The following is a 143221-nucleotide window of genomic DNA, read 5'->3' as shown; positions in this document are numbered from 1 at the left end:
CTAATTGGCTGACACTTGTCCTCCTGTTTCTATAGAAACTGGGTTGGAAGTCAGAGCTGCCCAGAGGGAAAGGGTAAGTTTCTTTTAAATTCCATATTTATAAACCCATATCTTACTAACTGTGGCATGATGTCAGTTTTCACATGAGATTATACCTCAGGGAACTATAACTCCTCTATGAACTAATTTTCACTTGAGTGGAAACTGACATCAAGTCATTAAATGTAACAGGAGGGTTTAAATATGGATTTATTTTTCTTGTGACTCTGACTTCACATTTCCTGAAGCAGTTGGGTTGGAAGAACTCTATGATAATTCTCATTTTTAGTTATTCCTAATTTGGGGGTCATAAAATTGGTTTTTATCCTCTCAGCTCTTATTCTGTACTTTTCTGGTAACTGGAGATTGGAATATAAAATGTGCACAGAGGACATTTTTAAAAGTCTGCATGAATTATGTCTTCTTTAAAGCAAGTGCTGTACTACTGACCAGTTTTTTTAGCCTCTTTCCTCTCTTAGCCAAGCAGGATGAGGTCGTCTGTGGGGGCTTATACCTTTGATCTCATCCAGGCAGACACCCATTATTCGTAGAACCTAAGACACCTGACAATTGGTGAGTCATCTTACTGCTCTGACTTCAGAGGGCTGTGCTGCACAGCTGGGGCATTTAGGCTTGAGACTGTTTAATCAAGTGTGAAAAACAAACTCATCTACAGGTTGGAGTATGTGAATAAATTATACTTAACTCCTATCAGCTTTGAGATATGAGAAGGAAGACTTTTTAAAAGTTGTCTCTTATTTCCTTGGTCCTGACATAGATTTAAGGAATGAACTTCTCTTTCCCCTGCTAAAAGAACATTGATATTGGTTGATACAAACCAAAGTGTAGGAAATCTTGGTTTTATTTCAGCTCAAATCATCAGCTGTAAAAAAAAATAGTGTTAGAAGTAAAAGTTGGAAGTTTTCTGATGGGGAAAGTAAACTAAGTTTTAAAAAATTTCACTTCACAGGTCCCTGATCAGTTAATGCCTGAAAGTGAATTCTTGTTAAAAATGTTGAATGCCTCTTTTGCTTAACTATCCATGTATAAAGTTCTCTTTTGCTCACTGGGGTTTAAATGACTTAAAAATAAAGTTGAAAATGTAATTTTTTGGAAGATGCCTAGAAAAAACTTTTAACTTTTAGCTGTATGCAATCAATACCCAGAGATGTTTTCTACTCCTTAGTAAGGGTGATCAACTCATCCTAGTTTTAAAACTGAAAGTCGCATGTCCAAGGAATACCCTCATTTCCAGCCAAACCTCTGCAGTTAGTCACCCTATCTTAGTTAATTCTCTGTGTCCCTAAAAAGGCCTCACTAGGTTGTTATTGATCATCATTTTGAGTGGGAAATTCTATTATCATACCAGCTTCTGTCAAAATATATCAGGGATTAAGCTATTAATTTTTTAAAAATTACTATTTGTTCCAGTGATTCTAGGTAATTCCAGTTTCCTTTTCATATAAATGAAACATCAAATTTTAGAACTGATTTTAAAAATTGATTCCAGGTACTTTAATTATTTTTTATTTATGTTTATTTATTTATTTTTTAAGGTTTTATTTATTTCTCTCCCCCAACCACCCCCCTGCCCTGGTTGTTTGTTCTCTGTGTCTATTTGCTGCGTCTTCTTTGTCCACTTCTGTTGTCAGCGGCACGGGAATCTGTGTTTTTGTTGCGTCATCTTGTTGTGTCAGCTCTCCGTGTGGGTGGCGCCATTCCTGGGCAGGCTGCACTTTCCTTCACACTGGGCGGCTCTCCTTACGGGGCGCACTCCTTGTGTGTGGGGCTCCCCTACGTGGGGGGCACCCCCGCGTGGCACGGCACTCCTTGCACGCATTAGCACTGCACATGGTCCAGCTGCACACGAGTCAGGGAGGCCCGGGGTTTGAACCGCGGACCTCTCATGTGGTGGACGGACGCCCTAACCACTGGTCCAAGTCCGCTTCCCTATTTTTTATTTATGTATATATGTTAAGATCATAGATACTAATTGGGGAACAACTGGATAGACATTTTAGAAAATGAGTGAACATATGAAGCAAATAAGAAGACAAAAAGCCTCATGCAAAATGGTTCTATCTTGATTAAATAGTCAAGGTTTTAAAAATTATCAGGCTTTGTTTTTATATTGAGGTCTTCAGAAAACCACTGTTCAAGTTTTGCATTATGTCTGTTAAAAAATCAAAATTTAATATTAATATGTTTTGTTTTTCATATGGAAAAAAACTGATTTTACACTTAGGAAAGTTTATTTACTAAGGAATTAATCTTTTTGCAAACAAGCATAGTCTCATATATGTTAATATGCCTGGATCATTTGAAAAAATATCATAAAGTTCAGGCCATTTAAATATAATTGTTGTTATTATTAAATTTTAAACGCCAAGAAAATATTAAAGTAGTAAAGCCAGGACCCATAATCTAACAGTGCTGGTAATTAGATTTTAGAATTAGCTCTAAGGCAGGAGTTCTTAACCTTTTTTTGTTCCAGGTATCCCTTTGCCAGTCAGGTAAAAACCACACTGTACTGTATGTTATTTAATAAATATATCACACCTGTACCAACATGTCCCCACAAGAATGTTTTTTTTTTTTTAATTTCAATTCAAGCTCATGGACCCCAGGTTAACCCCTGAAGTAGAGCTTTGGTATCAGAAATAGTATATAACGATCAGCATATTAAAAAAAGCTCTTCTTTTACAACAATAGTATGGCATTTTCTTAGCGTGAGGGCAATAAGAAATGGTAACATTTTAACTATAACGAGTAGCTAAGAAGAAAGTATACTGAACTTTTGTGTTCAATTTTTCACAGCTTTATTTTATGTGTGTATATGTATCTTATCATTTATAAACATTCCAGATTTATATTTCAGTATTATGGAATTATATGTGTCCTGTACTTGGGCATTACCATCTTTGATCAGGTTGAGTGATGACATACTTGGTATTGGAAAACCTAAAAAATATTCTTAACTACATTGTTACTTCTTTGTAACCAATGTGCTTTATGGCTTTAATTTTTTTTTTAAGTTCTTATGTACTTTTCATTTCAATTGAGAAATTAAAATTTTGTGTCAGTTTGAGTTAGAAAAATTCATTACAGCTGCTCTCAATTGTTAGTTTTATTATCTCATGGTACTTTCAAGAAGCCATGATGATAAAAAGGGGAAAGCATAGGGTTTTGTGACAGTCTGTGTTCAAATTATGACTATACTACTTAACCACATATTTCATATCTTTGACCTTGAGTTTATTCATTTGTAAAATGGGCATCATAATACCTATCTGTGAAGGTTATTACAGAGAGAGAATTATATGATACATAAAATGTGCTTACCTCAGTGACTTCTATATATTAGATGCTCAAGGTTATTAATCATTCCACCACCCTAAAACGCGTATACTCCTAAGACCTTAGTCGAATACTTGTTTTCTCTTTATTTATAGAGATCTCTTGAGAATAAAGGGAGAAAATCATTCTTGAAACCCTATATCTCTGGGATGGTATTTCTGGATTATGCATTCCTAGAAATGTATTACATGACATCTTATAAAATTGTCTATAAAAAGTAGTAAATGAATGGGAACATTCACAAGTTGTTAATACAATGAATACATTAGTTATAAAAGTCTTTAACATTTTATAATCTAGGGATTCGGGCCTCTTTAATCACACTACTCAGGTTTAGGGAGGCTATTACCATTGAGTAGGATGACTTTTCTGTTGCATAAGACTCATAAAAAAGACTTTCTAAATCAGAATTCAATTTGGGGTTCTTTAGTTGGTCCTACTTAAAATGTACAGTTCATATAAATCATTGATTTTATTAATCTTCTGTTTTCATATATAAAGCAGAAGAAAGGAAATTATATGAGGAGTATTTTTCTCAGTATATGTACATTTTCATTTATTCCTTACAACACTTCTTTGGGGACAGATTGGTGATTTATCCCCATTTTACAGAGGAGGAGACTGGGTCTCAGAGCATTTGAGTAATTTTCACGAGGCCACAGAATTATTTTGTACTTATTTTTCTGTTTGTGGGTGAGAGAGGGATGTTATATTTCATTTTTTAAAGACAGAACTGAGATTTGGACCCAGATGAATTTGATTCCAAAGGTCATGCTACGCCTTGAGGAATACAAAGGTGAATAAAACATCATCTATCCTCTTGTTTTTACAGGCTGATGGGAAAGATAGATGTGAGCTCATACATTTCTCTGGAAAGTTAGATAGGGTTTCAGAGGAGAATATGACTTTAATGTTGGGAAAGGTTTTCCAGAAAATGTAGCCTTTGAGTCAAATTGAGATGGATTAGTGGGGTGCCTGGTGGAAAAGGCAAGCCGTTGTAATTGTAGAAGATGGTAAAACTTGCACAAAAGCATGCATAAGGTGTGAGATGATTTTTTTTCTACAGGGACAGAGAGGAATGGAAGGGTGAAATAACAGTTATGAGGGAGGTTGGAGCTACAGAGAATTCCAGCTGTTTTTCCTCATATATACCACCCAAATAATAAAAGGTTCTCTTTCCACATGTAATTGTTTAGTATAAGTAACATTATTAATTATTCCATATATTAAAAAACCCTTACAATGTAATATATTTCCCATTAATAAATCACCTATTCAACTTTCATATAAAATTGTCTGGTTCTAAAGAGATAGCTAGGGAAGCGATGTGGCTCAAGTGATGGGGCCTCCACCTACCATTTAGGAGGACCCGGGTTTGATCCCTGGGACCTCCTGGTGGAAAAGAAGAAGAGAAAGCATGCCTGTGTGGTAAGCCAGTGCCTGCATGGTGATCCAGTGCCCATGCAGGTGAGTCACACAGCAAGATGATGATGCAACAAAAGAGAGAAGGGGGGGGAGAGTGAAAGCTCAGCAGAGACCAGGAACTGAGGTGGTGCAATTGACAGGGAACCTCTTTCCACACCAGAGGATTGAATCCCTCTGAATCCTAGAGGAGAAAGATGAGAAGACCAAAAAGGGAAATAGATACAGAGGACCACATAGAAATGGACACAGCAAAAGAAAAACAAAAACAAACAAAAAAGAAAAACAGCAGGGCAGGGGCAAAAAAATAAAAAATGCCACTCTTAAAAAAATATAAAGAGATAGCTAGCTGTTTAGCTTGGATATTTTGGATAACTAATTGTAGTTGATGAGTAATACTGTTTGGATGCCATTCAAATGATTTTGAATAGTTTTGTTTTTCTCAAAGCTTTTATTTTTCATTCCATAAGCAAAACATTTACCATAGAAAATTTAAGAAAGTAATAAAAAAACAAGGCTTACCTCTAATCAGTTAACAAAGATAAAGTATTTTTTGGTGGATTCCATTCACTGAACAAGGTTTTAATATTCATGTTTCAGAATTTGTTCTGAAACATTCGACCAATGGCTATGTTTAATACTTTAATATTTCTTTAAATTCAGAGAAATGTCTCACCATCTTTACATGTTTTAGTGACTGTGAATTACCATGGCACATTCAGAGCGTTTGAAGGGATTTACTATAGTACGCTCTGATTTTCATTCAATAGAAAGCTGCTTCACTTGATTAAAAATGTAGCCAATTTGATTAAATACTAACAAATAGCTTAATTTGTTGCTAATACTCTTTTTTACTACCAGTTAGACATTCTTCAGAATGTTAAAGCTATAAGGCAATAAAAAATATTATCTGCTTTACCTTCTCATTTTACAAATGAGAAAACTTGAGTGCTTTCTTCCAAGCTTTTGTTTCCAGTGACTTAGTAGTTTAGACTTTCTTTTGTTAAGCTTTCACTTGATTGGAGTCTTCTTTCTTTCTGGTCAGATTCTGTTTGTTTTTCCATCTCTCAGCCAGCGGTACAAAGAAAAAGGAAACTGAAGAAAGGAGATAGCATGTGCCAGAGAAGTAGAAGGAGTTGGTGTATGTCTGGGTATAATCATGTAACCAGCCTAGGAGGAAAGGATTTTCTATTGATGAAGGAGATCTTTCTATTAGTAATCCTCAGCCATGAACTGCTTCTTGAAGGCAGGAGTCTCCTGTACCTACCAATCTATATTGTGACCCAGTAGAAAGTTCAGCTTCTTACCTGCCTTATTTTTCATTGATTGAGATCAGTCAGGTACACCTGAGTTATGGTTTGACCCTGTGGAAAAGTCACTGGGACCCAGAACTCATCTCCAGTCTTATAATGGAAGTTGGAGAAAATTAGGGACACATACCATTTCACTCTTCGATGGATTTTACTAGAAGGCCACTATCACAAAGGAAAAAATCATGAACCACTGCTATTTTCTAAAGAAAAAAATGAGAGAATGGGTTATATTTTTTTCTTTCACTGAACAAATATTTGAGCAAGGTGCTAGGTGTTGAGATAATGATGAGCCAGAACAGCTATGGTTCCTGTCCTCAGAGTTTACAGTTTAGTGGGGAGATTACTATTAACTATATAACTTAGACATGTGGTAAGTGCTTTGGAGGTTTAAGGTCTCAAAGTATATAAGAAGGAACTGACTACTGGGTCAAGTGGGTTAAATGATGATTCTAATTCCCCTTGAAATGTAAATGCTTTTTTAAAGCTGGAGTTGGGAACCCTCAAAATCTTGGCTAGTGGCACATACTAGAACTTCTTAAGTGAATTTTTTTTTTTTTTAATTTACTCTGCAGCAGTAAAGAATATGACTCAGTACAGTTTGCTGCAACAGCCTTGATGATCTGTCTTAAGACACCAGGACTTTCACCCACTATTGCGCAAAAGTCAATACTGATAAAGACAGATAACATCTTAGTCTTATTATGAAACTTCCTTTTAACCTCGTGGACTTTCTAAAAAAAGGCTTCAGGAATCTCCAGGGTCATTTGATAGCACGTTGAGGAACCACTGCTCAAGAGTGTTATATGCATAGCATGTTTGCAGTTGCAAACTTCCATGATGACTTTTACAAGTTTTTATACTTAAAATCCTAAAAAACCTTCAAAAGTTAGGGCTGTTATTCTAATTATTTATTCAAAAATATTGGTGCTCTATCTTAACACATTGCTGGGTATTGGGGATATACACCTGTGAACAAAATAGGTGAAAATATCTGCCTTCATGGAGTTTTAGTTATTTTGTTTTATCTGGTTTCAGTAGCTTCAGTTCCTGTTCACAATGTAATAAGTAAATGAATGGAATGTTTTATAGTTGCTTTTTACTTACCAACTCTATGTTTGATCAGTGACCCAATTAAATGTTAGTTGAAACTAAGCAAGAGACTGGATTGAAACTGACTTGGACAAGTTTTCGTATTATATTGATTGCGATTAACCTGTAGATTTCTAAGAACTAGGTGAGCAAACTCAACTACTCTGGAATTTTCTAGAAGGGAGGGGACTGTGGAAAGCCAGGAGTACCTCCTCCTCTTCCTTGTCATTTCTGCCTTAGTTCTACCAGTACAGCAAATTTACCATTAGCTAGCATATATATAACTTGTGAATTACAAGGCTTTAGGGATATCAGAAGTAACATTCTGGGAAAGATGGGGAATTCTTAGACAAGGAGGTAGATAAATGCTCTAAAATGTCAAGAGGGCACAGCAAAAGCTAGTGAAAATAATGCGCCCCCCCCCCCCATTTTTTAAATCCCAGGGGAAATAAAATAGTTTAAAACTGTTTAAAACTGCCTTAAGTTTCTAACACTTAAACACATACACATTTAAAGGGAGAATGTAGTTTCTGAAACAGACTAAAGATTAAAATGTATTCAATATACTTTCTTACCTGGGCAGGGAATCATTTAGCATGTTTTATAACTTTCTATATATTTCAATGAACAACCAGTTGGCATAATTTGTTTTAAGTATCATTTACTCCCTTCATACTTGATCATTGAGATTTTAGTCTTTTTAAATGCTATCCCTAATAAAGATCCAGTTGCTATTCAGTGGGATAATAGTGTGCGGTTCAGCATTAGTTTTAGGATGCTATTTATAATAACAAATATGAGGTGAGATGTAAGATGCAGAACTGTATCGGATTGCTGATTAATGATCTTATTGAAGTATTAACTGTCCTGTTAAGCTAAGATTTAAGTGGCTAGGTAAGCTTGGGAATTCATTGTTTCATTGACATCAAAACATCTGTTCCTTTTGGTTAGAATAGCCTTCCGCATCACTGAAAGTGAAAGACTATATATTTGGTCTGATTTTATCAGCTCTCTAGGTATATTTTTGATAACTATGAAAAATCTATATACAGTTCCACTTCTGGACTTAAAAAGCTTATTGCTTCTAAATGCATTTGTGCATGTGTGAGTGTAATATATTTTCATTTATATTTTTTACATTTTGTTTCATGTATAGGTTTTTTAAAGAAGATTGTATTTTTTTTTTTTTAAGGTTTATTTTGTATTCCTTCCCCCCCCCTGTTGTCTGCTCTCTGTCCATTCAATGTGTGTGCTGCTGTGTCCGCTTGCATTCTTGTCAGCGGCACTGGGAATCTGTGTCTCTTTTCATTGCTTCATTTTGCTGCGTCAGCTCTCTGTATGTGTGACACTACACCTTGCCAGACTGTGCTTTTTTTCACGTGGGGTGGTCCTCCATGTGGGGCACACTCCTTGTGCGTGGAGCTCCCCTATGCGGGGGGACACCCCTGTGTGGCACGGCACTCCTTGCGCGCATCAGCACTGTGCGTGGGCCAGCTCATCACATGGGTCAGGAGGCCCTGGTTTGAATCCTGGACCTCCCATATGGTAGGCAGATGTTCTATCTATTGAGCCATATCCCATTCCCATCATGTATGTATGTTTTTTAAAAAGTATTATTGATAAGTCAGTAGTCACTGAATTCTAACCATTTTAAATGGAAACTCACATGAACTGACATTCAAAAGACTGGATTCCTTGTGGTCATAGCAAAGCATTGTGAATGTCAGAGAAAGACAGAAAGAGCTTTATACACCAGCCACTATCAGGTGCATCCACTCTATGCTGAGAATTACTGTATGTAGCCAACACTGAGAAGTACGCTGGCAACTGAAACAGGCTATTTACGAAGCTGAATACTTCCGTAGGCATTTCCTCAGTATCCCCAGACTATCTGCATCCAAGACACCGTGGATACATGATAATGCAGATTCATGGGCTTCTTTTCAATCCTGCTTTTATCTGGGTGGCACTCAGTTGATTCTTACTTACACCAAAATTGTTGTCTGAGTTATATATTTCCTTATATCTTTGGCTATAATCCTTATTTTGAGCAGGAATGTCTAATAATGTTTACTGTGGTATTTTAAAACAAGAAGATTTGGCTCAGCTCCCTTAATTGCAAACCAGTTTTCTTAGAGCCAACAAGAAATTAGAATAATAATTTTGCAAGTTTGATATTTAATATGGTGTAGCAGTTTGAAATAGTTATGAATTCCAAAAATAGATAAGGATTATATTTGTAAACTGGTCTGTACCTGGGCATGATTAAATTATGATTAGGTCTTTGATTGGGTCATGTGAGTAGGCGCTAAGTCCCCGCCCCTTGGTAGGTGGGGATTCACAGATTAAAGCTATGGCAAAGACACAGTTGAAGTTTGATGCTGAAGTCTTGAGCTGGAGCATTGGGAAGTAAGCACACAGAGGAGCTTGGTTGTGAGGAAAGAGAAGCAGGCCCTGGAGGAGAGGAATCCTGAGCCCTGAGAGAAGCAAGCCCTGGGAAGAGAGGAACCCTGAATTTAGAGAGAAGCAAGCCCTGGGAAGGGAAGAACCCCAGAAACCTGAACTCTTGGCAGATGTTGGCAGCCATCTTGCCCCAACTTGTGGCAGTAGATTTTGGTGAGGGAAGTAACTTATGCTTTATGGCCTGTTAACTGTAAGCTCCTACCCCAAATAAAAACCGTTTATAAGAGCCAGCAGATTTCTTGTATTTTGCATCAGCACCCCTTTGGCTGACTAATACAGAATTTGGTACCAGAAGTAGAGTAATGCTTTTGCAATTACCAAAACGCTAGAACAGTTTTATAAATGGGTAAAGGCTGTTTTTTGGAGAAATTGTGAAGTGCTCGATGGAAAAGGCCTAGATCACTTTGAAGAGACTGTTGATAGCAATGTGGATGCTAAAGAGAGTTTTTATGATGCCTTAGAAGTAAATGATGAAACTGTTATTGGAAACTGGAGGAAAGGTGATCCATGTTTTAAAGTTGCAGAGAACTTAGCAAGATTCTCTCCTGGCGTTTAAGGGAAGGCAGAATTTGAAAATGGCAAGCTTGGGCTTTTAGCTGAAGACCTTCACAAAGTAAACTTGGAGAATGTGGCTTGGCTTCTGCTTGCAGCTTATAGAAAAATTCTAGATGAGAGAAATATGCTGAAGATTGAACTGTTGGGCACAAATAAAACAGAAACTGATTCTGGAAATTTCAAGCCCCTGGAAATCAAGCTTTCAGAAGATAGTGCCCCATGTAAGGACTTAACTAGGAACTTGTAAATCAGGATTGAAAATGCAGTTATCAAGGAAAGACTTGTGGAAAAGTCTTACTGTCTGATAGCTTAGACCCCTGCTTCTTGCATGTTAAACCAAAAGCTTTTTGAGAGAGCTATATGAACAAAATTGCTGTCAGCCTGGAAAAAAGGGACATTGAAAGGAGAGATTGAAGGGGAAATGACTTCAAGGGGAAAACAACGGAAGCTAAGATCTGGAATTAAGACATTGCCTTGGTCCAAGAGAGGAACCCTACCATCTGTATAGAGAGGATGAGTTTGCCCTGGCAGTTGAAGAGGGTGGGTGATCACACCTGATATTCCTGAGAGTTTTGCCACCCCAGGGTACAGAGGGGGTGGAGCATATTACTCAAGGATTAGGGAGGTTGAGGGGTGAGCCTGTCCCCCATGAGAGGGACAGAGAGGGGTGGGCCTGTCCCCCATGGAATAGGGAAGGCCAGGTGGTCAAATCCTTGTTCTGAGAGGGTTGAGCCTATATACCAAAGGTTAGGGTGCATGTTGCCTTCACCTAATTATACTAGGGGGCTAAGACTAACCCAAAGATTGAGTAAGGGTAAGGTGTGGCAGTCACCCCTATGTTCTTTGTGGGTGAGGTCTAGAGCTTGGTTGATACCCAGATGCTTGAATAGGGTGGAACCAAGGAAATGGCCACTGGACAATTTTGTGGAAAAGGTGGGTCCTCATGTGGCCCCAAGGAGAAGAAACCATCTTCAGAAGAATGACTCTTAGACTCTGAAATCAAATAGTGGACGCCCTGCAGGTTTACTGAACTATAGAGTTCCTTCCCAGTTTCTCCTTATTGTAATGAAAATATTTATTCTTTGTCCAATTTGTGTATTGGACGCAGATGAATTGTTTCATAGGTTTCAGAGGTCTATAGCAAACTATTTCTTTAAATTGACTATGATGTGATTTTAGTACTTGCATTATTACTGACTTAAGGTTGGTGGGTTTTTTTTTTTAATATTGTAATGTCTTTTTGGAATTCAGGGGGTAGAGTGTAGCAGTTTGATATAGTTATGAATTCCAAAAATAGATACTGGGTTATGTTTGTAAACTAGTCTGTACCCAGGTGTGATTACATTATGATTAGGGCTTTGATTGGGCCATGTCAGTAGGGCCACCAAGGGGAGGGAACTCACAGATAAAAGGCATGGCAAAAGACAGAATTGAAGTTTTGAAATTGGAATCTTGAGCTGGAGCCCCAGGAAGTAAGCACACAGAGGAGCCTGGTTGTGAGGAAAGAGAACCAGGCCCCAGGAAGAGAGGAACCCTGAGCCCAGAGAGAAGCAAGCCCTGGGAAGAGAGGAACCCAAGAAGCCTGAATTCTTGGCACATGTCAGCAGCCATCTTACTCCAAAACATGGAAATAGACTTTGATGAGGTGAGGGAAGTAACTTAGGCTTTATGGCCTGTTAACTATAAGCTTCTACCCCAAATAAATACCCTTTATAAAAACCAGCAGATTTTTGATATTTTGCATGAGCACCCCTTTGACTAATACATACGGGATTCTAAATTAATTATTTTTAAATGTCTATTTTTAAAGTATTCAATATCATTTATGGGTTAAACCTTTAAAAATGGTACCCATATCTCTGATATTGCTAACTTATTTGTTGAGCTGAATTATGAATCCTTTTCACTAGAATTATTTCTATAAATTTACTGTTGACCATCTTGTTAAAACTTGAAATACATCTCAGAAGGCCCTTAATTCCAGAGTTCCTTGGTGTTAGTTCGATAAGTGATTAAGAGACTAACTGGTGTAGAAGAACTTCAGCTGTTGGGCTGCAGCCCAGAGCCACATTTTCCTGGTATACAAAGACATTATCTTCTCATTCCTGGAGCCACTAGAGTACCTGGCAAGCCTGTAGCAGCCTTGGCCCTTTATTTTGGGTGTGCTATGCAAGTATTTTCTATATATGTCGTGATGGGAAAAGTCTTAGGAAGCAATGGTATAGCAGATTTAAATCCCAGGGCCTTTTATCACAGTAACTCTCCAAAGGTCCCATGGTAGAAATTTGTAGTAAGATTTACTGGGAATGCTTTCAGTATTTGCTCTGTTTTGTAAGTTTTATTAAAAGGATTGCACCTTGATTAGGATTTTTGAAGCTCAGTTCCTTGGCCTTGCAAAGTGTATTATACTTGTGAGAGTAGGACCATCCCACCCCCCTTTTTAAAAACCATAATAGAATACTATTTGGAATTTTAATTTTGTAGGTATTTTATCAATTTTAGGAGTATGGAGTCAAAGTAAAAATCTGTGAGGCTTTGTCATTTGTGGGGGAAATAATCACTGGATAAATTAATGATTTACATTAAAAAAAAATTTTTTTTTTAGCCTCTTCAGTGTGTAATATATTCGTCTGTATTTCCAGAGGTCAGAGAGAGAACTTTGCTCAGCCTCTTCATTTGTCCCCCACCCATCTCCTCCAGAATGAGTTTATAGCAGTCCAAAACGTTGAGGTGTTTGTTTTCCAAATAAAAGTTCCGGCCATAGGAAAATTCTCAACAGAGTTAGGTCAAGATGACTGATAAAACTGTAGAGGGAGGGCATGGATGGTCAAGGTGGGCTACAGTGGCTTTGCCAAATTTGTAATTAATGTGGAAGAAGAAGAATGTAGATTCTAATACTCGGTTTTAGAGGTCCTAGAATGTTGTCTTTAGTATAAAGTCCTAGCAAGGTTTGTGTCATAGTGAGTGCTCTGCTGTGACCCATTGAGCCCTGGGAAAACATTAAGAGAATAACTTGTCTTCTGTGTGTCCTATATAGCATCTGGCAGAATGCTGAGCTAACAAATTATTTGATACTTGTTGAATTAACACCAAGTTAAAATCAAGTAATTATTCATAGTGTTTATGGGAGTTTTCAGAAGACTTTGTGATTGATTTTTATGTATTTATATATTTCTCTGTATTAGCATAATGTATACATTCATCGGTTGGTAAGGGGGGTATGTGGAGAAGAGAAAAGTCAGTTTTATTTTACCGGCAGCTAAATGAACCTAGTTTGGTTGTTTTTTTTTTTTGTTTTGTTTTTTTTGTTTTTTTCTTTAATGAAACCGAGCTTTTAGTAGTTAGAGCTCATATATCAAATGCTTTGGATGCAAGATTAAGGATTTCGCATAGTAATTTAAGTTTTATGATTGTGTATTTGCTATTTTGCCCAGGCATTATATGCATATTTTTAAATTTATATTGCTTTCTGTGGGTTTACTTTTGTTAAGATGGGGGTCTACTAGAAATAAAATAAAGTTTTAAAAATATCAATACTTTCATCTTTCCACAACCTTCCAAGTCTAGATAATTTCCTTTTTGGTGCTAGTATGTACTAGATTCTAGGTGCTATCTACCAGTAAAAATAGCAGATTTATGTGGGTAAGTCAGGACCTTTGGCCTGAAAACCCTACGTCAAGAAACCTAGGACAACCCTAAAATTGACCTAGTCTAATGCAGGCCATATTATTAACTAAAATTGAATTTGTCACTGAGTATTAGAAAAATAGGGACTGTAGAATATGGTAGGCAGGACAATGCCCTGTAGAAGTGTATGCGTAGGGGGATAATTTTTAACTTTGAATCTTTCAATCCCTGTCAATTCATCAAAGATGTGATAAACAATTTGGTTGCTGTCATTTTTGTTATTATATTCATAGTTGAGAAAGACAAATAGTTTTATTGCACATATGCGCAAGTTATATTTTATAGAAATAAGAAAGTAGTTATTTTAAAGCATGTATAATTCCTGTGGGTTTCCTTTGTTCTTGTTCTTTCTGTGAATTATTAAAATAGACTATATGGCTTTTTTTTTTTTTCCATTTCATTTCCATGCTATAGAGAGGAAAATATTGTTCATATAATCCATTTTACCATTTTTAACTAGCGGTTTGACTGAGGATTATTGTGATACGTTTTACTGTTTGCCACATTCCTAATTAAGAATGCCTGTAGTTTTTTATAGTAACTTTAACTTTTGTAATTTGGTAATGAGAGATCTAGGTAAGTAAAAAAATTTGTATTTCATACAATTCTGAAGAACTTAGTTTAGTTGGGAATTTAATATTTTATTACCAGTGAGCCTTTTGACTTAGTTAAAGCTAAAGACAGTAATGTAACTGCTTGTATCATACCTGTTGAAAGAACTGAGTTAATCTGTAAATCAAAAATCAACATTTCTGATGCTCTTCGGTAGTTGCCACTGGGGTCAGAAGTTAGGAACACAAATTTGATGAAGTCCCCAATGTCATTTCACAGAGAATGATATAGGAGAAGGGGCTTCCAGAAATTCCTACCTTCAAAAGGATACTTCTAAGCAACTCGTGTTGTAGTCAGCAAGAGGTCATGGTATAGAGAAAAATATATAGCTGAATAATGTATTACCACGGTCTTGTTAAAAGATGCTGTGAACAACTCCAAGACTAAAAATCTGTACCTAATCTTTCAGCAACAGCCTTATCATTTCCTTTGACTTTTAATAGAACTTATAAAATTTATGATTGCCCATGTATTCTCAGAATAGTGAGTAGAAATATTTACAGTGAGTTAGCTCTCTTAATCCTCACTTTTTAAAAACTGACTCACAGTAAGAAATATATTTTACATTACATTAATGTGTGTATGAATTAAGAATTCCACAGTAGAGTAATACACTTTGTTTTCTAAACTGCTTTGTTGTAATCCTTTTTTATTGAAAAAAAGTAGAATGTAGGTCACAACCCATCAAATTGATTTCAATACCCAAAAACATACCTATTCTTTCTTCTTTCAGTTAATGGTCTTCACAAAACTTGCCTTGTCTACTCATATTTTGAACTCTTTAAACATTTTATTTTAAGATGTGTAAAAAAATGTAATATGTAAAATCTCTATAAATATGTTGTCATTTGTTACTTGCCTTTTTCATTTGATTAAGATATTCTCTTCCCTGATATTTGTTACTTCCTTTTACTTTTGGCCTAATAAACTGAAAAACTTCCAAAACAATTGGAACAACCAGTGAAGGAGGATCAAGATTGTAGAAATGCATCAGCGAACAGTATTTGAGCTATGTTTCTGCTTTCTACTAGCCTGGGCACTAACCATAGAATATCTGTTAGGCATCTGTGGTATTTGGCATCCTTTTGCCACTTCCCTGTATAACAATTATGGAGATGACTTTAAACTTCTAGCCTGCTTTCCAGGTATGAAGATGAAGACTACGAGTTAGTCTAATAAGGGATGTGTTCAAGAATGCAAATAAGGGAGCTGATTGTATATTTTTATAAATTTTCCCTTTTGAGTAAGTGTATCTGAACTGAACCTGGGAGTCTTGTGCTTTTTTTCCTCTCAGAAATGATTTTTGTTATTCTAAATTTATATACTTTTTCTTTTGATATTTGCCTTTTCTAAGTCTTGAGTTTATGGAGATGCATCATTATAAAACTTAGTTTCTAAAAAATGATCATAGGGCAAGTTAAGATTCCCCTCTCTGTCTCACTTTGGGACTGAAAGAAACACAACTTGAGTTTTATACTGAAATCCTTTCTGTGGATGATTGAAAGTAATATAATAATTCATACATTCAAATGCATTGAGAACCTATGGTGTGTAAGAGACTAATGTTTAAGTCTCTTCCTTAGAAATATTTCTGTGTGAATAGTCAGTCTCTTAATAGTCTTGGATTAAATGTTCAGCAAGCACAAAATGTCCAGTTTGAAAAGTGAATGTAAAAGTATACTTCAATCTTAAAATGAACTTAATCAGAGCTGTCCAGATTTTTACTTGTCTTTCTATACTTGCATTTACTATTTACTAGTGGCTCCAGATACCATCTCCACAAAATTTCTGACCTTTAGGCCAAGTATCCTCTCCCTTGGTATACAATATGAAGGACCACCATGTCTCAGAAGGAGCATTGGGAAGCCCTAGACGACTGTAAGGGTCATCAACAACAAAGGGATAAGACTCTCAAGCTCCATAGAAGTGACTCCAGCTTAGATGAAAGATGCTAGTGGTTCTTAACTTCTTTTTTTTTTACATCATGGCTCTTCTTTGAGAATCTGATAACATTATGACTTATCTCCCCAGACAAGTAGACATTTAACAGTCTGCTCCAAGACTCCCCAAAGAATATAAGAATCTGCTTAGAGCCTATCTGTTGAGTTAGCCCTCAAGCAGAGTCTCCTGTATTAGCGATGGAGAGTAGAAACAGGAAAGGCAGAAATAGTTTTAGTTTATTCAATCTGATATTGTCATTACATGTTACGGTTAATTATGGATCAGTGTTTTTCTTTTGTTGCTATAGAAATTTGCTCAAAATGTGGCTCTTACCTGCTATAGGTGGTCCAGGAAGGAGAGCCATCCCAGCAAAGAAACTAGCAAGTCCCAAAAACCTGTGTACTGTAGAATTCCCAGACATATCAACCTGTAGAGATTAAATTCAGTGTTAGTTATATTAAGATTTGAAGTTCTGTAGAGACCTGTGCCCATAAAGAGACAAGTGCTACTTACGTTCTCTCACATTGACTCGTTGACTTCTGAGGTGATTTGGATGACCTCTTTCCCCAGTGATAGAGAATTGAGGCCAAATAGGGAAGAGTAACTTTGTTCGCCAGGTAGTGTTTCCATTTTGTTACTAAGTAAACATTGGTTTTGGTTGTTTCTTTAATCTTTTAAGTTGACTGGGGTACTTCTCTCTGCCCTACCCCCAAACTGTGTTACCTCTCCTAGGTAATGTTATTCACATTCTGGCTGACGGTGGTATTCTTGGATCCACCTTATAGCTGAGTCCTGACAATGAGTTTATAAAATATCAGATACCACCAGAGTTGATTACAGCTATATAAAGCTTGATTTGTGTGTAAGTCTCCTATAGTATTGTAGCACTTATATTAACCTTGCTATCAGGCTAGAGGTTTCCCAGGGATTCTGTTCCAGAAAGCCTTGGGGACCTGAATCGAAGAAGATCTTGTCATAAGTATTTGTATTGATATTTCAGTCCCATTTGGTTCCAGGAATTTTAAGTCAATTTGGGGTAAAAATGGAGGAGATTTAAAAAAAAAAAGAAATTTCCTACTGAAATAGACAGGACCAAGGAAATAACCTCTACAAGAGAGAAGCCATAGTGGTTCAAGAAACAACTTTTTCTCTCAGGAACTCTTCAAAATTGTGTCTTAGAAGGAGCCAAAGAATCTCTGGAGCTGAAGGGGAGGAATGAACACAGCCTAACTTTCTGGGAGACTGATAAACAAAATAGGGAATCCTGCTGATCTTTTTTCATGTGTGTGCGCTTTCATTTCTTTCCTTATCCATGGGGACAGTTCTCTCACTATCCGTTCCTTCCTCCCCAAGGTAAGATGAATGACTACAGAATATAGCTGAGGCCATGGGTATGATTTAAAAAAAAAACAACACATTTTGCTAGAAAATGTGTATTCTATTCTGGAGAGATTATTACTGATACTTGCTTTTGCTAAATGTTTTAACAATGTTAATGAGTGTGTCTACTCACCAGTACAGGAAGTATCAATGCAAGGTATCCACCAGAGAAAATGGCAAAGAAGATGGAGTAGGTCATAAGTAGTGGAAATGTGGTGGCTAAAGGAGCAAGCAGGTTAGTGATGCCGCAGAGGATGAGGTAAGACTTGTGGTAATGATATTTCTTGATCCAGTCTTGATCAGCAACCCATCCAGAGATTATCTGACTTTGTTTCAGTGATACCTGGAACAGTATTGAACAAGGTCTTATGAAATCCTAATTCCATTTTCCTTAGCCCTTTGGAAAAATGTGAATATACAAGGCATCTTTTCTTAAGTAAAAGAACTTCATCCTCAGTATAGGACGTATGAAAAAACAACTTGGGTTTCATTCATCTGTTAGTAGCAGCTCCACATATATCTAATAGAATACTGAAAAGTCTCCTCCACAGTTAGGGAGAACACCCATCAAGTTTTTTTTAATTTTGTTTAGAAAACTCATCCCACCAAATGGAATCCCTGGTTACAAAGGACCCTGGGCTAAGAAGGCCTTTATTAAACTCTCAGGTCAGTGTCCTGGGGAGGTCATAAGGTTGAAGATTGAAGTATATATAATAAAGTCTTATGTTGGAAGAAAAAAAAAAGATGTTGGGACTCTTTCTTATAATTGCATTTGAGGTTTTTGTAATTAACTCCTCCAAAGGTCATTATGTCTAATTTGAAAATTACTTGGGAAGTCTGGAAATGGTAGGTCATATTGTGACCATCAGAGCTGTAGTGTAACTTGAATAGGACTTAAGAACTGTGTTTTTCACTCAGTTTCATGATAACAGAACCTTCATGTTCATTATCCCATTATTAGCAAATGTAGTTTTTAAATACTGAAAGAGACTTTCACCAGAAGTACCATGAGCTGTACTTGGTTTATTTTCTTCCTATAGTTGAAATATATAAATTGCTCTACAAAAGGGAATAAAAAATGAATACCACCATGAATGTAGTTAATACCACTGAATCGTACTCTTGAAAGTGCTTAAAGTGGGAAATTTTGAATTGTATGTATTACTACAATAAAAAGGAGAAATGCATACTACCATTTTGATATTTTCAGTTCTTTCCTAGGATACATATTGAAGCTTTGGTTCTTTAGTCCGGATAGCCTAATCTGATCTCTAAATGTAGTCTACCAAACAATTTTGTGAAAAAATCAGTTTAGCCATGTATCTTTTGCTTTTATGTACATAAGCACTGACAAATAGAATATCTTTGCAATTAGAATAGCTGAAAGGAAGTGCAGTCACTTAGGGGACAAACTTGGGCTTGGTAAATTTGATATTTACCAAAGAAAGTAGCAGGAGAAATGTTGATGTTGAACAACTGACAGTTATAATTAGAGCTAACCAATTCCACCTTGCGTCCCTTTTCATTTTCTCAGACTCCCTATTTTATCAGTTGAGAGAACCCATATTTCTTATGGATCAAGTATTCTCTTTTCAAATACATTTATAAATAATTAAAATGATTGTTTTTATTTTTAATTTAAATTATGAGCCAATACATAAGTGACTAAAGAATCATGTATCTTACTCTAAATCTTACTCTAAGTCCAGAGGAAAGTACCTACTAGTATTTTTTTTTCTCTCCCCCCCCCCCCCCCCCCAGTTGTCTGCTCTCTGTGTCCATTCGCTGTGTGTTCTTCTGTGACTGTTTCTATCCTTATCCGTGGCACCGGGAATCTGTGTTTCTTCTTGTGTCATCTTGTGTCAGCTCTCCGTGTGTATGGTGCCATTCTTGGGCAGGCTGCACTTTCTTTCACGCTGGGCAGCTCTCCTTACAGGGCGCACTCCTTGCGCGTGGGGCTCCCCTACGTGGGGGACACCCCTGTGTGGCAGGCACTCAGCAACTGTGCATAGACCAGCCCCACACAGGTCAGGGAGGCCCGGGGTTTGAACCGCAGACCTCCCATGTGGTAGGCGGACGCCCTATCCATTGGGCCAAATCCGTTTCCCCTTACTAATATTAACAGAACATTTATTGGATAGTTTAATATGGGCCAGACACTATTCTGAAGTCTGCATGCATTGCTTGTTTAATCTGAGCACCTGATGAGTGTAGGTACTATCATAGACAAGGAAATTGAGGTCACACAGCTAGGAAGCCTACAGCTGGAACTTGAACCTTAGAAGTCTAGTTTCAGACCCTGTCCTCTTCACTGGTACACTGTACTATCTACTTGCTTCCTAGAGCCACTGAGCACCATTGTTTTGTTTTTGTTTTTGTTTTTTTTTAAGGAGATACCAGGCATTGAACCCAGGACCTTGTACATGGAAGCAGGTGCTAAAACCACTGAGCTACACCTGTTCCCATGAGTATCAGTTTTTTGAAATTCATTATTTATCTAACAAATAATGTCTACTGTGTCCGATACTGATAAAGAAAATGAATAAGACGGTTTAGAGACTGTTGTCCAGTAGGGGGAGCCTGTGTGCAAGGTGCAGTGACATACCTCTGGCAGGGAAACTTGTGCTCGTGCTCCTCCAGCTTCAAAAACACTTGTTCTTCCTCGCCTGCCTACATACAGCTGCCTTTTTTTTTTTTTTTCTATTTTTTAAAAAACTTTTCAGCTTTTAAGAATTTAGTTTTTAAAATTAAGTCCATTTTTCCTTTTGGGTATGAGGGTGAAATTGGCTTTCTTACCAGCTGCAGAAATGAGGTAGGAGGCATCCATGCTGTCAATCCCCAGTGTCTTGGCTCTGGCTACCAGGTGAAAGGTAGGGATGAAATACGCTAACTGGCTGAGGAGAAAAGACCAGGTAAATATGTAGAAGAAAGGATTCTTAGAGAAATATCAAAGAATGTACAGCTCCACAAAATAGTCCTTTTCTCATAACTTTCTTTGTTGTTTATTAGGAGCAGTCTTGTCTTCTTAGGCCCATTGTTGAGCTCTTTGTTTTGATTTTCCGAGATTGTTGAAATTGTACTGGGTTGCCCAGCCCTCTGCATAGTGCTGTCCCTGATGGAAGACTTCTGGGTCTCATTGCAGTATGATGTTTCTGTCCTGTTCACTGCCTCAGGACCACTTGCAGATAAACTGCTATCTTCATCTTTAATGTCAAAATTACTCTTACTTTTGATATAGATGAGTCTCAAGAGCATACTGGAAGGCACCAAATTCATTATGATAGCTCCAAATAAATATAAGGGCACCTAAATAGACATTGAGAAGTTAAAAATAATCTCAGTTCACAATCCTGTATAGACTCAGAAAAGGCTCCATCACTAAATATTCAGTTAAAATTACTAAAAACACTACCTTGTTCCTCGGTTTAACTAGAAACAAATTTAAGTCTGTTGACGTAATTATTAGCCATATACACTGCTGTATTCTTTGGTGATAGAAAATCAGGAGCTGCATGAATAAATGGGATGAAAGGAGAGTGGTATTTTGCTAAAGTAAAAAAGAAAACACTTTGGAGAGGAGACATTTCAGATTTTACAGTGAATGTTTTATATGTGGATTTTAAGTTTGAAGTGAGTATAAAATGGGCACAGAAATACAGGATTAGGTAATGGGGATAATTTGGAAACTGCCTTAGAAGAAGGGACAACCCTATATCCCGTGACATATTTTAAATGCCTTGAAAGAAGACAGGTGCCAACCTTGCCTTTGAAGCTGAGTAATTGCTTGATTTCAGATGTCCTGACGAGAGCTGTGACTTGTGTATGCTGCATCTAGAGTGATAAAACAATCTATGGGTTCTGTTCTTCTATCTTACGTATTTTTCAACTAGTCCCATTCATCATTAATCCAGTGATACTTTTGACTTAAGAAATATCAGGACTCAATAAAACTGCTGTATAGATAGAAGCAGGCATATGAGTATTTTCCCCCAGTATTTTAGTCCAAATATATTTGTTATTCTAAGTACAAAGAAAATTGTGGGTGAATGATTTTGTATATTTATGAAAATTTATAGTTGGCAGTATATAAAAAATCTAAATATTAAGAACATACAGGAGGTTGGGGGTATATGGGAATCTTATATTTTTGAATGTAACATTTTTTGGTGATCTATGTGTCTTCAAAAAAATACAATAAAAAATTGATGGTATGGGAGGGTGGGGAGTGGGGTATATGGGAACCTCATGGGTTTTTTTTTGTTTGTTTGTTTTAAAGATTTATTCTTTATTTTTCTCCGCTTCCCCTGCCCTGCCCCAGTTGTCTGTTCTCTGTGTCTTTTTGCTGCGTCTTCTTTATCCGCTTCTGTTGTCAGCGGCACGGGAATCTGTGTTTCTTTTGCATCATCTTGTCGTGTCAGCTCTCCGTGTGTGCTGCACCATTCCTGGGCAGGCTGCACTTACGGGGTGCACTCCTTGCGCGTGGGGCTCCCCTACGCGGGGGACACCCCTGCGTGGCACAGCACTCCTTGCATGCATCAGCACTGCACGTGGGCCAGCTACACACGGGTCAAAGAGGCCCGGGGTTTGAACCACGGACCTCCCATGTGGTAGACGGACGCCCTAACCACTGGGCCAAATCCGCTTCCCATCATGTTTTTTAATGTAACATTTTGTGTAATCTATTAACTTTAAAAAGTAGTTAAATAAAAAAAAGGAACATCTATTTCAGTAAGTCTGATGGAGGAAGCTTTTTTTTTTTTTTAAGGTACATTTATGTGGGAAGCTGGCACTCAACTGCTGAGCCACACTGGCTTCCCTGAGTTGGCCTTTTCCTTTGTTTGCTGGTTGTTGTGTTTTTGTTTTTAGGAGGCACCGGGGAACAAATCTAGGACTTCCCATATGGGAAGCAGGCACTCAATGGCTTGAGCCACATCTGCTCCCCAGGAGAAAGAAAGAAGGGAGAATCCTTGTTTTTCCAGGGGTATCACTCACTAGCATGTTACTCCAGCTTCACAGGGTGCCCCCCGTGTCTTTAGGCATTGAACCCTGTGGTGATCTCTTAGTTGCTAATGTGAGCTGGTGAAGCCTGCAAATAGTTTCAGTCCTATCCTATGTATTCTCCAAGGAAGTAAAAAAAAAAAAACATGCTTACTTTGAAAGTCATGCCTATTTCCTTTGTGCTTTGTGAAATTGGTTGCTTTAGAAGTCTTCATGTCACTTCTAGTGACTAAATGGGAGAGACCTGAACATTAAATCTTACAGGATTGATAGTTAAGAAACTCAGAATGACTCACCTGGCCAGTCATAAAGATCTATCAGGAATTGCGTAAAAGGTGCCAACACAAATGTCACTCCCATCCCAGAGCAGGCAATAGCTGTAGAAAGCCGTAATCGTTTTTTGAAATATTTAGTGGTTACCACAGCAGCTACATGGTACAGGCACGCAGAACCCAAACCTAAAAGAAGCAGAAAGATAGTAGTTTGGAATCACTTTCACTTTAAGCATTATGGCACCAGACAAGATACTCTACTGAACACAAGATAAGTAGGCCTTTTGGATCCATGGGCAGTAAAAGTGAAGGTTTCTAGCTCTTTTTATAGTTTGATTTTTACAATGGACTCACCAGGTAAAAGTCCCGTAGTTACACAAAGAAAGGGAATGCTAGTAGCCCAGCTGCTGATCACGTATCCACCAGTAACAAGGAAAGCCCCAACAATGGAAGTAGTTTTCTCTCCAAGTATTTCATAAGTCATGGCGGTCAGGGGACTTGAGAGAAGACAGACAGGTAAATGTGCTCTGCCATCGCTTATCCTCTGACCTGGGATTTCAGTGAGGGACTGAAGGAAAACAAGAGGACCCTACTTTGGAATTTGTGTATCTTTAAAAAAGATGTTTAGTTTCTGTATATCCTTACTTCCACACTATTTTGCTTTTTGGAGTAAGACTTAAAGAGAATTTTAAATAAGCATGTTTGGAGAGGAAGGTACTGAAAATGTATTGTAAAATCACAAAAATGAGATGGCGTCTAGTGGCCTCTGACTAGAACAAGGATGAATCTGTTGATCTGCTCCACGGTGGAGAGGAATTGGATCTATGTTTTGAGGGTGATTAGAACTTCATGGTCTCACTTCCATTTGAGGGCCCTACAGCAAGGCATTACTGGACTGTGGAAAGAAACAAGACCTGAAGTATTGAATCATGGAATCAAAGAATGGTTCAATTCTTCGACTTACTGTGAAGCCTATTTTTCCAACTTAGTTAACAAGTCAAGTAGAGGCTAAACATTGCAAGTCTTCTCTTCGCTTTACACATTTATAAATTAATCTGAATTTAACAATGCTTTGTTTGGTCTTGCTTGACTGACAGGAATCACCTGGGAATTGCCCTTTTTCTTAGACAGCAAGCTTATTGTTGTCTTTATACCTGCAGAAAAAAGAAGTGATGACATGATGGATCCAATCCAGCCAGTTTGCTCTGAGGTGCTTTCAAACTCTTCTTGAAAAACCACAAATAAAATGGCAAAAGACTTGGTCATCCCGATCAGAAATACATTTACCTAAATCAGAGCAGACCAGAGTCTAAGTCAGGTGGTGAGTGAGTTATTACAGAGGAAGTTACAGCTGCTAGAGATGATGATTTCCCTGGCTCACTAGTGTTTACCAGTTTGCTTTACTGGCCTTTTACATTTTATGGTGGTGGTGGGGTCACTCCTTTTAGAGTAGTTAAGCATTTTACATGAGAGCATCCCCTGTAATCCTCATTACAAGGCTACAAAGAACGTGTCGGTACTATATTGTAGATCAGGAAATTGAGGTTTAGGAAGATTTGAACCCAGACTATCTGACTCCCAACCAACTATTCTGTTACAATAGCATATGTTAAAGGGACAACTGGTTCAAGTTGTTCGTGGGAGAAGAGCGTTTGTCTACACCAGAAGCTTCCTAACTTCCCCTTTTCCATTCCTTTTTCCAGTGGCATGGTTTTTAATTACCACTTTCTCTGTTCTCAATATGGCTATGCTCAGTGCTTAAGAACCATGGAATTCCTTGATTCCCTTTCGCTCACTCCCTTTTCTCTGCCTAGTCAATGTTTTTCCCCCATGTTTCTGCACTCCTTTCACTTTATACCTCCTCCCTGGACAATCTTTCACTCTCACGGTTTTAGTTACTTTCATTTATGTACTCAGCATAGGAGTTTGGGGTATGGGTTCTACAATCTTGGACCGAATCCTGGCTCTGCCTCCTATTAGCTGTGTGATCTTGGGTAAACTTCTTAACTTCGCAAAGGGCAATAAAAATGTTACCTAGCTCATAAGGTTGTAAAGATTAAGAAAATGCCAGTAAAATATTGAATGCTTAGCACTTAATATTCAAACCATTAATTATGATTTTGCTATCTTGTTAGCATTCTGCTTTCCTAAGAGCATCAGACACACTGTTGACCATGTCTTTCGAACTCAGGCTCAACTCTTCCAAAACTAAACTCATCCTTTCCTTATTCCCAGCCTCCTCTTTCTTTTCAGTTCTCTTGATTGGACACCTTAGATGCCTCCTTCCCTCATCTGTCCTTTATTAAATAATCATCAAGATCTGTTTCTTTTCATTCCCATTGCTGGACTGTATTTTAGATTTACTGTATCTTGTCTAGAGGAAGGGACTAAAAGAATTGATGATGCTTAGAGGTTCCAAAGTTGGTGGTGAGGAGAAAGTCCCTTAATGCTTTTTTTTTTTAATAAAGGAAGTACTGAGGATTGAACCTGGAACTTCACATATGCAAAACGGGTGCTCAGTCACTAAGCTATACCACTCCATATCTTTAATACTTTTTTCCCATTCTCATTTGATAGAAGGTACAAAACTTATTTGGAGTGAATAACCCTATGTACACCAGACTTACATGTTCAAAAGTGAAAAACATTTTATCAGGCCCCCTTTCAGGCAGTTGGTAAACATCATTTCCTCAAAGGTGCTTCTATCAGGAAATTAGCCTAGAAAATAGAAATCTCAAGCTATCTAGGCTTGTTTCAGTTATACTCTCAAAAAAGTGGTAGCTGTGTTGTCTGTGAGCAAGGAACACTAAAATGAGCTGTCAACCTGTAAAATAACCTTTCTCTTTCTCTTTGGACCTGGATTTTGTGCTATCATCTTCAGGATTCTGACCTCTGTTCTTAGACACCTGAATTTGGCTAGCTACTGTTCCCCAGTTCAGAACCTTTCTTCTTCTGATCCTCTTGTCTCAGCATAGCAACAGTGAATGGATATGACATGTCTCTGATAACTGGGTTTGTGTCTTCCACTGTGTTTATCAAGGCCAAGGGCACAAGTGGACCATAAGTTAAACCATAGACTTTAGCTAATAGTACAATTATAAAAATGTCATAACAAATGTGCCACACCAGTGCAAAGTAGTGGTGGGGTTGTATATGGGAATCCTATATTTTATGCGTGATTGTTCTGTAAGCCCAAAACTTCTCTAATAAATAAAAAAATAAAATATAAAGAAGGCCATGGGCAAAACATTTGCATTTATCATCACTCCCCACTTTAACTCAACCTTCCAACTTTGTTTCTGTTTTCACTTAAAGATATTAGAAGTCTTTCTCCCAAAGTCTAGATTTTCCTAGTAAGGCTGTATTATAGTACTTCATCTTTTGGCTTGGGCCAAGCTTGTTGGGTTTCAGTCCTGTAACCGGAGGCCACATCTGACATAATAAATGGGCTCATCCAAAAATAAAAGCCACTAGAAATCTCCAGCTCCCTCATTATTATCTTTAAAAAAGAAGTTGTTGATGTGGGAGGAGTGGGGGGTGTGGTGAGTGGGGTATATGAGAACCTCTTATGTTTTTTATTGTAACATTTTATGTGATTTATGTATCTTTTTAAAAAATAATTAAAAAAAAAAAAGTAATTGAGTTGAACCTTCGAACTCCCTCACCAGATCATTCTAATTAGAATATTTGTCTTAGGAAAGGGAGCTGGATCAGCCACAGTGACCTCTTTTGAATACAGACTTTGCTCAGAAATTACTCTCATTTAATAATAAACAGCCTCCTACTCTAGGTCCCTTTTATTTTTTTAAAGTTTTATTTATTTATTTCTCTCCCCTCCCCCCCTCCCTCCCCCCCCCGTTGTCTGTTCTCTGTGTCTATTTGCTGCGTCGTCTTTGTCCACCTCTGTTGTTGTCTGCAGCATGGGAATCTGTTTATTTTTGTTGCGTCATCTTGCTCTGTCACCTCTCTGTGTGGGCGGCGCCATTCCTGGGCAGGCTGCACTCTCTTTTGCGCTGGGCGGCTCTCCTTACGGGACTCACTCCTTGTAAGTGGGCTCCCCTACACGGGGGATACCCCTGCGTGGTACGGCACTCCCTGCACACATCAGCACTGTGCTTGGGCCGGCTCCTCACGGGTCAAGGAGGCCTGGGTTTTGAACCGTGGACCTCATATGTGGTAGATGGACACCCTAACCACTGGGCCAAGTCCGCCACCTCTAGGTCCCTCTTAATGTCACCCTAGTTCTTTCTGACTTTCACAGACAAGATTCTTTAAAGAACAGTCTTAGGTATTTCTGCTTCCTCTCATCCCACCACCATTCTGACTTCAGCCCCTACCACTCCACTGAAACAACTATTTAGGTTATCAGAGAGTTCCTTGTTGCTAAACCAATAGTACTTTTTTTTTTTTAAGATTTATTTTTTATTTATTTCTCTCCCCTCTCCCCCAACTCCTGTTGTCTGCTCTCTGTGTCCATTCGCTGTGTGTTCTTCTGTGTCTGCTTACATTCTTGTCAGTGGTGCCAGGAACCTGTGCCTCTTTTTGTTGTGTCATCTTGCTGCGTCAGCTGTGTGTGTGTGGCACCACTCCTGGGTGGCTGTGCTTTTTTTGCACGGGTTGGCTCTCCTTCAGGGTGCACTCCTTGCATGGGGCTCCCCTGCATGGGACTCCCCTACGTGGGGCCACCCCTGTGTGGCACGGCACTCTTTGCATGCATCAGCACTGCGCATGGGCCAGCTCACCACATGGACCAGGAGGCCCTGGGTTTGAACCCTGGATCTCCCATGTGGTAGGTAGGTGGACGCTCTCTCCATTGAGCCAAGTCCGCTTCCCTTAATAGTCCTTTGTCATTTCTGTGTGACCTCTCAGCATCCGCTCATCACTTCTGGAAATTCCTGCCTTAGCTTTGGTGACAGTATGCTTCTGGATTGCTTCTTTACAGTGTCTGCTATGGGCTCCTCTCCCTTGACTCATGCCCTAAACATTGATTTTCTCCAGGGTTTTGTTTTCATCCCTCTTCTCCCTGTCCTCCATGATTTTACTCACCTTGCCCTATAGTTCAAAGTACCATGTATGCTTGTGACTCATAAATTTCAGTATGCAGAGTTTGAGCTCCAGATGGACATAAACTGTGTTGCACACATTGTTAGTTACGTTACAAGTTCCTCAAACTTGGTAATGGAGATTAAGCCATCCAACCAATCTCCAGATTTTCTCTCCCTCTTCCTATGTTCTCCAAGTCAATGAATGGTATTCTTCATTCTCCAACTTGCCCAAGCCAGCAACCCAGGGCTCCATGACTTTCTCTTTCCCTGACATCTAATTGCTCTCCAAGTCTTGTAGGTATGCCCCTTAATATTGCTCAGATCTGCATTTTGTCTCCATCCCCATTGCTGCTGCCTTAGTTTAGGACCTTGCCGTTTTCTCACTTGGACCATTGCAACATCCCTCCAATGGATCTCTCATTTCAGGCATATCCCCAACCAATCATTATCCTACTTGCAGCCAGAGCTATTTTTCTGAAATGCAGACCTGATCTCATCACTCTTTAATTTTTTTTCATTAGCTCCTCATAGTCTCAAGATAAAAGTCTTTGTCCTCATACATGCCTATCCAATTTCATTGCCTGCTTTCTTCATAAATATGTCCATCGGTCAATTCATTTATCTATCCATCCACAAACAAGTGTAATAAAAATAGGGCATACTGTGTTCTAGGCTGTATACTAGGGGCTGGGCTTACAGTAGTAATTATACAGTGGTGAGCAAAGCAGATGTGGTTCTTGTTCTTAGGGAACATGCATTTTAGTAAGATAGGCAGAATACAGAAAGTCATTTGTCATACAAATAGAAAGTGGTAAGTGCTAGAAAGAAAACAATATTACAACAGGATTTAATTTTGACTTGGAGGTGGGAGGATGGAAGATTTTTTGGAAGAAGAAACATTTAAGCAAAATCTAATATCTGAGTAGAATTTAGCCTTTCAAAGGGGGGTGGGGGGGGCGGTGAGAGAGAGTTAGGGAAGGATTTGAGCTCTCTGAATTGAGGGAGTAACATGTGCCTAGACCCTAAGAAGAAATTAGTTTTTTTTTTTAAGGAACTAAAAGGTAATCTTACTCTGAACAAGGGAGGCGGTGTGGCCCAATAGTTTGGTGCCGGCTTCCCACATGCAGGGATCGGGTTCAATCCCCACCCTGTACCTCAAAAAAAGAAAAAAAAATTGGCTGAACACGTTTTGCCTTTACCCAATACCATTTGGGCCATTCACACATGTATTTTGCTTGGCTTCTCTTTAGTTAACACCTCAAGGTGTGAGACATCACCTGTTCCCAGAGACCTTCTCTGACTTCCTCTGCCTTTCCTTGCTTGAGGAGCACCTAGCAACTATTACTGTCCACAAACTGTCTTCCCCAATAACCTGTGAGCTCCTCGATGGGGGAGTTTGAGCTGTATCTGTCTTTATACTCATAATCCAGTGCAGAGCCTCTTAAGATATTGGCACTCAAATACTGAAGGAAGAAATGAATGGTGGAGATCTTTCTTCCCTACACATGAGGACATTTTTAGGTTTTTCCCAAAAGAAAAGTTGAAGGATAAAAACGAAAAACAATATGGACTAGCTTATTTTCCTTAAACTACATCCATTTACCATTTTCTTCTTGATATATAGAGTCTGGGTTTTCTTCCTATGACACCCCTCACCCCGTATACCAGTGTCTCAATTCTCTCACTGGGGAAGGGTGGATGGATAATCGTGGCTGCAGCTATATTTTACCTTTCCTGGGAAAGTGTATCTTCTATACACTTTTGTAATATGCATATACATACTCCCATTATCAGTTCAAATCGGTGATCTCAGCAATTATAAAAGGCTTCACCATTTTCCTACTTCTGGAGATTCCAACTGAGCAATTAATGGGAAATAGCTAATTCTCCCATCTTTGAGGAAAATTATAATTTGCTTTCCCAAAAAGTAGTCTGTAGAGCCTCCTAACCTCTATAATGTCAGCAAGACCTAACCAGATCCTCTCTTTAATGTGCTTCTAGGTCTCAAGATAAATAGAAATGAGGAATGGCCTAAGCCAGTGTCCCTAACAAAGCCCCATTCAGGAGGCTGTCTCAGTATTAAGATCCTTCTCCCAGCTCCATGAAGGACACAGTTACCAAGCTTGGTAGCTTCAAGGTTATCACATCTTTAATTTAAGCCTTATTGGTAAAAAACAAAAAACAAAAAAAAACCCCAGAATTTCTTAGGTTAGCTGAAGATAATATAATAATTGTATAGCTTAGAACACCTACATGTGGTTACTTGATGCATGCATTATCTAGGATCTACCTGGACAGAAGTTCCTTTTACTCTTCCCCTATCAATAGGTGTTGCTGGGAAAACAGGTAGAAACAGCATGTTTTGTCCATGTAGAGTTCTTTTCTACATGGAAAGATATGTTAAGGGATTTTAAATTCTAGTCAGTGGTCCTCAAGGTTTTGGAGGATGTGTAAAATACTAAGAACCAGTTGCCTTGCTCATTTCATTCAGTATTACACATACAAAGGAAAATTATGGCCCAATATACCTTGCTGTAAACGAGACTTAAGTGAAAGTCTGAATTTACTAAACAAATGTGTGATTTTTCTGTAAAAACATTTATAGCTTCTCTACTAGAAATAATAGCAAAAGACGCAGCTTACAGACTAATATGTTACTTCCCTGAAATGGATGCTTTTTTAAATAGGGAGCTCCAGAAGAACATTTAGTTTTTGGATTTTTCACTTATCTTTTCAGGAGCTCATATGTTGTAGAAAAGTACACTTGTACTGTCAAGCAGAAACAAAAGCATAGTTGTCTAAGTATCCTCATGACCACTGTGAGCAGAGAGCCCTTGAGTTCATTATTAATATTTTGAGAATCTGGTGTATTTTTTATGCTTTATATTGTGTCATACCCAAAATATGGGACACTTTATTAATCTGGTTATTACGTGGTGTTATATTATTGGGGAGAAAGGTGAGAGAACTAGATGCGCCTCCTCACCAACAATGCCAGTTCTTCAAAGCCCATGATTTGGGGAGTTCAGCCCAGCACAGGAAAAGCTTTCAAACTTAGGGCCATCCTTAATTTCTTTATAAGTAACATTTCTGGAGGATGAAAAAAATTCCACATTCTTTGATAATAAGGCTAATGTTTAACAAATTGTCTTCTAGTTAGGAATTTTTATTTACTTAAATCCTGGCTGGTGACCTCTGTCTTGTTTCCCCCTTCTCCATCATTAGGGAAGAAACATGATTTTCTACCCTTTTTATAGAGTTCTTAGTTATGAACATTGTGCATCGCAGAATGGTTAGTACAGGGCCTGCACTCCCCTTACTCTTCCTGTAGGGCTGAGGAAATTCAGGAAGGAAAGGATGTTTGTGTGAGTACATTTCTGAGATAATGAAAATTATTTGGGAGACACTAAGAGGATTGTAGAGCTGGTGCCATTCTGCAAGGTTGTTTAGTAGGATACATCTGCTGTGGTATTCACCAACATTGTAGAAGGGTGTGTTGATGACTTAGATCACCACTTGTCAACTAATATCCCCAAGAGCTTCTGGAAGGACACTGGAAAGAAGTTAATAATTGCTAATGGATAAAGGAGAAAAACTAACTCCAGTTTCAGAATTTACATCCTTCTCTCGCTTTGCAGACATATCAAAATATGGACTAATTCTAGCATAAGATATGGTTGGTGGGGGTGGATTGGGAAGTAGACAGTAGGTAGGTCATAGAGAAAATGTCCCTATGCCATTAGTGAAGGGGTCTCTGGCCAGCAGTGTTATATATATGCTGGGAGGAACCAGGGAACCCACACCCAAAGCCCTTTTGAGACACATGCTGACTTCCTAATGCCACCTCCAGAATGGTTAAAAGTGTGATTGTCCTTAAATTCTTGTTGCCATGCAGCCAGGACAGAGCTGGTGATTGTGATTAGAGCATTCTCCACTTTTAGGGGTGATAGGGAGAAAGGGTAGTAGCATGAGAACACTTCTGCTTTCACTGAAGGGGGACATTTTCAACATTCTCCTGGGTTCAGTAAGTAAGCCGCTGACTTCAGTTATTGGCAGTTTCTGATCTTGTTCTGGTCCCTTTCCACTCAAATACCAAGAATTCCAAAGGTGATCTTCTTGTTAGGCTGTTGCAGAGAGAAGATTCTTTCAGGAGTTGAAAGGGGGAAAGGAGATTCTCACCAGGAAGAAGTGAAACACAATCATCCATCCCCATCCTCCATCCAGGGTTTTAGTGTAAGGTCGGGCCTACCCCTGTCTCTCCGGCACGATGCTTCGTCTGAGCACTGTGACAAATCCAAGACACAGTTGATTCAGTGACCAAAAACCTGATTCAAACTTTTAAACTTGATTACTCTCTGTGATATAAAACCACTTACATTGTAGTTTTTAAAAAATAGATTATTCCCTAATAGACTTTGTAATGTCAGTCTCAGAATTCAAATTCAGTCACTGGTTCTGTATCCAGTGCCTCCTAAAGAAGACAAGCAAAACAAACCAATTCAGGGGAGCCAGTGTGGCTCAGTGGTTGAACGCTGGCTTCAGTTGAAGAAATTTGAATGTGGACTGCCTTATAGCAGTGTACCAATGTTTAAATCTGGTTATGGTGATGGTCTTTTGGTTCTGTAGGAGAATGTTCTTGTTTGTAGGAGATACATGCTCAAGTATTACAGTGTGAAACCATGTCTGCTGCCTTCTCACAGATGGTTCCAGAAATAAAAGAGAAAGAGCAAAACAGAATGTATATTTCCTAAGAAGGAGGCCGTCACTTATTATTTTCCACTGTTAGGTTGGAAAGGCAGTTTGCTCTGTACTAAAGAGGAGAGTCAACTGGCGAGAACAAGGAATGGTGGTCTGGTGAGCAGACCTGGCTGGGAGATGCCAGTTACCCAAAACTTTACAGAAAACCTACCTCAGCACAGAGTTCCATTTTCATCTTACCTTTGATGTGGTATTCAGCAAAAGAATCTTCCACAGATGAGGCAATTTAGGAAGAAAAGGCAATTATAGTATTTTCTAGATTGCTAATCTTTTTCTAAGGCATTTAATTTCACTGCCCTGTGGAAACAAGTGAGCACTGTTAAGAATCAAGGAGGGCAGAGCCAATTTAGACCCTTCTGCTAGTGGACTTTAACTTCCTGAGGGAAGAAGGAAAGGCTGTGTTTGATCTCATCCCAGGTTCTCTCTCCACCCACTGTGACTCAGAAGGTAGAATTTTTTTACACATGCTCAAAAGCAAGTATTGAAGTAAACCAAGGGAAAAATCCTCTTGGTGAGTATGTCCAAAGCAGGGGGCTGGAGCCCCACAGCTCTAATAGGGAGATTATTAAGACATGCATATTTTACAAAAGAAAATATACAGCTCTCCTAGAGACTCTTCTTGGCCACAAATGGCAGTTTCTAGACAGTTAAGCCTATGATCATTTCTATATTAACTAAAGCTTCTGGTTAAGAAAGCATTTAAAACTAACATCTATAGGACTGGTTTTTTTTTTTTTTTTCATTTTGTTTTGCCTTTGTGGCATCTTGTTGCTGTTTTATAGCAGGGCTATGATTCTGATCACAGGATGAGAGGAGTCTAGAAATTATGTTGGTAGAGAGCTCTGAAGCTGAAGGGCTGGGATCAGATTTGAAATGTGGCACAACAATGAGACATCATAGAGCTAAGAGGGCTGCCTAGTCCTTTATAGAAGAACCCCTTGAAACATTTTGTCATTCTGGTACATACCGGAAGCTTTGAGGTGTAGTAGGAAATGCACACTTGATTAGAATCCCAACTTTGCATCGTTTTTCTTTTTTTTTTTTTTAAGCCTGGAGACTCAAAACTGTAAAATGTAGGTAATAATATTTGGCATGGTTGTTGTGAGGATTAACAATATTCAGTATATATAAGTTGATAGCATGTTAACAGGTCTACTCTTGGTACTTGGTTTATTAATTCTTGTTCCTAAGATAGGACCTAATGTCAAGAGGACAGAATTCTCAAGCCACCTTTTATGCTATTAGTTAATATCTTGGCATTTGCACCCAATGGAGTTAATAAATTTTATAGAGTCTTTAGCTAAATAATTCCCTCAATCTGTAACCTTCTAACTCTTGGCCGTAAAGCTATTCAACAGGAATGCATTGTGAGTTCCTAAGTCCCAGTATTATTACCCTTATTCCACAATCAAATATCATAGAGCCCATGAATAATTTTTAGCACTTAGGACTTAGAGTTTAGTGTAACACTAAATCTAAGAAGAAGAGATTTTATTTTTAGCATGCTTTCCCTGTCCTCATTAAGTCCTTGTGCAGAAAAGAGTGAACACAACAGATGCAGGACATTATATATCCCGCCATAACCCACTGAATGGACTGGGGGTGAGTGTAAACTACAACGTAAACTATATCTTTGCCGTGTAGCAGTGCTCCAAAATGTATTCCTCAAATGCAGTGAATGTGCCACACTGATAAAGAGGTGGTTGATGTGAGAGGAGTAGGTGAGGCTGGGGAGTGGGATATATGGGAGCCTCATTTTTTAATGTAACATTTTGTGTGATCTGTGTATCTTAAAAAAAATACACACACACACACACACAAAATGAACACAGCTGGCTTGAGACTCCTGTACTTTGAAAGGCCCAGTTACAAGCCTGGCTGACATCTGGGAACTCAGATTTTGGGTGGGTTCTCACTGTTCCTAAAATGTTAGTGTAAATGATATGGTTCATGCTGAATATCTGCTTTCCTTCTGAAAGTCTAGAATTTGATTACATGTTTGGCAGAGGGTGCCTCCATGACTGACTTCCAGTAAAAACCTTGGGCACTGAATCTCTAGTGAGCTCACCTGGTTGGCAACATTTTATACATTGTCACAACTCCTTGCTAGAGGAATAGAGCACAAAGTGTAACTCTGTTGGAAGAGAATTCTTGGGAGTTTGTGCCTGGTTTGCTCTGGACTTTGCCTCATGCACCATTTCTCTTTGCTTTGTATCTTTTTGCAGTAATAGGTCATAGTCGTATGTGCAGCTAACTGCTGAGTCCTGTGAGTCCTCCCATACAAATTATCCAGCTTGGGGGTGGTCTTGGGAAATCTCCACACAATCCTACTTCAGCCTCAGCTCTATGCAGACTAGAACATCAGCATCTCCAGTTCTGAGCTCTTTATAGCACAAATCCTATATCTCGTCAATAAAATTGGGAATATTATACCCTTCCTCAAATGTTTGTTATGAAGAATAAGTAAAAAATGTTTATTCAATAAATAGTTGCCTCCTATATGCCAGGCATTGGTCTATACAGAGAGGATATGTGGTAGGCAGAGTAATATATCCCCCCAAAGATGTTCATATCCTAATCCTCAGAACCTGTGAATCTGTTATTTTACATGGCAAAAGGGACTTTGCAGATGTCATACAGAAGCTTGAGATGGGGACATTAGCCTTGATTATTCAGGAGAGTCTAATGTAATCACTAAGAGGTTGAAGTCTGGGAAGGAAATATGGCAGAAGTGGTCAGAGAGATTTGAAGATGTTACCCCAGTGGCTTAGAAGATGGAGGAAGGGGCCACAAGCCAAGGGACACAAATGTATTCTTAGTTTGGGATAATTTTTCCAACACTGATTGGAAACTAATATTAGGATATGTGGTAAGACGAGGTCCTTGCCCTTGTTTAGCTTATAGGCCAATGGGGGGAGACTTTAAGTAAATTTTAAAATTAATTACATATTTGAAGGAAATGCATTGGGTGTTGGGATAGAGTAACATATCCTTAGAGTGGTCAGAAAAGGCCTTCCTAGGGAAAATAACTGAGAACTCCATGGTTAAGGAGATAGTCGGGTGGAAAGCTGGAGGAATGACACTAGGCAGTGGGGACTGTATGCCAAGGCTCTGAGGCAAGAACTTAACAGTTCTGGAAACTGAAAGGATGATGTGGCTGGAGCTTAGGCAGAATGGCCAAGATGCGTACGAGGGGTGGGCAAAGTCTTTGTCATAAAGGGCTTGGGAAGTCATGGGAAGAACGTTGGATTTTGTTCTAAATGTAATGGAAGATGGTTTAGCACTGTGCCTGGTACTCAGTGCACTCAATTCATTTTATTATAATTGAGCATTACCATCAGGAGTCCTGTCAGAAATTAAATTTCACCCTATCTAAAATCAAACCTAGCCATCTTTGCTCCATAATCCATTTGGATTGACTACTTCTAACGAACTCAGTTCTTCCTATATCAGTCATCTTTAATTCATTCTCCTTTGTTCCCTTCCTGCCAATTTATTTTCTTCAGTTGTCTCTCGCACCTGATCATGAGCTAATTACTTTATCTTGCTGAGCCTGTTCAGGAAGCCACAGATATCTGTTAAGTCACCAGCCTTCACATCAGGGCCTTCAGCTACCCCCACATCCTTTTCTGTTGTGTACCATTCCACAACCTGGGGCACATGCTAAGTCTAATGAAAAGGCCCTGCCAGACCTTAAACCTGGAAATCAGAAACCAGCAGCCCCGGCTGCTTAGCAGAACATGAGTTCTCAGTGGCAGGACCCCCACCCTGAGGTGGATACAAACCACATTTAAACCACGTCTCTTCCCCCCTGGTGGGAAGTGGGGCAAATGATGTCATCCATCGACCCTGACCTGCAGCAGTTTTCGGCCACCCTGGGAGACTAGCAATGATGGAACTTCCCTTGATCTTTTGGATTCTGTGCTGTGTGACAAGATTTGCTTTCTGAACTCTCCTCTACAATAAAGGGATCATTTGCTGAGTTTCTGTTGTGCTGTGAACCTGTGTTCCCATGATGCACCATCATAGTAACTCACTCCAGAGCCTATTTCTTCCTCTCTAGAATGGAGATGAGTATTTCATAAGACTGAGAAGATTAAATGAGCTAAATGCATGTAAATTGTTAACAGTATATATCTAGCATGTAAAAACTCACTAAAGGTTGCCCCTTATTACTTTGGGGTAGGAATTGGAGATGCTTAATGAGAAAATTTTTGAGAAAGCATGAGCAGTCCCACCTCAGATTAATTTTAAAACTCCTTTCACTCTCCCGTGCTCCAAAACCCATTCTGCTAACAGGATCAAGACTAGGATTCTTAAGAGTAGACATTCATGTTCATTGATTGAGTTGTCCTGTCTTCTGGTTTTTCACTTCCAAGACCAAACTAAATCACTTGCTATTATACAAACATTTATTTTGATTTTTCACCTGTCTTTTTCCATTGCCATTCCTCCTGCGTGGAAACCTCTTATCCCTATCTTTTGCAAATACCTCATCTACCTCTGGAGGCCTAGTTCACAGTACAAAATTCCCTTGTATTATATATTCATCTACTCAGCAAGTAGATGCCTACCATGGTGCTGGGAATACATTTGTGAATAAGACAAAAGCTCCTGCCCTCAAAGCTTCTATGCTAGTGGGGGCAGACAGTAAAACAAACATATACTGTATGTCAGGTATTAAGTGTGGTGAAACAACATGCATGCTTACCCTCTATTAGAGTCAAGGGCTGGAGCCATGTCTTATTCAAAATCTTTATAACCTCACATAGCATATTATATTTTGTAGATGCTTAATATTTTTGAATAAATGAGAATATACTGAAAATTTACTGCCTGGTAAATTGCTGAACAGGAGCTACATTCAAAGTCATCAGACAGTCCTTTGTGCCTATGTGTGCACAATTTTATTGACAACTATAAAGGGTGATGATAACATCAACCTGTACTCTCAGATGTTTTGTAAAAGACTCTTATACTGGCCAAACATGCCTATTTCTGTGGTGGTCTGGGTGTTAACACTACCGGCTCTAGTTGTAGTCCTGAGACCAAATGGTGTTATTTAATAGTACCTACCTTGTAGGGTTGATAATGAGAATTAAATGAGTCCCTGGTAGACAGTACTGAATTATAACTTTACCTGTTATTATTTTAGGGTAGGAGTATGCTTGATTTGCTGTATTTATTGATTTTTTAAAAAGATTTATTTATTTATCTCTCCCCTTCCCCCCCACCCCCCACCCCGGTTGTCTGTTTTCTGTGTCTATTTGCTGAGTCTTCCTCTTTGTCCGTTTCTGTTGTTGTCAGCAGCAGGGGAATCTGTGTTTTGTTGCGTCATCTCTCCGTGTGGGCAGCACCATTCTTAGGCAGGCTGTACTTTCTTTTGCGCTGGGCAGCTCTTCTTATGGGGCGCACTCCTTGCACGTGGGGCTCCCCTACGCAGGGGACAGCCCTGCGTGGCATGACACTCCTTGCGCGCATCAGCACTGCACATGGGCCAGCTCCATATGGGTCAAGGAGGCCTGGGGTTTAAACCTCCCATGTGGTTGACGGACACCCTAACCACTGAGTCAAGTCTGCTTCCCGCTTGATTTGCTTTAAATATTCACAGATAGTTCTGTAAGAGGTATTTCTGAAAGAAATGCTAATAACTTGGAGCAAGAACCATTTTTTAAAGATACTAGTTTGATAACTGAAATAAATGAACATTTAAAAGAGTTTAAAGAATCCAGAAAAGATCCAAGCTTTCCTCCAACCGATTTATTGAACAAAAATTCTGTATACAAAGTGACCTGGACCTGCTGCTTCAAAATATGATCCTTTCTTACCAATATTTCAATAGGTCAAGCCATAGAGTGTCAAAAAGCAGCTTACCGTAAAATAAATCGAAAAATGAATTGCCTAACACTGAAGCTTTAATAGTACTGCAAGATAATTAACAGGTAGGATTGAGTCCCTGTAACAGGCTGGAGAACTGGTACAAGGCATTAAGAGGCCATTTTGTGCACTGCCACTGTGATGCCATCATGTTTCTGGATCATAATATTCCTGAAAGGGAAAGGACAATATAGTAAAATGTTACAAGTGGGGGTCAGCAGAAGATTTAATGTAGTGTTTGGTTTAGGACACAATTAAAAATAATTAATTTTTCTACTTAAGAAAGCAATATAGTAACACAGTAAAACATTTGGGTACTACAGGAAAAGTATAAAATAGAAAAATGAAATGGATTCTTCTTAATGGCTGCTTCTTGGGAGGTATCACATGGAATTTCCTAGCCTCAGGATCCAGAGCTACAAGAAGGGAGTATATACACACACACTATTTCTTTGGAATCTTCAACCCTCAAGACCCAGCCACCTCAAGATCAGACCTCAAGATCCTAGCATGTTTATGACCTTTGTTTTAACCCAGTTGTTCAGAGTCCTCAGTTCACTTTTTTTGGTGCTGCCTGTTACTGCAGCGCAAGTGAGAGATGCATTTGCTGTCGTTAGGTGTGGTTCTCAGCATTATAGGCATTTGTGCCTGTTTGGGTGTATAAGTGTGAAAGAGACAGGTATGACCTCAAGGAGTCTGCTAAATTAAACTTCATCTTGAAAACCTTTGTGCTATTGAGATTAAAACTGAGCTGTGGTGTCCAAAGTTCCTAAGACGTCCATAGTAAATGAAGTAATTTCATATTCCTAGATGTTTCCCTATAAAGAGGAACTGATTTTCTTAAAGTGTTAAATGGAGAAAAATATTTTCTTCATATCAAAGAAAGCTCTGACAAAAATGTCTATAATTTGTATTTGCTGGTTTTAAAGGGGGTGAAAGAAATAAGATGACTGAAATTTGCATAAAAATATTCCATAGTTTCAAAAGTCCCAAAGCTAATGAAAAGAGGAAACTTACTCAGAATCCCAGGAAATCACCACTGTTTTTTTATAATCATGGCTCCTGAACTGTTGTGTCTTTTCTCCATATTTTTATATTTTTATTTCCCCATCTCCCAAGTTAATAGTATACTAAGTTATTAAACTGAGTCAGTCAAAAATCAATACCTTTAATTTTTGGGGGGAAAATTTAGAAAAATATATTTCATATTGAAATAAAGATAAGATTTACTATAGAAAAACCACTTTATATTCAAAATTGAAATGGAGAAAAGAGTTAACATAAAAAAAAACTTTTGATTGTCTAATATCCCCTTGGTGAGAAGTACTATATTAAATATAAATCTATTATGTGTTTTAAAAAATTTAAAAAAAGAAATGAATTCCATAGTCCTACCACTCAGAATCAATCACTATTAATATTTTCCTGGCTCTTTTTTATATGTATGCCTACTATATATAGTTTCTCTTTTTATAAAACTGTGATTCATAATGTGCACAGTATTTATATTCTACTTTTTTCACTTATTATCCTGAGGACCCTTACTTGGAATATCTTTAGTATACTCCATCACTACAGAAGTTTTGTTCTTTGATTAGTTTCCTCTGTGCTATTACTTCCTTTTTCTTAGTAGACTCATAGGTCATGATAATTTTTATTCTTCATTTAAATGTCAGTATGGCTTGAAAGCACATTAGTTTCAGAGATCAGTCTGTCTGCTACTGTGGTCCACAAGGAGAAGAACCTCCCTCAAAGTACTTAAAGTACATCTCTACACTATGCAGGCCATTACCAGGAGGCTGAATGAGGAATCACTAAGGAGCACAGGGCAGATCCCATTTCCTTTCACAGCGCTAAAACAAAGACCATACAATGGGGTAATGGGGTGAGGTGGCTTAACAACAGAAACTTAATGGCTTTTTGTTTCAGAGACTAGAAGGCTTCTCCCAGAGTTGGTATCTTTTGGCTGGCCAGTAATCTTTGTGGTTCTGTGGTTCCTCGGCTTTTTTTGTCACATGGAAATGCATATGGCGCTATCTTCTCCTTTCTCTTCTGGGTTCTGTTGACTTCCAGCTTCTGGCTATACCCTGTGGCCTCTATTTCTGTGTCCAATTTCCTTTACTTACAGGGAACTTCAGCTATACTGGATTAAGGTCCATCCTCAATTTGGGCATACCTTAACTAACATCAGCTTCAAAGGCCCTAATTACAAATGGGTTTATACCCACAGGACTGGGGTTTGGGACCTGAATGTGCCTTTTGTGGGAGGATATGATTCAATCCTCAAGACTTCATTCAAGTTCCCAGGGAGTTTTCTGAACAAAAAGGCAAAGAAGTGATCTATTGACGTTTACTCACCCATTATCTGATTCTAAACATACCACAGGAATATCAGTGGGATCAGAGGTTAACTTAGCTGCTTGCTGGGCTAGAACAGATATCACCCCAGCATGCTCATCTGACAAGGTCCCACGGCCTGGAAGATAGAGATATCATGTCATCCAATTGTGCAAAAATGGGTATGGAGTTATTGTAGTAGCTCTCATTGAATTAATCATAAAAACAAGATTTAGTTCACTTTCTCCTAGGTTACTGATATGAAACACATCTGCCCTGATACTCAGCTGGTTACATCTGTGAGAAAGCAAGACAACAGTTCTTCTGTCAATAAAGTGATTACACCATTTAATTTTCAAAGCCATTACCATCACCATCGTTAAACACTTCAACATAATTCCAGTCAATCTGAAAGTCGCAAATTCATTTTATAGAAAACTTACTGAAACCAACAAAAAATTCAGAGTGGAGACTGACAAGCAGTCAATAGGGGCAAGAGACTTGTTGAAACTAATTTCTCCTGGGAAATGTGATCTTCTTTCACTGAGCTCAACCTCAAAGGATATAAAAGTCGTTTCTTGGGAGTTCAGCCATAGATCACCTTTACAGCACATGTGAATACTCTGAACAATTAATTTGGCTAGAATAAACTTGGTGTCTTGAAATGGCAAAAGAATTGGCTTTTATTAATGTTTGTTTCAGTTTTTAGAAAACTAAATCTGGGATCCCAGGGACAAAAAGCGATTAAGTTTACTTTAAAATGTTTCCATAGGCAACACATGCCTATCTGTGCTTGACACTAAGTCAGGTAATAGATATGCCACTATGGCACAGCTTACAGGTTTACTACTGCTGTTTACTATTAACTGGCCACAGCGCAGCCTTTAGGACCTTGAAGGTTTCTTGAAGGAACTCATTTAGTTTTAAATTTCCACACTTGAATTTCAGCATTTCCATTAGCAAGCCTGGCAAGCACTTAAAAAAAAAAAAAAAAATCTGCCTTTTTTCTCCCAACTCTTCTGTGAAAGACTTGGCTGAGTTACTGAGTTACACATCTTACTCCTTCAGTTACCGTCACAGCAAAAATTTAAAGCTTTAAAAATTCTTGCGTGGGAGCAGATGTTGCTCAGTGGTTTGAGCACCTGCTTCCCATGTAGGAGGTCCTGGGTTCAATCCCTGGTACCTACTAAAAAATAAAAATTATTATGTTAGAAGTAAGGAGTCCTAGATTTGCTAGTTCTGACGATAATTAAGTAAATGCTTTGGTTATATACCTTAATCATAATTACTAACGTTTACTGAGCATGAGATTCAGGCTCTGTGCTAAACGCTTTACACATAAAATTTATAGTGATGTGATTAAGAAGCTTTGGAGCCAGATTCAAATCCTAGCTCAGCCACTTACTAGCTATATGAACTTGGGCAAGTTACTTGACTTCTTAGCCTCAGTTTCTTCATCTGTGAAATGGGGAAAAACAATCTCTACCTCACAAGGTTTTATGAAGACTAAATCAATTAATATATGTAAAGCACTAAGAATGCTGCCTGGCACACAGCAAGAGCTCAAATACAATTCTATTATTAATATCATTACCAAACAACACAGTGAAGAAACCAAGGCCCAGAAAGGTTCTTTTTGGTCCAAATTGGCAAATGGAAGAGCACGATGTTAAACCCAGATGTGTCCAACTCTGAACGCCCTGTTTTTTAAGCACTTTTTTTTTACATTTTACTGTCTTCTCGATTATTGTTAAGTGTAGTTGGACTAAAAAAAATACCATATTTCAGGGTTATGGTGACAACTAGAGAAAATACATACAAGGGCTAGCACAGTCCCAGCATATGGCATACATCCAATAAAGGGCTACAACTGTCACTACCTGAAGTCTCTTCTAGACCCAATTTAAAATTATTCAAAACTAAACATTTAAAAATGATTCAAATACTATTTTAGTAGAGACTGTTCAATGCTAGAACTGCAGTTAAGAGTTCTTCCTTAAATACCAATTCAAAGTGGCAGGCTAACAAAATAAAGGCTAGAGAACAGTACTAATACACTAGACTCCAAGTCAATAGCAAATATTTGCAATCCACCAAAGGGTTGGTGTAAAATACTTACAACCCAGGTTAAGTCCTTGTGAATCTGTGCAAAGGACTCCAACAATGGATGGATTCTTCATTCTAGTTCCAGGAACACAGAAGGGACAATATGCACCGTGTGAGAAAATAAGCTTAAATAATCACAACACATACAGACTTTCTACATGCCAGCCTTAAATCAGTGTTTTTCAGACTTTTCCCCTCCCATTACTGCCTCGCCCTGCCTCCAGAAAAAGTAAATTAAAAGAACAAGAAAAATTGTCAGGCATGACTGAGCTTTGGAGGGCCATAAACGTTATTATACTCAGGATTATTCCCCCTCGTTGAAAATGCATGCTTTAATATATCAACTCTTTTAAAACAACTGTTGAAAAACTCTTAAGTAACAGGTGTTTCCGGGAGGGGAAGTGGGAGGCTCTGGCACAGGGCTGGGAGAACTTTTTCCCCGAACTCTGTACTTTTCCAGTTTGGCTCTTACAAAGATACTATCCATTCGAAAAAAATGGAACGGAGAGCTCAACTCCCTAAGCACCAAGTGACTGGTTACGCACGGAAGCAGATGCGCGTAGGGCTGCTTCCGTTGCAGGACTCCATTTTGCACACCCGGAATATCCTTCCCAAAACGCAACCATTTCCTAAAACTCCTGAGAAACGATCCCGTCGGGTTTCACCCCTGGACTCCGGGAGGAAACGTAAAGGTGCCCCGGAGAAATTTTAATTCCAGGTCACCGGCCGCCTCCTCCGCGTCCAGGGAGTCGCGAGACGTCCCCAGAAGCCGCGGCAGGCACTTGTAATTCACGCCCTCTGTTCTGCTTCAGCCCCGATGTCGCGACCTCAGGACAGGACAAAGAGGCCTACACTACTCACGTGTCCTCCAAATGCTGCTCCAAAGTCTCTTCCATTCCGCCCGCCACCCACAGATCCCTCAGCAGTTCGCACACTTCTCCGCCACTGACCTTTGACGCAACTCCGTCTGCAGACGCGAAAGGTTTCTGCCCTGGGACGGCAGAGCCGAAGGGTCAAAACTCATCGCGGCGCAACGCTCACGCTCTTAACGCGGTGCCGCCACGCCTTTCCTTCTGTCCTGGGCGGGGCCAAGAGTCCTCCTCCCAGCGCGCTGGTATTTCAGCGTTCGCTGTTTTCTACCCGGGAAAGAGGTCTTCTGCTGGGCTTCAGTGCCTTGCTTTTCTGGTGTGTCCAGTGATTTTTAACCTCCAGATTCCCATCAGAAGCAGGGTCTGATCCAGGCAGTGGGGTAGATAAGAAGAAGAGAGAACCTCTGTGAAGGCTTAAGGGGGAAAGACATACGTACACACAGGGGACTAAAGTGCAAAATGAAATAAGGTTAGAACCACAAGCTGGGTATTGAGTTGGTAAAGTGTCAGAAAGGAAGGCATTGGTACTTCTGATGGGGAGAGAGGACTCAGGAAAGTTTTGGAGAAGAAAGTGGCATTTGAGTCCTAAAAGAAGATGGTTGGGCATTTTAAAATAACTTTAAAAAATGATAAATGTAGGGAAGCAGATTTGGCTCAACTGACAGAGCATCCGCCCACCATATAGGAGGTCCATGGTTCAAATCCAGGGCCTTCTGACCCCTGTGGTGAAGCTGGCCCACATGCAGTGCTGATGTGCACAAGGAGTGCTGTGCCACTCAGGGGTGTCGTAGGTGTGGCGGAGTCCCACTGGCAAGGAGTGCGCCCCTCAAGGAGAGCCACCCGTGTGAAAAAAGTGCAGCCTGCCTAGGAGTGGCCTCCCACACATGGAGGCTAACGCAGCGAGATGACACAACAAAGAGAGACACAGGTTCCTGGTGCTGCTGACAGGAATGCAAACAGACAAAAGAAGAACACACAGTGAATGGACGCAGAGAGCAGACGGGGAGAGGAATAAATAAAAATTATAAATGCAATTATAAAATTAAGGAAAGGAAACCACCCATAGCCCCATTTCCAGAGATGACTATTAATCTCTTGGAGAATATCCTTTAAGATGATTGCCTCTGCAAATGTGTACTTTTAATTTTTTTTAAAGCAAAATTGACATGCATACTGAACATAACACCAATGGCCTTTTTCATAGGTTTTAGCATAGATGTCCTTCTATATTAATTAGTATTCATTTACATCCTTTCTAGTATTTGCAAAATAGTTTATAACATAGCAGTGTCTTATTTTTTTTTGTCTTTTTTTTTTAATGTTACATTAAAAAAATACAAGGTCCCCATATACCCCCCACTCCCTCACCCCACTCCTCCCCCCATAACAACAACCTTCTCCATCATCATGGGACATTCATTGAACTTGGTGAATACATCTCTGAGCACCGCTGCACCTCATGGTCCACACCATAGCCCACACACCCACGTTCCACCCAGTGGGCCATGGGAGGACATACAATGTCCGGTAACTGTCCCTGCAGCACCACCCAGGATAACTCCAAGTCCCCAAAATGCCTCCACATCTCATCTCTCCCTCCCACTCCCTACCCCCAGCAGCCACCATGGCCACTTTCTCCACACCAATGCCACATTTTCTTCAATTACTAATCACAATAGTTCTTGAATAGAATATCAGTAAGTCCACTCTAATCCATACTCTATTCCTCCATCCTGTGGACCTTGGAATAGTTGGGTCCACTCCACATGTATATCAAGAGGGGGTTTAGATTCCACATAGATGCTGGAAGCAATTCTCCTGCTTTCAGTTGTAGGCACTCTTGGCTCCCTGGTGTGGTGGTTGATCTTCTTCACCTCCATGATAGCTGAGTGGGTAAGTCCAATAAACCAGAGTGTAGGAGTTGCAAGTCTGTTGAGGCTCAGGGCCTGGCTATCACATGGTCAGTCCAGAGATTCAGGTCCCCTGGTTATATATTAAACCCCAGAGCCAACTACAGATCCGGTAAAAGTAACAGGAGAGGCTTGTGAACAAAAATCACATCTGAGTCCAGCTCCATCACACAGAAACACAAATTCCAAAGTAGGACAAACTGATGTGGCACTGAATTCCATCTGCCATGACAATAGAACCTGTGGGTCTCTGTAGCCCTGAGAAGAACCAATACCTGAGGATGTATCTAATTTATCTGTCTCTGGGACTCTGCTGAGGTGTGCATAAGGGCAACCCCTCTGATAACCTCCCGGCTCTTTTTGGAGACTCATAGCCATATAAACTCAGTTGTCCTTCCCATTTCCCCCTTTTATTCAGGTCAAAAAGCATTTTTAACTCCTGGTATTATATGTAGACTGAGATATTCTGCTGGTCTGAGTTGACCCTTTTATTCAAGGTCATTTTCTACTTAAATCATCAGCTGGTACTTGGTAGTAATCCCTCGGCGCCAGGGAGGCTCATCCCAAGGAGTCCTGTCCCATGCTGGGGGGAAGGCTATGCATTTACATGCTGAGTTTGGCTTTGAGACTGGCCACATTTGAGCAACATGGAGGATCTCAGAAGGTAACTCTTAGGCACCCTCAGCTCTAGTCCTTGTTCTTATTTCAGGTGTACAGGCTCACAAGCATAGTCATTAGTATCAAGGACTCATTGTTGGACCTGCTGTGTCTTAATTTAACCACCCCTTTATTAATGTAATTAAAAATTTTCCCGAGACAGAGAGAGAGAGAGAGAGAAGAGAAGAGAGAGGGGGAGGGGGGAAGGAGGGAAAGGAAAAAATACAATTACTGGGGAAGAAGATATGGGTGCCTTTAAGGCTTTTGATAAATATTTACAAATTTACAAATTGTCCTCCAGAAGATGGTGCCAGTTTACACTCAGATGAGTGGCATTTTGATGACAGTGAGTGTGTTTCCGTAGGCTTCCCCACCCTGCATAAGTCTTTCCTCAGTCCTAGTACTTAAAGTCTTCCTCACATCACTCCTTGCTTTCCCTTTCCTCCAGCACTCTCACCTCCAGCTCTTACTCCCAGTCTACCTTCCTATATGGGGGCCAGCTTGAGGACTCCTCTGTGTTGAATTCAGGGCCCCTTTTTATTCCCTAGCTGTTCTCACCACTTCCTTGAAATTCCAATCTTGAATGTTGTAATTCAGGTTTTTTGAACTCCTGCCCTAGAGAAATGATTTATTTTGAGCGAGGGAGTAACATAAAATTTACCTTTTAAATTTTAGGAAGAAAAGTGGTTTAAAACTGTTCTTACAATATAGCTTTGGAAAATGTAAGTACTGACTGCTTGAATTGGCTTGTGCTAATTGGTTTGTGCAATTTCAGTTTTGGGAGCCAGTCTGCTTCCTGCGGAAATCATGCCCTTGGAGGTTTGTCACTGCAGCACCTCCCCCTTGTGGTCCTATTTGGGGGAAAAGCTTTCTGGGCTGAGCTCCCAGCTCTGATTTTTAAAACCTCAAGGTTAGTACAGTGCATAAAACCATAAAGACACAACAGGTGTAATTTTAACTGTTCTAGTTGCTACATTAAAAAAATAATAGTAGGGAAGCAGACTTGGCCCAGTGGTTGGGGCGTCCATCTACCACACGGGAGGTCCGCGGTTCAAACCCCAGGCCTCCTTGACCCGTGTGAAGCTGGCCCATGTGCAGTACTGATGCGCGCATGGAGCGCCCTGCCACGCAGGGGTGTCTGCTGCGTAAGGGAGCCCCACGCACAAGGAGTGCACCCCGTAAGGAGAGCCGCCCAGCGTGAAGGAAAGTGCAGCCTGCCCAGGAATGGCGCCACCCACAAGGAGAGCTGACACAACAAGATGACGCAGCAAAAAAAGAAACACAGATACCCATGCCGCTGACGACAACAGAAGCAGACAAAGAAGAAGACGCAGCAAATAGACACAGAGAACAGACAACTGGGGTGGGGGGGAAGGGGAGATAAATAAATAAATAAATCTTTAAAAAAATTAAAAAATAAAAAATAAAAAATAATAGTAAAGCAAGTGAAGTTAATTTTAGTAAAATACTTAATTTAACACAATATATTCAAAATAGTATCACCATGTAATTGATGTAAAAATATTGAGATATTTTACTTTTTTCCCCCTTCAAACTAAGTTTTCAAAACCTAGTATATATATTTTTTAAAGATTTATTTATTTAATCCCCACTCCCCAGTTGTCTGTTCTCTGTGTCTATTTGCTGCGTCTTGTTTCTTTGTCCGCTTCTGTTGTCGTCAGCGGCACGGGGAGTGTGGGTGGCGCCATTCCTGGGCAGGCTGCACTTTCTTTCGCGCTGGGCGGCTCTCCTTATGGGGCGCACTCCTTGGGCATGGGGCTCCCCTATGCGGGGACACCCCTGCATGGCAGGGCACTCCTTGCGCGCATCAGCACTGCGCATGGGCCAGCTCCACACGGGTCAAGGAGGCCCGGGGTTTGAACCACGGACCTCCCATGTGGTAGACGGACGCCCTAACCACTGGGCCAAGTCCGTTTCCCCCCTAGTATATTTTTGACACAGCACATTTCAACTTGGACTAGCCGCTTTTCAAGTCCTCAGTAGCCACAGGTGGCTCGTGACTTTTACATTGGCCTGCACAGCTCCAGAGTATCCCTGATTATCTCAAAGTCAGATATATGATTAAAGGATTCTCAGAAAGGCTGGTGATGACTTTTCACGCTATAGAGAAGGCCTCTGAAGGGAAAATGAGAAAGTAGGAAGAGGATGACAGCTGGCCCATATAACCTTGTCACACTGGAGGTGGGGCAGGGCAGGCCACCCCAACCCCTCTTTCTGCCCTGCCCCCTTGCTGGTAGGCAGAGGAAGCAGACTGCTTCATCAAAGCTGGGGAAGTGCTGAGGGCTGGGGGTATGGCTGGAGGGGTGTCTGATCCCCTAATTGTTTTCTTTCTTTAGCTTGTGGGGTATTTAATGACTGTATTCTCACATTTAAGTGCCAGTGACCCATTTCTGGTGTGACAGAAGAAGTCCACACCAGTGTAAGAGCACTTCCTTTGTTTATTGTAAGGGTTTATATGTCTCCTTTTCAAAGACAAGAACGTTGTCTTTTCCATCCTGAGTGTCTCGAAGCACAGTAGGAATTCAGTAACTATTTTTCACAGGGTCTTGATGGCGTCTTTTTAGGAAAAGGAGTCCATGTAATATAAGAACCTTTGAGTCCTAAAATTTAACCACTTTTTCCTCCTTTTTTCCCTAAACAAGTCTTGGAACATGAAACTACCAGGAGGGTCCAGCAGGGAATGCCCATGGCCACATGCTCAGATGCAGAAGCAGGGACTAGCGGCAGCGTGGTGGGACCCAGACCTTGCAGGCCGTCCTGCCGCTGTAGGCTGTTCCCTGCCTATCCAGGAGCAGAGCCCTCCTTTAAGAGCTGCACCCCTGGCAGAGGCGCTAGCTCGCCCCTCAGTGCCACGGACTGTCCTTTTTGCTCTTTCACATGGAATGAACTCGAAGGCTGGCCAGCTATGGGGTCCTCCAGTGCCACCAGGGGGCACCAAGGCCACAGAAAACCCTGCTCAGACTGGAGGATTCTGGGGCAAGGGTAAGGATCAGTACCAGTCTATTGAGCTGGGAGAGCATGGCGAGGGTTCGGGCTGGCGCTGTGCTAGGTCGTGGTGTAGAGGAGCCAACGCTGGGCTGGGAATCAGACATGCAGATTTGAATTCTGGCTCAGGCACACTGAGCCGCAGAAGGCTCATCTTGAAATGGGTGTGTGAGGGGTACCTTCACCTGCCTGATGGTTATAAGGAGGATTATACAACCTAATTTATGTAATAGGGCCTGGTTCCTAGTGGGAGTCAATAAGTAAGCCTTGTTAAGTCTGAGTAAGAAGATTCTTCTTTCCTTGCTTTCCTTTTAATCTAGGTGAGCATCCACACGAGAAGATAACTGAGCGTGCAGTGAAGGTAAGAGCCAGATGCTGGCTGCAGCCATCAAGCAGTCTCGTGTTCGTGGGAACAGATCGCAAGGCTGGACTTAGGTAGTTGCTGGGCAAAGCGGTGTTAAATGAGATTAACTACGGTTTTGTTATTTTGATTACACTTTTCTGCAATATCAAAATGATCAAATAAAGTGCACAGAAAGGAAAAGTCACTTGAAGTCCCATCCTAGGACTCATTTAGTCACGTGAATGTGAATGAACTAAATAGAACGGGACAGGAATTGGATATGGTGGAGATGGGGAAAAGCACTCAGAAGTCTCACAAGAACCTTGCCAGCTAAAGCATCTCACTCCACGCGCCACCAGGGGGGCTCCCCTCAGTCTTCTAATAGTGGGTACCACCTGCGAGCTGAGTCTTAGATCCAAAACCTGACTTCTAGTAGTAATACCCTTAGTAGCTCTTTTATGTGGAGTAACAACTACTTGCCGGGCAACTCACAGGCCTTATTAATCCTCACAGTGTTTTCGGAGGAACTGCTATCATTGCTCCCCCTTCACAATTTAAAGAACAAACAAACAAACAAACAAAAATGAGGCTCAGATCACCCTGCCCGTAAGTGGCAAACCTCGCTATTCATCTTCCTTCTACACTGCAAAAACATTCATTGCTTTAGCAGCAGCATGGTCCTAGGAGCACGAGAGGTCTGACTCTCTTAATTCTATAAAAAAGAAAGCTGAAGCTCAAGTGGCTAATTTAAAACTTGAACCTAGGCTTCTTAACTTTCCATCCAGTGCTCCATCGTGCTGCTGGAGGCTGTCTGAGAGCTTTAGTTAGACCAACATGAAGTCTACAAGTCAAAGGTTGTGTTGACAGCTGGCAGCCTTTCATCAGTAGAAGGGTCACCCTCCCACAGGCAAAAGGATCAAGCAGATGGTCTTTCTAGCTTGCTCCTGACCTTGATATTCAACTAAGGTAGTTTTCACTGGACATTGGCCAACCAGTGGTGCTATGACCCACTTGATAGTGACCTTCTTGGTTTTTGTTTTTTGTTTTTTTAATAGTTCTAAGCCTAGCATAGAGAAAGTGCTCAATGAGTGTGTGTAGAGAAAATGAATGGAAAAATAGGCTCCTGGCCACGCTAATCCAAACCTGTCCTAGCAATGTGCTGGGCAGTGGAGTAGGGGAGGGACTGTCTCCTAAGTTTTAAAGCTGAGCCCCAAATCTTGAAGACACAGGCAAAGTATATTTTAAATAACTCTGGGCAAGCTAAAGAAGTTCAAGCATAGGGAGCTATTTTCCTGCTGCTTTATTAATTTTGCTACTGAGGATAAATGAGATACAGACTTCTATATCCAAGTCTTCGTTAGATACCCAGTTAATGCAGCCATGACAAATGGGAATGAAGCCCTTATGAATAAAAAAAAGATCAACTCGGTATAAAAAAAATCGTAGGCCAGAGAAAAGAAAATTGAGAGGAGCTGATAAAATACCTTCTCCTTAATTAGACTGTCTGCATCACACATCAAATCAGCCTTAATGCCAAGATTTATCAGCCTTGGAATTGTGTAAATAAAATAAAATGCTTGAGAATGCATGGAAAATAAATTACCTGTATTAAAATATATTGGTGATGCGGGCCTGCACACTGATGCTTTTAGTCGAATGCAGGCTTTCAGCTGCTTTTGCAATGCATTTCTGTCTACCTGCATCCATCTTTAGTGCAGGGAGGTAACAGAGACCATGCTTGTAAAAAGTATGAACCATCGTTAATGATCTCTGCCATTGCCCTGGGAAAAAACCCTTCTTGGCCCATGAAATATCTTTTGTGTCTTTATTTCCCAGTCTATGATCTTAGTAAGGTGTTAAAAGGATATTGGGTAGCTTATGGAGGAATGATGAGCCAGGCTGAGGCTAAACGTCCAGTGACGAAGCCCCAAACCACAAGTGGGGAAAATGCCCCTGCTGCCCCTGCCTCTGCCCCTGAACTGACCGTACCCACAGCTGCTTGCATCACCGATGCCACTCCTGTGGCAGGACAACTGCTGCTCTCCCAGGAGCCAAACGCCTCGGCTGCTGCCCTTGCCAGCAAAGTGGGGTTTCCCCAGAGCCCTTCTCTTCAGTGTGCTCACTTCTGAGTCGAAGTGTTGAGCAGGTAAATTTAAGTGATGGAGCCTGCATCACATGCCTGACTTTGTTTACAACGGAGGCAAGTGCTCTGCTTCCTGTCTGTCTGGAGAGTGACCCGAGCAAAGCAGGACATTGCCATGGGGCTGGACAGTGAGAAAGCCCTTCACACTTCTCCCACGGAGGGATTCTTACTCTGCGGTGAGGGAGAACACAGCCCCCTCCCCAGCTGGGAGAGCAACTCTTTTGGCAACGCCCCATCCCCTGGCAAAGGGGAAGGGAGTGCTTTCTAGCTCTCTGTTCTGCATGGTCTTGTCTTAGAGGGAATTCTAGAGCTTTGGCCATTTTGCTTTGTGCTGCTGCAGATAAGGGCCATAAAAATGCATCCCAGAGTCTGCACATCCGTCACCTTCATGCTGTGGCCTCACCACAGATCTACAGATACATTTCTTTATCGATTTCTCTTGCCCAGTTGGCCAAGTTCTATGCTCGGAGCAATATGAAACCAGGCAGGGTGTCCTCACTCATGGAGCTTGTGTTCCATACAGGAGCGTACAAGAGAAATAAGCTAGAAATAATGAAAAATATCCCCAAGTTGATTTTTAGGTAAGAAAAACTTCTCAGACCAATATTATTTCATTACCATTGACAACCTGCCTGGAGCCTGGTGCCAGCACTGCAGTTTCCAGACACTGATTCTAAGGAGAGGTCTCATATCTGGCAGCCATCAGTCCTTCCCCACGCCTTTCAGGGACAGAGCTGCTTCTGGGAGGAAGCAGGGGAGGTGGGGGTGGGGAAGGGAGGAGGATGAAAGAGAAACACCAACTCGCCAAGTCAAGGCTTTTTCAAAACCTGAGTGTGTTCTCTTTACCCTCCTTGGTGCCTAGAGAAGCACCTGGTACTTAGGAGATTCTATGCATTGATGGTTTTTAAAAAAAGATTTATTTTATTTCTCTCCTCTCCCCCCATTGTCTGCTCTCTGTGTCCTTTCACTGTGTGTTCTTCTGTGTCCGCTTGGATTCTTGTCAGTGGCACCCAGAATCTATGTTTCTTTTTGTTGTGTCATCTCGCTGTGTCAGCTCTCCGTGTGTGCGGCGCTGCTCCTGGGCAGCCTGTGCTTCTTTCGCGCAGGACGGCTTTCCTTATGGGCATGCGCGTGGGGCTCCCCTATGCAGGGGACACCCCTGCGTGGCAGGGCACTCCTTCCGCACATCAGCACTGTGCGTGGGCCAGCTCACCACACGGGCCAGGCCTTGAACCCTCCCGTGTGGGAGGCGGATGCTCTATCAGTTGAGCCAAACCTGCTTCCTACATTGTAGGTTTCTTTTATTCAGTAGGTACCAGGGATCGAACCTGGGACCTTGTGCATGGGAAGCAGGCACTCAACCAAATGACCTACATCCATTTACTCTAAGCATTCTATTAATGAAGGAATCCTTTTTGGAAAACTCATAAGAAATTGACCCTCTCCCACCCCATGTTTGTAAATTATTCTAGCTCCCAAGGAACCTGCAGGAACAGGAGGCAATCCCAACTGTCAACAGCAGTGAAACCCAGGAGGTCTTTTCCTAATCTTGCTAGGTCTTGGGGTTTTGTTTTTTTTTTTAAAGATTTATTTATTTATGTCCTCCCCTTCTCCTTCCCCCACCCTGCTCTTTTTGCTGTCTGTGTCCATTCACTGTGTGATCTTCTGTATCTATTTCTCTTTTTGTCTTTTCTCTTTTTTTTCTCCTCCTAGGATTCACCAGGATTCGATCCTGGGGACCTCTGATGTGGCAAGAGGTTCCCTGTCAATTGCGCCACTCTAGTTCCTGGTCTCTGCTGTGCTTCACCTTGACTCTCCCCTTGTCACTGGATTTCAGTTAGGTTCTTTGACTATGCCAGAGAAATGAATTTTAAGAGCACATCAGGTGAGTTAGGGCAGTAATTTATTCAGGTAGGGAGGGAAGAGAAATGGGAGAAAATAACAGAATGAGGAAGGGGATGAAAAGTGATAAAGAGGGCTGACTTACAGGCTATAATTTCCCATTATAGGTTATAAATAACCAGGTTTTACTTGCGTGGTGAGTCAAGTGGGGGAGAAGCAGCTGTAGCCCAGGTCCAGAGGCAAGAGGGCACAACAGAAAACTCAGCCCTGGTGCTGCCTTTTAAACTGCTAACTATCCCACCCCTTTGCTCATGGCAGGGGAGGAGTTCCAGCCTTTCACCACTTTGATTGCTTATTTCCCCCATCAGTCTCCCAGGAGGGCCCAATGATAAAGTCCTTGGAGGAATATCCGGGGCTACTCGTGGTTCTGGAGGAAGTCTTCTGAGTGGCATCATCTTGGGGGGGCTTCCGGCAGCCATCTTGGGGTTGCTGATGTCCACGTGGACTTCTTGCAGGTTCCAGATCCATCTATTGATTCCCTGTCTTACTAGCCTGCTTCACCTTCATCTCTCTTTTGTTGCATCATCAACTTGCGGCATGACTCACTTGCGTGGGCCCTGCCTCCCGGCACACTTCCTCTTCTTCTTTTTCATCAGGAGGCCCCAGGGATCGAACTCGGGTCCTCCTATACGGTAGGCGGAAGCCCTATCACTTGAGCCACAGCCGCTTTCCTGGTCCTCGGTTTTAACATCAGTGAGTTTGGACAATTTCTCACTCAAAAACATTGCATTCACTCTCCTACCTAAAGATTAAAAAATGAACATTTTCAAAGCACATCCACTTGCAGATATGACCTTGTTTTAATCCTACAGCCATCCTGTGAGGTGTCTCTTAGAATCATCCTTGTTTTGTAGTTGAAGTAACTGGAGAGGACCACCAACTTGTCAAGGGCATAGAACTTGAAAGTGTCCATGGCCTTGGGACTCCAAGGCTGGGGCCAACCGCTCCTCAGGCCCCAGGACGAGTCAGCCCTTCTGCAGCTCTGGCTACTTAACCAGTGTGGACAACACAGACCTGTGAATCCGTTCCATTAAGTGGCCCAGGGCTGCCTTCCCCCATCCCCCTAGCAACAGGACAGGTTGTCCTCGCGCCTTCAGACTCCTCCCTCCCCGCCAAGTCTGATGGCCGCATTAATTCTGGACCATCGGTGTTTTCCCCCAGGAGACTGATGTCTCATTGGTATTTTCAATTGCCAGAGGGGAAGGAAGATAATCCCATCTGTCAAGGTGGAGAAGGGCCGATCTGAAAGCAGCAAGGATTATTCTAGGACAAGAGCAGAGGAAATTAGAACTAACCTCCCAGATGAGTTGATAAAAACCATTTGTTTTGTTTTGTCTTTTACCAACTATAAAGACACTGTCTAGGGAAATGGGCAGTGAGTTCTCTGACCTTTTTTCCCACTTGTCCTTTTGCAGAGATGGTTTTTTAAATATGCATACATCCACACAAATAGGACAGCACCTGCCTTCCCCGCCAAGAGATAGTGTGTTCCTTGAGGTTGATTATCGCCAGGCACTAAGTGTTTTGTATGTATCATCCTTCAGCTCTGTGAGGTGTTATCATCAGTACGGTTTTTCAGGTGAGGAAACCGGGAGGCTGAGAGGCTTGCCCAGGGTTGCCCAGCTCGTGCAGGGTGGAACCTGATGGAGGCCGGCAGGCTCCGGAGCCTGCCCCACTCCACAGTGCTTGCCGTTTACTCACCCAAAGAGCAGGCCAGGCAGCCGGGCTTAGGAAGCACCGCGCCTTCTGCCCGCTGCTGCCGCTCCTTCTTTGGTGACCCCTGGGGGAGCCCCAGTGATCTCGGGGGGAGTGTGTGCTGGCCTTGCAGGGGCTGTGCCGAGGCCGAGGGGCTGGGACGGCTGCAGGCACGGTCAGCGGTGCAGGGGGTCTGGGCAACCGAGGCTGCGGGAGGCAAGCGGCAGGCCTGTGTTCCAGGCCCGGGGCTCTGCGCCGTGCAGCTCCCCTCGGGTGCTGCTGGGCAGGAGTCAGATCAGTGGCAGTCCCTGGGCCAGTTGGAAACCGGCCCCAGGGCAGGCTGCTGTGACTGCTGAGAGCCCGAGAAAATGCTTGGATTGGGAAGGCCTGGGGACCACGACCACACAACTTCAAAAACCCCAGGGGTCTGTGCACACCTGAGAGCCTCAGGAAACACAAGTCTAGGGCTCAATCCTGACCCTTAGCCTCAACCAGCGGCGGAAGCTCCCTTCTGAATAAAAAGCACCAGGATTGGGGCTTCACCACCAGTCTCCACCAAGGACTCATAGTGCGTGAGCAAAGGTCAGCCGAGGGCTCCAGTTCTAATCCACTTTGGCCAGAAGCAAGTTTCCTAATTGATACTACTTTGGACCTGACAGAGCTGGCTGCTCTGTCTCAGGTTGTTTGCTGTTTGTCCTTGTGATTGATGCTGGTAGCATCTGAAGTTTGTCAGGGAGATATTTCACTGATGTCCCATGTGACAGGACCGGGACAGCCAGGAAACGCCGCGCCTAGTGAAGGCAGAGTCAGAGATGAATCACAAGTGTTGATGGAAGGGCCTGGCCCTTCCCAGCCTGTGTGGGGTGGGGGAAGGGGCTGAGCAGGGACTGAAGGTTAGACTGGGAGGTGCAACAGGATCTGTCATCAAGAATGGGCTGAAGTCACAGGTTCTATGGTCATGGCAGATGGAGTTCAGTGCCATGTCAGTTGGCCCTACTTTGGAGTTTGTGTTTCTGTGTGATGGAGCTGGACTCAGATGTGATCTTTGTCCACAAACCTTTCCTGTTACTTTACCAGAATTGTAGTTGGTACTGGGGTTTAAGATATACCCAGGGGATCTGAATCTCTGGACTGACCATATGATAGCCAGGCCCTGAGCCTCAACAGACTTCAGCTCCTACACTCTGGTTTATTGGACTTACCCCACTCAGCTAACATGGAGGTGAAGAAGTTCAACCACCACACCAGGGAGCCAAGAGTGCCTACAACTGAAAGCAGGAGAATTGCATCCAGCATCCCTGTGGAATCTAAGCCCCCTCTTGACATAGATGTGGAATGGACACAACCAAGCCAAGGTCACAGGATGGAGGAACAGAGTATGGATTAGAGTAGACTTACTGATACTCTATTCCTGAACTATTGTGATTAGTAATCGAAGAAAATGTGGCATTGGTGTGGAGAAAGTGGCCATGGTGGCTGCTGGGTGTGGGGAATGGGAGGAAGAGATGAGATGTGGAGGCGTTTTGGGGACTTGGAGTTGTCCTGGGTGGTGCTGCAGGGACAGTTACCGGACATTGTATGTCCTCCCATGGCCCACTGGGTGGACTGTGGGGGAGTGTGGGCTATGGTGTGGACCATTGACCATGTGGTGCAGCAGTGCTCAGAGATGTATTCACCAAGTGCAATGGATGTCTCATGATGATGGAGGAGGTGGTTGTTATGGGGGGAGGAGTGGGGTAGGGGTGGGGTGGAGTATATGGGGACCTCGTATTTTTTTAACGTAACATTAAAAAAAAAACAAGAAAAAATATAATAACAGGATGGCAGATTTTAATCCAACCATATAATGATTACATTACATATAAATAAAAATAATCTAAACACATCAAAAAAAAAAGAAGAATGGGCTGAAGAGAAATGATCCAGAGAGAAGGCCAGAGGCTTTCTTTTTTCTAGGCTTTCTTATGTAAAAACATCGCATCTGTGTTGGCTTTTAGACTTTTCTGGGTAAGACACCCAGGAGGCCAAGCAAACAGGAAGGAAAGCATTCTTGCTGCCATCCTCAGGGCCTGAAATGCCTGCCCCAGACCTCACTTTCTACCTACCAAAAGCCCACCCATTAGTCGTGAGGCTGATCTCCATGATGAAAAAAATTTGAACTCCTCAACTAGATGTGATCATCGCCCTGACCCCCATAGCACTTTCGGTGCATTGCCGACAATGCGCAATCTACAAACGCGACCTCATAAAAACAGAATGGAAATGTGTCAAAGATTTAGTAACTCATTAAAGAGGGAACCAATAAGATGGTAGAGCTGGTTCAAAGAGCATTTTGCGGAACTAGGTATTTATAGGCACTGAAAACAAATGTTAAGAGTAGGAAACAAAATTGCTTAATGTCCTAAAAAGCTGTTAAAAAACGATAATCTGGGGAGCAAGTGTTGCTCAGCGGTTGAGCGCCGGCTTTGCACGCGCAAAGTCCCAGGTTCAAGCCCTGGTACCTCTTTTAAAACCAACAACAAACAACAACAGAAGGCAAACCATAATTTCTGGGATTATCTTTTTCACTGGAATAGAAATTATTAACATCTCTTCAGTTAAGAGCTCTAAATCAGCAGGTAACTACACAGAGTCTGAACCCTTAATTAATAGTAAATAGCCAAGTCAAAGGAGATCCTTTCCCCGGGGTAATTAAGTAGCCCTTGGGTGGACTTGTGAAAGAGTTGCTGTGGAGCCAGATGCTACCATGGTGCGTCGTAGGAACAGAAGCTCATGGACACAAGCTTTCAGCAGATGAGTTCTTTATTACTTGCATAGCACAAAGAGTCCAAAGGAGCCGGGGAAGCAGTCTCATCACAGCCCAGATCCTGGGGTGGCTGAAACTGCTCTGGGTTGAGGCTGATGGATGGCAGCTCCACCCACCCCACTGCACGGGAGAAGAGAGACAAATCTGTGCCATTCGAGTGCGGTTTTTCGCCACCTCGGGGGAGGGGCCCTACCCGTGGGAATTCCTGCTTTGATTAGCACCTGGGGCTGCCTGCTCCCAGTTTTCAGATTTAAATTCTGGCTGGGCTTTTTCGTTAGACTTACATCTCCCCCAGCTGCAGAATGAGCTAGAAAAGGGGTCAGGGCATGCTGAGGGCCAGAGGATGCTGCTAAGCCTGTGCTCGTGACCTCCCCGTGAAGGAGGTGGGGGAAGGTGAGGGCTGGGCGACGGCTGCGTAACAGGTGCCTGTGACTTCTCTAACAGGGCCCAGCTTGACATTGTGGTACTCGCTTGGCCTTCCTTACAAGTCTTGATTATTTGTTTTTTTTTTTTGACATCCGGGTCTTTTCTGTCTTTGTTTGCCCCACTGGTTCCTTGAGGGCAGGGCTCTGTCTTAGCTGTCTTCGTCTCCTCACCGTCGTCCCACTGTGTGCTCTGGCTTGTTGAAGAGAACTGAAGGAAGAGCAGCGTGGTGGACTGGGCGCGGCAGGCCTGCGTCTTCGCTACATCCGTGCCCTTCACCTGTGCTCTCCTCCCTCAGTTAAGAAGTTTGCACCTAAGCTGTGGGCGCTGTGGAGGACACTGGGGCTGCTGTTTCAATCCTGGGTTTCCTGCCAGCTCTGAACTGTTTGGATTGTAGTTTGGTCTAATCATCCCCACAAGAAAGGAGCTACCTGATGCAAACATATAAATGAAACATAATGAAGAAATGAAAGAGACTTTTTCAGGTATAAGCAATACATGGGGGGCATTTTTTCCAGAAGAGCCATTCTTTTTTTTTTTAAGATTTCTTTTTTTCCTTCCCCCCCCCACCCCCCACATGCCCCTATTTTTTTGTACTTGCCATCTACTCTCTCTGTCCATTCACTGTGCGCTCTTCTGTGTCTGCTTGTCTTCTCTTTAGGTGACACCAGGAACTTATCCTGGGACCTTCTGAAGTGGGAGAGAGGTGCTCAATCTCTTGAGCCACCTCAGCTCCCTGGTCTGCTGAGTCTCTTATTGTCTCTTCTTTGTGTCTTTTTTGTTGCAATATCTTGCTGTGCCAGCATTCCACATGGGCCAGCACTCTGCGTGGGCCAGCTTGCTGCTCAGGCCAGCACACTGTGCAGGCCAGCTTGCCCTCACCAGGAGGCCCCGAGTTTGAAACTTGGGCCTCCCATATGGTAGAAGGGAGCCCAATTGCTTGAGCCATATTTGCTTCCCAAGAGCCATTCTTGCTGCATGTGTTCCTGCCTCCTGGACTGGGATGTGGATGAGGACGTACTGTTTTGTAGCTTTGCTAGAGAGAGGAACAACTGCTGTTCACTAGCAGCAAGAAAAAGTGCCTTCCCCCAGAAGCAAGGCAATGATCAGCAGGCCCTCCAAATGGACAAAGCCTGGATCCAAGTTTGCCTTTGAGAGAAGAGCAAATGACTATCTTTTACATATTCATGAGACTCTTATTGCTGTTTTCCATTAATTTCTTTTTTTAAAAAAAGATTTATTTATTTAATTCCCCCCCTCCCCTGGTTGTCTGTTCTTGGTGTCTATTTGCTGCGTCTTGTTTCTTTGTCCGCTTCTGTTGTCGTCAGCGGCACGGGAAGTGTGGGTGGCGCCATTCCTGGGCAGGCTGCACTTTCTTTACACGCTGGGCGGCTCTCCTCACGGGCGCACTCCTTGCGCGTGGGGCTCCCCCACGCAGGGGACACCCTTGCGTGGCACGGCACTCCTTGCGTGCATCAGCGCTGCGCATGGCCAGCTCCACACGGGTCAAGGAGGCCCGGGGTTTGAACCGCGGACCTCCCATATGGTAGACGGACGCCCTAACCACTGGGCCAAAGTCCGTTTCCCTCCATTAATTTCTTGACGAACTGTGGCTGTTCCTCTTCTTAAAGTCATGTACCAGTTGGGAGCTCTTGGCAGCTCTTGCTACAGTGAACTTGAGGTGCACTGGAACAAGATTTACTCGGCAGATTAGAGCCAGGGCTGCTCCTTTTGGCAGGTACTTCTGTGCCGCCGTGGATGTTGCCACTATTTTTCCCATGGTGTGCAATGTCCTCAGAAGCCTTTGGAGCCATTCTTGGCCCCAACCCAGTGTCCCCCTGTGTTCCTTGTGCCACTGGCATGGAGGCCCAGCCACGTTGCTTGGCCCTGGATCTCACTAGCATGCACACAAATCCATCCACCTGCACCCCCTTTCCTGTCACCCCAGCCTGGTGCCCCACTTGCAAACACACAGTGTTTCAGAAAGAACGTGTCTACTGCCTGCCATTTGGAGACTGTGTCCCAGACTGTTTTTAGGAGGTACTGGGGATTGAACCCACGACCTCATACATGGGAAACAGGAACTCCACCACTGAGCTCCACCTGCTCCCTTGTCCCAGCCACATCATGCACGGCCACAGACAGGGTGGCATTTCCTGCTGGAGTTCCAAAGGTCACTAGTGTTTTCCTCTCCCAATGCCTGGCTTGGAGGTACCGCTGGGTGTTTGGATGGTGAGCATTGGGTGCCTCTCTGCTGCCTTGGTTCCTCAGGCTGCCATACTTCCACTCCAGATTCTCAGTCTCAGCAAGAGAAACCAAATCTCTTTCCGAACACCACCATTTTTGCCTTTTTTTTTTTTTTTTTTGCTTGCTGCTAAGCACCCCTGCTCTGAAAACAATAATCAACACAGGAAACGCAATAGATCTGTCTGCCTTCTTATTCTAAGCACTGTATTATTTAGGCAATTTAGGGGGAGAAGGTAGAGAGGCCCAGGGAAGTTAAATAATTTGTCTAACGGTACCAACTAAAAGGGAACAGAGTGGGGATTTGAGCTCAGTTCTAATTCTAAAGGACTCCATGTTCTTTTCACTTTTCTCTTTTCCTCCCTTTTATAGTTATTTTAAAGCACATTTAATTGGTTTTCTATTATCAAAGGAACACATGCTTAAACAGAAAACTTAGAAAATATAGAACTGTATGAAGAAAATAAAAACCCAAGGCCATTAGCCTACCCCCTGCCAAGCTAGAACATTAACGCTTTAGTTCCCGTCTTTTCCATCCTTCTTCCCTGCGCATACTCGCACACACACACATGCACAACAGAACCGCGCAGTACATTCATTTTTGTTTCCAGCTCTTTTCCCTTAGCAATATAATGTGAACATTTCCCTAAAGGAATAAATGGTCCTTAGTCCCAGGCTTGTTAACTCTCTTGTCCCAGCCATGCTCAGCCCACCTTTGTTGCCTTCTGCGTCCAGTCATTGCTCTTTTCTAGGCTGTTCCCCAGGGACACTGTTGCTCTTTCCAGCAGGTTGACCTGGTTTGTACCTGAGAAGTCTCTTTGCAAGGGACAAATACTCATTTTTTCCCACAAATCTGCCAAACTCAATTCAAGATGGGCCTCCCATCCTGGAGATAGATCGATGATAGATAGATGGCTAGATGCTGGATGGCTAGATGATAGATAGATGGATAGATAGGTAGGTAGATAGATGATAGGTAGATAGATAGATAGGTAAGATAGGTAGGTAGGTAGATACCCACCCATCTGTGACTACAGCTCCTTCCCAGAAGGGCCCTCCCCAAAGCAGTGTGCCCCCTTCACCCCTGCAGTGGGTTTAGAACCAGAGAGAGAGGTGGAAGCGGTGAGGTACATCCCGTCAGGATGCTAACCACTTAGAGCCACCCCGGCCCTGTTTCCTGAAGGCAATCAGTTATTGGCTTCTGGGAACCAATTCTTAAAGTGAACCTCCTTAAAAAAAAAAAGTGGGGAGCGGGTGTCACTCAGTGGCTGAGCGCCTGCTTCCCATGTACAAGCTCCCGGGTTTGATGCCTGGTACCTCCTAAAAAAGAAATTAAAGCGAACTTCCATGCCTGTGGGAAGGCAGCAGTGACAATACTTAGGTGCTATGTCTTACTTGGCTCAGAACTGAGAAGAAGCCCTTTGAGAGGGAGGATATGAATTGAGGGAAATGAAAAGTATTTTGTTGTGTGCACCTGCAGGAATCATCTTGGTGGCCCAGCAGAGAATACCGTGAGTTCTGCCCCAGGATGGCCTGGGCAGGGCACCTCCTAAAGGGCCTGGGGGCAGAGGGACTGTGAAGGCGTTCCAGGGCTCAGCCCTGGCCATTTTTCAAGATAAAAAAGAAAAGAAAAGCAGTTTGTTCCATGCACCGCTAGGAATGGGGGGAGCACTGGTGCGTCAAAAGCCCATTTCTAACACCAATAATCCTCAGCTTGCAAAGGGAGAACTGTGATTCCAACCAAGTGACCTGAATTAGGAGGCTGAATGCCTAACCAGGGCTCATTTCTGTTATCAGAGGCAAGAACAAAGCTCGGGCCTCCTACTGAGAGCTAAAGCTCCCCTGTTTCTGGGCCCACGGTGGTCGTCCCAGTGATGTTTTCCAGTGTCATGGATTTTTTTTTCTAAGCAGTGCCCTCAGGTTAGAAAGTACATGGGCAAGAATTTCCCATCCTGCTCTCACGGTGGTCAGCACCGATCAACGTGGCACCACTCACTGGGCCTCCAGGTGGCCTGCGATTCAGTCTCCACCCGTTTCTCCAGGTGCCCGTTACTTGTCAGGCAGCACTGGCCCGTGGAAGGAAACCTTTTCCACTCCTGAATTAGTTTGGAATCACAGGCAGGAACTGTACCGCAAGCTCTTGCTGAATCGGATTCTTGGTATGCCCTCACTTTTTTTTTTCCTCCAGTGAGAATGTCGACAGGAGGTGGCTGAGTGTTGTAGTGCTAGAAGAAAACAGTATAGCTTAAATATTAAGGCTCTGTACTAACTTATAATGTTAGAAAAATTCTATATAGCTCTTGCTCACCTGTCAGGAGGCACACAGAACTACAGATTTAATACTAACCAGATTTAGCTCTGCTTAATATTGTGTAACTATGCACTTCTTCATCTTTACTCACATCAGTTGTTATTTGTTTTACATTAATACCATCCCCCCATCCTTATCACCCCAAAATTACCAGACCCCAGGGACCATGCCTATTTTAAGATTAAAGCAAAAACTAATTTTGTTGGGCCTGCCTTAGGAATGTCACCCTGATAATTAACTTCCTTTGTTTTAACTGGTATAAAATTGATGAGAAAAACCCTTAACAGGGAGGCTGATTTGAGACTGTACATCTCCGGTTTCCCACCAGCGAATAAACCCCCTTTTCCTTCCTAGCCTGGGTCAGTGGGTCTGCCTGTTCTGACTCCAGCCGAGGGCCGCCAGCCCCTCTTCAGTGGGGTGGAGTTTGGTTGAGAGAGTCCGGTTCAGGAGAACCAAGGGCTCTTTCTCTGGTTCTCATTTTCTGACTTAAGATTAACTGTGTCTGTTCACGTGATCACAGGCGGCCTCCTCTCTGGCCTGATCCTCATCCACCCTCAGAGCTCTTCCCACCCTAAAGGCAGATTGAGGCGGGAGTGGGGGCCGGGGGCTGGGATGGCTGGGTGCCCCTCCCCGTGTCCCTGGTGCCCGTGCAGTGAGCCTGGAGCCTTGTGGAGAGGCTCAGGCCACACTTCCCAGGACCCTCCTCCCTTAGAGAATCCAGCTGTGCTGTTCCCTGGCTGGTCCCTGCCGATCTCATCCCCAAGAAAAGGCACATTGGGTCCCTAAATTTGGGGTGGGAAAGAAAGAAGGGGAAATAGCAAACATTCTGTGCTGAACAAAGTCCCCAATCTGTCACCAGGAGGATTTTGGGGGGCGGGGGGAGTGCCAGGGCTGGGGATTGAACCCAGGACCTCTTATGTGGGAAGCTGGTGCTCAACCACCGAGCCTCAACGAGCTCAACCCCTGAGTTGTTTTTTTCCGATTGTTTGCTTTGTTGTTTTGTTTTTATTTTTAAGAGGCACTGAGGATCAAACCCTGGACTTCTCCTTTGGGAAGCAGGCACTTAACTGCTGGAGCCACATCTACTCCTTGTTTTTAATTTAATGGCTTTTAATCATTTTAATGAAAAATTTTAAACCTACAAAATACAGGTTAAAGGGTAATAGTAAAATCACCCCCACATGCCCTCCATCCAGCTTCAGAAGCGAAAGGATTGTTCTTTAATGAGAGGAAGAGTGAGGTCGCCCCTGAGCTGGGCCGGGGACCCCTGGAGGCTCTCTGGAAGAGGCAGCTGAACTTATTGGAGTGGGAAATTGGCCAGTGCAGATTCATCACCCAATATGCAGCTCTGGGCAGCGATTGCCTTGTTCCATCAACCCGGGGTGGAAATACCATCCTTTTCCTGTCCGCTCGGCGTCCAGACGGGCTGTGTGGGCAGGGCGGCCCCTGCGGCTGTCGGCGCGGATGCTTCATCAACGCGGACCGTCCTGCTTCGTCCTCCCCCAGCTGTTTATACGGCTCAGCCTGCCTGAGGGATTACGGAGTTCAGCGGCTCTGCGGCTTTTCCAGGGACAGGCAACCAGCAGTTTGCTCCTCCGTGGTGACTCACGGCCCATTATCCACCCCCCAGTAAAGCTCTTGGGTTTGTAAAAGCAAAGCCCAGAGGGAGCTGGAGGGCCCGGCCAGCTCTTCTCTTCCCTTCTCCAGGTGGACAGGTTCCCGGTGGAAGAACCGGCTGGGTGTTTGACAGTGATAAAAGGCGCTAGGCTACTTTCAGAGGCTTAATGCACTAAGTGTCACCCCTCACCAGGGAGCTGCGATGGTAAGCTCGCTCAGCATCTTGGTGGCCTGGAACCTTGCTCCCATTTGCAAGGACAATCACTGTGCTCGAAGAGGCTGTGAAATAGTAATTATTATTATAGCAACCACCTAGATATTGCGTACAAAATCTCTCTCATCGGTTGGCCACCTTAAAATGCGATCTGAGGGAAGCGGATTTGGCTCAACTGATAGAGCGTCCACCTGCCGTATGGAGGGTCCAGGGTTCACACCCAGAGCCTCCTGACCTGTGTGGTGAGCTGGCCCACGTGCAGTGCTGATGTGCGCAAGGAGTACCCTGCCACGCAGGGGTGTCCCCCGCGTAGGGGAGCCCCATGTGCAAGGAGTGCGCCCTGTAAGGAGAGCTGCCCTGTGTGAAAAATGCGCAGCCCGCCCAGGAGTGGCACCTCACACACGGAGAGCTGACGCAGCAAGAGGGTGCAACAAAAAAAAATGAGACGCAGATTCCTGGTGCCACTGACAAGAATACAAGCGGACACAGAAGAACACACAGCGAATGGACACAGAGAGCAGACAATGGGGCTGGGGGTGGCGGGGAAGGGAGAGAAATAAATAAATATTTTTTAAAAAGCAATCTGATTATGCTCTTTTGCTCAAAACCCTTCAGGGGAGGGGTCCCCGGTGCACATAGATTAAAAGTCCGAGTTTGGACGCTCGAGCCCTCCACGAGCTCCTGCCAGCTTACCCCTCTGCTCTGGTCTCTCACTCCGTCATGCATTACTTTTTTTGCCTTAAACCCTGAACTGGGTTCATCCTGCCCTCCCCACACCAGGTGATGCTCATTTCCAGGATGCCCTTTGACTCCCGCCCCAGCCTGCGCCATCTCCCACCCCCCAACGCTGTGCGCAGAGAGGCCCGGGACGGCTCTGCACGGGGAGCTGTGCTGTTCCGCTCAGGCGCTGCCTCGACAGCCCCGACTGGGCCGTACCCCCCCAGTCCCCAGCGCAGTGCCCGTCACGTGCCTGTCAAGGACGAAGGTCTTGCAGCCCTCGGGCCCAGGCCGGGGCTCCTCAGAACCTCCTGCTCCGGGCTCTCTGCTGCCCTGCTGAGGGGTAACCAGCGCCCCCTCCTCGGGGGCGGACTCCTCAGAGCTGTCGATGTGTCCACCCAGTTAGCAAGGGCCGGCTAGGTGTCAGCCTCCAGAGGGGCTAGGGGGACAAAGGTGCCCACCCTTTGATGGGGAAGGAGCCTGGAAACGGTGACAATAAAACCTGTCCGGTCCAGTGGAGGAAGCTCCTCAATGCAGGTGAGTGCCAGAGGGGCCCAAAGAAGAAGCGCTCGACTTCCCCTGGTGGCTCTTTCCCAGCCTCCTTCACTGGCTCTCCCGCCTCGGCCTTCCTCAGGGACCCCCTGAGCCCTCTGCTCCCGCTTGGCTTTCTCCAGGAAACTGCTGCCACACCAGGGTGTCCACCTGCCCACTGACGATCCCTACATCTTCAGCTCCCCCCTCTCTGCTGAAGCCCAGGTGAAGGGTGGGAGCTGTTAGTACCCTGGCCAAGGCCACTCAGGCGAGAGCAGCAGGACGGGGCTCCCTCCAGCACCGTGCCACACGCCTCCAAATCTACTCTCTGCTGAGGACTTCCATTTGCCCCTCCGTCCACTCTCTGCCTTACCCTGTGTCCCGGGAAGCTGACCTGGGGGACGGCATCAGTGGGCCCCTGTACTGCGGCTGACCCACTGTTGGGTTTCACTACGCGTGTGCCCTCAAGAGATAGGAAAGTGAGCCTGGGGCACTTACGACCCTGGCACACTCCCCGAGAGGTCACTGACTGTCTCTTGGCCGAGGGTCACTGATCCTCTCCAGCAGACCTTCTGTACAAGACTCTCTCCTTCTAGTCTGATAATCGTTCTCTCCCTTGTCTCCAGGCCTCTGCCCTGCTGCTGCTAGCTCCTGGTAACTGCCCTTGCCCTTGGGTTTACCCTACACCTGCCTGCACCTTTCTGAAAAAACCCTCCATGTAATTTCCTCATTTGAGTGGGTGTGGCGGCTTGCTCGGTCGGTAGAGGTGGGGTCTGGCTGTGGACGAGGGGTTGGTCCAGCTCTGGACGAGGGGTCGGTCTCACAGGGGTTGCGTGGTTTGGCTGACGGGGTCGCCCGGCAAAGCCGGCGACGAAGGGGTCGCCCGGAGAAGCAGGCGACGAACTGGGGACAAGGGAGGCCAGGCCCTTGTCAGGGGCTCTCAGGACTGGAGGGCGCACGGCAGAAGAACTACTGCCGAGACGAGGTAAACACGCAGGTCCACCTTTATTGAGGGAGAGGCAACAGTTTTATAGGGGCTGGGGAAGGCTGATTGGTCGAAGCCACGCCCTGTTCTGATTGGTTGCCGGCGAAAGGTCAGTGGGCGGTACTGGACGGGGGAGGGGTGGTGGTTAGGGATTGGCTGTTGCTGTTGCTGGGGGAAGCGGCAGGGTTTAGGGATTGGTGGCTGCTGTTGCTGGGGTAGAGGGCAGACTTGAGTTTCCTGCCTTGCGCCTGGCTGTTGCTGCTGTGGGGGGGAGGGAGGAAGGGCAGACTGGAATTTTCCGCCCTGCGCCTGCGCAGGGAGAAAGAAGAAGAAGGCATCGTGTGGCGCTATCCAGGAGGAGGGGCGGCCACGGAAGCATGGCTGCCGAGAAGGGGAGACCCGAGGGCACTCTGCGGCCATGCCAAGCTCCCTTCAGGGGTGGCGGTGGGCCCGACCAACCACCCTATTATGGGGGCAGCGGTTTGGAATAGGCCTACCGCGGCCGCCGCCCCCCCAGGCCAGCAAACCACACTTCAGCCCGAGGGGTGGCCGCAAGTGGGCCCTGTTTCTTTTTGGGACCCTGACCGTTGCAAATTCCTTCTCCTGCATGCCCTAAATTGAAAAAAAGCAGCATCCACAGCTACCTGGTTCTCCCAGCCCCAACTTTAATCATCCTCTGATCCTCCTCGCTTATCCAACTTCAGGACCTGAATGACTGAAGTCCATCCCTTTGGCCCTATCCCTCTTCTGCTGTCGAGGCTGGGCCCTCCTCACTCTCACCTGTCCCTGGAGACGGCTTCCCTGCTGGTGCAGCCTCTCCAGATGTGACCCACACTCATCCATCTCACCCTTGCTGAACCCCTTCATGCAATGCATGGATTCCTTCAGCGGTTCCTCTTCACCCACAGGATGAAATCCAGACTTAGCAACGTCACCGAGAAGGTCTCTCTGGTGTCACCTCCTGCCGCTCCCTTCCTCCATCCTCCCCCATCCCACCATGTTCTCCATTTCCCACATGGCTCTATTTACTGCTCCCCAATGCTCAGTGCTCTCTCTGCCTTCACAGACAAACACTATTTACTTTGTCTGGAACCTCTTCTCTCCGTGGCTGCCACGTGGCCTCCACTCGCTCTTCAGCTCCAGCGTCTCCTCCATGAAGCCTTTCCTTCTGACCTTTGTGCCTCTGCTGTCACCTCGGCTGCCCTGGCCTGGAGCCATCTGTTTGCCATCAACTTCCCCAGTGGATGCACGGATGATTGCAAAGCTTGTGTTCTTTCCAGTACCTTGTTTCCTACTCTCCGTGGGGTTACTGGGAAGATTACATGAGATGATGCATGGACAGGGCCTGGTGCACAGTAGGTGTTGGTAAGTATATTTATGAATGCGTGACCAGGCTGGGAGCCCCTGCGTCTCCTCTCCTATGTCTTGTGTATCCCCAATCCTTCTGGCCTCCTGCCTCTCCTACCTGCAGGATGATTCTGGAGGCTACAAATTGTTGAGGCTCCCGGTTACAGATGAAGTGCCCAGCAGTGAGGACTGGACAGTGGGCCAGCTGTCAGAAAGCCCGATTGTCAGGCCAGAAAATTAGAGTGTTATCGATGGGCAGCACTTTGGGTGAGTGAGTGAGGGTGTGCGAGTGTGTGCATGAGTGTGAGCGATTGCACAGCGTGCTAAGGAGGTGCCATCCATCAGCAGCAGAAGATGGATCTTGCTTCCCCAGCAGGCTTGCCAAGCTCCTGACCTCATTTAGCCATAACTCCAAATGCCACTTTTCTTTTGTGGTATTTGGGGGACCCTTCTGAGGATCAGGGGTCTATATCTATATCTATATCTATATATCTATATCTATATCTATATCTATATCTATATCTATATCTATGTCTATGTCTATGTCTATGTCTATGTCTATGTCTATGTCTATTTCTATATTTCTATCTCTATAGCTATCTATATCATCTATCTATTTAAATAGGACATTTAACTCTATGACTCCAGTTGGCTAGCATGGAGAGATCTTGGCCACTTGAAAAAATTCAGTTTTCCCACACATGGCAAAATCTCATTTTAACAAAGGCCCTCTGCCCTGCAAGATTTTGTTATAATGCAGTGGAATGTCATTACTAGGGGAAACGCCTACTATTTAGCCTATAGAAGCTGGGAAGGAAAGAGCAGATATAGAAGGCATATGGGCCCAGGCCTAATGGGAGATAGTTTATGAAAAGGACAACTGTTATGCACCTGTCTCCTCTCTCTCTTTTCAAATACCAAGAAGGAAGAAGAGCTGCTTCGTACATTCAGCGTGGCTGTTCCCACACCAGAGAGCCCATTCACTAAGAAACCTGTTGTCTAAGTCTTGGCGTTTGCCAGCTTGAGCTGGTCCAGGTGGAAGGATGGGAGATAGTGCGTTCCTTCCTTCTTATGTTCCTCTGAAGCATCAGCATCTGAATAAAATCTAGAGGGTCCCCATCCCAGATGTCTGGGTACCCAGGCTTCATGTCCCCTTGTCCTTCCTTCTCTTCCCAGCGAGGAGCCTACAAAGTGGAAGTGGAACCAACACATTCAAGGCCATTGGTGAGACTGTAATTTTTCTTAGTCCCATCTCTCCTCTCTGCCCTTTAAGTGAGAGTAATTGCTCAATAGAATGCCCCTGGCAGTGGGAGGGGGGTCGAGGAGTGGGCGAAGGAGGTCTACTGGGAAGTTCTAGCTCCGACTGCTGATACTGCTCAGCCCGAGGCCTTTCCGGCAGCCTGATGTCCCCAGAGCCAACTCCCCAGCCAGGCCATCCTGGAAGCGCACAGGCACACATCAGACATTCAGAACATATTTCGTGTCTGCCTTTCCGAGGAATTTCTGTAGAATTCCAACGTGCTGTCTCTAGGCCCCACTGACCTTGGAGAGCCTCCTGTGATTCTCCTTCCTACTTACTCCTGGCCCCTAAAATGGGAGTGGCCCTGACTGTACCAGGACACAGGAGAGGGTCAACTCGAATTGGCCATGACTTCCATTTGGATTAAACATTTCTATCCCAACACCCAGCCATTTGATACATTTAAACTTCCTACTGGGTCTGTTTTCCCTCAGCTGAAGTCTAATGAGGGCCTTTTTAAGTAAAAAATTAAAGTGAGTCGGTCCTGATGTCAGAATGTGCCAACCTGCTCTTTTCAGTGTCTATAAGTAAGAGAAGAGCTGTCCTCATCTGTAAAAGGAGGATTGCACGCTCATTCTCAGGATCATTTGGAGAATGAGATAAAGAAAGGGAAAGTGCTTCCCTAGGCCACTAAGTGCAGTAGAATGTAAAGTTCTTTCATCTTTTTCAGAAGGAGACCCAGAGCTGGCCTGGGAAAGGGTCGAGGGCTTTGGTGAGTAGATTCTGATTCTAGAAAGGTGAGCAGTGATGGGAGATGCCTCAGCGGGACACGGAGTGGCTAGACCTTGGCAGGGCTCCTAGAGATGGTCCTACTCGTCAGAGGCTTGTGCACGCTGATTCCAGGTCACGTCCAAGGCCCGGTGGATGTGTGGGTCCCGGAAGCCTGCATTTCAACAAGCTCCTTGGTTGGCACTTGCAGCTCTCCCCTGTGGACCTTCAGATTTGTCTATCCTGGGGAGCGTGTTTGCATGTGGCTTTATGTGTGCACATCCTAAAAATGTATGCGCGTCATGCATGCCTCTGTGCGTTGGGCCCACTGCATGCTGACGCTATGTAGCTTTGCATGCCTGTTTTTGTCTGGTAGTGGTCTCTCAGGGCTCAGTGCTGGAGCAGATGCAGCAGCACCTGAGAGAAGGAAGTGAGAAAAGTGGAAGCAATCACCCAGGCCTTGACCAAGTGTCTCGAAGGCAGCTGGCCTCTGGGGGACTGGCTTCCAGAGAGAGAGGTCACTAATCAGCAGTTGAATGAGGACTTTTTGGTCTTTACGCAGAAGCTGAGACTGGTAGTTGTTTGGGATAGAGCCAAGCAGGGCCCAAAGCTACCCTTTATGCAAAGCCCTTGCTTTTGGCTGTAAGAAATAGAAAGCCCTGACTCAAAGTCAAACAGAAGGGATGTCACCAAGGATCCAGGGTCTTTTCATCTTTCTGCTTTGTCATCCTCAGCTTTGACTTTTTCCTAAGGCTGGTTCTTCCCCATAGTACCAGGGGCAATTGGCATTAAGATGCTTCCTTGTTTCATCTAACGGGAGAATGACACTGCCCTCCCAAGCATGGGCTCCAGGTCCTTCCGGCCAGGCTGATTGGGCCGACTTAGGTTATGTGACTGGACCCACAGGAGTTTTCAGAGTACAGTCAGCTTCCCCCGAGCACCCCTGGAGAGGGGTCCATAACTGCACAAAACTGGGTTTCTGTTAGAAGTTAGATGGAGGACTGGTTTCCCAGAGCAGTGTTTTTCAAACTGTAGCTTGAGATCCATTAATGGGTCATGAAAGCAGTTTAGATTGTGGTCTACAAGCCAAATGCTTTCTGCCACCTATTTTTGTAAATAAAACGTTACTGGAACACAACCATGCCCGTTTGCTTCCTCTAGTCTACAGTGGCTTTCACATTACAACGGCCGAGTTGAATAGCCGTGACAGAGACCAGTGGACCTCAAAGCCTAAAATGTTTACTATCTGGCCCTTCCCAGAAAAAGCTTGCTGCTTCCTGGCTTAAAGAGTGACAAACAGCATTGAAAAACTGAAATAGACTGGACTAGAGTAGAAACCTCAAAGTGCATTGTATATGATAAGGATGAGTATTATTTCATGAACGTTTTCTTTAAGTTTTATGTAATATAGATTTCATGCTTGTGAGTGTCGGGTTATAATTTCTGTCTTTTGTTGTTGTTTTTTTTTTTCCATAACTTATTTCTTATGATAGGTCGTGGCCAAAAAAGTTTGAAAAACTACATTAGAGCAATAACCATTTTTTGACATAAAAATAGCTTTTATTGTTTTTGGAGGACAATACATTTAATTAAATAGCTTTTTTTTTCTAAGATTTTTTATTTTTTATTTACTTCTCTACCCTTCCCCTCCGCTCCCCCATTGTCTGCTCTCATGTCCATTTGTTGTGTGTTCTTCTGATCAGTGGCACCGGGAATCTGTTTCTCTTTTTTTTGTTGCATCATCTTGTTGTGTCAGCTCTCCATGTGTGTGGAGCCATTCTTGGGCAGGCTGTACTTTCTTTTCGCACTGGGCGGCTCTCCTTACGGGGCACACTCCTTGCGCATGGGGCTCCCCTACGTGGGGACACCCCTGCGTGGCACGGCACTCCCTGAGCGCATCAGCACTGCGCATGGGCCAGCTCCACACGGGTCAAGGAGGCCCGGGGCTTGAACCATGGAGACCTCCCATGTGGTAGGTGGACACCCTATCCATTGGGCCAAGTTCACTTCCCTAAATAGGTTTTTGACAAGGCCTATTTGCAATAGTGCTGCTCCTTGGGTTGGATGTGACCTACATGCCTGAAGGCCAGGCACTGAGGCCAGATGGCTTGAGTTAACAGGAGAGGCTATGAAAGAATTTGTAGGCAGTGACTTGGGAGTGCTGGGTAAACGGGCGGAGGAGGAGCAGGAGGCAGCCAGGAGAAAGCCAGCCTAGAAAGCCAGCCTAGCGGAGGCCTGACTGAGGCACCGAGAGAGGGGGACGCATGCTGGGTGGAGAGTCAGGAATCCTGGCTCCTGCTACAGGCTCCGCACTCACCCAGTGCCGTAGGGACCCAGCTGCCTCTTCCCAGGAAGAGCCAGAGGGGTGTTCACTCCATTCTCTGGATGGAAAGCCAGGGGCCAGAGGAGACCACCCACAGGGTAATTCAGGGTCAAGGTGACTGCTACAGGCCCCTTGGGGTCTTGATTTCCTTCTTTTTTTTTCAGGGACCTCAACCCCTGAGCCACATGGGCTCCCATCGGGGTCTTCCTGCCCTGCCCTCCCATCCGAGTGCACTTTGGCTCAAGCTTCAACTGAGCTAAGAATGCGGCTTCTGCAGACTGGCCCTCATGGGCACTAGCTGCCCCGCGTTTTCCTCTCTTGGGAACCCTGCTCTGGCCAGCACAGAGAGGAAGAAACCCTCTCTCCCCGCTGCTTCGGGGAAAGGTGTCTGTCTGACCCACCACAAGGCTCTTGTTTCTGGGTCCCTGGTTTTTCGCTGTTGGCCTCCCTGCCCTCCAACTCTGGGGCCTCTTCTTCCTGCTTGGCTGGGAGTAATTAGACTGCAAGGAGGCTCGGAGACCTCTCTGCTGTTAGCAAGGCCATGCCAGCACTGTTTATAACACCAGATTGTTTATGGCTGCTGCCACTTCAAAGGCATTGCTGGGACCCCACTGGGAGGGTGGCTTTGACATTTATAGTGCTAATGAACAAGAAAGGTTTCTGGTGCCTGAGGGACCCTCTTATGGAAAGAAGGAACCCACCAGAAAGGATATCCAGCAGTTTACTGGAAAGATTCACTGCAGCTGAAAGTACGTCTTTAACCCTTGTTCTGTTTTGTTTTTTTTTAAGGAGGCACCAGGGATGGAACCCAGGACCTCATACACGGAAAACAGGCGCTCAGGCAGCTAAGCGCCACCCTCTTCCCCCCTTGCTTCGTTTTAATGAGAGTTCCTGACTAGGCAGGCAGAGGGCTCTGTGCTTGCAGGGGAGGGCCCAGCCATGCCACGTCCGACAGGCTGCCGCCCCTCAGCAGCCGCGGCTGGGGGACTGGCTTAGGTCCAGCTGTGTCAGCTTAGGCCTCCTCACCTCCTTGCTGGGCTTGGAGCGAACACTGGCCATCAGCTCCACATGTGCTTTTTAGGAGGTGCTCGCATATGGAGCCCCAGGAAAAGCCCCGCTGAAGGTGGAGCTGCTCGTCGCTGGGCTTCTCAGCAGCCGGTGGGAGCGGGTCCCCACCTCCCAGGGCAGCCCCTGAGCCTCAGCGCCCGGCAGCGCCTGATTTTGCAGAGGAGGAAAATGAAGTCTGGAGACACCGAGGAATGTCTTACCAGAGCTTGAGGCACAGGCTTGGGTGCTGGTGGTTTATTTGGGAGGTGATTCCAGAAAATAGGAGGAGGGAGTGGGGAGAGGGAGACAGGAAAAGAGGGAATGGCTGTAAGAATGTGCTCTCGGGGTGGGGCTTGGTTCTGCTGGGCCCTTCCCGGGAGTGATCTGCAGCCTTCTCGCTCGCTGGCTGGGAGCTTTTATCCACTGGTCCCCGCTGTCCACCAGGTGTGGGGATTAACTGCTTGCACTTGCCGCTGTGCTGGTGGGTGGCTGAGCTCCTGCAGTGCAGGGAAGTCACTCCGTGGGGTGTCACGGAGGCTGAGGTGGCCTTCTTCAGATAAGGCGCGGTCTCCACAAGGTGAATCTGAGCTCGTAGGGAACCTCCCACCTCAGCTGCTGTAGAAATCAGACATGTGCCCGGGGCCGTGATGAGGGACGCCAGTGCGGCCTGCTACAGGGGTCCTTTCCAAGGTCCCAGAAAGTCCCTGAGCTGGGCTTCGGAGCCCAGGGCTCCACAGACAGGATGCCACTGGGGCGTATGCCCACGTACGGGGCTATGCACAGTCTTGCAGAGGTGCACGGTCACAGGCACGCAAACTTCCTGACACGTGCACGTGCACAAGACCTCTCTTTGAGCACATTAAGCCACGGGAAGTTCACTAGCCTCCACGGCCGCCCGTTCTCTCATCTGTTGCAACAGTCTTCCTCATACTGGGCTAAAACCTTTTCCCTCATAACTGCCACACTTTAATCTTACTTTTGCTCTCTGAAGCAACACAGAGCAAGCCTGCTGCCTCTTCCTGACACCAGCCCTTCTCATATTTGAGAGGCAGTGTAGCGTGGTGGAAAGGAACTGGCATTTAGTCAGATCTGGGGTCCCATTGTAGGACTGTCACTGAAACTCTATGACCTTGGCTGATTATGGGGCCTCCAGAATATCATACCATCGTGCAGGTAATGGAATCTGCTCAAGGCTGTCTTAAGAATTAAATCTGATAATGCACATAGACGGGCCAATAATGGATCATTACCTGATGCCATCAAGCCTTCTTTTCAGGTAAAGCATCTGCAACTCCCGCACTTGGTCCCTCCCCTGCTTGGCTGCCAGTTTTCAGACCTGCCCTAGAAACTCACCCACCTCGGGTTCTGAATGGGCTGCAGTGGAGCAGAAGAGAGAGCAGGTTCCAGGGGTTCAGGCAGAGAGGGTTTGGGGCTGACCGTTGATGGGGTGGCGAGAAAGAGGACAAGCCGTGGGTTTCTGGAGGAAGAAAGTGAACAGGACATTAACACGCTGGGTTTCTGGGTGGGACTCAGGGGCCTGGGGAAGCAGGTGGGGTAGGAAATTTTCCCATCAAATTTCCAGCAGAACCCCCAAACTCGACCTTGTTGCCTGAGTCTGAAAACAAGGGCTAAGAGGAAAGAACCCTCAGCCTTCCTCCCGGGCTGGCCCTCTTGGGGCGTGTAGACAGTGGAGCCACTCACTGGGCTTGAGGCCCTCGTGCTGCCCCTCCCTTCCCTCCTGTGGCCCAGATGCCCTGGACTCTGACCCTCCATGAGTCCTACTCCAAGGGCACAGAAGGGGGCCGGAACTGGAGAACTTTGGGGGTGGGTGGCAGACACCCCAGAGGGGAGAGGGGAAGGGGAAATGAGAAGAGAATGATAGGGAAGGGTGGGAAAAGATCGTGGATTCTATTAGCATTCTCTTAGCTGATGATCCAGCTCAGGCAGTTACTAAGCCAGGGCCCCCACCCCAGCCCCACCCCACCCCCTGCCGCGTGCAGACACTGCCTGCGGTGAGGTCCTATCTGGCTGCGGTTCCTGTCCAGTCCTCTTTCAAATAAGCCTGAGTTTTCTTTAAAAACCCTCCCACCTCCAAGACCTGAGAAGCTGGCTCTATGAGAATGGCTGCTTTCTCAGTGTCAGAGCTAAACGCTGGGGCTGAGGATCTGTTGCCTTCTTCTGTGAAAGCCATCACGGTTTACAAAGGGTGCTCAACACACTGTCCCTCCTCTGATCTTCTCAAAAATATGTGAAGTGAGACTGTTGCAGAAGATGAGGACTCTGAGGAGGGAGGGAATCCCAGCTGATCTAAGTGGCAGAGTGGGGATTCAAAATCAGTCGTCCTCACTCAACGCCTTGTTTTCCTTCTCCTCTACCCCAGCTGTGTGACCTTAGGCAATTCCATAACCTCTCTGGGCTCAGGCACCTTCTCTGTGGAATGAGAGAGTAGGAGCACACTAGGTGGCCTTGCAACTAAAGCTTGGGAGTAAAAATGCAAAGTGGTCTCCTGGCAAAGGATGCTGGAAAGGAGCAGAGAGAAAGCCCTTTCCTGGAATCACTGGGCTTCCTCCAGGGCTCCCTTGGTCACCCGAGGCCTCTCTCCCCTCGGGGCACTGGAACTGGTCTCTTTACAATGCCTGTGACTCCAAGTTCCTCTGTAGACCCTTAGGAATTGTGATGGAGGAGCTTGATGAGTGTAACCCAACCAGGTGCCCCTGGGCCAGGGCAGAGAGTGCTGCAGCATTTCTTAGAAGAAGCTAAAAAGCAAACCTAGGTAGCCAATGTGGCTCCAGCAGTTGAGCTCCTGCCTCCTACACGGGAGGTCCTGGGTTTGATTCTCGGTGCCTCCTGAAAAAACAAAAACAAAGACCAAGCAGAACAAATGAAAAAACCAACTCAGGGAAGCCGATGTGGCTCGGGGGTTGAGTGCCGGCTTCCCACATACAGGGTCATCATGAGTTCGATCCCCAACCCCTGGTACCTCAAAACAAACAAACATAAAAAGCCACAGGGGAGCAGGTGTTGCTCAGCGGTTTAGCACCTGCTCTGTATGTATGAGGTCCTCATAAAAAAAAAAAAAGAAATCCCCAGTCTGTTTTCATGAAGAAGTCAACATAAATGAAAACGAAATATCCTACCCGTCTCAGAGCAATGAAGCTGGTAGACCAGCTGGTCCTTTCTGTTCCCCGGGGCTTACTCCCTCAGAGAACATCTGGCAGCATAGCAGGTTGCCTTCCTGAGGCACGGGTGTCTCTATTCAAACCTTGTTCTTCAGAGAGGTCTTCTCTATTATGGCTATTTGCGAAGAAACAGTTTAAATGCAATGTTGAATGGCCACGGCCTGGCCTTGCTGGAAGGGCCAGGGAAGGGAGCAAGAAGAGGACAGATATCCTTGAAGAGTCTGTATTAGTTTTCTAGGGCTGCTGTAAGAAATAACCAAACCCTAGTTACTTAGCCAGAATTCTGGAATCAAGGGCCACACTCCTTCCAAAGGCTCTAGGGTCAAATCCTTCCTTGCCTCTTCCACCGCCGAGTGGTTGTAGGAGTTGCTCGGCTTGTGGCTGATTAACTCCAGTCTCTGCTTCCAGCTTCATGGCCTTCTCCTCTTCACTCCCTTACAAGAACAGGTCAGGAGCAGATGTAGCTCAAGTGGTTGAGCTCCTGCTTCTCAGGCATGAGGTCCTGGGTTCAATCCCTGGTACCTCCTAGAAAAAAAAAAAGGAAAAAAGAAAAAAAGAACATGTCATTGGATTTAGGGTCCACTTGGTATAGTCCAGGATGATATCACATTGAGATCCTTCACTTAATTACATCTGCAAACATCCTTTTTCCAAACACGTTCACACTCAGGTTCTAGATGTAGACATATTTTGGGGCATCAGCATTCAACCCACTACCCTGTCTAAGCACTCTGCAGAGTTAGCTCCTGTACTCCTCATGGAACACCTATGATGAAGGTATTATTCTTATTTTTCAAAAGAGAAAAAAGAGGTTCAAAGAGGTGAGTGCGTGGATAGACTGGGGTAGGAAATTAGTGCTTCACCACCCAGACAGGGGAACCAGCTCATGTAAAGGTATAGAGGAATGAAGGATTGGCTCGGGGAGGTGTCTGTGAATAGTTTGGTGTTGCTGGGAAGGTGAGCATGTAAGGATGGGGACGATGGGAGAAGAAGCTGAGAGGAGAGCAAGGCCAGGTTATTCAAGACTTTGGATGCCGGGTTAAGGCATCTGGGCTTGATCCTGAAGACAATGGGGAACCCTTGGAGACTTTTGAGTGGGAAGTGACATAGCAGATCTCCAGGGATGCGTGGAGAATGAGGGGAAAAAGGGCAAGCCTGGAGGGAGGAAGCCAGTCGAATATGTTCATAGTACGCGGTGGTTCTCACCAGGGAGCCGGGAGCGCCTACGCTGAAAGCAGGAGGACTGCACCCAGCATCCCTGTGGAATCTAGGCCCCTCTTGACGTAGATGTGGAGTGGACACGGCCATTCCAGGGTCCACAGGATGGAGGAATAGAGTATGGATTAGAGTGCACTTACCAATATACTATTCATGAACTATTGTGAGTAGTAATCGAAGAAAATGTGGCATTGGTGCAGAGAAAGTGGCCATGGTGGCTGCTGGGGGTAAGGAGTGGGAGGAAGAGATGTGATGTGGGGCGTTTTCGGGGGTTGAAGTTGTCCTGGGTGGTGCTGCAGGGACAGTTACCGGACATTGTATGTCCTCCCATGGCCCACTGGGTGGACTGTGGGAGAGTGTGGGCTATGGTGTGGACCATTGATCATGAGGTGCCGCGGTGCTCAGAGACGTATTCACCAAGTGCAATGAATGTCTCATGATGATGGAGGAGGTTGTTGTTATGGGGGGAGGAGTGGGGTGAGGGGGGTGGGGGGGTATATGGGGACATTATATTTCTTGAATGTAACATTAAAAAAAAATAAAGACAAAAACAATAGCAATAAAAAAAAAGAAAAAAAGTACGTGGTGGTAAAGGTAGAAACAGAGGGAAGAATTTGGGGTCAAGAGAGGTATGATTGACAGTTTTAAATGACCAATGAATGCAAGGAAACTCAGGAATTTAGGATAATTCCTAGGCTGAGCTACTGATTTTGTGTGGTGCCGCTGAGTCAGGGAGTATGGGAGGAAGAATGTAGCAGCGGTCAGCTATGATGTGCAGCTGCCCTACAACTACAACACGTTCCTTGTATTCAGGTATGAGTCAGTTACTTCCCAGCTTTCCTTGCACATTGCAGGTGTGAGACCTGGGCTCTGCAGACAGACAAGTCAAGTGAGGCTACCGTGGGAATCAAGCAACGCCAAGAAAGAAGGAGGCTCCCTGTGGGGTCTTGATGTCAGAAGAGCCTTCGGAGGCAGTTTCCTCATTAGGCGATTCTGTGATGTGGTTCTGGGTATTGTTTTTGGGTACTTAGCTCCATCATGTTTCTCAAGACACTCAACAATTCAGCCACATAACCATCTCCATTAAATTTCCTTCCTGCTTAAATCAGAGTGGATTTTGTTCATTACAACTAAGAAGCCTGAGCCATATAAATGAGTTGAGGGTTGAGGGTGAAAAGGCAGTACCAGGAGACAAGGGTCTGTTGAAGGTGAGTTGCCACTTGGGATCCACCACCAACGGGCTATTGGCTGTACAGACTGAGAGCTCAGGGTGGCCTGGGCTGGGGACACAGACTTGGAATCATTAGCACCACCTGGGTGGCTGTGGAGTTCCTTCTGGCCGGTGGGGAAGGATAGGAGACTATTGAATGTGTGACCCGGGGAGCAGCAGATAATTACGAGAAAAAGTCCAAGTTAAGTATGAATGGTATCTGGATATCTATGGGAGGAGGTCTAAGGTAGGAATAGGGAGCTGGTGGTGGGGTCCTGGGAGAGTGCTGAAGGGCTGAAATGGCTTCTGGGGGAGAGGAGGGGAGATCAGATCAGGAACACAGAAAAGGGGTTGATAGAGCCATCGAAGGCTGACCAGAGGTGGCAGCCCTAAAATGAATTACTCTTGGTTTTCCTTCCAGTCATGATCATTGGCCTGTAAGAAGTGGAGAAGGTGGGCTGTCTATTGCAGAGGAAGCAAGAGAGTTGAGGATGCTGGTGAAATAATGGCTGGAATGATGTTCTGTGTGTCCATACTAGGCGTGGAAGGAGGTGAAGCCATGAGGACGTTAAACCAGGCATCAAAGGATTGGAGCACTTGATGAAGTTGAAAATGCCTGTGGAGGGAGTGATGCACTGGGAAATGGAAAGGTTACAGTCATGGAGCAGGATAGTGCAGTTAAGATTTATGAGGCTGAGCAGTTCTGACAATGATAAGGCTCAAGTATAGTTATGAGATTTAGAGAAAAAGGAACACCATGTCTGCAACTTACTCTCAAATGCTTTAGAAAAAAAATTATGTGTATATACATTAAAGAGAAACTGATACAGAAAAAAATATTATAGTTATGGGAGTAGGTAACTGAAGTGGAATGGAGGAGAATGTCATGGATGGGGGGGTCAAAGACCTGGAGGCTAAGGTTTTGGATGGGTTGTGGTCATCACAGACACACTGAAATTACTCAGAGGGGGCCACCAAGCAGGATGCGTATGTAGTGTTTGGAGGGTGGTGGTGGAAGGAAGCATGTTTCACCTACTTGCATCCATCATCACTTGTTCTGGGCTTTGCCTTGGGCAAAGTTCTTCTTGGCCAACCCTTTCATTTGAATTTGCATTGATGGTGACATGCAGGTCAACTGACTTTGCTGCCTTCATTTAGTTCATTTGCTGCCTTCATTTAGTTCATTTGCTGCCACACTAGCTATTAGCCACCTACTATCCTCTGTCTCCCTTCTTTTATTGCATGTGAAAACTCTGCCTTTGTACTCAAGTGTGACCTTACTTGCTACCTGTAGCAGTTTGATATGGTTATGAATTCCAAAAATAGATACTGGAATTTGTTTGTAATCTGGCCTGTACCTGGGCATGATTTGTTATGATTAGGGCTTTGATTGGGTCGCATCATTAGGGCATTGAGTTCCCACCCCTTGGTGGGTGGGGACTCACAGATAAAAGGCATGGCAAAGGACAGAGTTGAGGGTTCTTACTGTTGCAGTTTGATGATGAAGCCTTAAGCTGGAGCCCTGGGAAGAAAGTTCACAGAAGAAAGAGAAGCAAGCCCCAGGAAGAGAGGAACCCTGAGCTCAGGAAGAAGCAAGCCCTGGGAAGAAAGGAACCTTGAACCTAGAGAGAAGCAAGACCCTGGCAGGGAGGAACCCTGGAAGCCTGAACCCTCATAGCCATTGGCAGCCATCGCTCCAACACGTGAAAATAGACTTTGGTGAGGGAAGTAACTTATGCTTTATGGCCTGGTATCTGTAAGCTCCTACCCCAAATCAATACACTTTATAAAAACCAGCCAATTTCTGGTATTTTGCATCAGCACCCCTTTGGCTGATGAATACACTACCCAAAGAATTAATGTAAAGATCAAATGAGATAATATAGGGAAGGTCCACATTTCACATTGAAAATTACACTCAACTTTCCAATTTCTCAAGTCTCATTAACATTTCAACTATTGACAAGTTGGCTTCCAAACTCCTATGGTACCCATCTTAACCACTGAATTCAGACGCTCATTTCCAGCTTTGCTTGTCCCCATTCTCTCATGGAGCAATCCCTACTTCTCTGCATCTGCTCCCTCTTAGCCTCCTCTGGGACTCTTCCCACTACTGGATCATTCTCACTTCACTGAGTGTGCTCTCCTGGGACAACTCATCCCTTCTCTCTGTGGTTTATAGACTGCTCTGAGGTCCTAGTGTATGGTGGATTAGTGGACAGGGATGGGCTGAAGTAGAAGTTCCTAGGAAGGAATTTCCTGGGCCCTCTTCAACCAGGGAAGCACCACTTTTATCTATCTTGCACATTCATTCCTCCAACGGGTACTTGTTGAAGACCTACTCTGCACCAGAAATTAAGATGCGCTTCCATGGAAGTTTCACATTGAAGAAAGACTTCTGCAGGTTAAAGACTGAGAGTCACTTTTCATGACTCCCAGATCTGTACTTCCAACCCTGATGTCTCTTCCAGTAATTTCTGCTTCTCTCATGTTTCTGCTCCTGCTGATACAATCACCACCCACCAAGTCAGAGGTCTCCACGCTGTTCTTGATGACTCCTTCTCTGCATCTCCTCGCAGCCAGTCTGTTCCCAGATTCAATTAGTTCTACCTCAGAAATGTCTCCCAGATCCAGTTCCGATTCTCCAGACCCACTGGCCCCGTCTTGGCAGACCCTTGTCACCCCTTGCCTGTAGTATTGTAACCTTCCTGACGGGGCTGCTGGCCGCCTGCCTTTCCAGTCTCCAGTCCACTTCCCCCACTGGGGTCTTAGGTCGTGGAACACCTAATCTGTTTTCGTCTTTCACGTGCCAAAAGACCGTCTCTAACTTCCCATTGGCCCCCAGTGAAGTCCCCACTCTTTAGCCTGGCTTATAAGTCCCTTAGCTGTCAGGCCCAAACCTTCCTCTCTGGTCTCATGTCTCGTCCCTGCTCCTACACCCCGCCTCCAGGTCGCCCGATGTGCCAACCCCTTGTTTGACAAGTGCCTTTGAACAGACTATTTCTTCCATTGGGAACATCTTCCCTTCCTGCTTCTCTTGGCAGATACCCCCCTTGTCTTCCAGGTGCCGTCTCCCATGTGGGGCTTTCTCTGATTACTTCCAATAGAGTTAAAATGTCTTGCTTGGGCTCTCATCAACATTCACTTGTCACTTACCCTGTACCTTTTTGGGATCGAGTGACACATCTTTCTGGCTCCTCCCCTGGTCTGTGAGCAACTATATCCTGTTCATCATGTATCCCATGCATCTAGAGCCTACATTTGCTAAATTGAGTTGGTGAAGCTGTAAGACTCACATCCCGGGGGTCTCTTAAAGTACTTTACAGTTCAAAGAGCACGTCCACCCCTGGCCTCTGGAGGGGCTCTGGGGGGGGAGCGCTGGGAGCCGAGGGCAGCAGTGAGCAGGGCTGCGGGAGCAGCTCTGCAGAGACACCTGCTGAGCAGCGCTGCATTTCACGCCCCAGCTGGAGGGAGGAGAGGCTGGCTCTAGTGGGTGTGGGCAGGAAAAGGGTCACCTCAGGGCATCACGCCAGAGACCAAGGCTAGCCTCCAGAGGGTCCTGGAAGGGCCGGATGAAGTGGCGTCGTAATAACTCGGCGCTTCTTCGGGGACTGGGAGCAGCTTCCTGGGTGCCTGGGCCTCCCCAGGGTGCTGGTGTGGGGGAGGAGGAGGAGGTAGACACTGAGTCCTTCAGGAGACTGTCACGTGCACACTGCACAGGTGAGGGCTGCCTCCGACCCCCGGCACTAGCAGCTGTAGCTGCCAGCAGGGACCGCCCCTCTGCTCCCGCCCCCTGCTTGCCCCATCCCCAAAGATGCCCCAGGCTCAGCCGCACCTCTGGCTGCGGCCGGGTCTCCACCCGCCTGGCCCCACGTCTGCTCCCCGCCCATGCTCTGCAGCTCAGTCCTAAAATCACCACCACCTCCCGATCCACCAGTTGTTTTGTCCGTGCAGTTGGCCACACTGGACTGGTGCAGGCAGGGGCCAGCCCAGAAGTGGCCTTTTAAAGACTTCGCTGCTGGCTGCATCACCCTTGACTTTCCCTTCCAAAGTCCTGCGACCGCGTCCGCACCGTTCTTCAGGTAGGCTGTTACGGACGTCAGGGATCCTGCGGGCATCCCTCTCCCACTGCCAGGATCCCGCGTGCCAGGAAACGGCCTTTCACCACACTGGATGCCTCGAGGCACTGCCCCGGGCCGGCGACTCCTGAAACAAAGCTCTGGTAAGGAGAAGCGGGCCCCGTCACTGAGGAAGCTGCTCCTGGCCCCGGAGGAGCTCCTCAGAGACGCTGGCTGAGCAGCGCTGGCTTTGCTCCTTGATGTTTTTCGTAGGTTTTACAGATTTTTGAAATTTTTATTTTTACGAGGTACTGGAGATTGAACCCAGGACCTTGTACATAGGAAGCAGGTGCTCAACCACTTGAGCCACATCCACTCCCCTGTTGTTTTTTTTTTAGGTACCAGGGCTGAGAATTGAACCTAGGACCTCGTAAGTGGGAAGCTGGCGCTCAACCACTGAGCTGCTATACACGCATGAGTCTTTTTCTGGTCTCTCTTTTCTATGCCACTCATTGTTCTAATGACTCTAGTCTCCTGTGCTCTCTCCTTGTTTTTCTTCTTTAGAAGTGACCTTATTTCTTGGCTTTTCCTCATCCACGTAAATTTTAGGAGTTACATAAAACAATCCCATCGGGGTTTTGATCGGAATCATCTTGATTCTATAGATTTTGGGGTAGAGAACTGACATCTTTATAATACTATTTCTTCTTATCTGTGGACATAGTATGCATCTTCATTTATCTATGTCTTCTGTAATATCTGTAGTTTCTCCTGTGGAGATCTTTCACATCTTTTACTAGGTCGTTTATTCTTAGGTACTTGATATTCTCTTGATATTATTGTAAATGTTGAGTTCTCTTAAATTGTATCTTCCAGTAGGATAATAAAAAAGTCTTGCAGCCATTTGAAACCAGATCTCACAGTTGGGATCAAAGTAACTTGGATGTGGACTCAAGTTTTAAAGACCGATAGAAGCCTGGTCCTTTGTTTTTGAAAATCCAAAGAGTTCTGAAGATGTGGTAGTTTGCGGGCATAAGTTATATACATGGGTTAGAGAAACTCAAGCGCCTAGGTGGATCCACCTGGATACAGGTTATGAGCCATTTCTTCCTACGAGCCCTCAGTCTGATGAAGTCAGGCTAGTTTCCTAGGCGTTCTTGTTCTGTCTGGACCCCAGAGGTTGCTCTCCTCCCCATGCCAGTTTGCTACTGCTGCTGCTGCTTTTTCCTCCCTCTTCTTTTTCTTCTCCTTCTTTTGGCTAGCCTGGACTGATGACCCTACACTCTACTACACCAAGTCCTTTCTTCTTTTCTCCAAGTCCCCTCAGTGGTTCTTAGTTACTTTTGTGCTGTGGACCCCTTTGAAGTCTATGACTCCTCAGAGTTTTTAAATGTTTCCAATAAAAGGACACCAATTAGGTTGAAATGTAGTTACCAAAATAGATATTAAAAACAAATTTATGGGAAGTGGATGTAGCTCAACTGATAGAGCATCCGTCTACCATATGGAGGGTCCAGGGTTCGATCCCCAGGGCCCCCTGACCCATGTGGTGAGCTGGGCCACATGCAGTGCTGCTGCGCACAAGGAGTGCTTGCCATGCAGGGGACACCCCGCGTAGGGAAGCCCCATGTGCAAGGAGTGCGCCCCATAAGGAGAGCGCCTGGCGTGAAAAAAGCGCAGCCCGCTCAGGAGTGGCACCACACACATGGAGAGCGGATACAGCAAGATGACGCAACAAAAAAGAGACGCAGTTTCCCAGTGCCGCCGGATAATGCAAGCGGACGCAGAACACACCGCGAATGGACTCAGAGCAGACAACAGGGGAAAGGGGAGAGAAATAAATAAACAAAACAAAACAACAACAAAAAACCCACAAATTTGTGGGGAGAAGGTGTAGCTCAGTGGTTTGAGTGCCTGCTTCCCATGTATGAGGTCCTGGGTTAAATCCCGGATACCTCCTAAAAAAAGAAAAACAAAAACAAATTTGTGACATGGCAATACATATACTTCTTTACTAATTGCTTATGTAACAAGAGCTAACAATGGGACCACGAACTACAATGATTTCAATGTAGTGACTGCACAAATGATAATTTGAACTTTTGGCAGCAACAGTTACAAGATATTAAACATCTGTGATTTCTCTTGATGACAAAGACACAGGTATTCTTTTTTTTTTTAAAGATTTATTTTTATTTCTCTCCCTTCCCTGCCCCCTCCCAGTTGTCTGTTCTCTATGTCCATTTGCTGCATGTTCTTTTTGTCCACTTCTGTCGTTGTCAGCGGCACGGGAATCTGTGTTTCTTTTTGTTGCGTCATCTTGCTGTGTCAGCTCTCCGTGTGTGCGGCACCATTCCTGGGCAGGCTGCACTTTCTTTCGCGCTGGGCGGCTCTCCTTATGGGGCGCACTCCTTGCACGTGGGGCTCCCCTACACGGGGGACACCCCTGCGTGGCAGGGCACTCCTTGCGCGCATCAGCACTGCACGTGGGCCAGCTCCACACGGGTCAAGGAGGCCCGGGGTTTGAACCACGGACCTCCCATGTGGTAGACGGACGCCCTAACCACTGGGCCAAGTCCGCTTCCCACATGTACTCTTAATACTTCTGCGGTTTGTGGTCTACAGTTATAATAGAAGAAAACGTTGAAATTCAGTTAGTGAAAGTAAATATAGATTTTTCCCCTTGCCCAAGTTCACGGATCCTCTGAATTCCGTTCGTGAACCCCCGGGGGGCCTGTGGCCCCAGGTTAAGAACTCCATGGGAAACGGACTTTGGCCCAGTGGTCAGGGCGTCCGTCTACCATATGGGAGGTCCGCGGTTCAAACCCCGGGCCTCCTTGACCCGTGTGGAGCTGGCCATGCGCAGCGCTGATGCGCGCAAGGAGTGCCGTGCCACGCAAGGGTGTCCCCCGCGTGCGGGAGCCCCACGCGCAAGGAGTGCGCCCGTGAGGAAAGCCGCCCAGCGTGAAAAGAAAGTGCAGCCTGCCCAGGAATGGCGCCGCCCACACTTCCCGTGCCGCTGATGACAACAGAAGCGGACAAAGAGACAAGATGCAGCAAATAGACACCGAGAACAGACAACCGGGGGGGGGGGGGGGGGGGGGGAATTAAATAAATAAATCTTTAAAAAAAAAAAAAAAAAAACTCCTGGTCTCAGACTTGGGTTACTTCATTCACATCTTTCGTAAATCGTTGTCAGCTCTTATTTAATCATTGGCAAGGAGCCAGCAATAAAGTGATACCTTTTGACTCGCGTGCTCAGACATCAACAAGCTGTAGTCACACCCAGGCCCAACGCCGAGGTCCTGAACTTGGACTCCCTTTCTAGTTGTCACAACTACGTCTCACAGCAGAGCTGGAGGGGCCCTTAGGACCCCCGGAGACAAACGCTTTCTACGGATGCAGGTGAAGGATGTCTGACCAGGACCTGGATCTCCATCCCACATTTGCCCTGCGCCCACAACACACAGATCTGTACCAACAGCCCTGGGAAATGGTGACGCTGACGTCAGCTAAGCGGAGACCCGAGTTCTGAGCGGTGGTTTGCAGGTAGCCCTCTCTCACCAAAGCCAAAGGAGGCACCTGCTGCCTCCGCGCCCGCCTGCGCTCACCCGGAAAGGTCTGCGCAGCATCCCTTCTCCACCTGCTTGCTTCTCTCTCAAAGGAATCAAGTGCCCTCGGGCACCTCTTCCCTCTCGACTCTGTATCTCCACTTTCCTCCCTCCGCTCACTTCTCAACTCGTCTTCATTTTTCACTTCCCCACCTTATCGTGTCCAGTTCCTGCCTGCCTGATTCAGGATGTTCCTCTCCTTGATGGCACTCCGTCTGTCAACCAAAAAGTGACCCTCATCGTGGCTCAGAAATGAATCGTGTTTACCACCTGTGTCCAGGAGCAAAGCTCTGAGTTCTAGAGAGAAATGAGATCCGAGGGCCGGTTGCTCCTGGAAGGGAGGAAGCGCATCTGACTCACTTTTGCATTCCTGGTTCGGATGCATGGAAGGCACTCAATAGCTGTTTGCTGAATTGAATCACTGGAAAAGAACCAGTGCTGCTCACCCCTAGAGCTCCCCAAAGTCTCTTTCAGGATTTCTGCTACATCACCATCTATCCCTCACTGAACTCTTATAAACCGGCTTTTCCTTAAGCACCAGCCTCAAAGATAAACCAAATGCTTTCAATCAGTGTTCTTGGTTGTGTTTCACAACTATATTTCTTTTTATTTTATTTTATTTTTAAGGAAGCTTTAGATTCCATAAATCATACGTCAAAAATATGGGGGGATTCCCATACACCCCCTCCCCTACTTTTCCCGTTAACAACATCCCTCATCAGTGTGGCACATTTGTCACAATTGATGAACACATCTTGAAGCTCTGCTGCTACCCGTGGCCAATAGTTTACATCGTAGTTTACACTTTGCACTGCACATTTCTATAGGTTTTGACAAAATGTATAATGGCCTGTTTCCATCATTGCAACGTCATTCAGAACAATTCCAGCGTTCCAGAAATCCCCATGTTGCACCTACTCTTCCCTCTCGCTCCCCTCAGAACCTCTGGTGGCCACCGCCTTTATACTAGTGTTACAGGTTCTTCCATTGCTGGAATACTAAGAAGTCTACTTTAGTCTGTAGTTGCTTTCCCTCCTCAATCTTGAGGATTTGGAGAAGGTGATGCCCATTCTGCTTCTGACTGAGAGGGGCCTAGCCCCCACGGGACAGATGGATCACAGCCATATTTCTTGCTGCTCTTCACAGCATTAATATGGGATAGTTAGCTTTGCCTGTGGTTGGGGGAGGAGGGCTGTAGGGTGGGGTAGGGGATTGGCCCTAACACTGCCTCTGGGAAGGAGACCCGTGTGAGCTGGGACAGCTGTGCAGGACGCCCAGAGCTCCTCCACCTGCAGCCATGCTGCCTTCTCCCCAGGGGGCTTTCCTCTGAGAGCCTAAGTTCCCGGCAGGCTGGCTGGGGTCTTGGTTCCTCAGCTGTGCGCCTGGCTTAGTGTCACAGTGGACAGGTGAGCCTTACAGACTCATTCTTTTGATTCTCATCTCGCAGGAGAATTTTGGATTAAGGTAGACAGACCCACCTTTTTGTGAGAAAAATTGCCAATAGTTATTGTGAAAAGTGGTAAAACAAAATAGAATGACAGTGGCTAAGAGATCTGAAATGGAGTCGGGGCCGTTTAGGAGGTGGCGCTTATACAACTCTGAGCTGGATATTGCAAGCTGCCAGAGTGTGCAGAGCCTCAGCCAACAGTGTCCCTCAAAACCCCAAGGCCATCTGGACACCGCAAACGACCACAAGATAAAGAAAGCAGCAGACTCTCTAAATCTGAAGGACACTGGAGCACTCTGAGTGTTCACCATTCTTCTTTTTCTTTAAAAAACCCTTACCTGGAAGCAAGGGCTCCCAAGACATGATTTGAGTTGCTCCCTGAATCTGTGCTCCCTGAATTGCAATTCTAAGACCCCAAATAAATGCCTTTATTGCCTTGTAGCTTCGTTTGGTATTTCTTTCTTTCTTTCTTTTTTTTTTTAACATTTCTTAGATTTTTATTTTTTAAAGATTTATTCTTTATTTATTTCTCTCCCCTTCCGTCCTCCCCCCAGTTGGCTGCTCTCTGTGTCCATTCCCTGCGTTTTCTTCTGTGACGGCTTCCATCCTTAGCAGCAGCACCAGAAATCTGTGTCTCTTTTTGTTGTTTCATCTTATGTCAGCTCTCCGTGTGGGCGGTGCCATTCCTGGGCAGGCTGCGCTTTCTTCGCTCTGGGTGGCTCTCGCTACGGGGTGCACTCCTTGCGCGTGGGGCTCCCCTATGCGGGGGACACCCCTGCGTGGCAGGGCACTCCTTGCGCGCATCAGCACTGCCAGGGGCCAGCACGTCACGTGCACCGTTTCCCTTCTCCACAAGCAGCCAGAGAGATCCTTTTCATTGTAAATCAGATCTCCCCAATCCCCTGCTCCAAACCCCCCACGTGCTCTGGTCACACCATCAGCTTGAGAGTCAAGTCCCCACCTGGTCCTACAAGGGCCATGCGCTACGCCCCCGTGCGCCCAGCCCCACCCCGCACACTGCACCCTTTCCTGCCCTTCCCCTGGTACTGCGCTCCCTGCTGCTCTTGAAACTGCTAACAAGGCCCTGCCACAGGGCCTCTGCATGGGCCTTCCCCCAGGGCTCTGCTCGGTTCACTCCTTCACTTCCCTGTTCAAGTATCTTCTTAGAGAGACCCTTCCCATCATACTGCTGCCTTTTAAATAGCGCTTAGCACACCTGACCACTTCCTTATAAATCAGTTTGTTTATTTGTCTGTTGCTTATCTCTCCCACTAGGAGCTAAGTTACATGAGGGTAGGGACCTTGATTTGTTCTCTATTATATTCCCAGCCCCCAAAACTCTGCCTTCAATATCACAGGCTCTCAATAAATATATATTCAATAAATAAATAAATGGATAAACAATACAGAAACCTGGAGTATAAGTACTATTATTATCTGCATTTGATGAGACAACTGAGGCTTGGGAAATTAACCACATTCTCAAAGGCATGAAACCAGTGAGCGATCTGGGATCAGAAGTCAAAATGTACAGCTTTGGGGCATTGCTCTTAGCCACTGTCCTAGTTTCTCTTTCTCTCTTCCCTCACAAATCCTGTAAACATTTCTACATTGAATTTTAGTCTCATGAGACACTAAAAAAAAAAAAAAGTTTGTGTATACATATGTTTGGGAAATAGTACAAATTTCATTTCAAATGTTTATTAGTATATGAAAGATCCTGAAAAGTCCTGCAGTAAAAAGCTGGTTTAACTGGTCTAACTCCGTGTTTCTCCCCGACACCCCTCCCTTCTTTTAGGTATCCAGGGACCTTTACGTGGGAAGCCAGCAGCAGCTCAACCACTCAGCCACATCAGCTCACCCCCATTTTTTTTTTAAGTTTCATAAATTGCTTTAATAAGGTAAATCTTTAGGTTGATTTTATGAGACTGTCAGACATTATTATGATAAAGTTACTGGTTATCAGAATTTGCATACATGATCACAATCAAAATGGTCAAATAAACCAAAGAACAAGACATTTTAATACCCATCAAAACATAATTGCATGGAAAGTGGACTTGGCCCAGTGATTAGGGCGTCCGTCTACCACATGGGAGGTCCGCGGTTCAAACCCCGGGCCTCCTTGACCCGTGCGGAGCTGGCACATGTGCAGTGCTGATGCGCAAGGAGTGCCGTGCCACGCAGGGGTGCCCCTGCATAGTGGAGCCCCACACGCAAGGAGTGCGCCCCGTAAGGAGAGCCGCCCAGGGCAAAAGAAAGTGCAGCCTGCCCAGGAATGGCACCACACACACGGAGAGCTGACACAACAAGATGACACAACAAAAAGAAACACAGATTCCCGGTGATAAAGATAGAAGCAGTCACAGAAGAACATACAGAGAATGGACACAGAGAGCAGACAACTGGGGGAGAAGGGGAGAGAAATAAATAAAAAATAAATCTTACAAAAAAAAGAAACATAATTGCAATTTCTAGCCAAACATTTATTCCTACACTCTATTCCTTTCTTCCCTGTGCTGTATTCATTTTGAGCTCTTAATTTATTTTCCATTTTATACTCTTTAATATTTTTCCTAAATACAGGTTACACAGAATAATCTTTTGCTTTCTCTCCCCATTCTCATGACCACAAAGTCCCCTATTTTACTTTGGCTATATTTTTATCCTATAGAGTAGGATATGCTTATTAAGCCAGTTATACCCCAGTAACCATATCAATATAAAAACATCAAAGAATTAAGAAAAAATAATGGAACCATTATATCACTGATCATAATCAGCAGTAATTATGTCTGATAAATTATTTCCATCTGTAAACAGAACCTGAAAGAAAAGTGAAATTAGGGGAAACCTATGATATTTTAACAGACATAGTGTGCTTTTAATAGTTCAACAGTGGTAAAACCCGATAAGAGTAAATTAATAGGCTAACTTTAAAAAATGTATACATTAATAATTATAAAGTTTTTAAATACTTCGGTAAGCTTGTGGGGAAGCTGACCAAGATACACACATTAGGAGATACAAATGTCCATCTAAATTTTTCTTTCATTTTTTTTTCTGGAATACTTTAATAAGGTTGCTTAATGCACAACAACTAATTTGTCATTTGGAAGTCCCTTTACTATAAAGATAAAAAATTATTTTGTCTGATGACAAATGGCAGCCTTGCCCATGATTATTCTGGGCCTCCACCTTGGATAAATTCGATTTCTTCTTGAGACGTAAGTTTCCTTCTGTATTTCTGAGGGAACGATCTTACTATTTCTGCAGTATCTGGAGGACCCTGATGCGTCAGCAAATCTGGTGATTTGCTTTTCACAGAATGCTGTGAAATTGCAGAAAGTGGGATGGTATCCCTGCTGATCTTACAGCTCCTGACACTGAATTTAGGATTGTCTCTTCTGTCAGGGAACCTGAGGAATGGAGCATGTGGCTTGGCTACCTGAAAGACTGCAGGCAGATGCCTTCTTGTTGTCCATCATGACCCACAGGGAAGCAGCAGCCCCCAGTTTTTAAAATATAATAAACTGTATTTTTAGAAAAGTTTGAGATGACCTAAAAGTTACATCAAAAGTATAGGAGGGAGAGGAGATGTGACTCAGATGGTTGAGTCCTCGCCTCCCACATGGGAAGTCCAGGGTTTGGTTCCTGGTGCCTCCTGAAAACAAAATAAAAAACAAACAATCAAAACAAAACGAAGAAACCAACTCAGGGAAACTGATGTGGCTCAGTGTTTGGGTGCTGGCTTCTCATGTACAAGGATCGGGGTTCAATCCCTGGCCCCAGTAACTCAAAAACGCAGACCCTTAGGATTCTGGAGCAAAGCCCCGCCGTCCCCGGCAGATAACTACTCCCCTTTTGAGATACAGCTTTTGGCCTGCTTCTGGGCCTTAGTAGAGACTGAATGCTTAACCACGGGCCACCAAGTTACCGTGAGACCTGAGTTGCCTGTCATGAGCTGGGTATTGTCTGACCCACCAAACCATAAAGTTCATCATGCACAGCAGCTCTCCATAATAAAGTGGGAGTTATATATACGAGATGGGGCTTGAGCTGGTCCTAACGGCACAGTTAAGTAATATGAGGAGGTAGCTCAAATGCCCATAGTCTCCACCCCTGCCATGTTACCTTCTCTTTCCCAGCCCACAGCTTTGGCCTCTTGGGGAGTCCCTTACAGTCAATTGACTGAGGAAGAGAAAACTTAGGCCTGATTTACAGATGGTTCTGCACAATATGCAGGTACCACCCAAAAGTGGACAGCTACAGCACTGCAGCCCCTTTCTGGGATATCTCTGAAGGAGAGCAGTGAGGGCAGAACTTTGAGCGGTGCACCTGGTTGCTCATTTTGCTTGGAAGAAGAAATGGCCAGAGGTGCGTTTGTACACTGATTCATGGGCCGTTGCCAATGGTTTGGCTGGATGGTCAGGGACTTGGAAGGAACATGATTGGGAAATTGGTGACAAAGAGGTCTGGGGAAGAGGTACGTGGATTGACCTTTTTGAGTGTGCAAAAAACATGAAAATTTTTGTGTCCCAGCTGAATGCTCACCAACTTCAGCAGCGGAAGATTTTAATAATCAAGTGGATAAGATGACCTGTTTTGTGGCTAATGCTCAGCCTCTTTCCCCAGCCACTCCTGTCATTGCCCAGTGGGCTCATGAGCAAAGTGGCCGTGGAGGTAGGGATGGAGGTTATGATGGGCTCAGCAACACGGACTTCCCCTCACCAAGGCTGACTTGGCTACAGCCACTGCTGAGTGCCCAACCTGCCAGCAGCAGAGACCCACGCTCAGCCCCTGATAAGGCATTCCTCAAGGTAATCAGCCTGCTACCTGTGGCACGTTGACCACACTGTACCACTTCCATCATGGAAGGGGCAGCGATTTGTTTTAATTGGAATAGACACATACTCTGGATATGGGTTTGCATTTCCTGCATGCAATGCTTCTTCCAAAACTACCATCCGTGGACTTACTGAATGTCTTATCTACCACCATGGTGCTTCACACAGCATTGCCTCTAATCAAGGAACCCATTGCACAGCAAATGATGCGTGGGAATGGGCACATGCCCATGGAATTCACTGTTCTTACTAAGTTCCCCATCACCCTGAAGCATCTGGATTGATAGAACAGTGGAATGACCTTTTGAAGACTCAATTATGGTGCCAACCAGGTGGCTATACCTTGCAGGGCTGGGGCAATGTTCTCTAGGAGGCTGTGTATACTCTAAATCAGTATCCACTCTATGGTGCTGTTTCTCCCATAACCAGGATCCATGGGTCCAGGAATCAAGGGGTGTAAATGGGACTGATCCCACTCACTATTACCCCCAGTGATCCACCAGGAAAATTTTCCTTCCTGTCCTGCAACCTGAAACTCTGCTGGTCTACAGGTTTTAGTTCCAAAAGGATGAGTGCTGTCACCAGGGAACACAGCAATGATTCCATTGAACTGGGTGTTAAAACTGACATCTGGCCACTTTGGGCTCCTCTTACCTCTGAATCAACAGTCAAAGAAGGAAATTACTATACTGGCTGGGGTGATTGATCCTGACTATCAAGGGGAAATAGGACTGGATCTACATAATGGTGGTAAAGAAGAGTTTGCCTGGAATATAGGAGATCCTTTAAGGCATCTCTAGCATTGCCATGTCCTATGATTAAAGTCAATGGAAAATTGCAGCAACCCAAGCCAAGCAGGACTAACAATGGCCCAGAATCCTCAGGAATGAAAGTTTGGGTCACCCCACCAGGCCAAGAACCACGGCCAGCTGAAGTGCTGGTTTTTGCATGGAATGGGTAGTGGAAGAAGGTAGCGATAAAGATGAACTTCGACTACATGACCAGTTACAGAAACGAGGACTATAATGGTCACAAATCTTTCTTCCTTGTTTCATTAAGATGATGATTGTATATGTACACAAAATGAATTTTTTGTCTTCTTCCCCAAACTTTCCCCTTATCATATAACCAGTTGTATCCATTTCATATCATAATATTTGAGGATGTCAAGTTCGAGAGTGAATATTACTCAAGAACTTGCACCCCCATTCTGTATGGAATTAATGCATTTCCGGTTGTCCGCAGGAGAGTTGAACATTTTTAGGCAGAAATATGTATATATACATGTCTGTTATTGTTTTTACTTAGAGACTAAGTATGGTTTAAGGTAATGTGTATGGTTGTTGAGTTGACAAGGGGTCGACTGTGATGGTTAGGCTATTGTGTAAACTCGGCCAGGTAATCGTGTCCAGTTGTGTGGTCAAGCAAACACTGAGCTAACAGTAATACAAGGGCTTTTATGGACTGTAGTCACCATTAACTTTACTGCAGTGGTAAATCATAGATAGCTGGTTATAATTCCATCAATCAGGGAGACTGCCATCAGCAATGAGTGATGCTTAACCCAATCAGCTGAATGCCTTAAAAGGGGAAGTGATTCCAGCATTGAGAGAGAATTTCCCAGCTCGTCTTTGAACAGTAAACATCTCCCAGAACTCATCAAGAACCTTCCCTGGACTTTCATTGCAGACCCTGGTAGTGGCCTGCCTGGGGAACCTGGACTTGTGCATCCCCACGGCTGCCTGAGAGACTCTTGCATAATCTCATGCTATTGATTCTGTTTCCATAGAGAATTAGTATCAATTAGTATCCTAGAGAATACAATTAGTATGGTACATTTGTTACAAGTGATGCAAAATACTGAAGTTGCTGCTAACCAAGGTCTATAGTTTGCTACACTGTGGTTTACACTTTGCTCTGTACAGCTTTGACAAAATGTATAAATGACCTGTATCCGGCTTGGTAATATCATGTAGAATAATCCCAGTGCCCTACAAATGCCCTGTGTTCCACCTATTCTTTCCCTACCCCTTCCTTCAGAATCTGTGGTAAATACTATCCTTACATCAATGTTGCAAGTTCTTCTAATGTCTACTTTGGTCCATAGTTGCCTTCCCCCCTAACGTTTGTTCACTCCTCAATTTTGAAGCTTTTGGGATAATGTTGCCCACTCTGCTTCAAATTGTGACGGGGGCTTAGATCTGAGGGGGCAGATGGAAGGAACTGTCTTGCTTGCAATTGTAGATACTCTTTGCTTTTCGGGATAGGCGTTTTCCATCATCATCATCTCGTTATTTGTCCTGGGCGAGTCCGATGACCTGGAGAGCAGGTGTTGGCTGCAACTCTGTTGAGACTCAGGGCTCAGCCAGCATATGAACAGACTGAAGATTTATGCCTCTGGGGGCATATATTTAATGGGTGTAGTGCTAATTATAGGTTCAAACAAAAGGGGTAGAAGAGCCATGAGTAGGAAAACTATAAATGAGTCTAACTCTCTTATATTTGCCCCCAAATTTTGACCAGTAGAAATCTTTTATTTATTTATTTCTGTTTAACACCTATTAACGTATTACAAAATATGCCTTGGGAAACATTGACTCTTATCAGTGTGGAGAGACGGTCCGGGAGAGGATGCCCGGAGGACTGGCACCTGAGCCCCCACTGTGTGTTCCTTCACAAATAAGTCCACTCCCACGCTTCCCCATAGAGCAGGGAAGCCGCAGGGCGGCATCTGGCTCCTCTTAGCCACGCCCCAGCCTAACCATGAGGCTGAGAGAATGCCGGGCAGGGAGTTAGTGCATCTACTTTCTGCCCTGTACAAGTGACTGTTGTTGGTATTTGTCCTGAGCCCATCACAGACCAGTATCTTATCTGTGCCACTCAGGAACATACACCCAAGGGCCTGGCTTTGTTTTCTCACGGCCTCAGGTCTCCCCTTGGGGATTTTCACCTCTCAAAGGACCAGGGTCAGGGCCTTTACCCAGTTGGGTCTGCTCAGCCCTTGACCGAGAGCTGAGGCTGCAGGGAGCGCTCAGGTAATTTCTGCCGGCTGGAGTGGGAGGGAAGCAACAATCCCGTCCATCGCAGGGTTTGGTGCCGGGAGGATAAATGATGATGCCAACCCATTCATTACAAAGCCCTGCCCCAAGCAGGGTAGAAGGATGCCCAAGGACAGAGAATCTCAGGGGAAATATACATGACTGACTGAAGCAGCGTTCTTGGGGGGACTTAGAGCGATTACCAAGGCCCGCCACCCCCCCCACCCCCCATGCCTTCATTTTTCTTGGTTTTGATGGTGATTTGATGCATTAGGGATTCAGGTCTCATCTTCGTGTCTGAGATCATCTGAACAGCATAAGTGATGGGGAGGGAAGAGCGGAGACGAGGCACCCACACACAGCCCCAGACCGGCCGTATAAATCCTGGAGAGGAAGAGGGCAGCGCAGCCTTGCCAGCCTGCGGGGCACACGGCGGAGCGGGAGGCGACCGAGGACCCGGGCGGGCAGGGCCCTGCCTTCGCCCCACGCGGCCATGGAAGCTGCCGTGCGCATCTCCCTCTTGCTCCTCTTGGTAACTTTTTCCGACTGTGCCGTGATAACGGGGGTAAGTGGCCGAATGTTCTCTGCGCCGTGGGTTTTGGGAGGATGTCTGGGTCTGCGTGGGATGGGAGCCCAGGAGCCCAGGAGCCCAGCCGGCAGCGCGCCCCGAGCTCGGCACCCCAGAACCCTGGGGAGCGGGGAAGAGAGCTGTCAGACAGCTCTGCGGAGAGACTTCCCACGCTTTTCAGGTCAGTGAGCACATCCGACTAAAGGGGATTCGATTTTGAGAAGTGGTGTGCAAATCGAATCCAGTTTTAAATGTATTAGGAGAGCAGTAAAAAATCTAAAGTTCCGTCCTTTGGTAAAACAAAGATTCTTATTATGTAACAAAAGGGACTCTTTCACAAAGTGGATTGGCGCCTCCTAGTTTATCTTCTGTGGCAATTTTGGTTTTCATATACGGTTTAGTTCATATGTCAAGTTTAACTACTTAGCATGCTGACTTGACTAAAGGCGGGCGAGCTTATTAGCTAGTCTTAAGGAAGGAAAGGATGTGTTGGGATCCTTTTTCTCCTCTGCTGCTCCAGTGTTTTCACTCTGTGCCCAGTTTGGACAGGAATATGAGCAACCCCAAAACTAGGTGGAGTGCAGCCAAAAGCAAGCATTCAGATGACACACAGAAACTCAGTCTTAATTCAGCACATGTGGGCACTCTGCGTTACACTGTTTATAATACTCAGAATTTGGTTTTCTCCCACTTGTTTGACTTTAACTGGAAACATTCTCAATTGGGACACACATTGTGTGACAGTGGTGGGACCGTTCCTATTAAAACAAAAAGTAGTATTTGACTTGAGAGCTCTCCAGATAATACTGCTAGAAAAGATGAGGGGAATTAACCTTTATTGAAACTGCCTCCACCTTTTTACATAGAAAATGGAAATGTTGAGAAATTCCAAACAATTCCTGGAATCAGGTTAGTTTCAGTGCTCAAAGAAGGAAAACTTTTTTCTTATTTGTAAAGGCAAAAGATTGAGTTCAAAAGAATAACAAATATTAAAAACAAATCAGTGCTTTTGAGACCCAGGGCATGAGTAAAAGTGGTAGGGTTGAATTACTCCTAATGGACATAAACCATTGTGGCTGGCCTCCTCGTGTGGGGCTTGATGGTATGACGGGGTGACCATGAAGGGGAGAAGCCTTGGTTACCCCATCAAGAGAAACAGGAGCAGCGCGGTTGACCAGATGACCAGGTTAACCTCCCCACGTGAGCACCAACATCTGGCCTGGAATGGCAGCTGGAAAGGCAAGGATGAGAAAGAGTGGGCAAGTATCTTCATAGTAACATCAAGGTGACCCTTTAAAGAGCACAGTGAGAGGGATAACAGGGTAAGAGGAAGTGTATCAAAGATGTGACCAGTGGCTACAAGGGGGTGCTGCGGGGAAGGCAGAACCCCCAGCTCTCCAGCCCGTCTTCATTGGCCTGTCATGCTGATGCCCCACATCTGACTCCCGGGCAGAGCCTGGTTCTACCACCTCCACACTCCCCTGCTGCCTGCACTATGGCCTAATTCAGGCCTACGGTTCTTCCACCCAGAGTGGAAGAGCATTGCCCCACTGCCGCGGGAGAAGCAGCATCAAGTGGGGTCCATTTTGCCCTAACTTTGAGCATTCAGGGGGCTGGTTGGTGTGTGAGGCATGACCTCACCTGGGCAGGTGAGGTCCTAGGTGCCTCCTAGGTGGCACCTGACATCCCCTACATTGCCTCCTGGGGAGCAAGTTAGAAGCCCTAGTTCCTGCCAGGTTCCACGGGGCAGCCAGAAGGGTCTTAGAGACCTACTGGAGAAGAGTGCACTGAACCTCAGCTCCAGCTTTCAGCTTAGGAAAGTTGCACAGCTTCTCTGTAAGTGACAAGTTTGGATGATTCTCCATCATGTGCCCATTTGAGTCTGGAACAGCATGGAATCCTCTTTCCTACACTCCAGGCTTTTGTTTCAAGCGGGCTCGTGTGGCTTTCTTTACAAATGACACCTTCCAGAAACCAGGCAGGGCCGCCAACCCCTGTTTTGGGATCCCAGCCCAGAGGAACCCATCCTTACCTGGGCATCATGGAAGCCAGCAGAAGAGCCCTGGGAAGATACCCTGTCCCCTGGTGCTGGCACCTCTGGTGAGCCTGGACCCCTGGAGGGCCAAGGGGGTGCCAACGTGGGGAGGCACCGACCTCAAGTGCTGGGTCAGGGACGGTCCTGGTCCAAGGCAACTCAGCATTGACCACCCAGGGGCTCAGGGGCTCAGGCCATCAGGTCCCCTCTCCCCTCCTAAGAATTCTAATTAATTCCATTCAACCAGCAACCACTGAGCACCTACTCTGCACCAACTGTGGGCATTGCAGGGCTAGGAAGCTATGACTCCTGACCTAGTCTTGTTAGAAAGGGAGGGGTGCTCTGTGGAGGGGTCTCGGAGGAGCTTGGAGAGCTCCTCAGATGCAGGGGTGGTAGCTGGCTGAGCCCTGCGCCTCCTGCCCTGTGGGGGAGCGGAGCACAATGTCCAGCCCGAGGCGTGTGTCAGGCCGGGGCCAGGGTGGCGCTCTCAGCCCCTTCTCTCCCGGCAAGGGCTTCCGGGGTGGGGCTTCCCTTCTCATGCCTCTTGGCTTATCCTTCCTGCAGGCCTGTGAGCGGGACGTCCAGTGCGGAGCGGGCACCTGCTGTGCCATCAGCCTGTGGCTGCGTGGGCTGCGGATGTGCACCCCGCTGGGACGGGAAGGCGAGCAGTGCCACCCCGGCAGCCACAAGGTACTGCGCAGGGCGGCGTGGGTGCTCACGTGATCCAGCCCCTGACTGTCCGAAGGGGTGCGGGCACCTCCGAGGTGCTGCTGCTGCCCCCGCCACCCCCAGTGCCACCTTCCCTGGTCCCTGCTGAGAATACAGTAGCCCCTCACCTTGGTGCAGGGTGTGACGTTTTCCACGTAGAAACTTTTAGTGCAGGCTGGGAAACCACCCGTCTAATTTGACCCTCACAGTAACCCTGGCAGTCGGCCTCAGTTTCCCTCTCTCACAGGTGAGGAAGTGGAAGTGCAGCAAGTTCACCTGACTTGCTCCAGGACTCAGCAACGAGACTAAGCTGGCGCTGGAGCTGCAGTTTTCTGGTTTCAAGTCCAGTAACATCTCGTCTATGAGATGGCACTGCCTCCTGGCCTTTGGGGGCAGCCTGGGATGGAGCGGGGGCACCAGTCACAGGTTGTTAGACCTGGGGACTGGGCCAGCTCGGCTCCTCCTTTATCATGTGCTCTCGGGCATTCAGCATCACGGCCCTGGGCTTGGGTCTCCTCTTGTATACGATGAGGGGAGTAGATTGATTACGCCTAAAGACTCTTGGATCTGACAAATTTGGATTTTGAAACAGTCGTGAATATCCTTTGCTCTCCAGGAGTCTCAGCCAATGGGAAAGGAGACTCATAAAAGGGCTCCATGGAGGGCCAGGATAGGTGAGGCAAGTGAAGCAGTTAAGGCAAAATGTAAGGATGCACTCCTCTTTTGCACCTAGGCACCTTGGTTGCCTCACCCTGCCTGGCCAAACTCCCACCTTTTGACAGCCACACGGCCTTTGCTTATGAATGGTCAGGCAAATACAGCAGCTACTGCTGGGACCTGCGCAGGAGCTGTTGGGGAGGGTGGAAGCAGCCTCACCCGCCCTCCTTCCCTGGGCATCTTGTGAGTCTCACTCCTTGGGGACTTGCCTGGACCCAGGAGCGCTGCCTTATCTGGGCTCTGAGCATCCTCCGTCAGTTTCCTCTGGATCACGGTCCACCAGGGCGATCAGGAGGTGTGGGGTGGGGCCATGGAGAAGAGGCCGAGCCGTAATAAAAGCTGACACTGAAAGCTTACAGTGCACCACTGCACGCTTTTTGTGAATTGTACAATTTAGACTTTTTTTTTTAAGATTTATTTTTATTTATTTAATTCCCCTCCCCTCCCCCGGTTGTCTGTTTTCTGTGTCTTTTTGCTGCATCTTGTTTCTTTGTCCGCTTCTGTTCTCGTCAGCAGCACGGGAAGTGCGGGCGGCGCCATTCCTCGGCAGGCTGCTCCCTCCTTCGCGCTGAGCGGCTCTCCTTACGGGGCGCACTCCTTGCATGTGGGGCTCCCCTACGCGGGGGACACCCCTGCGTGGCAGGGCACTCCTTGCGCGCACCAGCACTGCTCATGGGCCAGCTCCACACGGGTCAAGGAGGCCCGGGGCTTGAACCGTGGACCTCCCATGTGGTAGACAGACGCCCTAACCACTGGGCCAAAGTCCGTTTCCCCAATTTAGACCTCTTGACAACCATTTGTGGTAGGTGCTGATACTAACCCGTTGAACAGGTAATAAAGTGGAGGTACGGAGAGGCTCAATAACTTGCCTGTTATTCTTTCCACACAGCTGGCCAGTGGCAGATCTGGGGTTTGAACCCAGGCAGTCTGACTCTGGGCCTGGGCTCCTAAGGGTCCTCTTCCAGAGACCCCTCGAGGGCAGGGGGGTGGGGGCGTCTGTCCTGTGCCTGCTTTATATCCAGCACCCACCGGCGTCGAGCACACAACCGATGTGCAATGTGTGTGTCCATGCACACACACGGGGGCTGGCGGGCAGCTGTAGGCTGGGGCCGTGGAGCAGCGTCACATGAGGGCTGGTCACTTGGTCTGCGCCCTTCCTCAAGTTAGCTGTGCCATCTTGGCAACCGGCTTGGCCACTCTGTGCCGGTTTCCTTTTCTCTAACTGCTATTTTTGTCATGCTGGGCGGGGAGGAGAGGAGGGGCGTCATTTCAGGCCCCTCCGCCCCCCCCGTTGGCGTGGTGGTGTCCCCGCTCTCTTCTCTCCCCAGATCCCCTTCTTGGGAAAGCGCCAGCACCACACCTGCCCCTGCTCGCCCAGCCTGCTGTGCTCCAGGTTCCCGGATGGCCGGTACCGCTGCTCCGTGGACCTGAAGAGCATCGGATTTTAGGAGCTCGGGGTCCCCGCGCCCACGGGCCTCTCCCTCGCGCAAACCCCGCCGTCTCCTCTGGACCTTCATTTCCACCGCACGCCCCGTGCCCACCCCGTCTCCCCCGGTCCCTCCGCCAGGCACTCATGGGCACGAGCATGCGCACGAGCATGCGCACGCACGCACTCTCGCACACACAAGCGCGTCTGCGCACGCGCACGTCGCCACGTGGCCCCCCAGGGCAACCTATTGCTGGGCTCCCACGGGTGACGTGTGCGGCGCTCTGCCCTGCTTGGCTGCCTGGGAGGGCTTCCTTTGGCCCGCCCCGCCCTGCCCTCTGTCCCCCACCCCCAGGGGACTGTCCCTGCCTGGTCTTGGTTTCTCTCCCTGCATGTGCTCTTCTCCCTGAGCCTGACACTCTGGAGCGGACACGGGTGGAACCATTGCTGAGTCACAGGTCTTGAGAGCCTCGGGCTCTGTCCCGAGGCCAGCGGGGATCCAGCTGGGGTCTTGGGCTTCCTTGGATGAGCTAACTCCTTATTTTGAGGCACCAGGCCAGACCTTCCCTCGGGGCAGTGGGCAGAGGCGCCTGGGATGGCTCCCCTGTGGACCAGCCTCCTAACACACTTTGCCAGTGAGCCAGGGAAGCTCCCATTCCCCTGCCTCCCCTTTAAAAAATGCCAACCGGCGCAGTTCAGTCTAAACAGCTATTGACACTCTAGGGAGCAACTTAAAGCACTGCTTTCCAAGGATGGGCCTCAGAGAGTAGGTCTGTGTGACCTGGGGGGTGGGTCCCCCGGAGGGGGGCGAAGCAGGATTGGGGCTGCAAGTACCACCCAGAAATCACAGCCAGGCTGCACGTGCCCCCAACCCTCCATAAGGCATCTTCTCTGGAGAGCAAGGGATTTCCAAAGTTCGAAGCAGTTTGTGATTGGGGTCCCGGGCTCCATTTTCAGAAACACCCATCCCCATACGCACCTAACTTCTGCACCCTGTTCCTGACTCTCCCAGGCCCAGAGTCTCAGCCTGGTGAGCCGGGGTGGGGTGGGGTAAGGGTTTGTGCACTGAATAAAACTGAGAATTGAGATCCTGATACAGAGACTGCGGTGCTCCTGGGTCTTTCAACCCGGGGTCCGTGCTGTGTGGGGGCTCAGGCTGGGGCCAAGGACCCCGCTGCACCCGGGTGGGGTGGGGACACGACTGGCGCTCCTCCTACCAGCCAGGACAACATCTTGGAAAGTGGCATTTGGGGGTCTCTTTGAACGAAGGGCGAGAGGCAGCTGGGTGGGCTATGGGGAGGGAAAGTGTTGCTCTGAAGCATTGGTGGCAGAAGAGGGTGGCTGAGCTGGCGGGAAGACTCTCCATTGCGACACGGCGGAGCAGCGTCGAGTGGGAGCAACTCCCACCTCTGACAGCTGGCCGTTTTGCTCTGTGTCAGTCACCTGACCCCACGGGGCTACCATGTGACTGGGGTGGGAGTCCACGCCACGGCGCTGGCAAGGCTCTGAGCCCTTGGCGAACGCAGGGACTAGAGCGGGACCTACTGCTTCTTCTCCACCTCGAATCCTGGAAAACTGCAAATGTAAGGTGGAAGGGCAGGGCCCTTCAAGGGGGCGGTGGCTTCTGAGGCCTGGGGCTCCTGCCCTCGCTGTCCTTGGCCCCGCTGAGCTTGCGCTGTGGCTGCTCAGAGCCTTTGTCACCCCAGCACCCATTCAGACCCGAGGTGGGCCCCCGGCAGGGGTCTTCCTTCCTTTTACCTCTGGGACAGAGGTTACCACCAGCTCTGTTGACTCACGCTCCGTCTTTTTTTTTTTTTTAAAGATTTATTTATTTATTTCTCTCTCCTCCCTGCCCCCACCCAGGTTGTCTGTTCTCTGTGTCTATTTGCTGCATCATCTTTGTCCACTTCTGTTGTTGTCAGTGACTCGGGAATCTGTGTCTCTTTTTGTTGTGTCCTCTTGTTGTGTCAACTCTCCGTGTGGGCAGCGCCATTCCTGGACAGGCTGCACTTTCTTTCGCGCTGGGCGGCTCTCCTTACGGGACACACTCCTTGAATGTGGGGCTCCCCTACATGGGGGACACCCCTGCCTGGCAGGGCACTCCTTGCACGCATCAGCACTGCGCATGGGCCAGCTCCACACGTGTCAGGGAGGCCCAGGGTTTGAACCGCGGACCTCCCGTGTGGTAGACGGACGCCCTAACCACTGGGCCAAGTCTGCCGCCCTCACGCTCTTTCTTGCCACCCACAAGTCTCTTTCCCTCCCAGTGTCAGGCTCAGGTCCCCGGATATAAAGGTCTTTTCCACTCCCAGGGTGCTGATTGCTGCCGGGTCACGACCTCCTGCGCGGCCCTTTCGGAATCACGCCCTATCCCTACAAGCAGAGATCGGGGACCGCTGGCCGCCTGCTGCCCTCTTTCTCCTCACCTGGGAGCCGGCCAGTCTGTACAATGGTCAGCACCTGAATAACCAGGCTAATCTGATTGGGCCAATTTTCCATCTTAATATAAGAACTCTGAAGGATGTAAATTGGTCTCTGCCTCAGTTCCCTGCTGCCGTGGCTGCAAGGAGGGGAGGCTAAGAAAATATATTTGTGGGTATTTTTTATATTTAATAATATATTCTCCATAAATATATTTATAAAAAGAATCTCTTTTTAAGAATAATGTATCCATAAAAAACGCACTCTAGAATAAAATTAGAATTAGATTAATTAAACCCATAGCTCCTCAAGATGCAGGCCCTCTTCAGGGACAGCCTTTACCTCTTCCTGCCCAGAAACCTTTCTCCCTGACTGGTTGTGTCTGGTGTCATCTAGTGGCCAAAATTGGGATAGCAAGAACCCCGCCGCAGCAAATCTCACAGCAGGCGGGGCTAGCCCCCAGGGAATCCCAGGTGTTCGGACACATCTGGAGATTTAGAGAGGGACAATGTTGCCATCTATGAAGAGCTCTGCGGCTCCAAGGGCCATCCTAGACACGTCTTTATTAGAAGCTGTTGTCACTTGCTTGTTGCCAGTGTTTTAGGACAGGTGCTCAGGACTTTGTTCACAGCTGCTCCAGGATTAAAGAAAGCAGAAGTGGGAAGTGAATGTGGCTCAAGAGACTGAGTTCCCACACGGGAGCTCCCATGGCCTGCCACATGGGAGGTCCCTGGTTCGGTTCCTGGTGCCTCCTAAAAAAGACAGTGTGCTGGCATGACAAGAGACACAAGAAGAAAAACGCAATGAGAGACACAACAAAGTAGGGAATGGAGGTGGCTCAAGAGATTAGGTGCCTCCTTCTCATATTGGAGGCCTCCAGTTTCCCTCTTGGATCCACCTCTGCATTTCCACCAGTCATCTTGCTGGGCAGCACATTTGGCTGGTCCATCCCCCCATTTAAAATCCGTCAGGGGCTTCCCATTGTCAAAGGAGAAAGTCCCCAACCCTGGCACTGAGCACAAGGCTCTTTGTGGTCTGGCCCCTGCCCACCTTCCCTTGCCTCTCCCACCTCCCCACCAGGCTTCTGGGGAACTGACTGTGGTTCGTGGAAGGTACCACGGGGGTCTGTGCCTGGGCAGTTTCCTTGTGATCTGGTGACTCCAAGGTATCCTTCAAGATTAAGTCAGGGAAGCAAATGTGGCTCAAGGAATTGAGCTCCCTCCTACACATGAGAGGTGCTGGATTCAGTTTCTGAAGCCTCCTGGAGAAGCTGAGCAGGATAGCAAGTCGGTGCAATGGGCAGGTGCGGTGAGTTGGTGCAACAAGATGAGGCAACAAGGAGACTGTATTAGTCAGCCAAAGGGGTGCTGTTGCAGAATACCAGAAATTGGTTGGTTTTCATAAAGGGTATTGATTTAGGGTAGGAGCTTACAGATACCAGGCCATAAAGCATAAGTTACTTCCCTCATCAAAGTCTATTTGGAGCAAGATGGCTGCTGATGTCTGCGAGGGTTCAGGCTTCCTGGGTTCCTACGTTCCTGGGACTTGCTTTTCTCTGGGTTCAAGGTTCCTTTCTTCCTGGCGCTGGCTTCTTGCTCCTCTGTGAGCTTACTTCCCAGGGCTGCAGCTTAAGTCTTCAGCATCAGACTCGCACGTCAGAAGCCCTCAACTCTGTCTTTTGCCATGCATGCCTTTTATCTTTGAGTCCCCACCCCTTGGTGGGTAGGGACTCAACGCCCTAATCATAACTCAATCATGCCCAGGTACAGATCAGATTACAAGCATAATCCAATATTTCTTTTTGGAATTCATCAATAATATCAAACTGCTACACTCCACCCTCTGAATTCCAAAAAGGCACTACAATATTTAAAAAAACCCAAAACCTTAAATCACTTACAATGCAAGTACTAAATCATATCACAATTAATTTAAAGAAATACAGTTTGTCTTGGGGCAAACACCTATCTGCTATAGACCTCTGAAACTTATAAAACAATTTATCTGTTTCCAATACACAAATGGACAGACATAGGATAAATATTTTCATTACAGTAAGGAGAAATTGGGAGGGAAACATGAGTCACGGGTCCCCTACAGTTCAGTAAACCTGCAGGACATTCTCCATTCGATTTCAAAGTCTGAGAGTTATTCTTAAGAATAAGAGTTTCCTCTCCTTGGTGCCTTGTGGGAACCCACCCTTTCCACATGCTTTCCCAATGGCCATTTTCTTGGTTCCACCCTCATCAAGCATCTGGGTGTCAACCAAGCTCCAGACCTCTCTCTGGAAGAGTGTTGGGGTGATTGCCACACCTTACCCAATCTTTGGGTTAGAGTCTTAAGCCCCCTAGTACAGTGATGTGAAGACAACATTCCCCCTAAACCTTTGGCATACAGGCTCAACCCTCTCAGAGCAACGAGTTGACCACCTGGCCTTCCCTAACCTTTGGGGGACAGGTCCACCTCTCTCAGACCTGAGGGGTGTTGACCTTAACCGCCCTAATCCTTGGGGAATGTGCTCCACCCTCTCTGTACCCTGGGGCAGCAAAACGCTCCCAGGACATTGGACAGTAACATCCACCCTCTTCAACTGCGGGTGCAAACTCACCCTCTCTCTCTGTCCACATGGGTGCCGTTCCTCTCTTGGCCCAAGGTGATGTCTTAATTCCAGATCTCAGCTTCCATGGTTTTTCCTCTTAAAGCTGTTTCTCCTTCAATCTCTTCTTTCCATGTCCTTTTTATTCCAGGCTGACAGTGGTTTTGTTCATACAGCTCTTTCAAAAAGTCTGTTGGTTTAGCGTGCAGGAAGCAGGGGTCCAAGCCATCAGATAGCAAGACTTTCCCACAAGTCTTTCCTAGATAACTGCATCTTCAACTTTGATTTACCAGTTCCAAGTTTAGTTACGTCCTCATATGGGGCAGTTTCATCTGGGAGCTTGATCTCCAGAGGCTTGGAATTTTCAGAATCAGTTTCTGTTTTTTTGGTGTCCAGCAATTCAGTTCTCAGCTTACCTCGCTTGTCTAGCATTTTGCTATAAGCTGTGAGCAGAAGCCAAGCTGCATTATCCTTGTTTACTTTGGAAATTTCTTTGGCTAAATGCCCAGGTGCACCATTTTCAAACTGTGCCTTCCATAAAACATCAGAAGTTAATCCTGCTAAATCCTCTGCAACTTTAAAACATGGATTGCCTTTCCTCCAGGTTCCAATAATAGTTTCGTCATTTACTTCTAAGGCATCATAAAGTCTCTTTAGCATCCGTATTGCTATCAACAGCCTCTTCAAAGTGATCTAGGCCTTTTTCCATCAACATCTCACAATTCCTCCAAAAAATACCCCTTACCCATGTATAAAACCATTCCAGCATTTCAGTAATTGCAAAAGCACTTCCCCACTCCTCGGTACCAAATTCTGTATTAGTCAGCCAAAGGGGTGCTGATGCAGAATACCAGAAATTGGTTGGTTTTTATAAAGGGTATTTATTTGGGGTAGGAGCTTACAGACACCAGGCATAAAGCGTAAGTTACTTCCCTCAACAAAGTCTATTTGGAGCAAGATGGCTGCCGACATCTGTGAGGGTTCAGGCTTCTGGGGTTCCTACGTTCCTGGGACTTGCTTTTCTCTGGGTTCAAGTTTCCTTTCTTTCAGGGGCTGGCTTCTGTTTCCTCCATGAGCTTACTTCCTGGGTCTTCAGCATCAAACTCCAACATCACAATTCCAACATCAGAAGCCCTCCACTCTGCCCTTCGCCATGCCTTTTATCTGTGAGTCCCCCCCCCCCACCAAAGGGTGGGGACTCAACGCCTTAATCATAACTCAACCAATGCCCAGGTACAGATCAGATTGCAAACATAATCCAACATTTCTTTTTGGAATTCATCAATAATATCAAACTGCCACAGAGACACAAAGAGAAAAGACAATGAGAGACACAGCAAGCAGGGAGCTGAGGTAGCTCAAGCGGTTTGAGCACCTGTCTCCCACGGTGGGAGGTTCCAGGCTCGGTTCCTGGTGCCTCCTAAAGAGAAGAGGAACAGACACAGAGAGCACACAGAGAGCAGACAGCAGCGCAAAACAATGAGGAGGGTGGTATAAAGAAATAAAAATAAATCTTAAAAAAAAAAGATTAAGTCATATGCAACTGCTTTCCCCACCTTTGTTATCCAACAACAGGGACCCTCCTAGAACACGCCTCCGGTCCAGACTCAGCACCTGTGTTCGAAACCACCCACATGTGGGCCTGCGCCCCCCGAGGGAAGGACGGGGGTGGGACCTGAGCCATGCCTGTGTTGAATGCAGCTGCCCAGTGGGAGGACCCTCCCCAGCCTGGCCCCTGGCCCCCTGCCCCCTGGCTGGGCCTCACTCCCCTGGCCTCTCTCCCCCTCACTCCACCACCACCCCCAGCCCAGCGCCCTGGCTCTGGCCTCTCCCTGCCAGGGTCCGTGCTCCACCACCCATCACCTTTCTATTTTCAGCCCAGTCAGACCCTCGAAAGACAAAGACCTGGGAACTGAAGGCCCAGGGGCGAAGGGGCCACGCAGGCCTCTGGGTGGTGGTGGGGTGAGGCGGGAGGAGGGAGGCTCTGGGCAGATGCTCGCAGCCCGCAAGGCCTGCGCAGCCCGTTCCTCAGCAGGTCCCTGTGTGCGGCAGGGTCAGTGCACCCTTGGGGGGCTGGCTCCTGGGCCCAGGGCCAAGGTTTTTTTTTTTTCTCTCAACACAGACCAAACCCAGCTCTGTACCAGGTGCACTGAGCACTTGACAAATAATACAGAGGGCTGCCGGCCGCCCTGTGGCCGCGGCCCCTGGATCCCAGGCTATACGGCAGTGATCTCTGCCCCCCCGGGCTGGTCAGTCCTTGCCGCGGAGCGGAGCTGGGGGAGGCGGTGGGGGCGCTGTGGGCTGGCCTGGCTGGCCCCGGCCCTCCTCGGCATCTGGGCCTTCAGGAGCAAGACTGGGTGCATGCCGTGGGTGTAGGAGAAGATTGGGGGGCCACCTCGGGGTGTGTGTATGGAGCAAATCTTAAGGGAGAGCCTCAAGAGGCTGGAAGGGTTGAGAAGTTTCTAGTCATCTGAAGTGGAAGAGCAGTTAAATCTCATTTATTAACTAAGGGGTCCCTTTTTTGCATGCTGAGCTGCAGACTGTGTGCTCCCAGTGGGCAGGGACTATGGCTTTTTTCCTGGGTAGATGCCTGGCATATAGCAGTGCTCAAACTTTTACTGAATGGACGAATGAATGAATGAGCCAATGAAGCAGCACACACTGAGCACTCACTTCCTTAGAGGAGACAGGCTGGCCAGAGTCTCAGGGGCTTCTGGGGGCTGGGGACTCGGCAGCTTCTGCTTGTCACTGTCCTTGCCCCACACTCCCTGCACCCCCAGCCCCCTCCGAGAAGGACAGAGCGTCCCTGGCTGTCACTGTCCCCGTGTGGGGGGGTCCTCTAGTGTCTGGGACACTGGGAGGGAGCAGGAGAACAAAGCCCCTAAGCCCTGGGAGAGGGACGAGGAGGGGACGTCGGGCCAGGACGGTGCAGCCAGGACGGGGGTTCAGAGGCAGGACAGGGGGAGAGGCACAGAAATGCCCTCTGCCCACGAGGAGAACGCCTCAAGTTACACAAACGTCCTTTGTGATAGCGGAGGCAGAGAGGTGACCGTGGACCTGGCTGTGTGAGAGGACAGCAGCTGAAGGTAAGGGCGGAGGAAGCCGCGGAGGTGTCGTCAGATCCTGCAGCCCTCCCCTCCGAGGACGAAGAGCCAGGCAGACCGAGCGGAGGGCAGGGCCAGAGCAGAGGACTCATGCCCAGAGGCCACTGGAGGGGCTGGAATGCTAGAAGGAGCGTAAGTGGAAATCGGCTGCTAAGCCGTGTTCCGCCTGGTTATTTAAGGGTGATGGTGGGCTGGCGTGGTCGATGGAACTCCAGCTGGTGCTTGAAGATGCAAGCATGAGTGCAGACTCCCTGCTCCCTCTCCTGTCACTTATCCCGTCGGAGGGCACTTGGCCACCAGGCTTCAGGAGGCAGGGGCCAGAGGTGAGCCCAGGCAGGGAGCTGGAAGCTGCCCAAAGTCAGAACAGCAGCTGGGCGCAGGCGTGGGGTCGGGGACTCACTTTGGAGTTGAGTTTGCACGGCAGACGGTGCGCTGTTTCCACGTGGCTCCTGCATCTGTCAAGGGTGGCTTGGGCTGGGAAGGCGGATGGAGAGTCGATGGAGCTGGAAGGGGACCCCTTGCCTTGCGACCCCTTCGTGCCACAGGCAGAGATGATACCTGGGCTGGGGAAATGGCTGCTTGAAAGTTTGCCCTAGATCAGCTCTTAGACCAGGCCAGGAGTGAAGCCCAAGAGTTAAGCGGGAGGATTTGCCTGGACTGTGCAATGAAACGGGGAGGGAAGCCCAAGATGGCCAGGGCCGGGGGTACCCTCTCTGTCTGGGCATCTTCGAGCATGCCCTTTTTTTATTTTTTATTTTTATTTTTATTTATTTATTTAATTTATTTCTCTCCCGCCCCCCCAGTTGTCTGTTCTCTGTGTCCATTTGCTGTGTGTTCTTCTGTGACCGTTTCCATTCTTATCAGTGGCACTGGGAATCTATGTTTCTTTTTGTTGCATCATCTTGTTGTTGCGTCAGCTCTCCGTGTGTGTGGCACCATTCTTGGGCAGGCTGCACTTCCTTTCCCGCTGGATGGCTCTCCTTACTCCTTGTAGGGCTCCCCTACGCGGGGGACACCCCTGCGTGAAATGGCACTCCTGGCGCGCATCAGCACTGCGCATGGCCAGCTCCACACGGGTCAAGGAGGCCCGGGGTTTGAACACTGGACCTCCCATATGGTAGATGGACGCCCTATCCATTAGGTCAAGTCCGCTTCCTGCTTTTTAAAAATTTTTTAAAGATTTATTTTATTTCTTTCTCTCCCCTTCCCCCTGTTGTCTGCCCTCTGTGTCTACTTGCTGTGTGTTCTTCTGTGTCCGCTTCTATTCTTGTCAGCAGCACCCGAATCTCTGTCTCTTTTTTGTTGCGTCATCTTGCTGCGTCAGCCCTTCGTGTGTGCGGCGCCGCTCCTGGAGGGGCTGCACTTTTTTTTTTTCACATGGGGCGGCCCATGTGGGGCGCTCTCTGCACATGGGCCAGCCTACCACATGGGTCAGGAGGCCCTGGGTTTGAACCCTGGACCCTCCATATGGTAGGAGGATGCTCTATCAGTTGAGCGACGTCCGCTTCCCCCAAGCATGCCATTTCTGGTGGGGAATTGGAAAAAAGAACCATCTTTAAAGAAGCAATTCTCCTCCATCAACTGCTGAATGGATGAATAAAGTGTGGTAAATCCATGCCATGGAAGAGTATTCAGCCCTGAAAAGGCATGGAGTGCTGCTCCACGCGGCTGTGTGGATGAACCCTGAAAACGTGATGCGAAGTGCAAGAAGCCAGCCACAAAGGACCACGTCTTGTGTGACTCCATTTCCGTGCCGTGTCCAGAACAGGCACATCCAAAGAGACTGAAAGCAGCCCGGCGGGGTGGGGGTTGGGGGGGTGGGAAGGGGAGATACTGCTACTAGGTGCGGGCTTCTTTGGGGGTGACAGTGAGCTTGTGCTGAGGGCTGCACAGCTCTCTATTGTAGAAACCACAGAAGTGCACACTTTAAATGGGCCATTGTATGGTATGTGAATTAGATAGCATTAAAGTTGTTTAAAAAAATGAACGTTAAAATCCACAAAGTAAAAGTGACAACAACAAAAAAGAAATAGCTCCCTGACTTCGGTCTCCAGGGCTGGAAAGTCTGAGTTGGAAAGAGTTTCAGCCTGTAAAGAATTTTGGCCCCTAGCCAAAGTGGACTGGCTCCGCTAAACAAGCCCTTGGCATTTGAGGTTTGATCTCTTGGGTTCAGGGTCTGGGGCACCAAAGGACAGAAAAGGGCGGGGGGGGGGGACATTCTGGGCTAAAGATTTGGCACCCTTCCAATAAATGTTCATTTACAATTTATTTTGTCAGGGTGGACAGAATGATTTCATGGTAAGAAAAACTGCATACCTCTTTCCTTGTGCATCCAGCAAGGCGTTTGCAATATGTGCTTTACGTACCTATTGAGTGACATACTTGACTGCTTACAATTTAGAGCATAAATGAAATCCCTTGTTAGAGGTGCAAAAGACTGATACCGTGCATCCCAAAATTTGGAGTTTGTTTACTGTGACTGTCATCTTGGAATGTCAGTTGGCTCCTGGACTTACACCCTAGAGTCACACCATATGGCTTCACAGGCCAGTGTAGCAAGAACACCCAGTGGAAATGGCATGTCTCCTGCCAGGAATGTTGATAGTTTTTCCACTGGAGGGCACTGCCCACTTTGGTGGGAGCAGAGAAGTCCCAGCTAGCAGGCTCTGGGCCTGGGCTCCTAAGGGTCCTCTTCCAGAGACCCCTCGAGGGCTCGCTGACCGGGCACCGAATCGCCTATTTATCCCAGGGATGCTCTAGGGCCCGCTGGGCAGCAGAGTGTTTGTAGGAATAACGTTAGGATACGGTCCAGCCCTAGTTCCAACCCGGTTTGTGCCATTCCTGACCTCGGAAGCCTGAAATCACAGGATTATTGTGGCAAACAACTCTTAGGTGGCCAAAAGGGCCAGCGTGCCTTGGAGGCCCCTCTTGGCCTCAGCCAGCGGTCACCACCGAGACCATGCAATGTCTACAGAGAAAGGGCCAGGGTGGGGTCTGCACACGGCTGCAGCCCCTGTCTCGCCCTGGGCACCTCCTGCTGCTCTCCCCCTCTAGCTCCAGCCTCGGCGGGACCACTGGGCCCCTGTTACTGGGGGATACGGTTCAGGGTCCTTCTGCTCAGGAAATTCCTTCTCATCTCAGTTCCCTTCCTGCTTGGAGTCTGCTGCCCGAGGTTACAGGGACACTTGGTTTCACTGAAACATTCATGCAACTTGGGGAGACTCCTAGGTGCACCCTGTGCCGGCGTGGACGAGGGGGCCTTTATCTGGGGTTGAAGATTAGTGAGACAGATCAACTGGGTCAATACAGAAAGAAACGCTCATGAGTAAGAAGCCGTGGGCACGGTTCTGACCGGGCCAAGCCGTACACCAGCCTGTGAAATTGTGTCACAAACTAAACCCACAAGATTAAGTAAACAAATATGTCAGATGGCTGCCTGACATTTTCTTGTCATTTTGCATTCTGCTTGGTTGACATTTCTCATTGAATTAGCAGCGGAATTACCTTGTTCACGTTTCCCAGCAGGTAGGGGCGTAGAGTAGTTGCAAATACAAGCTGCCCACGCTTGAGCCTGGCTCTGCCACTTACTAATTAGGAACGCTGGTTAGGTTACTAAAGAAACCTCCCCGGACCTCAGACTCCCCGTCTGTAAAATGACAGTAATGGTAATAGCACCTACGTCGCTGTAGGGTTGTGATACCGATCAAAGTGTGGGCAAGCTGTGCACCGTGTGCACGAAAGAGCCAATGCTGCGGCGACTGGGTTTCAGAGAGAAAGAGTTCATTGTCAAACTCAAAGCAAGGAGATCAGAAGGTCTATGGGCCTCGAATCTCTCTCCCTGAACCGGAGAAACTTTCAGTGTTTTACAGCATCCAAACAAAGGCAGGCAGGTTGAGGAGAATGAGCAAGGGGGTTTGAGATGAGGACTTGGAGAGAGTCTGATCTCCGAGCACGTGCAGGTGGATTGCGTGCCTAGCTGGCTTGGAGTTTAAGGTTCAGGCTCCTGCACGTGTCAGGCGGCTCAGCTCTGATTAGAACTGGCTTGGTCTAGCAAGATAGCTTAGGACTTGGGGTGGTCAGTTCTGGGCTGACTCGTGTTAATCATCAAGGGGGCTACATGCAGGGGCGCCAGATTGAGGGCTGCAAACCGAGATAAGGGGACACAGGCGGGGCCGGTCACGTGTGGCCTCGGTACTGTCCGGTTACAAGGGAACGATCCTGCAGTTACAGGGCAGAGCCTCTGTGTTAAAGAAACAAGGCATCCGGGGGTACAGTTCGGTGAGTTACAAGTTACAGATACTTGCTTCTGGCTGCATGGCCGTACATCCCAAATTTAGTAAGTGCCTAAAATACACTTCAGTGGACTGAAGCCCATTTGTTAATTTTCCCATTGCACTTGAGAGGTTGAGTTAGTGAATGTGAGGTGCTCAGGGCCGGGCCTGCCACGCACAAGCACTGGGGGAATATTTTATGCACTTTTCTGCTTATTTATGAAGAAGGCTTGGCCAGTCAGGGTGGGGACCCCCAGGCTGAGCACGGGCCTCGACGAAGCAGCTCTCTAAGCCGGTGTCAGCTGGACGCTTCCATCTCCTAGCCAGCTAAACTAATAAAACTGCTGGGAAGGAACTAAGAGCCCTCCCTTAGATGTGCTTCAATTCCCAAGAATTTCAGGATGGGAGGAAAGGATCACAGCTTGTACAGTTGGTGTTCTATTATTAAGAAATTTAGAAGCAAAGGTTTATGTAGGCAGAGCCTGGAGAGCAGCTCCGTTTGGGAACAAAGATACGCACATCTTATCTAAGTGCTTCTTAATACATTGCTTACACCCATGAGTCACTGTTTCAAAGTAGAATTGAATGTTTGCTCAATATGGGCTGTGATCCTAATTCTGTGCTACTTGATTTTTTTTTTTTTACTAGAAAAAGCATAAGGAGAGTGGGCTCTGAATTCTCTCCTTGCTCTTCTGCAATTGTGTTTAAATTAAACCTACCCAAGTGTGTACGTTCCCGGAAATAAGCATTGCTCTTGCCAGTGGGTGCCCCCGAGCAGCGGGTAGTACCAGGAAATGTTATTCACCCCATAGAATGGCAGTTACCAGACTTTAGTTTGCCCAGAAGCACCGCATGGGGTATACGAATATGCTGATTCCTGGGTTACCACCAGAACCTGCATGAGGTCTTTAACCAGCTCCTCTCCAGCCCTGACTGCTGTGGGTGGTCTCTAGACCACCCCCCTTTGGAGAAACACTGCCTTAACCCATCACCCCAACCTTCGGAGAAAATAAACAAGTAGTGAAAATTCTAATTTTCTTTCCAAAGGCCAGAGAGGTGAGTTCCCATTAGGAGAAAGGCTCGAGTGTGGTCTTCATGTTAAAATAAGGACTAGCAGACAAGGAGGTGGGAGGAAGGAAGGGGGTGTGTGGCTGCGCACGACCGCCACCACCATCCATTACCAAACCTTTGCCCCAACCCCAAGAGAAAAGCTGTGCGATTGAAGCAGTACCTCCCCTTCCCCGCCCCCACCCTGGCCCCCGGTAATCTACATTCTAGTTTCTGACTATGGGTTTCCTTATTCTAATTAGTTCATGTGGCGGTTTGAGATTATTTATGATTCCAAAGAGAGAGATTATGTTTGTAAACTGGTCTGTTCCCCTGGGCGTGATCCCGTTTGATTGTATGAGATTCAGCTGAGGTGTCTTTGATTGAGTTATGTTACCATTAGGGCTTTGACTCGACCACGTCAGGAGGGTGTAACTCAGGGTGGATCCCAGTCCCCTTGGTGGGCTGTATGGACAGACACACACTCAGGAAGACACACAGAAGGTGGCATAGGAAGAGAGAGTGCTCCATAGACACGGCAGCGGGAGAACTTGGATTCTGTGGCCTGGGAAGAGAGATGTGTCATTTGCCTGATAGTTGCATCTGAAGAAGACAGAGCATCTGCGCTGAGGAAGCCCAGAAAGAAACAAACCCTGTGTCACCCTATGGCTGAGATCAGAAGAAGCTGGGCCCACGGAGCTGTACGAGGAAGAGGAAGGGGAGCCCAGGCCCGCCATCTTGCTTCAACACGTGGCGACGGACTTGGGTGAGAAAGTACCTCTGATAGTACCTTCAGTTGGGATCTTTAGGACCTTGTAACTGTAAGCTTTTACCCCAAGTAAATATCTTTTATAAAAACCAGCAGATTTCTGCATCAGCACCCCTTTGGTTGACTAATATAGTTCATATCAGTGAGATTACACAACATTTGTGTGTGTGTGTCTGGATTTCTTCACTCAATATGATACCTCCGAGCTTCATCCATATTGTTGCATGTATTGGGCCTTTATTCCTTTTTATGGGCTGAATAATATTCCTGTGTGTATATAAACCATATTTTTTAATCCATTCATTAGTTGATGGACACTTGTGTTGCTCCACCTTTTGGCAATTATAAATAATACTGCTATAAACATTGGTGTGCAAATGCCTGTTCAAGCCCCTGCTTTCAATTCTTTTGGGTATATATCTAGCAGTGGGATTGCCAGGTCATTTGGTAGTTCTATACTTAGTTTTCTGAGGAATTGACAAACTGTCTTTCACAGTAACTGCACCATTTTACATCCCCACCAACAATGAATGAGTGTACCTGTTTCTCCACATCTTCTCTGTTTTAGTTGATCAAAAGCTGCCAATGCAAAATATCAGAAATGGTTTGGCTTTTATAATGGGAATTTATTAATATTAGGACAAGAGCTTATAGTTCCAAGGCTGTGAAAATGTCCACAAAAAGTCATCATCAGAGATGCCATCTCACCAAGGGTCAGCTGCTGGTGGTCCTGGACTCCTGCCGCATGGCAAGGCAAAATGGCAACGGGTCTCTGCCTTCTCCAGGATCACTTTTTCCTTGAGCTCAGCTGTGGGCAATCAGACTATGGCTTATTGCTCCCCTCTCCTTGTTTCAACTTCAGCTCCTCTGCTGATCCCAGTCTCTCCCCTCTCTCAGTCTCCAGGGGTTTCTCTTCCTACAGCTGCAGGAGATCCTGGAGTCCTCTCTCACATGGCAGGGTAAAATGGCAACTCCCTTTCTCTGTGTGACTCTGCATGTTTCCCCCATTTTCAAAGGACTCCAGCAAGAGGGCCAAGACCTACCCTGGGTCATGCCTCACTGAGTTTTCTAATCAAAGGCCCCTAACTGAATTCAATCCTATCAAAGGGTCCCAAATCCACAGGAATGGTTGGCTTTAAGAGCAGGATTTTCTGGGATCAAAGACTCAAACTAACACTCTCCAACACTTGTTTTTTTTGCATTTTTAAAATAGCAGCCATTCTAAAGGGTGTGAAATGTTTCTCATTGTGGTTTTGATTTGCATTTCCCTGATGTGCTGTCTGGCCATTTGTGTATCTTCTTTGGAAAGACGCCCATTGTAGAAAATTTTTTTTTTTTGGTTTTAAAATTGAGTTGTTTGTCTTTTTGTTGTTAAGGTGAAGGATTTCATTTAAAAATACTATATATTAACCATATATTAGAGATGTAGTTTCCAAATAGTTTCTCTCATTGTGTACTTTTGCTCCTTTGAGGAACAAAAGCTTTTTTTTTTTTGATGAGGTCTCATTTATCTATTTTTTCTTTTTTTGCTTGTGCTTCAGATATGAAGTCTAAGAAACCATTATTTAACAAAAGAAACTGAAGATGCTTTCCTACATTTTCTTCTAGGAGTTTGATAGTTCCAGCTCTTATATTTAGGTCTCTGATCCATTCATTTTGAGTTAATTTTGTATATGGTGTGAGATAGGGGTTCTTTTTTTTGAAAATGGGTGTCCAATTTTCCCAGCACCATTTATTGAAGAACTATTGTTGTAAACTATTCTTTCCCAATTGAGTGGTCTTTGCCACCCTGCCAAAAATCAGTTGGCCGTAAATGTGAAGGTTGATTTCTGAGCTCTCAATTCTATTTCATTGGTCTATATATGTGTCCTCATGCCAGTACCATGCTATTTTGATTACCATGTGAGTCCTCCAACTTCAGTCTTCTTTTTCAAGATGGTTTTAGTAATTTGGGGGCTCCTTACCCTTCATGTAAATTTGATGATAGACTTTTCCATTTCTGCAAAGAAGATTGTTGGAATTTTGATTGGGATTTCATTGAATCTATAAATTTCTTTGAGTAGAATTGACATCTTAATGATGTCTGGTCTTCCAATCCATGAACATGGAATATCTTTCCATTCATTTAGATCTTCTTTAATTTTTTGTAGCAATGTTTTGTAGTTTTCTGTGTACAAATCCTTTATATCCTTGGTTAGATTTATTTCTAGATATTTGATTCTTTTTTATTAAAGCAGCTTCATTGAGATATATTCATATACCATACAATTTATCCAAAGTGTGCAATCAATGATTTTAACATTCATCACCACAAAATTTTTTAGAATAATTTCATTACTCAAAAAAGAAACCCCAACCTCTAATTCCCTCTATCCTTCCCCAGCCCTACATAACCACTAATCTAATTTCATCTTTATAAATTGATTTATAATTACATTTTATATAAGTGGTATAATATATTACGTAGTACTTTGTGTCTGATTTCTTTCACTTAGTATATTAGTCAGCCAAAGGGATGCTGATGCAAAGTACCAGAAATCTGTTAGTTTTTATAAAGGGATTTATTTGGGTAAAGCTTACAGTTACAAGGCCCTCAAGAATCCAACTCAAGGTGCCATAAGAGGTACTATCTTACCAAAGTCAGTTGCCACGTGTTGAAGCAAGATGGCTGGTGATCTCTGCCTGCTCTCTTGGGCCTTCTTCCTCTTAAGGCTCCATGGTCCCAGCTTCTTCTGATCTCAGCTGCAGGCTGGCATAGGGTTCATTTCTTTCCAGTCCTTATCAGATGCTCAGGTGCTCTGTTCTCTTCAGGTGAATGGCTCATCTTTCCCTGGGGCTGCAGGATCAAAGTTCTCTCCTCTTCTATGTCTATGGAGCTCTCTCTCTTCCTGTGTATCTTCTTGGGTGAATGTCCACTTATATAAGCCCACCAAGGGGTTGGGACTCAACCCTGAATCACGTCCTACTGACATGGTCAAATCAAAGCTCTAATCTTAACAGGTAATTTAATCAACATAGGTCAGCTGACCCTAATGCATTCAAAGGGTATCACACTCAGAGGAATAGATTAGTTTACAAACATAATCTCTCTTTTTGAAAATTCATAAATAATATCGAACTGCCACACTTAGCATAGTGGGGTTTTTTTGGTCTGATATTAACATTTTATAGTATTAACTTACATTTTTTCAGCATCAGATAAAAAGTTTTTTCTATGCAATTTTATCCATATTCAAATTTCATATGCAGTTTTACTATACTAAACAGTTCAAGTTACTTTTTTTTGCTTTCCTTTTAGTAATATACATGACCTTAGACTCCCTTTAAACCACTTTCATAACCACATAATAGTACAGCTAGTTACAAACATTATGTTGGACTTTCACCTTTTCTATTCGTTTCCAAAGAGTAACACACATCCTTTTTACTAATTCTGCATAAGTTAATCCTCAGGTTTCTGTTTCCTAAACTCATTCTATTTTCTGGTGACCCATATTCAAGCTATTAACTCCATGAGATTACATAATATATTTAGTTGATGGTAGTACAATCATACAGTATTTGTCCTTTTGTGTCTGGCTTGCTTCACTCAACATAATGTCCTCCAGGTTCATCCATGTTGTCATATGCTTCGTGACTTCATTTCTTCCTACAGCTGCATAATATTCCATCATGTGAATACATCACAGTTTATCCATTCATCAGTTGATGGACATCTGGGTTGTTTTCAACTTTTGGCAATCATGAATAATGCTGCTGTGAACATTGGTGTGCAGATGTCTGTTCATGTCACTGCTCTCAATTCTTCTGGGGGTATGTCCCCAGGAGTGGTATGCTGGGTCATGTGGCAAGTCTATATTCAACTTCTTTAGGAACTGCCAAACAGTCCTCCACAGTGACTGTCCCATTCTACATTCTAACAGTGAATAAGTGTTCCTGTCTCTCTTCCAACAGTTGTAGTTATTTGTCTTTTTATTTATTTTATTTTATTATTATTAGTTTTAGGAGGTACTGGGGATTGAAGCCAGGGCCTCATACATGGGAAGCAGGTGCTCAACCACTGAGCTACATCTGCTCCCCTCTGTCTTTTTAATTCTGGTAGGCATGAAATGGTATCTTTGGGGAAGTGGACTTGGCCCAGTGGTTAGGGTGTCCGCCTACCACATGGGAGGTCTGCGGTTCAAACCCCGGGCCTCCTTGACCCATGTGGAGCTGGCCCATGCGCAGTGCTGATGCGTGCAAGGAGTGCCCTGCCACGCAGCGGTGTCCCCACGTAGGGGAGCCCCACGTGCAAGGAGTGCACCCCGTAAGGAGAACCGCCCAGCGTGAAAAAAGAGCAGCCTGCCCAGGAATGGCGCTGCACACAAGGAGAGCTGGCGCAGCAAGATGACACAACAAAAAGAGACAGATTCCTGTGCCGCTGATAAGGATAGAAGCAGTCACAGAAGAACACGCAGTGAATGGACACAGAGAACAGACAACTGGGGGGGGGGGGGCGGGAAGGGGAGAGAAATAAATAAGAAATAAATCTTTAAAAAAAAAGAAATGGTATCTTTTGTAGTTTGTTTTGCATTTCCCTAAATGCTAGTGATGTTGAACATTTTTTCATGTGTTTTTTTGCCATTTGTATTTCTTTGGACAAATGTCTATTCAAGTCTTTTGCCCATATTTTTTTAATTAAAAAAAATTTTATCCCCTCCTTGTGACTTTTTGTGTGCTGTCTGTTCTCTGTGTCCATTTCACTGTACATTCTTCTGTGTCTGTATTTATTTATTTTCCCCCTCCCCCCTTGCGGCTTGCTTGCTGTCTGCTCTCTCTGTTCATTCGCTGCCAGCTCTTCTGTGTTCTTGCTTGTCTCCCTTTTTTGTCGTGTCACCTTGCTGAGTCGGCTCTCCGCGGAGTCTGTGGGCTGGGCGGTGCTCAGCAGCGGGCAGGCAAGCCTGCCTTCACAAGGAGGCCCCTGGACGCGAACCCAGGCTTCCCAAGTAATAGACGGGAGCCCAACTGATTGAGCCACAGCCACCTCCCATCTTTTGCCCATTTTTTAATCGGGTTGTTCTTTTTTTTGTTGAGTTGTAGCATCTCTTTATATATCATGGATATTAAGCCCTTATTGGACATGTAATTTCCAAGTATTTTCTCCCATTGAGTTGGTTGCCTTTTCATCCTTTTGACAAAGTTGTGTGAGGTGCGCAAGTGTTTTATGTTTTGAGGAGGTTCCATTTATCTATTTTTTCTTTTGTTTGTATGTGCTTTGGGTGTGTGGTCCAAGAAACCACCATCTACCACAAGGCCTTTAAGATGTATCCCTATATTTTCTTCTAGTAGTTTTATGGTCCTGGCTTTTATATTTAGCTGTTTAATCCATTTTGAGTTGATTCTTGTATAGGGAGTGAGATAGGGCCCTCTTTCATTCTTTTGTTTATGGATATCAGAGACTGTTTTGTACCGTCAACCTGGACTTGGTAGGTTTGTCCAAAACCAGTTGGTCATAGAGGTGAAGGTTTATTTCTGGACTCTCAGTTTTATTCCACTGATCAGTGTGTCTATCCTTAAGACAATACCATATTGTTTTGAGCAATGTAGCTCTGTAATATGTTTCAAGGTCAGGCAGTGAAATTCCTCTCATGTTGCTCTTCTTTTTTTAGAATGCTGTTGGCTATTTGGGTGCACTTTCCCTTCCAAATGCATTTGGTAATTGTCTTTTCTAATTCTGTAAAGTAAGCTTCTGGGATTTTGATTGGCATTGCATTGAATCTATAAATTAGTTTATAGGATAGACATCTTCATGATATTTAGTCTTCCAATCCATGAACACTGAATATCTTTTCAATTGTTTATGTCTTCATTGATTTCTTTTGGCATTGTTTTGTAATTTTTTTTTGCATTCAGGCCCTGTATTTCTTTTTTTGAGTCTTTTTGTTGCTATTGTAAATGGAATTTCCCCCCAATTTCCCCCTCAGATTGTTCAATACTAATGTACAGAAACATTACTGATTTTTGCATGTCAATCTTGTATTCTGCCACTTTGCTGAACTCATTTATTAGTTCAAGTAGCTTTGTTCTAGACATTTCAGAATTTTCTAAATATAGGATCATGTCATCTACAAAGAGTGGGAATTTTACGTCATCTTTTCCTATTTGGATGCCTTTTATTTACTTATTTTTTTGTCTAGTTGCTCTAGCTAGAACTTCTAGTAAAATGTTAAATAACAGTGGTGACAGTGGGCATCCTTGTCTTGTTTCCAATCTTAGAAGGAAAGCTTTCAACCTTTTCCCATAGAATACAATGTTGGCTGTGGTTTTTTTAATATATGCCTTTTAGCATATTGAGGTGCTTACACTTTTGAAGTGTTTTTATCAGGAAAGGATGCTGGATTTTGTTGAATGCCTTTTCTGTGTCAATTGAGATGATCATATGTTTTTTTCCTTCAATTTGTTAATGTGGTCTTTTATATTGATTGATTTTCTTATATTGAACCAGCCTTGCATACCAGGAATAAATCCCATTTGGTTGTGACTGTAAGTCTTTTGATATGCTGTTGGATTCTATTTGGAAGTATTTTGTTGAGAATTTTTGCATCTATTGTTCTTTAGAGGTTGGTCTATAATTTTCTTTTCTTGTTGTATCATTGTCTGGCTTTGGTATTAGGGGCAATTTTCCCTTCTTTTCCATTTTTTTTTGGAAGAGTTTAACAGGATTGGTATTAATTCTCCCCGAAATGCTTGGTTGAATTCACCTGTGAAGCCATCGGTCCTGGACTTTTCATTGTTGAGAGATTTTTGATGATGGATTTAATCTCTTTAAATGTGATTGGTTTGTTAAGTTCTTGTATTTCTTGTAGTGTCAATGTAGGTTGTTTGTGTATTTCTAGGAATTCATTCATTTCATCTAGGTTGTCTAGTTTGTTGGCATACAATTTCTCATAATATCCTCTTATGATCCATTTTATTTCTGTGGGGTCAGTCTTAACTTTGCCCCTTTCACTTCTGATTTTATTTATTTGCCTCTTCTCTTTTTTCCCTTTGTTAGTCTAGCCAGGGTTTTATTAATTTTTTTGGTCTTCTCAAAGAACCAGCTTTTGGTTTTGTTGATTTTCTCTATTGTTTTTCTTTTTTCTCAATTCCATTTATTTCTGCTCTCATCTTTATTATTTCTTTCTTTCTGCTTGCTTTGGGAATTATTTGCTGTTCTTTTTCTAGTTTTTCCAGTTGTTCCATTAGATCTTTGATTTTAGCTCTTCTTTTTTTTTAAATAACTTTTTGCATGATATATCTTTGCCATTATTTTATTGTTTTATAATTATTGATATGATAGAACTTAAGTCTTACATTTGCTCATTTTCTATTCCATTTATTTCTTGCATCTCTTTTTCTTTTATTTTCTTACTTTCCTGTAGGTTATTTGAACTATTTTTAGAATTCCATTTTGACTTATTTATGTTTTCCAGTATATCGCTTTTTATAGTTTTCTTAATGGTTGCTCTAGGTATTATGTAAAGTTTTTATTTATTCCCCCACCCCCAAGATGGCTCCCTCATCTGTTTGCTTGTTGTTTTTGCTCATTGACTGCTTATTGTCTGCTCATTGTCTGTTGTTTTCTTCTTTAGGAGATACTGAGAACCGAACCTGAGACCTCCCATGTGGGAGGTGGGCACCCAACTGCTTGAGCCACAGCCACTCCCTGCTTGTTTGTTTTTGCTCACTGTCTGCTCATTGTTTGCTTGTTGTTTTTCTTGTTATTTTTGCTCATTGTTTGCTTATTCTCTCTTTTTTTGCTTGTTGTCTGCTTGCTTTTTTCTCATTGTCTTATCATTGTTTTTTTTTTTTAAAGATTTATATTTTATTTATTTTCTCCCCTTCCCTGCCCTCCCTCCCTCCAATTGTCTGCTCTCTGTGTCCATTTGCTGTGTGTTCTTCTGTGTCCGCTTATATTCTTGTCAGCAGCATCCTGAATCTGTGTCTCTTTTTGCTGTGTCATCTTGCTGCATCAGCTCTCTGTGTGTGTGTGGCACCACTCCTGGGCAGGCTGCACTTTTTTTGTGCTGGGCGGCTCTCCTTACAGGGTGTACTCCTTGTGTGTGGGGCTCCCCTACACAAGGGACACCCCTGTGTGGCAAGGCACCCCTTGCACACATGAGCACTGCGTGTGGGCCAGCTCATCACACGGGTCAAGGAGACCCTGGGTTTGAACCCTGGACCTCCCATGTGGTGGGCAGATGCTCTATCTGTTGAGCCAAATCTGCTTCCGTTATCATTGTTTTTGCTTGATGTTTGCTTTTTGTCTCCTCATTGTTTGTATGTCTTCTTTAGGAGGCACTGGGAACTGAACCTGGGACCTCCCATGTGCCAGGTGGGTCCAACTACCTGAGCCATATCTGCTCCCTCCTTCTTCTTTTTTAATATAGGCATTTAGGGTTATAAATTTCCCCCTCAAGATTGCCTTCACTGTATCCCATAAGCTTGATAAGTTGTATTCTCATTTTCATTCATCTAAATATATTTACTGATTTCACTTGCAATTTCTTCTTTGACCCACTGATTATTTAGGAGTGTGTTGTTTAGGATCCATATATTTGTGAATTTACCTCTTTCCTGTCTATTATTGATTTCCAGTTTCATTCCATTATGATCTGAGAAGGTGTTTTGTATAATTTCAGTCTTTTTTATATTTATTGAGAGCTGCATTGTGTCCTAACATGTGGTCTACCCTGGAAAAAGGTCCATGGGCACTTGAGAAGAATGTAAAAGCCACTGATTTTGGGTGCAACATTCTGTATATGTCTGTTAGTTCTAGCTTGTTTATCATAGTGTTCAAGTTCTCTGTTTCCTTGTTGATCTTCTGCCTTGTTTTTTCTAATGATGTGAATGGAGTATTGAAGTCTCCAGTGATTATTGTAGAGATGTCTGTTTCTCCCTTCAGTTTTGCCAGAGTTTGCCTCATGTATTTTGGGGCACCCTGGTTAGGTACGTAGATATTTATGACTGTTACTCCTTTCTGGTAAATTGTCCTTTTTATTAATATATAATGGCCTTCTGTATTTCATAACTTTTTTGCATTTAAAGTCTGTTTTGTCCCATATTAGTATTGCTCCTCTTTTGTATGGATTATGTTTTTTCAACCTTTCACTTTCAACCCCTGGGTCAAAGGTGAGTCTCTTGTAGGCAGCATATGGATGGTTCATTTTTTTTTTTTCAGTATCCATTCTGTCAGCCTATATCTTTTGATTGGGGAGTTTAATCCAGTTACATTGAATGATATTGCTGTAAATGCCTTATTTACTTCCACCGTTTTAGTCTTTGGATTTCATATGTCATATCATATTTTTGTCTGTCTTTTTACTCTTTTGGTTATCCTTTCTTCAATAGTCTCCTCCAAGCCTCTCTCTCCTGTCTTTTTCTTTCAGGTTCTAAGGCTTCCTTCAATATTTCCTGCAAAGGTAGATTCTTTTTTCAATGAACTCTCTTACTTTCTGTTTATGAATATTTTAAACTCACCTTCATATTTGAAGGACAATTTTGCTGGGTAAAGAATTCTTAGCTGGCAGTTTTTCTTTCAGTATCCTAATTGTACCATACCACTGTCTTTTTGTCTCCCCGATTTCTAATGAGAAATCCACACTTAGTCTTACTGGATGTCCCTTGTATCTTGTGGTTTTCTTCTCTCTTGCTGCTCTCAGAATTTTTTCTTTACCTTTGATGTTTGAGATTCTGAGTAGTATATGTCTTGGAGTAGGTCTATTCACCTTTATTCTGATTTGGGTACACTGTTCTTCTTGCACATGTAAGTTAATTTCTTTTGTGAGAGTTGGGAAATTTTCAGCTATTATTTCCTTAAGCATTCTTTCTGCCTCTTTTCCCTTCTCTCCTCCTTCTGGAACTCCCATGACATATAATGTATGTTGTTGTGTTTCATGTTATCATTCAACTCCCTGAGTCCCTGCTAAATTTTCTCCATTCTTTTCTCTCTTCTATTTCAGCTGTTCTGTCTTCTGTGTCACTTATTCTTTCTTCTATCATTTCAGTCTGCTGTTGTATGCCTATCATTATTTTTAAAGTTCAATTTAAATCTTCATCAATTCTTTCTTCCTTGGAACAAAAGGCTATTTGGTGACTAGCTAGATATCTATGAAAGAGATAGGCAAAGGAAGGCAATAATAATATATGATCCACTATTTGAGATTACTGGTTCCATTGTTTCTTCCCTCTGCTTTATTAACCAAAATGATTGCACTTTTTTTTTCTCATGCCTTTCCACCACCTTCCATGGTTACAATTTGCTGAGAGAGACAAAGCTCTTTATTGCTGATCCTCTTCATCCTCATTAAACATCAGTAGTCCATCTCAGTCCTCCTCTTTTCTCCTTTAAGAATCTACCATCTACCACCATGTCTTGAAGATATTTTCCTACAATTTCTTCTAGAAGCTTTATGATTCTTGCTTTTATTTTTAGGTTTTGAACCATTTTGAGTTAATTTTTGGATAAAGTATGGATAGCTATGGATATCCACTACTTTCAGCACCATTTGTTGAATGGACTGTTCTGCCTGAGGTGTGAGTTTGACAGCCTAGTCAAAAATCACTTGACCATACATGTGAGGGTCTGTTTCTGAACCATCAGTTTGGTTCCATTGATCTATGTGTATGCCTTTATGCCAGTATCATGTTGTTTTTACCATTATAGCTAGGTAATATGATTGAAAGTCTGGAGATGAGAGTTTGCTTTTCCTTTTTAAATGTTTCTAGCTATTCAGGATTCCTAATCTTTCCAAATAAATTTGATAATTGTGTTTTCAAAAAAAAATGCTGGTAGAATTTTTATCAGGATTGCATTGAATGTATATAGCAATTTGAGTAGAAATGACATCTTAATGATATTTAGTCTTCCAATCCATGAGCATGGAATGTTCTTCTAGTTTTTTAGGCCTTTTAAAATTTCATTTAACATTGAGTTGCAGTTTTCTGAATATAGGTGCTTTACATTGTTTGTTAAGTTTGTTCCTGACTCTTTGAATTTTATCTGTCATTTTATTTTTACCACTCTTTTGATACTTCATTACTTTTATTGATATAATCTTGCTTTCTAAACTCTTTTCCAGGCCCTCTCTTCTGTCTTTTCTTTTCAGGCTCTAGCACACCCTTTAGTATTTCCTGAAAATCTGGTCTCTTGGTTAGAAATTCTCTCAGTTTCTGTTTATCTGTGAATATTCTCAACTCATCCTCATTTTTGAAAGACAATCTTGCTGGAGATAAGATTCTTGACTGAAAGTTTTTCTCTTGAAGTATCTTAAATATATCTTACCACTGTCTTCTTGCCTTCATGGTTTCTGGTGAGAAATCAGCACTTAGTCTTGTTGGGTATCCCTTATAAGTCATGCATTGCTTTTCTCAGAATTCTCTCTTTGTCTTTGCCATTTGACATTTTATGAATATGTGTCTCAGAGTTGGTCTATGTGGATTTTTTTTGAATGGAAGTACATTGTGCTTCTTGGACATGGATATCTATGTCCTTCAATAAGGTTGGGACATTTTCTACCATTATTTTTTCAAACATTCCTTTTGCCCCTTTTCCCTTCTCTTCCACTTCTGGGACACCCATAACATGTATGTTTGCACATATTTTGCTATCATTTATTTCCCTGAGACCTTGTTCAATTTTTTCCATTCTTTTCTTCATCTGTTCTTTTGTATGTTCCCTTTCAGAGAACATTTCTTCAAGCTCACCAATCCTTTCTTCTCCCTCCTCAAATCTGCTATTATATGATTCCAATGTTTTCTTAAATTTCATTTATTGCACCTTTCATTCCCATAAGATCTGCTATTTTTCTATGTATGCTTTCAAATTCTTCTTTGTGCTCATCCAATCTATTCTTAATATCCTTAAGCTCTTCAGTCATCTCCTTTAATTTATTAAGGATATTTTTTTGAACGTCTATGATTAGTTGTCTCAACTCCCTTATGTCATCTGGAGGCTTATCTTATTCCTTTAACTGAGCTGTATCTTCCTGTTTCTTGGTGTGGATTGTAACTTTTTGTTGGTGTCTTGGCATCTGGCTTACCAGAATATTTGTTCTGGGTGCATTTTTTCTCTTTAGTTTAGGGCTTTGTGCCCTTTCTCCCTTGCTGTGTGTGCCATAGGCACGAAGGATGTAGTTGGTGCTATAAGCTGTGGAAGCTCAAGCTGCCTTCACTGCCCTAGGGACTGATGAAGCTTCTCCCAACTTTCTCTTTTTCTAGGGGTAAGGATAGAGTCGAGCTGTATGGAATAATCCAAGTCATGCAGGCCTAGACTGTAGTTGCCCAGAGAGACTGATGAAGCTTCACATTCCTTCTCCCCTGCCTGGGGTGGGTATGGAGCTGCAGATGTGGGCAGCAATCTATGCAGTGTGGTCCAAGATGACCACAGTTGCCTCAGTATATTTCTGATTATTCAGTCTGTGCCAGTCAAATGTACCTGCAGTTACCTGGATAGGCTGGTGTAGGGCCCACCAGTAGGCCTCTTGATGAGCTACATAATGAGCTACTACTCATTAGTAGCTGAAGTTGGTGCACAACCATCTCTTCATCCCATTTTTGGGAAGTGGAGCTTTCAATTCCAGCCGTGGAATAGCTCCTAAGGCAGCTTGTGCCTCCAGTGGAGGATGGGCACTGGCCTCTGTGGTGTGGAGCATTCTTCTTATGAATCTTCTCTCCAGATGGGCAGTCTCCTCCTTCCATTCCTTCAAGGATATAGCAGGAGGCTCTTCTAGCCTCCTGGAGCCCCCAAACAGGGGCATCAGCTAGCTCCAGATAGCTCTGGATGTTTACTAACTGCCCTGTAACAGGAGCTGACTCTAGGAGCTCCTTACTCTTCTGCCATCTTGCTGGTTCTATAATTTATTTTTAAGATTTATTTTATTTTATTTCTCTCCTCTCCCCCCCCCCCCCCACATCGTCTGCTCTCTGTGTCCACTTGCTGTGTCCTTCTGTGTCTGCTTACACCCTCGGTGGCACTGGGAAACTGCATCTCTTTTTTGTCGTGTCATCTTCCTGCATCAGCTCTCTATGTGTGTGGCACCACTCCTGGGCAGGCTGCACTTTTTTCATACAGGGCGGCTCTCCTTGCAGGGCACACTCCTTGTGCAAGGGGCACCCCCATGCGGGGTGCGCCTGAGTGGCATGGCACTCCTTGTGCGAGGCAGCTCTGTGTGTGGGCCAGTTCACCACAGGGGTCAGGAGGCTCTGGGTATTGGACCCTGGATCCTTCCATATGGTAGGTGGATGCTCTATCAGTTGAGCCACATCTGCTTCCTTATAATTTGTTTTTGATCTCACTTATTATGTCTTTCATTCCCATGAGTTCTGTTATTTTTCTTTTCATTTTCCTGTTACTTTTCAGGTTTTCAAATTCTTCCTTGTGCTTTCTCAGTGTCTTCTTGATGTCTTTTATCTCTTTAGCCATACTGCCTTTCAACTCATTAATGTAATTTTGGAAATTTGTGTACATCTTGTTGATTAGTTGTCTCAAATCCTGTGCCATCTTGTGTCATCTTGTTGTGTCAGCTCACCATGCCAGCCCATTGTGTCAACTTACTGTCTTCCTTGTCTTCTTTAGGTGGCACCAGGAACTGAACCTGGGACCTCCCATGTGGTAAGTGGGAGCTCAACTGCTTGAGCTACATCTCTTTCCCTGAAGATCATTTTTAAAATGTTTTAGTCTGGTATGTCCACAGTCTGGTCTTCTTCCCTGATGTTTTCTTGATTTTTAGCCTCTTCCTTTGGATGGGCCATCATTTCCTATTTCATTTGTTTTGTAATCTTTTATTGCACATTGTACATGTTAATGTCTTTAAATGTTAACTCTGGGATTTAGTCACTGAGCTGTTTCTTTTTTAAAAAAATCAATTTTATTGAAACATATTCATAAACCATACAATCCATCTACAGTGTACAATCAATGGCATTTGGTATAATCAAAGATTTAGACATTCATCACTTCAATCAACATTTTCATTACTCCAAAAGAAAGAAAAAAGAAACAACAACAATAACAACAACAAAAACAAAGACAAAGAAATAAAAATCTCTTTCTTAGTAGTCACCTCTCAAAATCTCTATCCTTTTCCTGCCATACATAACTGCTAATCTAGTTCTGTCTCTACAGTTTATTTTTATTTACATTTTGTACAGACAGAGTAAAACAATATGTGGTACTTTGTATCTAGTTTCTTTCACTTAACATACTTTTTTTTAAGTATGATGGAAGGTTATTAATATATTACTTTATATTACTGTCTGTAGTTTGCTTTAATTGTATTTTTTCCTAATATCGCCCTGATATTAACATCTAGTAACATCAATGTACATTTGTTCTGTTTAATACTCACTATTAACCATACTCTTTTTTTTTTTTCAAGGAGGTATCAGGGATTGAACCCAGGACCTTGTGTATGTGATGCAGGCACTCACTGAGCTACACCTGCTCCCTTCACATTCATTTTTCACAAGAGGTATGTGTAGCAGTTTGATATTATTGATGAATTCCAAAAAGAAATATTGGATTATGTTTGTAAACTGATCTTTTCCTCTGGGCATATTAGATTATATTGGATTCATGGGTTTACTTGATTAAGTAATTATGTAAATCTCTTGTGCCAGTAGGGCATTGAATACTCACCCCTTGGTGGGTAGGGACTCACAGATAAAAGGCATGGCAAAGGACAGAGTTGAGGGTTTTTGATGTTGGAGTTTTGATGTTGGAGTTTGATGCTGAAGCCTTAAGCTGGAGCCCCAGGAAGTAAGCTCACAGAGGAAACAGAAGCAGGAAGCCTGAACTCTTGCAGCTGTTGGCAGGCGTCTTGCTCCAACATGTGAAAATAGATTTTGGTAAGGGAAGTAACTTATGCCTTATGTCCTCTTATCTCTAAGCTCCTACCCCAAATAAATACCCTTTATAAAAACCAACCAATTTCTGGTATTTTGCATCAGCACGCCTTTGGCTGACTAATGCAGCATGCTACACAGTCCCACAGTCCCACACAGTCTTAGACTCTCCCTTTCAAACACTGAGCTGTCTGTTTGTTGAGTTTGTATCCAGCTAGTCATATGACATAGAATTTCTTGAGTGCTAGGAGCAAACAAAACCAAACAAACCAATGCCAAAAACATTTTTTACAGCCTTTGCAGATTAACTTTGTGTTGGCTAGTGCTCTCCTTCAGAGTTCAGCATTCCTGTCAACAAGGTCAGTCCAAAGTGAATTCAAAGTGAAAGTTCCACCCTGTCTTTTCTAAGTCTTTGTCTTGTCCTGGGTTTGTGCTAACTAGTGACCTTAGAAGCTCAGCTGTTTATAGGCATTTGATATCCTCTCTACTTCCTAGGTAACAGACTGTCTCTCTCTTCCAGGTGCTCCACCACAGTACTGAAAGCTGGTAAACCTTTACTTCAAGCCACCTGACTCAATTGTTTCTTATACTGCTTTCACTGTCCCAAGCTGCATTTGCCAGGAGGGTAGATTCTGGGAGAGGAGGTGTGGCAATTTGGTATTGTTTATGAATTCCAAAATAGATATTGGATTGTGTTTGTAAACTGGTCAGTTCCTCCAGGTGTATTAGATTGTATTAAACTCAGAGGTTTCACTATTAAATCAAGATTAGGGCTTTTATTTGACCACATCATTAGGATGACTCCGTCTGAGTCCCTGCCTACAGCTAGCCTACAGCTGTGGGCTATGCAAATGATGCTTGATCAAAGACAGGGAAGTAAATACACACAGAAGGAGAATACAGAGAGTTTAGTTTTGGATGCTGTAGCCTCAGGGAGAGAGCTAAGCCGGTTCCCTGATAGTCTACAGCTGACCCTTTGGAGAGAAGAGAGCAGCTGAGCCCAGAAAGAATCGAGCCCCGGGGGCAGTGATGAGCCTTATGCCAGCCTACAGCTGAGACCAGAAGAAGCTGGGACCAAGGAGCCTTGAAAGGAAGGAGGAAGGCTGAACCCTTGCAGACACCTGCTATCTTGTGGCAACAGACTGTGGGTGAGTAAGTACCTCTTATGATACCTTGAGTTGGACTCTTTAGGGCCTGGTAACTGTAAGTTTCTACCCCAAATAAATACCCTTTATAAAAGCCAACAGAGTTCTGGTACTTGGTATCAGCACTCCTTTTGGCTGACCAATACCGGGCAGAGCTGGCAAGGAGTCTCCTAGGTCAGGCTTTCCCAGGTGGAAGGAGGCCAGGGACCCGCCAAAGCTGTGCCAGCCAGCTCCACAGTGCCCTGGGGAGGGTGAAGGCGGGAGCAGCAAGGGTGCCAGAAGACTCTCCCAGGGGCCTCTGAAGCTGCGTTTTCTTGGTTTGACACTTGCCCAGGAAAAGCAGCCCTTTCCCTGATCTAGTTTTGAGGAAGGGCACGGGGTTTAAGGCTCCTCGGCTGCTATAGCCCAAGGCGGGCTGGAGAAGGGCCGCCCTGAGCCTGGCCCCGTGATCAGAAGCAGAGTCAGCGACTGGGCTGCCCTGCCCGCCCCTGGGTCCTGGGCACCGGGCCTGGATGTCCCGCCCTGGCTCCAGCAGACTGCGCCAGGCGCCCGGATGGAGGGCTTCTCTGCTGCCTGCCGCAAGCTGGGGCAGGTCAGCCACAGCCGCTGCAGGGAACGTGAAGTCCAGCCTCTTCCCCACTCTCTTCCCTGGACGTTACACCGTGTTTTACCAAACTCTGGAATTTCAAAACAGCTGATTCCGTTTCTGCCCGTTCAGTAGCTGTTGCGGTGGAGGCACTGATTCCTGGAGCTTCCTACTCTGTCACCTTCCTATAATCCCCTCCCCTCTATCTCGTTTTTAAGCCATAGAAACATAGTAGACATAAACTTTCCCATCCGAACCACTTCCAAGCCTCCCGTTCAGTGGGACTGAGCACACGCACCATGTCGTGCTGCCTTCCCCACTGTCCATTGCAAGAACTTTCCCATCACACCAAACAGAAACCCTGCATTTTTCACTAGCTCACTGGTAGCGATTGATTAATATCCCCATGAAAGTCACGCCCAGGTCTTAGCCCTTAGGGCGTGGACCCATTTGTCGAGAAGTGGTTGTTAGGGTGGGCCCACACTGAATGAGGGTGGGTCTTAATCCAGCACGACCCAAGTCCTGACAAGCAGAGGTAATTGGACATGGAAAGGAAGCCACGGGGGAGCGGCCAGAAGCTGGAAGAGAAGGGGAGCCCCTGCCATGTGCATTGTCACGGACAGGAAACCAAGGACCAAGGGTCACCCCCAGCCAGCCCCGAACACCACAGTCTCAGGGAGAGAGCCCTGCCTTCTGACCTCAGATCTAGACTTCTCCTGCCCTCAAAACCGTGAGCCACTCCATCCCCATGGTTCAAGCCAGCCCATCGTGTGGTATTTGCTTCAGCAGCTGGGCAATGAAAGCACTCCCCGTTCCTCCTCCCCCCTGCCTGTTACCTTGTGTCCCCTGCTCCCACCCTGCCTTTCGCTTCCTTACACTTTGCCCGCCTGTTCCTCGTAACCTCCCTGTATTATGGCCCTTCTCAGCAGCAGTTTGTGCTGCTGCCTCCCTCCGCCCCTCCTCCCAGCCACTGTTATCTTCCCCCTCCCAGCCGATCGCTGTTCTCCCCGCCTCATTTCAACCGCCCTCATCCGGTATCCGCCCCGGCACAACCTCGGAAACAACCCCCTCTGCCATCAATGGCTTACGTCATAAACCGCAGGTCCGCCCTTGCCTCTGCAGCCAATCCTCAGCTGCCCCGCGGACATGCCCCTCCCACAACCTCCCCGCCTCCATGACACTATAAAACCCCATGTACTTCCCGAATAAAATCAGACCTGCGCATAGACCTCGTCTCCGTGGTTTTTCCTCCATCGAACCGCGCGTCCCCACCAAGCCTTGAGCCGCCCGCTGCCGCCCCGGTCAGGCCGTGGCGTAGGCCCGATCCCCGGCAGCGACTCGCCTGCAGTGACCCGCCTGCAGTGCCGCAGCGGAGGCCAACAGGTGGCGCCCGAACAGGGACCCCAGCTACGGCCCCTTGTCTGGCCAGCCCGCTGCTGACCCCTCGCACGGGACCCATCGCCGTCCTCCCGTGCCGCCGCTCAAGGTAGGGACTCTCCGGCGTTGCTCCCTTCACCCCCCTCCTGAGCCCTCTGCCGCGATGGGGGCCTCCCTCTCATCCCGTCAGGTTCCTCAAGTCCGCCTGCTCGCTGCCCTCTTAGAGACTCACCACGTGAAGGTCTCTCTCCGTCAGCTACAGCGGTATTGGGACCTTCTCCTACCCTTTAACCCTTGGCTCGTCACCTGTGCTCTCTGGAGCCCAGAGACCTACGAACGTTTAATTCAGCGGGTGACGTCCACTATGGAGCACGATCGCAAGCAGTTTCCCCCCGGCCTTATCCCGACCCTCGTCGCTATCCGCGCCTGTCTCCAAGGTGTGCCCTCCCCTGCCTCCGCTCTCGCCTGTGAGCCTAGCCACCCTCTCACCTGCGATCCTGATGGAGACGACAATGCTTGTTCTCTGTCCACCCAGCTAGAGGCCGCGCTCGAACTGGATCCCCCCACAGCCTCCGATCCGGACCCCAACCAACATGGCGACCCCCCGCCTTCTCCCCCCCCCCACCGCGTCCTGCAAACAATGCCAACATGGCGCACCTCCTCCTTCTTCTTCCTCGGCGCCCTCTTCCCGCCTTTACCCACCTCTTCCTGTCTCGTCGCCATCCGGTCCTGTCCCGGATGCCTGCCGATCGCCATTTTCGGCTAAACCGGCAGAGCCTCCGGTGCCATCTTGGCCTGTACCTGGAAATGACGTGGCCACTCCTCCATCTTGGCCCGAGGCCAGAAGTGATGTCAGGCGTGACGTCACCGTGCCGCCATCTTGGCCAATCAGGAACACCGTTGCCGCCGCGCCCTCCTGGCCGGCGCCCGGTAGCACCACCCATGCCTCACCTCCATGGCCTGCTTCACCTCCCGCCTGCCCCAGCAATAGCGGGAGCATCGGGAATCCTCCTTCACCAGCGTACGACACCGCCTTTCTCACCTCCCCCACTCCGCCTCTGGCTCAGATGTTCCCCCTCAATCCCGCTCGCACTCCGCAGAGCCCACAAGCGTGGGTCCCCTTTTCCCCCAAAGACATCCAAATGCTCCGCAACGCGATAAAAGAGGATGGCCTTGCCAGCCCTCATGCCCAAGACCTTCTCGAGCATATGACCATCCCTCGCTGCATCCCTTACGATTGGATCTCTCTAGCCCGAGCGGTTCTCTCCCCCGGGCAATTCATTGACTGGCGAGCCCATCTCGGTGTCCTGATCGACAATCAGATTGCCGACAATGCTCGTCAGGGTGTGCATTACCCTGCAAACGCATTTCTCGGGTTCGGCCCTTACGGCGATCCCAGCGCCTACACTGCCACCCCGCCTGGGTTTTTCATCCAGCTCCGTGACTGTTTTTCGAGCCTTCCGTTCGTGCGCCGCGGCCGCCCCAGAGCCCCTCGTGAAGCTTTTCCAAAAACCTGAGGAGCCGTTTAATGAGTTCGTAGCTCGTGTGCAGGCCGCTGCAGAGAGGCGAGTTGTCGGCAATGCAGCCCGCGAGTCCTTCGTTAAGGACATCCTGCAGGAGGGGGCTAACCCAGCTTGCAAAGCCATCATTCGTCCCCTTCGTGACAAGCCGCTCCAAGACTGGGTCCTCGCATGCTCCGGAGTTTCTGGGCAAGCATCTGCGCTTGCAGCGGCTATTGTCGCGGCAGTCCAAACAACCAACACCTGCTTCCGCTGCGGCAAATTGGGCCACTTCGCTCGCGAGTGCCTCAACCTTCCGGCTCCGCCACAACCCGTAGTCCAGCCTATGGTGCCACCACCGCACCCTGTTCCTGCCGCCCGGCTGCCCTCCACCCCCTGCCCGCGCTGTGGAAAAGGGTATCATTGGGCTCGCGATTGCCGTGTTCCGAGACAGCCTTTAAACGGGCAGCGGGGCAAGCCTCAGCCCCGCCACCAAGAGGCTCCAATCGCCCCGCGCCAGCCCTGCCCGTAGGCATCCACTGGTCCGTTCCCATGTCGCCCGCTTCGCAGCCGCGCCTCACCATCAAGGTCAATGGAAAGTGGATGGACGGCCTTCTTGACACCGGCGCCGAAACCTCCTGCATCCCACTCTCCCAAGCTCGTGACTTCCCACTCACAGCCGGACCCGTCATCATAGGCGCCACAGGCCAGTCCTCCTCGCAACAGGCGGCTGAAGATCTTGCCTGGCATGACACCGATGGACGGTCAGGGTTCTTCCGTCCCCTGGTTCTCAGGGATATCAAGCAAGTCCTTTGGGGGCGCGACATTCTTCACCAGTCAGGCGCCGTTCTTTTTACTTCGCAGCCATCGCTGCCCCCCCAATAGTTTTGGCCGTTGCTCGCGTTCGACCTCCAGCACCCGTTCCTCTGCAATGGGACACAGAGGAACCCATTTGGGTGGAGCAATGGCCTATGACTGCCCCGAAACTAGCTATTCTTCAGGACCTCGTGGAAGAGCAGCTCCGTGCTGGCCATGTTGAGCCCTCCACCAGTCCATACAATACTCCCATTTTTTTCATCATCAAAAAATCTGGCAAGCCACGCCTCCTCCACGACCTGCGAGAGGTTAACAAGCACATCAAACCCATGGGCTCTCCTCAGCCCGGCATGCCTCACCCGTCAGCCTTTCCGCGAGATTGGTATGTGGCAGTCCTCGACATCAAGGACTGCTTCTTCTCTATCCCCCTGCATCCGGATGACCGCCCACGGTTCGCCTTTACTGTTCCCCAGCCCAACCACCACCGGCCTGCCAAACGGTATCAGTGGAAAGTCCTCCCCCAGGGCATGAAGAACAGCCCTGCCATCTGCCAGCTGTTTGTGGCTACTGCTATTGAGCCCTTAACCTCCGAGGCCACTATCGTGCATTACATGGATGACATCCTTGTAGCCCATCCGAGCGAGCCAAAACTGCAAGCTATAGTTGCCAGTCTTCTCTCCAATCTGAAAGATATCGGTCTTCAGATCAACATAGAGAAAGCCGTTTTCCACCCACCATTTCAATTCTTGGGCTTTGAAATCTCGGAAACGGTCACGCCCATGGCGCCGCTTATAAACGTCCCCAAAACCATGACGCTCCATGATCTCCAACAGCTTTGTGGCCAGCTCAACTGGCTGCGCCCGTTGCTGCCAGTCACCACACATCAGCTGCAGCCTCTGTTCCAGCTCCTTCAGACCACTTGCCCACCATCACAGGCACCCACAAAGAGGGTCACCCTGTCGTATGAAGCAGAGTGCGCCCTGAGCTGTGCCAACTCTGCCCTAATGGACTGCTTGCTCCAGCGAATAGACCCAGACAAGCCATTTGCAGGACTTGTCCTTCCCACCCGTGGGACCCCCACTGGCCTCATCTGGCAGGACGGTCCACTCCTGTGGGTCCATTTAGCCAAAAGCAAGCTTCGCAAAATCACCCCCAATCCGTCCTGTTCGCGCAGCTCGCCATCGCCCTTGTTGAGCGCTCCACCCACCATTACGGGCGTCATCCAGATGTCATCATTTGGCCCCTTACAACTCAGCAGGTCACTCACTTGCTAAAGGACTCCATAGATATGCAGGCACTGTTCCTCCTATTCTCCGGCCCATTCGATAATCACTTCCCCCAGCACCGCCTCATACAAGGCCTCAGCACGCTCCCCGTCGCAGCTCCTGACCATATCCCGTTCCCGTCCTCCAAGCCACTCCCCAACGCCGCCATTGCCTTCACTGATGCCTCCAAGCACTGCCTTGCTATAGTCCTCTACAAGCCCAACTCCACACAACCCCTCTGCCACACCCGCCGACATAGCAGCTCTGTCCAAGTGGCCGAATTGAAAGCCGTCACTCTGGCTCTCCAATACCTCCAGGACCAGCCAGTAAATATCTTCACGGACAGTCTCTACTGCCTGCAGGTCTCTCGTATCCTTGCCTTTGCGGCCTTCCTGCCGCCTGCTAGCATCGGCAACCGGGACATCAACCTGGCCTTAGCTGACCTTCAACTCCTCTTAGAGAGGCGGCGACAACCCTGGTTCATTGCCCATGTTAGGAGCCACTCAGGCCTCCCAGGCCCCTTGGCTCACGGCAACCATCTCGCTGACCAGGCCGCCCAAGGTGCTTCCATCAATGCCCTTAGCCCCGCAGCTGCCGTAGGAGACATTATCAACCAGGCAAAGACCTTGCACGCGCGCTTCCATCTTGGTGCGCCCGCCCTCCATCGACTCCTCCCAGAACTTCCCATCGAGACATGCAAACATCTGGTGCGTGCGTGCCGCTCCTGCGCACCTTTGCTGCCCCTGGGGCCACTCCAGCCCCAAGGTGTCAATCCGCGCAGATTGCGGCCCAACTCTAGATGGCAATTAGATGTCACACATGTCGCTTCCTTTGGCCGATGGAAGTTCCTTCATGTTGCCATCGATACGTTTTCGCACCTCTGCTACGCCGTCGCCCTCCCGGGAGAGTCTGCCAAGTATGCCACTCAAGCGCTCTGGGAAGCCATCCTCTTCATGGGAGTCCCTTGGGACATAAAGACAGATAATGGCCCCGCCTACCGCAGCGCCGCCTTTGCCGAGTTTGTGAAGCTCTACAACATCACCCACCACTTCGGCATCGCATACAACCCGCAAGGCCAAGGACTTGTTGAAAGAATTCACCAAACCCTCAAGATCCTCGTCCAGAAGACTAGAGAGACTCAACCCCGCCTCACCCCACGTGAAACAGTCACGCAAGTGCTCATCCAGCACAACCTGATGACCTTTGACTCTGAGGGGCTTTCGCCCGTCCACAAGCACTGGGGGCCCTCTTACCAGCCCACTCCGGCCCCTCTCGTCCTCTGGCACGACCCGCTCACTAGCAAGTGGACCGGACCAGCGCCCCTTCTCACCCAAGGGCGAGGATTTGCCTGCGTCTTCCCGGAATCTGCACCCCAGCCTGTCTGGATCCCTGCTCGTCTTGTTAAGCCCTTCACTCCACACGGCCCTGCCGACCTTCCACCTCCCGACCCCCTTCCCCCTGATGATTCCCCCCTGCCATAATGATGGCCCCTCTCCGCACCTCACCCCCCCGTGAGGTTTTTCTCCTCTTGTCATTGCAGATGACGCCTCCAGTCGCCCAGTCGAGCCCGCCTGAGTCTGCCCCTCCTGCGCCATCACCCGCAGGGACCACGCCAGCTCTCTCCCGCCGCGAGCGACGTCGACGTCGTCTTCTTGTCCGCCGCTTGAGCCGTCTCTCCCTCGAAGATGCCTCCATCGAGCAGCAAATTCTCCAGCTTCTCCGTCGTGCTCGCGCCTCCCCTGCCCCGCGCCCTCCTACCACCCCCCCCTCCTACACCTTCTCATCATTATGCTCTCCTTAGCCTCCTCAGCCCAGGCCACGCCCCTTTGGGCCGCCCTTCTTCAACTGCCTGGTTTCCTCTTTCTCTCCCCTCACTCCCCCACCTTCCCCACCATGTACTCCCCCAACTGCGACTTCCTCCCAGAAAGCTGCGACCCCCTCGCCCTTCCTGTCTCCTCGTCGTTGCCAAATGTCTCCATCCCTATTCCCCTCGCACAGCTGTCCTAGTCCTCTCCCAAAGCCATCCCCTTCCCGAGGAGGCCCGGCACGCCCAGGTGTGGCTCACGGAGGTGGCAGGAGGCGGCCATCGATAGGGCCCATCGTGGTCGCCTCGAGCTGCGGGTACGGGTTCTCTGCCCTCCGCATGGGGAATCGGGCGTTTCAGCCGCCCTCCCCTCTGCTCACGCCCCCCTCGTGCCCCCACGCCCCCTGCCGGTAGCCCCTCCTCATTCCTTTCTCTCCTATTTCCCCTCCTCTCACCCCCCTCATCTTTCCTCCCTACAAAATGTCAATCCTGCAAAATCTGCGCTTTCTTCAAAGCCGCCAATGGTTCTTATTTTTGAAAGAGGGAGCAATTATCCCCTGCTCCCACCCTGCCTTTCGCTTCCTTACACTTTGCCCGCCTGTTCCTCATAACCTCCCTGTATTATGGCCCTTCTCAGCAGCAGTTTGTGCTGCTGCCTCCCTCCGCCCCTCCTCCCAGCCACTGTTATCTTCCCCCTCCCAGCCGATCGCTGTTCTCCCCGCCTCATTTCAACCGCCCTCATCCGGTATCCGCCCCGGCACAACCTCGGAAACAACCCCCTCTGCCATCAATGGCTTACGTCATAAACCGCAGGTCCGCCCTTGCCTCTGCAGCCTCTCAGCTGCCCCGTGGACATGCCCCTCCCACAACCTCCCCGCCTCCATGACACTATAAAACCCCATGTACTTCCCGAATAAAATCAGACCTGCGCATAGACCTCGTCTCCGTGGTTTTTCCTCCATCGAACCGCGCGTCCCCACCAAGCCTTGAGCCGCCCGCTGCCGCCCCGGTCAGGCCGTGGCGTAGGCCCGATCCCCGGCAGCGACTCGCCTGCAGTGACCCGCCTGCAGTGCCGCAGCGGAGGCCAACAACCTTGCACTCTGCTTGCTGTCTCTATGAGTTTGCATATTCTAGGTATTTTCTATCAGCGAGACCCTGCAGCACTTGTTCTTCTGTGTCCCAGTTATTTCACTCAGAATGATGTCTTCCGGCTTCATGCCTGTTGTTGCATGTGTCAGAACTTCATTCCTTTCTGAGGCTGGCTGACGTGCCACCGCCTGTGCAGACCACGTCTTGTTTATCCATTCCTCTGCTGATGGACACGTGGGTTGCTTCCGCCTTTTGGCAATTTTGAATAGCATCGCTGTGAACGCTGGTGTGCAAACTCTGCCACCCTCCTTCTCAGGCCCCCTCCACAGGGGGCCCCTCTTCCCGACCTTCGGTCTGGCGCCCAAGTCCGCCTTGTGGCACTGGAACTGAAGGTTCGGCTACTCATCCCAGCTCCCCGAGTGCTCGCTCGGCTCCCCGAGCCCCTCTCCACATCTGGTAAACGGGGGTGATCATTCCTGCCCGCCTCGCAGGCTTGCGTGAAGAGAGCCCCACAGCAGGGGCTCCGCGTCCTCCCTGCAGGTCAGCATCCCCCGGGGTGCCTGGTGCATGCCCAGGGCAGTCCTGTGTCCCACCCCACGCCCACTGGACCTGAGTGGCCGGGTGGGGTCCTGGGAGGTGGAATTTTTATCAAGCAACCCTGGTGATGTTTGAGGAGCGCTGAGGGGGAATAAGCAAGGAGACCCCAGAGACTTACTCTTCTTGCTTGAATCCCGACTCCGGCTCCACTTGCAAGGTGTGTGACCAGGGGAGCTAGCTTTTCAAGCCCCCCATTTCCTTCTTGCTACAGTGACATTGACCCTAGAATGTACCTCAGAGGGTTGGGAGGACTGGAGGAGAGCATGCGCCTGTGTGCGGCCCGTAGTGAAATGCACAGCAGTGTGAGCTGTGGCTGGTACATGAGCCCACCCAGGGAAAGTGCTTGGCACGCCGTTTCTATAAAGTGGGTTCCGCCCACCCCTCAGAAAAGATCTGCACTCATCTCCACAGGGGTCCCCCGATCTCCAAGTCAGAAAGGAAAAACAATAGTCAACAAACCAGCCTGCACCCACTTCCACCTCTGACCCACCAGCAAATGGGCCAGGTGGGAGTGAGGCTGAGCCCCTCTTTCCCAGCCCTGCACCCAGCACCCTCCAGCCACCAGGAGGAAATGGGTCAGAGCCTCTCCATCTTCTGGCCCCTCCACCCCCCTCCCTCCCTTCACTCCAGAATTGCTGCTCTGTTTGTTTTTGTTCCCACCGTTTTAAACACTACCGCAAATAAACCCACCCAGGACTTTGTAGCACGCCACAGCCCTCCCCACTCTGTCCGGCACCCCAGGAGTCAGTCTGTTCAGATGGAGGGGGAGATTTTAACTCAGGCTATTAATAATTCCTGCCAGGGAGAGGGTGTTATTTTCAAAGCAGTCGCTCCAGATGCCGACTTGGAAGTTGAGAGAGAAAGAGACAAGCGTTATTATAAAATTATGTTGCCAGTGATTAATATTGGATATTTTTAACACACATTCATTCCCGAGGAAAAGTCCTCTTTAATTAACGTGGCGGCTGGAGGTTGCACGGTCCTTCCACTGATGTAGGGTTACCGAAAATCCTCAGCTGTGGCTTCAATTGGACTCAGATGTGACCTTTCTACAAATGCCCCTTCTGTCACTTTTGCTGAAACTGTGGTTGGCGCTGGGGTTGGTGTATACTCAGGAGACTTGACTCTCTGGACTGTCCATGTGGCAGCTGGGCCCTGAGCCTCAGCAGAGTGGCAACATCTAGTCTCAGGTTCATTGGACTTACCCAGGTCAGCTAACAGGGAGGCGAGGATGGTCAACCAACGGCAAGCAGGAGAATTGCATCCATCAACCGTGTGGGATCTAAGCCCCCTCTTGATTTAGAGGTGGAGTGGACATCACCATCCCAGAGTCCACAGGATGGAGGAAAAAATATGGATTAGAGTGGACTTACTGGTATTCTACTATAGAACTATTGTGACTAGTAATAGAAAAAACTATAGCATTGATGTGGAGAAAGTGGCCACAGTAGTTGCTGAGGGCAGGGAGAGGGAAGAAGAGATGAGACGTGGGGGCATTTTCAGGACTTGAAGTTGTCCTAAATGATATTGCAGGGACAGATGCTGGACATTATATATCCAGC

General features: G+C 46.1%; 3 protein-coding genes and 1 long non-coding RNA gene across 4 annotated transcripts; 2 read left to right on the top strand and 2 right to left on the bottom strand.

The window, feature by feature from the left end:
- Nucleotides 1–5821: 5821 nt before the first annotated feature.
- SLC16A4 (solute carrier family 16 member 4) lies at nt 5822–32854 on the bottom strand. Its single transcript, XM_023588568.2, is given in 11 exon segments — nt 5822–5988; nt 16812–16905; nt 17992–18187; nt 18189–18201; nt 20655–20795; nt 20798–21160; nt 23150–23314; nt 23483–23625; nt 24258–24415; nt 32353–32456; nt 32842–32854. Coding segments are annotated over 11 exon segments (1557 nt in total).
- Nucleotides 32855–38671: 5817 nt separating this feature from the next.
- Nucleotides 38672–44251, bottom strand: LAMTOR5 (late endosomal/lysosomal adaptor, MAPK and MTOR activator 5). The gene is made up of 4 exons (XM_004457826.5): nt 44113–44251; nt 43265–43326; nt 41167–41284; nt 38672–38979 (listed from the first exon to the last, which is right to left on the bottom strand). Exons 1-4 carry the CDS (start codon nt 44145–44147, stop codon nt 38919–38921), a joined length of 276 nt encoding a protein of 91 aa, XP_004457883.1. The 5' UTR covers nt 44148–44251; the 3' UTR covers nt 38672–38918.
- A 24063-nt stretch (nt 44252–68314) lies between these two features.
- On the top strand, nt 68315–79851 carry LOC111763987 (uncharacterized). The gene is made up of 5 exons (XR_002796701.2): nt 68315–68989; nt 69096–69238; nt 70148–70195; nt 70942–70983; nt 79601–79851. It is a non-coding gene; the product is annotated as an uncharacterized lncRNA (long non-coding RNA).
- Nucleotides 79852–97450: 17599 nt separating this feature from the next.
- PROK1 (prokineticin 1) lies at nt 97451–103505 on the top strand. The gene is made up of 3 exons (XM_004457827.4): nt 97451–97522; nt 100125–100250; nt 102314–103505. Exons 1-3 carry the CDS (start codon nt 97451–97453, stop codon nt 102431–102433), a joined length of 318 nt encoding a protein of 105 aa, XP_004457884.1. The 3' UTR covers nt 102434–103505.
- Nucleotides 103506–143221: the final 39716 nt, after the last annotated feature.

This window comes from Dasypus novemcinctus, chromosome 9 (assembly GCF_030445035.2).
Source record: "Dasypus novemcinctus isolate mDasNov1 chromosome 9, mDasNov1.1.hap2, whole genome shotgun sequence".
NCBI lineage: Eukaryota > Metazoa > Chordata > Mammalia > Cingulata > Dasypodidae > Dasypus > Dasypus novemcinctus.
This window is presented reverse-complemented; position numbering and strand designations above follow the sequence as displayed.

Coding starts and splice junctions, on each gene's coding strand:
- PROK1 (XM_004457827.4), top strand. CDS start 97,451: ATGGAAGCTGCCGTGCGCATCTCCCTCTTGCTCCTCTTGGTAACTTTT. Junction 97,523..100,124: donor ACTGTGCCGTGATAACGGGG/GTAAGTGGCCGA, acceptor TCCTTCCTGCAG/GCCTGTGAGCGGGACGTCCA. Junction 100,251..102,313: donor GCCACCCCGGCAGCCACAAG/GTACTGCGCAGG, acceptor TTCTCTCCCCAG/ATCCCCTTCTTGGGAAAGCG.
- LAMTOR5 (XM_004457826.5), bottom strand. CDS start 44,147: ATGGAAGAGACTTTGGAGCAGCATTTGGAGGACAC. Junction 43,327..44,112: donor GAGCAGCATTTGGAGGACAC/GTGAGTAGTGTA, acceptor TCCTGGAACTAG/AATGAAGAATCCATCCATTG. Junction 38,980..41,166: donor TGTTTAGAATCAGATAATGG/GTGAGTAAACGT, acceptor TTTCCCTTTCAG/GAATATTATGATCCAGAAAC.